At 39.3% G+C, this 144179-nt stretch overlaps 1 protein-coding gene across 2 annotated transcripts; it reads left to right on the top strand.

Moving 5' to 3' along the window:
- Nucleotides 1–72891: 72891 nt before the first annotated feature.
- Nucleotides 72892–142959, top strand: slc12a2 (solute carrier family 12 member 2). 2 transcript variants are annotated; one of them, XM_003216420.4, is made up of 27 exons: nt 72892–73994; nt 87997–88116; nt 91522–91597; nt 92191–92286; nt 93325–93464; nt 96034–96144; nt 100159–100267; nt 107430–107557; nt 107648–107732; nt 111621–111775; nt 115424–115531; nt 116165–116288; nt 116585–116686; nt 117347–117502; nt 120059–120158; nt 121401–121512; nt 122975–123115; nt 123740–123846; nt 125458–125537; nt 128474–128599; nt 130673–130720; nt 132738–132860; nt 132968–133079; nt 133910–133996; nt 137430–137565; nt 137684–137751; nt 140308–142959. In XM_003216420.4, exons 1-27 carry the CDS (start codon nt 73431–73433, stop codon nt 140441–140443), a joined length of 3450 nt encoding a protein of 1149 aa, XP_003216468.2. In that variant the 5' UTR covers nt 72892–73430; the 3' UTR covers nt 140444–142959. The 2 variants fall into 2 exon arrangements, with proteins under 2 accessions (XP_003216468.2, XP_008101317.2); XM_008103110.3 differs by lacking the exon at nt 130673–130720.
- Nucleotides 142960–144179: the final 1220 nt, after the last annotated feature.

Here is a 144179-nt window from a genome sequence, read left to right as displayed (position 1 = left end):
TACTACACAGCTTACATATCAAAACATAGGAGTAGTCTGCTGCATAAATTAAAATGTACCTGATATGTATTTCAGAGTGGACGTATGTGACATTTGTACAAGGAAACAAGAGGTTAGAGATGGGCTCATGGAATTTCTCTGCTTCTGGGAATTATTTGTTATGAGGCAATCTGACAGTTTAAGTCATAAAAGCAAATCATGTTTGTTTTGCTTTTGATCACCCCCTTTCCACCCCCAGAATGCCTGGAATTTGAGGCATGAATGACCTACCTAACTGCATGTGAGAGCATGTATTTAGCTGACTTTCATAGGCACATTAACAGAAAGCTGAACAGTAGGAAGAAATGGCCTCTTTCCCATACAATCACATTTCAGCCTATACAGTGAGAACTGATGCTGCTATCCTTAGACAATTTAGCTCAAATATAAATATAACTTTTTGGACAAAATGTTCAGTTATATACAAGAGGAACCCATAGCTCTTTGTACTTTAATAACAGGAATTGAAGTCATCTCATCACCACTAGCCCAACTAAAGTAATTTGCTATTAAGTGCTATTTGCATTGATTAATGAGACACAAGGTTATTTTCCCTACTACTTCCCCCAACTATAGAGATGGGGCTAATCTCATCTCTTTATCAATGCTGATCCTCATTGCACCATGCTTCCTAAGAGAGTGCACATTAATTTGAATATCACACTACAGTATTATAGTACTATTATTTCATTTTAAATGCTATGGCAGGCTCCTTTGGAATTTCAGGATTTAAAGTTCAAATACAGGGAGGGGTATTTGAAAAGCACTTAGGTCTCACTAAATAAAATCATAAAACCCATGGATACTCTAAGTTAGAGAGCAGAGCTTGAAAGTAATTAGCTACACATAACTTCATACATACAACATTTCCCCCCAACACCTATGGTATAATTATCTTAGAATTACTTAAGTTAATGAGTGCTAACTTCACCCATTTTGCAGCGTAACTGCAACTATCACTTTTACAGTTACTTGGTATGGTGACTGAGGCCCCTTCTACAAAGCTGTATAAAATCCAGATTATCTGCCTTGAACTGGATTGAATAGCAGTTTAGACTCAGATACTCCAGTTCGAAGCAGATAATGTGGATTATCTGCCTTGATAGTCTGGATTATATGGTAGTGTAGAATGGCCCTAAATATGGAAGAAGGGAATCATTTGGATCAACTACTTGAACATTTAATATTCTTAGTGGAAGCCTTTCTCCTAGTTTTCATACAATTGCAAATATTTTTTGATGAGGAGACAGCCTGCTCAATGGTTGCACCCAGACTGTTGAATTCCTCCCAAGACCTGCCTCTTTCCAGTTCTCTCTCTGTTTGGCTGTTCAACTGCCCATTGCAGAAAGTATTAGGATGTGCTGGAGAAATCAGAGATATTATTTATTAATACGCCACCGAAGGAACAATTAGAGATAAGGAAGGAATCAGGATTAAAATTGGGTATTAAAAAGATGAAGTATTTGGGAATTTGGATATTTAAAACACTTGATAAAATAATAGATGGAAATTATAGAATGGCATGGAAGAGAATGTTAAAACAAATGAGTAGGTGGAAGAATAAAAATTTGAGACAGATGTCTAGGATAAGGGCATTGAAAATATTGATAATTCCAAAAAATGATGTATTTATTTCAGGCTCTCCCAGGAATTCCTCCCATGGCAAAATTAAAGGAATGGGATAGGAAACTAAATTATTGGGTTGAAGGAGGGAAAAGACCAAGAGTAAGGAAAAAAATTGATAATCGCAAAAGAAATGAAAGGGGGATGGGGCTGTCCATGCCTAGAGCTATATAGTGATGCCTTCCAAATTGAAAGAGCAATAGAATTACAAGTGACAAATAAAAAATGGGTGAGATTTGAAAAGGAAATGAATGGAGTTAATTGTGAAGAAATAATCTTTAGAAAACGGGATAAGAGAAATATAGATAAATTAATAGGACCAATGAAAGGAACAATGCAAGTGTGGAAGAAATGGCAAGGGAGAATAAGTAGCTTAAAATCTAAAATGTCAACAGTATGGATAATCAATAAGGATAAGGACTCAAATATGAATAGAAATATTCAAACATTGAAGGAAAAAGGAATAGAGAGACTAGAACAACTATATGACAGAGAGGGAACGGTAAGAGAAAATAAAATTAAACAATGGCTTGGAGAAGAAAATTGGTTATAGATAAGAGCAATCTGTGCATATTGCAAAATAAAAGAAAATATTAATATGGTTAAGAGAGAAGATAACGCCTTTGAAAAGATAATAAGAGAAAAGGGGGAAGGAAAGAAGGCACAGGCCAGCAAAATATATACAATGCTCATAGAGGCTGATGGATGTATAATACGGGATCTGAAAAGTATGTGGGAAACGGAGCTGCAAATCACAGAACAAGAGATGAGAAATGTGGTAGAGACAATAGGGATGAAAAGGAATACCAGAGTGCGAGAAATGAGGAGGAAAATATTGCACAAATGGTATCGTACACCCTGCCAATTAGCATACTACTATAAAAAGGGGAGTAGTCAGTGCTGGCATGGATGTCATCAGAAAGGGCGGTTTATGCACATGATGTGGGAATGTGAACATGTACAATATTTTTGGCAGACTATACAAAATGAGTCAAATCAAATACTAGGAAATGAGTGGGTCATAACAAAGGAAATAGCGGTATTAGGGAAAAGAGAGGAAATGGGAAATAAAAGGGAAATAAAAGAAGCAATAATTGAATGTGCACAAGCAGTAATAGTAATAGTATTAGGGTGGAAAGATAAATCAAAATGGACAGTAAATAAATGGTACCAATATATGGTGGAGCAAATAGAATTTGAAATTATGAATGTGAAACTAAATGTTGTAAAAACTAATGAAAATAGAACAAGAGAAATGGAAGAAAGATGGACAATGGTAAAGAACTATATCATGAATCAATCTGGAGATCAAGCCATAAGAAATAAGATACAAATGTTATATAGTATATAGGTTGGAAATGGATTAAGATAAAGATATAAAAATTGTCTCATAAAGAAATGAATATGTAAAAAGAAAACAATCCTCGTGTTGGTGGTGGGAATTGTAAATGTTTTGTATGTCTACGGTATGTATTTTTTGTGTTTTAAAAAATAAAAATTTATTTTTTTTAAAAAAAGGATGTGCTGTATCTGTGTTTGCATCATTATTGCTATATTAAGTGCTTTTAAAAATGTTTTAATCTTTTAATATGATGATGACAACAACCCCTTTTTTCTCTGGGCCTCAAGACAGCTTACAATACTTTATTTAATATTTTTAAAAATTATTATATATTATCAATTTCTTTAATTGTAAGCTGTATTAATTTGTATTATGAATGCCTTGGGTCCCATGTTTAGAGAAAATCTGTGTGTATATTTATATTTAAAAATATAATTTATTTTCAGAATTAGAATAGCATTAATTTTTAAAAAACTAACTATAACAGTTGCTAACTACTTCAAAACTATATCTAGTTGCTTTAAAAAAAATTAACATTCCAAGCTGTGCCAGAGAGTTTGTTTATGGAGTTCTGTGAGGACTCATAATGTGATCTGGATGTCTTCGAGTGCATCTACACATTTGGCTACAAATGTTCATTTTTAATGTTGACTAGCACTGGACACACAGATAGAGGAACACCTCAGTCGCCACTGTGATGCATAGGAAATCATTTGATATGTGTTCTCAAATGAGACTGTGACCTTTTAAAAACCCTTGAGAGCAACCCTTTCTGCCTTGCTTTTAGCCCAGTCTCCTCTCTCTCGTCCCCAATTTCCTCTCTGATGAGAGAGAAAAAATTCCTACCATGATGTAAAGCCGTAATAAGTACATCATTTGTTTCAGATCTATTTTTAGTATGTAGGCTTCAGCAAAGAACGAGTGCTTGAATATCAAATGACAGTCTGGGCATGAGCCAATGATTGAACGGATCTAGACCTCTGTGCATTGCTGTTTTGCATTAGGAATATTGATCAGTTATTTGTTGGGGCTGTGTGCGTGTTTGAGGTAATAAGTCACATTCTTTGCAAGAATGTTAAGAGAGGAAACTAGGAAATGAGTCAGAAAATCTCAGGCAAACCTCTTCTTGACATTCAAGGCATTGTCCCAGATTTTTTTACCATCCTAGGCAGACAAAGAAACAGGAAATATGTCAGTGGGAGGTGCAAGGCACCAAAAATTCTTTCTCCATTTAATAATTCTTTCTGACATTCTCTATATGTGCTGCCAGGTATTACTAGTGGAAAAAAGACAAAGAAGGTCCTTGAAATGGACTGACCTGTGAGGGGAGGAGTTGCTTGGATCCAGTTTTTCTCGGTGCAGTAAAGTTTCTCACTGCATGCCAGAAATCCTTGAGAAAAAACATAAGCTGAGAACTGTATTCTGTGACAAGGGCTTGTTAAAAATAGTATCATTGCCTGGCTCCTTGAAGACATAATGGTAACACTACTTTTGTATACTAAAGAGAAAGAACAGGGAAAGTAAGAGGATATGTTCTATCACAAAGCCTAAAGTCTGTCCCAACAAAAACCTTAAATAAGTACTCACGGGCAACCACAGGGATGTAAACATGAGATACAGACCTGCTACAAATCCAGATGCCAACTCTATCCACTTAAGCCCTCGAAGTGATCTTACTAGCAGTTTAGGTTTTTCAGAGTCTAGTCTCATGACAGCATTAGCACCCCAATGCTCTCAGCCCCCTGCCTTATCACATCCATGACATACTAAATTAATTCACCAAGAGCTTCCAATCTCATCTTTATATATGTGTGAAAGAGACCAGTGGGTTGTTATTATTATACTACATGTGATGCTTTTATTGCCTTGTTATTTATTAGTTCAGTCGCTTCTGGCTCTTTGTGACATCATGGACAAGCTCATGCCAGAGCTCCCTGCTGATCATCACCACCCCCAGCTCCTTCAAGGTCAAGCCAGTCACTTCAAGGATACCATCCATCCACCTTGCCCTTGGTCAGCCTCTCTTCCTTTTTCCTTCCATTTTCCTTCTCTTCTCCAAGCTTTCCTGTCTTCTTATGATGTGGCCAAAATACTTTGCCTCCAATATCCTTCCCTCCAGTGAGCAGTCAGCTTTATTTCCTGGATTATGGACTGGTTTAATCTTCTTGCGGTCCAAGGCACTCTCAGAATCTTCCTCCAACACCACAGTTCAAATACGTCTATCTTCCTTTGCCCAGCCTTCCTTATGGTCCAGCTCTCGCATCCATAGGTTACTACGGGGAATACCATTGCTAGATTCCTAAAATACTATTGCCTAGATTCCTAAAAGTCAGGCAGCCATGACAGCTATTACTCCAAATTGTTAGAAAACAGGATGATGGACAATGATGTAGTGAGTCCTGTGGGTCCCTACTGGCAGGAAGAGGATAGAAATGGTATTCCTCGTGACCCCACTCTCCAGTACTTTGGGATATTTTAGCTGGGGCAGCTACCTGGCTTCAAAGCTGATTTTGGAGGGTTGAATCATGAGAAGTAGCTTTGGCAATTGAACTCTGTTGTAGCTACATCTTAGCCCAGTGGTTCTCAAACTGTGGGTCCCCAGGTGTTTTGGTTTACAACTCCCGGAAATCTCTGCCAGTTTACCAGCTGTTGGCGCCCTCTCTACTGTCCTTTAAGAAACAACTCAAAACGTGGATGTTTGGTTGGCCTTTGGAGAGACAGCCATTGGATGACCAGCCTCATTATAATTCTAGTCTGAATTTTACTAGGTCCCTCTTATCGGGGTATTTTAATCTAATGATTCTATTTTATATTGCTGCTACAGCCCCCCCCCCCCCCCCACCTATGAAGTTGACTGAACTGTATTGGTGGTGGTTTGATACTATTCTGTTGTATTAACTTTTGTTTTAACTTTTGTTTTATTATCTTACTAGCTTGGGGGCCCGGCGGTGCCCGGGTTATTTGAGAACGGAATTGTTTGCCTTTGTTCCAAGTTTAGTCTCGATCCAGTGTCAGTTGGCTTTAGTTGGTATGGGTGAACTACAACTCCCATATGCAAGTCCATGGTCGATCCCCCTCCAAACAGCTCCGGGATGTAAAGCAGGTCATGGGGACCCGATGTGTCAAGTTTGGTCTTGATCAGACATTGGTGGGGGTCGCAGTGGTCTGGGGAAGTGAGTGAAGATACTGTCAATCCCATCATCCATGGTCTGTTGTTCCCTCAAATGATAGGAGGACGTAAAGTGGGCCACATTGCACCTATATGTCAAGTTTGGTACAGTTTCATCATTCATGGGGATCACAGTGGTCTGTGGGAGGTGAATTGGATGAAAGTACTGGAAATCCCATCATCCTTGGTGCATTCTTCTGCAAACAACACCAGGACATAAATTGTGTGACATTGCACCTGTGTGTCAAGTATGGTACAGTTTCGTCTTTCATGGGTATCACAGTGGTCCGTGGGAGGTGAATCGGGTGAGGGTACTGCAAATCCCATCATCCATGGTCCATGCTGCACCAAACCGGATCAGGACGTAAAGGTGGCCACATTGCACCTGTGTATCAAGTTTGGTACAGTTTCGTCATTCATGGGAATCACAGTGGCCTGTGGGAGGTGAATTGGATGAAGGTACTGCAACTCCCATCGTCCTTGGTCTGTCCTCCCCCAAACTGCTGCAACATATAAAGTGTGTCATTTGGGATATATATACCAGATTTGGTTCAGTTCTGTCATTTGTAGCAGTTGCTGTGGTCTCAAGAAGAGAGTGAAGGTACTACATGTCCCATCTGTGTGACAAGTTTGGTCCAGTTCCATCACTGGTGGGCATCGCAGTGGCCTGTGGGAATCATAGTGATTGAATGTACTACATATCCCATCAGCCATGGTCCATCATCCCGCAAACGGCACCAGGACATAAAGCGCATCATGGGGTAGGCTGTCTAGAATTGTGGGAGTTGGAGTCCAAAACACCTGGAGGGCCCAAGTTGGCCCGTGCCTGGTTTAAAGGCTTCCATACAATCCTAGAGTTAGAAGGGGTGCCCAAAGGCCATCTAGTTGAACCCCCTTCTGCCATAGAGGAAGACACCATCCAAGCCCTCCCGACAGATGGCCATCCAGTCATAAATGCAATTGGGAGATAGAGAGAGTCCTAGATTTGAAAGGGGTCTTTGAAGGTCATCCAGTCCAGCCCCGTCTGCCACAAAGGAAGAGTCCATTCAAGCCCTCCCGACAGAAGGTCATTCCAACCATACATACAATTGAGACATTTATTTATGTATTTATTTAATTCTGATATTTCTCCCCCGCCTTTCTGCAATGGACCCAAAGTGGCTTGCAAGGTCATTAAGCCACGTGCTAACATCCACCATATAAATGAAACAGAAAAGTAACGTCAAGCAATAGTAGTATAAATAAGACATAGCTGTGTTCAGTGGGGGCAGGTGAACTACAACTCCCATATGCAAGTCCATCATCCATGGTCCATCCCACCCCAAACAGTGCCCGGATGTATAGTAGGCCATGGGGACTGTATGTGTCAGGCCTGTTAGAGTGTGTAGGCCAAAGCCTGCTCTGTGGTAGTTTTTTGCCTCAGTAAAAACTGGGGGGGGGGGGAGTAAACCATCCTTAAAAGGAAAGATTTAAAAGATAAGTCATTATTTTCTCTTTAGTGTGCTGTGAATAATACTATGTCCCAATGAGCCAGGGAAAACCTGTCTTCTTTGGAACAGTATTAAGGGGTGAAGATGGCCCCCTCCTTTGGGCCTAGCCGGGCCTAGCAGCCTGTCAGTAGAAGCGCTGAAGGAGGTGAGGTGAGGGGGTAGAGTTTTCATAAACATACCCACAAACATTGTTGAAAAGGAAGCATTAAAACATAATTATTTTCCATCATTAGTTGGATTCAGAATGCTGTGAATGTGTGAGTGAACTGTAATTCTTAGAACCAAAGTTTTTTATTATCAGTATGACAGTTGGGCATGTTGGGTCTATGTGGTCCAGATCCGTTGTCAGTGGGTTCATGGGTCGTAGGGGTTATGTGTGTCAGGTTTGGTCCAGCTCCGGCCTTCCTGGTGGTCCCAGTGGTGTTTTGGATTACCAAAGTGTAGGCCGAGGCTGTTAACTCTCCCAGAGCTAGCTTCGTTCTGAGGAGATAAGTAGGCTGAACGAAGCCAGTTGGTAGTAGTTTTTGCCTCAGCGGTCCCATTGGCCTGTGAAAGTTGAGGCCAATCAGAAAGCTGGCCAATATTCCGGCCAGCCAATCAGAAAGCTGATCCATATTCTGCCAGGCCAATCAAAACGCGAGCACATACACCGCCCGACCAATCAAAACGCTGACACAAACATACAAACATTCACTTTTATTATAGATATAGATTGTGTTTTAACCTGTGCATTTTGTGCTAATGTATTTGTGTTGTTACTTTTGTAACATTGTGAGCCGCCCCGAGTCCCTGTGAGGAGATGGTGGAGGGGTATAAATAAAGTTTTATTATTTATTATTATTAACAAAACATCTGGGGACCCACAGGTTGAGAACTATGTTTAGCCCTATATCTGCTTTTGAAAGAAATATAGTGCAGCAGTAACAGTCCCTCTCCCCGTTTACAATATAATTCACATCTTACCAAAGATGTATTTTAATTTTACATCAGCAAAAGTTCTGTGAATTATCAGTGTTAATAATGTAATTGTCCCTGTCAGTTCTATCTGCATTTAATTTTTCTTTGATATCAATGTCTTCACTTCTACCTCCCAGATATATATACCTGAGATACTGGATAAAACTCCTGATGAAGTAGGCTATAGTCCTTGAAAGCTCAATCTATAATAAATTAGTTAATCTTTAAGGTATCATAAGACTCTTTGTTGCTATTGCTACATATGTTTTCTCTGAAAGTTCAGAGAAGACAGGAAAGTTCAAGACTCTCAACTCTTACACATAAATGGGCATTTTAAAATTCATTTTAAAAATATCACATTTCCAAACTTTTCTCCTTCCCATCAGACCAGGTCTTATGTTCTTCTGAAAGTGGTCAGTTTTCCTGTAGTTTGATTGATGTTTTGACATCCTATACTATTTTTTGGACTTTCCAGGTTCTGATTTGAGTGGTACCATGATTTTCTGCAGGCAAATCAGAAGAAGGAACTGGCATAATCACCTCTGCTTATTCTTTGTCTAAGAAAACTATGAAATGCATGGGCACACCATAAGTCAATAAGCAGCCTGCAAGCATATGAACACAAACACATATATAATAATTTATCAATACGTCCTTTCCTCTTCACTTTCCATTGTAAATCAGCAAAGTGCCATTCAACATGATGAATAGCCCATTAGATTATAGCTTATTAGTAAATTGAAATACCTTTGTACATAGAAACCCCCTATCATCTGAAGGATTGTTATCAAGTGATGGCTTGTCTGGAAGCATATTATCCACTGATGCAAAAGAGTAGAGCCTTTGGTTTTATTAAAATTGCAAGGTTTAGGACAAAAAATGAGGAAGTCCTATTTGCAGTCCTTGAAATGAATACACATTGAATGTTTCACAGAAAATACTGTTTTAGGGGTCAGTTTCTACAGGATGTGTGTTTGAGAGGGAACGAGGGAGGGAGAAAGGTGTGGTCATACAAAAGATCAATTAAGGCCTTGTATTTCCTGCTTTTCAACATTTTGTTTAAACCTTTGAAATCTAAACAAAACCATGTGATCTTAACGCCTGCCTTGACATGGTATGCACTCTGAAAAATTAATAATTCTTCTGAAATGCAATGCTACTCTAGAGAGAAGGGGGCATTGGTTAAATAGGATGGGAGTTCAGTATATATCTGTGACATTTTCATGTTTGAAGAGTTCTTTCTGCCCCTCTATCTTATGAGGTCATATTCATTGCTATTCTACAGTGCGTACATAGCATCAGTCAAATCTCTCAGCACAAAGAGCATTGCTTAGCTTGGAGAACAATGCATGCTTCTATTCTCAACCAATTGCACTATGAGAGTGCCTAAATAAGACACTTGGTGGTGGCAAAGACAACTCTGAACTTTAACCTTTTGTACTATCATTTTATGGGTCACGATTCTTGAGAAAATCTGGAGCAGCACAGCCACACAGATAGGTATGTGTTCCTGGCTTAGATTTACATTATTGCTGAATTGCTTATAGTCTTGCACATTTCCCACTTTGAGTGATGTCATGGCCTTTGTGAATAAGAGAAACAACCATTAACGTTGACACTAATGGTTTTCCCTGAAATGTCAATCAATTCTTTACTTTTTATGCTTTCATCCTAGAAAGTATTGCAATTTATCTGAGAAAATGACTAAGGTTCAGCCCCCACACAACCCCAGTACAATATGGCCAAAGGCTACCCAAAATTAGACACTCTTTGGTGTTGGATTGTGGCCACAAGAGCACTCTAGAGAAATATTTCTTTTTTTGAAATGTAATTCTGCCAATCATTTTAAAGAGTTTCTTTTAGTTAATTAACTCTGGTTTAACTAATGAACAAATCTGCATGAATTATTGTATTGTTGATCAGATCTGCTTAATGAAAGTAGAATAGAAGATTGCATTAATATCTAATGGATCAGCAGCCCAATTGTATACGTTTGCTCAGAAATACAGCCCACTATGTTAATGAATATATAAGATTGCAACCTAAAATAAGATCTCCTATTTTTGCTTTCTAGGAATGGAATGATTCTTGAAAAAATATTTGGAAAATGGTTGAAAACATGTTTATCTAGTGTTATGAAATCCTGATTAGGAGAATCTTGGGCTGCATCCTCACTGCAGAATGAGTGTCATTTGGCTCCATTTTAACTGCCATGGCTCAATTATATGGAATCCTGGGAGTTGTAGTTTGGCAAGGCACAAACACTCATTGACAGAGAAGGTTGAAAATCATATAAAACTACAAATCCCACAATTCCCTAGCATGTAACCATGTCAGTTAAAGTGGTGTTGACTACATTCATTCTACAGTGTAGATGCACTTTGGATTGCTGAGAATCTTCACAGTTCAGACTTATTTTGTGCAAAATTCAAATGTTCTGCTTTTGTGCAGAAAACATTTAATACACAGGAAACAGCATTTTAGGTGCGTAAGATAATATTTATGCATAGAAAATGCTTTTTCCTGTATAGAAAATATGTAATTGGGGACTTACTCTGTGTAAAATTTGCAAACAAGTGCTAATTTTACATAGAGAAAGTCCCCTACCATGGATTTTCTTGCATAGAAAACAGCATATTCTCTGCAGGAAACATAATTTTATATAAACGTTGCACATAATAAGTCCTGAATTGTGAATACTTTTCATACTTTGCAATATTGCTCGTCATTTCATAAGGCAATATTACTCATCAATTAATTCAATAATTAAACTATTGAAAAAGTACACCAATAGCACCTCCATATTTTGCATATTAGCATTTGCAAGGTTTGCTAAACATTTTACTTTTTATTAATCCACTGTAAACACTGCACAACAGATTCATGTAAATGACTTATGACCAAATCATATGTAGCAAATTTCGGCAGCTACTGCAGTTGTGCCACAACCTTGCCATGGAGTCCACTGGCTCCCACTACACATGGAAGAATTACCAGGCGGCTCCAGGGCAAAACTGTGGCCAAAAAAAGCTGGGGAGGCTTCCTGTGTTGCATTGCCCTCAATGGGGCAAGCCAGCCAGCAGATGCTTCCTCCAATGTGACGAGAGAGGAGGAAGCTGGAACAGTGCGAGGCGTGAGGCAATAGGTCCCCATACCTCCTGGGTGGGTGCTGCCAGGATCATCGCGATGTGCGGTGATCCACAACAATTCTGGTGGTGCATGTGATAAGGTAGTAAAACAGCCACAAGGTGATGTTCAGGAAAAAAATCAGGACCCCACTTTTGAGCTAAAGGGACCCCATTTGGTGTCAGGACCCACAGTTTAGGAAGCAGTGCTCTAGAGAAGGATTTGGTCTGATGTAGCCCAGCTCTTCTTAAGTTCTTTTTTCAGATTTCATAGTAGTATCCTCTCTATTTTCACCTTATCTTGTGGATGGATGGGCTACAACACAGTACAGCATTTGCCTTGCATGTAAAAGATCTCAGACTCAATCCAGGCAAGGGAAAAAAGGCTCATTTCTGAAACCCTGGAGGTCAGCTGCCAGTCAGTCTAGACAACATGTGCAAGGTATAATTCAGGAAAAAGACAATCTCCTATATTCCTAAATCATTCTTTTTTCCCTCAGCAGGCAAAGATCTTATTTAAAGGGGCCTTCAGCCTTTAACTAGAAGGGAATTTTGTTTTAAAATATGTACTTAAAGTGTTGTAATTGTATTAGTATTAATAACATTGATAAGACTGATTATTTAATACTTTTACAGTTCCTCTATACATTGTCAAAGGCTTTCATGGCCAGAATCACAGGGTTGTTGTGAATTTTTCAGGCTATATGGCCAGAATGCTTCTGGAACATGGCCATACAGCCCGAAAAACTCACAACAACCCAGTTCCTATATACGTAGCTTGTAAATAAGGGGCTACATAGCGATCATTAATATATAACCATCTTGAGTGTGTAACTCCAGGTTATGAATTAGTAACTGTGATAGCATGATTAATAACTGGAAATGATACGGCATTACCAAGCAATTTTAAAAAGACAAAAACTGTTATTTTCTTGAAAGTAAAATATTGACCAAACTTCCTGCTGAATGTTTGAATAAGGAGTAGCATATAGATAAACATATCAGAAGTAAAGTTTGCCCACTAAAACAGAATTATTCCATCCTTCATGTATTTATCAATAGTATGGTATACAGCTGTGTAAAAATGACCACCCACTGTTCTCCATACTACTAAGGGCAATTAAATTAGCCATAATAGATGGGAAAATTTGCCAAGTACCAGGGTGAGAATAAACTTCCAAAACAGTTGCAGTGAGGCTCACAAAGAACATTCTCATAACATTATCTTCAGATGAATTTAGTTTCACTTGATATTGAATGGCTGATTGATGGAAGACCGAAAGGAGTAGAAGTAAGTCCCATTGCATCCTTAACAGGATTGAAGAAGAACTAAACAATAATCAATGTATATTAATGATGCTATATATATGGTCCATAGTTGTGTGGAAAATCTCTAAACTCATCATGGAAGACAAACATGGGGAGGTCTATTTTCCCAAATGTTATCTAGGACATGATTTCAATTTCCCAGGGATTTAGGGTGCACTTGAAAAGAAAATGTTTAAAACTATAAAGGAACTCTCTACTTAGAAATTTCATTCCAGCTCTAACTGAGATGTAAAAGAAAGCACTTCAAATTCAACCACAAGAATTCAGTAAAGTTAATATGAAAAGCTTACCTGCTTTTAGATCTCAGCACTTAGGAGATAAGAAAAAAAATAAACCAGAAGACCATGGCCTCCATTACCTTTAGATTCTTTATGCCATTTCTTTTCAAGCAATATACATTTCTCACTGTCTGGCAGGAATATATGTATATTTTACCAATAGAAGCCTGCCTTGTGCTTTGTTTGGCCATCTTCTCATCCCAGGAACATGGAGAGGAGGCATGTTCTCAATTTAAAAGAAAAAAGTACTCAATTCCTCTTGACCTTCTACAAAGCAACTTATTAGAAACGTTGTTGGTTCAATGCTTCTATGGTGAGTTTAACCTGCCCAAAGTTAGCAGAGCAAATCTTTGGACGAGTGGAGGTTGTCCCCTGCTAGGGAATAACAGAGAAGGTTGACCCCTGCTAGAAGAGAACAACAAGAAGACATGCTTCCTGACTCCAAAGATTCTTGAATTGCATTAATTAATTCATGAATGTTTGAAGAAAATGTGTCCAGTTAATTTACTTCTTGGATGAGGATCAATGGCTTCACTATTCTACCATATCAACTTTCTGAATATCAGCACAGTGATTTTATTACAGAGTACACAATAGTCTGTATGTTGTGGAGTGAAATACAGTCTGGCAGCTATTCATTCAGATTAAATACACACACTACTTGGAAAGGAGGGGGAGCTTTCATCTCAGGTCTGGTGGATAAAACGTAACACGGAGACATACACAGGGGCGACCTTGGCTTTTTAAAAAAGCCTACACCTGAAAGCTCTTAATGGTAACCTTGGAAGTAGATGAAACGAAGACTGATTACAAAAGCAATAAGAAGGAAGGCAGTGTGCTCTTAAGAGGACACAAATAAAAGCGAGTAAAACATGTCAATGTATGACAGGGTTGATTGCCTTTTCTGCAAACCTTTTCCTTGTTTTGTTTCTGTATTCTTCGGCATTAAGATATTTAAACAAAAGTGCTGCTTTCTGGAAAAGAAATCCATACAGTTTGATCCCTAGACCCAAGGGACAAGTGCCAGGGGTTCCACCTATTCGCATCACACAAAATGTGTCCTCTCTATAAATTTTGTAAGCCCTACAGATAGTTCTATGACATGCTTCCACTGGGTATGGGGATAGTACTGTATTTCATTGACTCTATGAATCTCCAAGAGAGCTGTTGTTTGAGTATTGGAGTATAACCCCAGTAGACAAAGGTTCAAATGTGTTGTCGAAGGCTTTCATGGCCGGGATCATAGGGTTGTTGTTTGTTTTTCGGGCTGTATGGCCATGTTCCAGAAGTAATCTCTCCTGACGTTTCACCCACATCTATGGCTGGCATCCTTAGAGGTTGTGAGGTATGGAGAAAACTAAGCAAAGGGGTTAAAATATATCTGTGAAAAGTCCAGGGTGAGAGAGGCCAGTGTGAATGTTGTTAATCACCTTAATTAGCATTGAAAAGCTTATCTGCTGTCTTCTTCCTGCCTCCGGGGCATCCTTTGTTTAGAGTCGTTAACTGCTCTTGGTTGATTCATGTCTGGAAAGGTTCAAATCCCCACTTGGCCATGGAAACCCACTGGGTCACCTGTTGCAAGTCAGCCTCAAAGGAAGACAATGGCAATCCCTCTCTTGACAAATATTGCTGAGAATTCTATATAAGAGTTTTACCTTAGGGTCACCAGAATTTAGAAATGATCTGAGGGCACACAACAAATCCCCAAAATATCAGATGCTGTTGATTTGATTGTAATAAAAATAAACATCTTGCCTTTATTCTTGGTGAAAATAACAAGAAGGAAAAATGAGGCACAGTAGTATTAATGAGTCATGATATGGGAAATCCTTCTGTCTTTTGCCATATATTTGCCTAACGGTAGAGCTGGCCCTCAAATAGCCAGAACAGCAGACAAAAATGAAAACCTGAGAAATGTTTGCATGATATCTGGAATGGGGAAAGTGCTGGCATTTTCCCCCTATTTACCGGTATTTATCCAGAAAACATAATTTCCAATGGTTCAGGGCCAAAAAGCACCTATTTTAAAAACTTGAATATTATGTAAACAACAACACCAACAACAAATCTTCAAAATGTTAGTTGCAAGAGTCCAGAGAACACTGGATGACTGAAGAACTGTTTTCCTTGTTCCAATTATCATTCTCATTTATGTCACTTGAGTTGTCACCAGCTTGCCAGAGCCAAGCAAGGGCTGAATCATCTTGGCAATTTTCCAGATTCTCCCACACACACGGCCTGAAAAATGATCTCCTTTTGTGACCTCCTTCCACCTTTCGCTTCATGTCCAAAGAATTTTTGTTTGTCTCTGATCCTTTGATACTTGTTTGCATTAGCCATCTAAACTAAGATTGTTCTGGTTTTAGTTATTCCACGTTCTTGGTCTATAATCCTTAAAATATGTAGCTGTGGTTTAAGTATCAGATTAGCATGAAATGTACGGGTGATATTTACAAATTTATTTGGAGTCTTCTTTTGCCCTCTGCATACTGGATCGTTCCTCTTTGGGTTGCTAAGTACATTATATAATTTAGGAATCTTCCTTTAGATACTCAGAAATGTGTACAGGCAACTCCTAATTACAAAAAAAGGGTGAGATAACAGAAACTGAGAGAAATCTACCCCCAGGAAAGGAAATTCACTCTTGGAAGAGTGATCATGAGGAAAAAAGGTATCTCCACTGAATTCTTCTCACCAATCTCTGTTTCCACAATATCCCTAAATTTTCTAAATCCAATTATCACAGGGTCAGAAAGTGAAATGAAATATCCTGAATGGATTCAAATAGCAAAACAAATAGTACAGAGGTGTTAGCTTTGTACCTGTTCCGACTTACATTCAAATTCAACTTAAGAACAAATTTACAGAACCTTGTTCAAAAACTCTGGATTGCCCATATATCTCCACATTGACTGTCATGAGACATAAAGTGGCTACAAGGTTTTTGCTGGGCCCAATTCAAAGTGCAGGTTATTACCTATAAAGCCTTAAATGGTTCAGGGCCTGCCTATCTCCGCGATCGTCTCCTCCCCTACGAACCTGCGCAGACCCTAAGATCTTCCGGGGAGGCCCTTCTCTTGCTCCCACCTCTGTCCCAAGCGCGACTGGTGGGGACGAGGGCCTTCTTGGTGGTGCCCCCCCCCCCCCCGCCTCTGGAACTCTCTCCCCAGGGAGATTAGGTTGGCTCCTTCATTGCCCATCTTCTGCCAGGAATTGAAAACATGGATTTTCCGATGCGCGTTTGAGTGAATAAGCCCATAAGAAATGCAATCTGTTTACAAATATGTATGGCACTTTATCACTGTTTCTCACTCTATATGTTTTAGCACTTTAATGGAACTGTTCCCCTGTTCTTTCCCTGTTTGCCCTGATTTTACCTATGGATCTATGTTATATTGTTTAAAATTACTGTTTTAATTACTGTTGTATGTAATGCTATGTTGTTGTTTTTGGGCTAATCCCTGTGTGACCTACCCCGAGTCCCTTTGAGGAGATGGAGGTGGGATACAAAAATAAAGTTATTATTATTATTATTATTATTATTATTATTATTATTATTATTATTATTATTTTATTGTATGACACACCAAACAAGATAGACATGCTGGATTTATTATTATTATTATTATTATTATTATTATTATTATTATTATTATTATTATTACCATTTGCTTTTCTACATTTTGACAGAACTGAATGAAATAGGCAGGCATCTCACTGCTATGGCATCATGGATGCTGTAGTTTAGTGAGACACCAGCACTATTTGGCAGAAGAACTATGTAAATTTGCAACTCCCATGATTTCATAACATTGAGCTATGGCAGTTAACATGGTGTAAATCTTCATAAATTATATATGTAGATGCACCCTTGGACACATTTAAAGTTTGAGAATTTCAGGCTTGTCAAGACTCTCTAGGTACATGAAACATTCAGATTTCAGTTCATTCCACTCATTTGTGTTTATCTTTCTGTACCCAAGGAAGCAATACCCTGAAGGCACCAGATCCCATTTGATCTTGAAAGCTAAACAGGGGTGGCCCTGGTTAGTATTTGGTTGGGAACTCACCAACAAATAACAGGAGTTGTAGGCTATATTTTAGAGGAAAGAACTGGTAGAACCACCTCTGAGGAATTCTTGCCTAAGAAAGCCCTATGAAATTAATTATAACTCAAGGGTATCTCTAGTTACTCACAATCAGGCAGTGACATGACAGAACCAACTGCACAGGAAAGAAAAGCTGAGGCAAATTGATTTTGAGAATATGCCTGTACCATAAAGCATGCAAGAGGTGTGCATATAAACACAAGGTGTCTGGGTTGAGGTACATATCTAACTACAGCAGGAAGCAGTTGCACAGAAAAGAGAAACTGTGGCAAGTTAAGAGAACATACATGACTGCAATGAAGACTGGAAAATGATGTGTATGGGAGAATTGTAACATGGAAGGGAGAGAGAGACTAAGTGCTTGTTTATACCATCCCTTTAATTCGAAGTGGAACAGATGTGAAACTTGGATGTCCAGACAATGCTCAGGGACCTACAGTCAATGTGGGGTAAAATGAGCTAAGCTAGTTCAACCCTTCATTAAGGAAGTTGGGGGATATACTCCAGAGTTTTGCTGAAATTTCAGAGCTGACCTGCACTTCAGGTTGAGTGTGAACAGCAGACTGGCTCCAAAGTAAACCAGTCTGATGTTCGCATAGGCCAGCACTGTTACCCCCTTTTCCCTGCATTTGGCAGTGCAGGGGATAAGAGGATGGATTTGGGACATACTATAAGAATAACAGTCCAGCCAGGTTAAATTAGTACAAAATTGAACTGTCTGGATTCTGCCCCTGGCGCTTTGCAAGGAAGAGGCAGAGCATCAGAACATCTCCATGGCATCCTGGGACACACTTCCACTCTGGACTGGCCCTGGATGTTTGTTTAGGTGTAGAAGGAGATGGAGAGAGACATGGGGGAGAGGAGAGAAAAAACAGAGAGAAGAAGGCAATATACAACAAGAGCTTAGTAACTAGACTCCTGGAGTCCAATAGCATTACCTCCCCATGGAAGTGTAGATGCTCTACTCTTCTTCCAGTAGCCACTGAGGGACCTTCCACGCTGCCCCTTTATCATTATCATTCCTCCATTCTCAGGATATCAGGTTTTAGGGGGAAGAACAAAAATGTAAGGGCTTGCAATCTCCAGATAACTTCTGTTTGCATTGTGGTCTTGTGCATGCTCCCAGCCATCCAGGTTGTTTAGAAATGTTTTCAACATATACACATTAGAAATGCCAGAGAGCTTCCAGGTTTACATGAACATGCACTTACTTCCTTTAACTCCAAAATATATATATGAAGAAATCCAACCCCAATCTTCCTGTCGGTTGAAGTTGTTGCTTTCTTTCTTGCAGTTGCTCTTAAAGGTACAGCCTAAAGAGAAAGATTTTTTTTAAAGGTATAGTTGTCTGTGGACATCCAGAGGAGCTGTCCAGTTCACAGACAAATCCTAGCATCCAGATTGGATCAAATTTGGAAATCTAGCAGAGTGTCCAAGAGAAATGTTCTGCAATTGAAAATGACTTAGAAGAGGGAATATGAAGAAACAGGGGACAGATAGATATTTTCAAAACCAGCAGTGAGCCATGCCCTAGTCCCATCCAAGCAACTGTTAACAACAGAACTGGAGCACCAGAGAAGACTGGTTTAGCTGCACCAAGTATATTGTGTTGTTTGAATGTAGGAAGAAAACACCTAAATTCATTGTCTGCATCTTTCTCCTAAAAGACCAATCAACCCTGCAACAATATATTTAAGTGCCCATGGCCAAAAACAGAGCAAAATGAAATATTGGTGGAATTTGTAAAATAATAATAATAATACTGATGTATGCTCGCTTGGCTGCAATATCTATTTCCTTCTGTACCTGTGTATATATTTTCCAACAAATCATTACAAGTGTGCATCAATGAAACACAGCATATAGTTAAACACAGAGCGAGCCCTTAGAATGGAATGCAAGTTGGGAAACCAATTTGAAATGTATTATCTGTCATTTCTTTAAGGACTGGATTGCAACAACCTCATTCCTATTTGTGGGAACAAGCAGGCAATGAATCAGGGATAAGTAGTTCAAAACATACCAGACAAAATTGGTCAACAGGGAAAATCTTCATAAAATGGGCATAAGGAGGATAGGAGTAAAATGTATTTAATTTTTAGTATGGCAGCCTAGTTCTCGCCTTCTTGCTTTCTTCCAAATGGCAAGGTTGGCCCTAGCTGATGCACCTATCCGCTCATTTACCAGGTTCTTTTCTCACTCCTGCTTTTTAGTACGCTGTTGGTAAGCAAGGATGACATATGCAGGCTGATTATCCCTTATCTGTACATTGGCATATAAAATCCAGATTGTCCGATTTGAACTGGATTCTATGGCAGTGTAGAAGGGGCCTGAAGTGCTTAGTACCAGAGTTATATTAGGTTCTGAATTTTATTTTTGCATTTTAGAATATCTGCATTTCCATATATGTCCATAATCTTGGAGATGAGACCCAAATGTAAACACAAAATTCATTTATTCTTCATATACAGTGGCATATGCTACTTTAGCCCAGTGAGGCCAGTGGGGCTCTGTGGATGAAGTAGGGCAGAGCTGGCACATGCTGCCACTGCAGTGACATAGGAAGTGTCCTGTGTTGACATTGGAATCCATGGTGGAGGGGGGAAAGCTGCATGATCAATGCTACCCCCCATGGGATTGACCTTTACTGGAGTCAGGCGATGCAGGGCATGGGGCGCAACAACATGGAGTGACTCCAGCAGCTGTGTGACAAGGTCGATAGTCATATACTCAAATCACTGATATGAGGAAATTACACTACAACAGCTTTTGCAATTTCAACTAATGTTAGTAATCAGTATTCCAAACCAGTATTGATTGCAAATGTGATATAAAGAAAATATGATAAGGAATTTTGCCATGCAATCATTGAAATACTGTCTGCATTACATATGCTCCCCTGCCCTGCCTCAGTAATGTATTTGTTCTCTTAACAAGTAACTGCAAAGAAGCATCTGTAGGTTGAACAAGGAAGTGTTGTTTGCCAACTGGCAGCATCATATTTTTTGACTTAGCATGAAGTTGGGAGCCAGCCAACAAAGTAGGATCTTCATCAAGCTCTGTCACTTCCTTCTGGAATGACCTTGAAGAAATCACTAACATTTCTCATGGACTTGAATGAGAACTGAACACAGTTGCATAATATACCAAAACTGGCTCAGTTTCTAAATGTGAAAAGCCCACACATGACAGCGGGAAAGAGCATTTTTAAAGAACATTCTGAAAAACAATCATGTTCAAAAGATAGGCGAAAAACATATGAACAAGACTGGAAAAAGGAAATGCTGCATGATTTCAATTTTATAATTATCTACAATTAAAAAAATGAGTTCTTTTTAAATATAATTTTTCACACTACATATGTGTGTGTGTGTGTGCTTTAAAGCCTCGAGCTTTGCTTTTTCTTAGCAATATCCATTTCCTTCTTACCACCTCCAGCCCACTTCTCTGCATTCTGCATTTCTCTTGCCTAAAGTTTAGATCAGACTAGATCTAACTAACTGACAGGAAAGCATCACATTAGGATAAGATTAGGAACTGCATTCTTATGGTGATTATACTGGCAGGTGTTTAAGTGTGGGAAGTGTGACTATTCATTAAGTGGTTGGCAAGCAAGTATGTTACTAAAATCTCATAATCTCTATTTTAATTACTGTGTATTTATTGGATTTCTTCATAGCATTGCAAATCTCCAAACAATTGACACAAAAGCACCTGCTATAAGCAGGCAAGGGGATATTTTAATGCAAAAACAATTAAGATGAAGGACAATTTCATTTTTTTTACAGAGATTATTTTCTCAAAGTTTTTCAGCCACTGGGCCCTTTTTGAAGTAAAAGTTTCTTGTGGAACCCCAAGAAATGTTTATGTCTGTCTATCTATCTATCTATCTATCTATCTATCTATCTATCTATCTATCTATAATGTATATATACCAGGCCTGAGCTAGGCTAGTAGCAGATGGATGGAGAGTGAACTAATTCACACAGTTCAGAAAGAAAGAAAGAAAGAAAGAAAGAAAGAAAGAAAGAAAGAAAGAAAGAAAGAAAGAAAGAAAGAAAGAAAGAAAGAATATTTAAAATGAAAACAATTTTAGCCAACATAAGCTTAACAGTATTTTGGTGGAAGACCCCTGGGGCCATCCAGTCCAACCCCCTTCTACCATGCAGGAAAAGCACAATCAAAGCACACACACACACACACACACCCGAGTGGTGGGAGAAACATAGGGTTTTGGAAGCAAAGAAAGGGGGGAGAATCTGAGCAATGAGAAAAGGAGTCTGGATGGTGATGGGGGCTGGGGGAAAGGGTCTGGGTATCAAGAAAAAGGGTCTGGGCAGTGAGAGAGACAGCGGAAAGGGTCTGGGCAGTGAGGAAATGAGTCTGGGAATGAGGGAGGCAAGGGAGAAAGGGTCTGGACAGTGAGGGAGGAAGGGTCTGGGCAGCAAGGAAAAGAGTCTAGTGCCCAGATGCTTCTGCTGCTGTTGTTTCTGGCTGCTCAAAATTTTAATTTCCCTGCATTCTCAGGAGGAGGAAAGGGGAGGAGACAAGAAGCAGCATGGCACCATGGAGCCCCTCATTATCATCTACGGAGCCCCAAGGGCTCCATGGTCTCTATTGTAGACTAGAAGTCCTGGTCATATTTCCCTTTAACTAGCAAACAACATACTGTGAATGAAACAAATTATTTAAATTGTTATGTGAGGGTGTATATGAGTACAGTATATGTAAATAAAGACATGCCATGTAAACATTTACTGACAAAACTATCGCTCACACAATGTATTTCTTGACAGCTTGACATTATGAAATGTACATCCTCCTGTGACCTCAACTAATTCCTCAGAATGAAATGTTGGAATCTAAGATTAGAATTCTGTAAGTGATTCAATGCCAATGGAGATTTCACATACTTCTTGATTCAGGCAAAATGGTGGCAGGAGGCAGCAGCAAAAGCCATCCCTGTTAGGAGATAAATATTAAGCCCTGCCAGATATTAAGCAGCAAAAGAGGTGGCAGGACAGCTTTATCTTCTGATAGATATGGCTTTTGTTTCCATTACCTCCTGTTGATATAGTGCATGCTTTTCACTTGTTGAATTCTCTCACTGCCTCCTAGCAGTGTAGTTGCACAGGTAAAATGGTTCTTAGTTTATTCCAGGATCCAAGCTGCAAGGAGTAATGTTCAAGCATCAAAATGAGTATTGTTTCACAATATGAATTATTCTACCTGTTGCTTGCACAAGTGTAACATTTGGAGTTGGGCCATAAGGATTAAAAATGTTCACAAAGATTTATGTTTCATGTGTTGTCTCCAGGGAGAATAAGTATACTATCAGGTGCCAAAACACTCCTAAGCTGTCCAGACATTAAAAGCCGTTACAGGAAAAATACCATAATTGCATAATAAAGAAGCATAAAAATGATTTAAAAAATCATCCTGTTGTTTTTCTTTATTCCCTGGTCTGGCATGCACTGAATGAGTGCTATTCTCTTTCACTTCTTAAACAGTTAAATAAGATGTGTCTTATAATGGAATTACTGTTTTGCTGTAATGCTCCCTGCCTTCTTTTACGTTTGTGTAACAGGAGCGTAAACAACACTCATTTATTTCTGATTATCTATAGTACATTACATTCCAAGGCCTTGAGGCGAGCTGTTAAAACAATTCTTAACTGAGAAAAATCCCTTTTTTTAGGATTCTAGCTCATTTCCTGTTTTAGTAAAATTCCAGTTCAGCTGTGCATTTTTAAACATCATTTATTTGCAGGCTAGGATGATGCTTTTTAATTTTTTTAAATGAATTTATCTGCAGGACATGCCAGTGATTCATGTTTTACTATCTAATATTACTTGGAATAGCTAATAAGTAATAAAAGCTTAATATCTGTGTAGGTAAGGAAAAATTGTGAAAAAAGTATGCCATACTTTTCATATGTTAATTGGTAAAAAAAATCCTGGGAAATCGTTTCTTAACAGCTGTATGCAGATGAACTCTATGGAGTATGGGAGAAGGGAGTGAAATACACACATCTGCCAATTACATTTTTTATGGGTTTATGATTGGCTTTTAGAAGGTATTGTACAATTGCCTTATCTAGTTTGAATATGCAGTAGAGGTCAACACAGCCTTTAATGTGAACTATGCATTGTTTCTTTTAAACTGATCATCCTCTCAGGCCCTGAAGTAGAAATATCTTGGCAAGCCCAAAAATAGAGGGAAACAAGAGAGGAGAATTTAACAATATTGGCCAAGGGAAAGGCCATTACAACTTCACCAAATTAGTCATTCCAAACATTGTAGTACATTGTAGTACTTCCTGTCACTCAAAGGTAATTCAGATCTTGCTGCTTTAGGATGTGTGAAAGAAATCATGCTCTCATGAGAAAATGTCTTTTATTTCCAGAGGGCTATGTCAACATTTGTTTGTTTGTATTTGTTAGTCTGCTACAGGTTTGGGCAACTGTAGTGAGATCTTAGAGCATTGCACCCTCCATTTTATCCATGGAAGGATTCTCACCATGTTGGAGGATTGCCTAATGCCTGGATCTTTAAAGGGCATTTTAAAAGGCAAAACTATTTTTAAACATGTTGTTGTTGTTTATTCATTCAGCCACTTCCGACTCTTTGTGACCTCATGGACGAGCCCACTCCAGAGCTGTCGGCCATAGCAAACTTAATTCTGATTCCTAGTTGCTCCATACATGGTGAAATGCCCTTCAAACTTTAACAATGTAAAGCTATTTTAATTGCCATAAATCTATCCCATAGAATCAAGTGTTTGTAGTTTGGTGGGATGCTTAGACTCTTTGCTATATAACTGTAGGGTTGTAGTGCTCAGGAATAGATTATGAGACTTCTCTACCAGACCTCCCCAAATTATAAATCCCAGGATTCCATGGGAAGGAGCCATGACAATGAAGCTGGTATGAAACTCCTGTAAGTATGCAGTGTGAATACACCCCTGAAAATTTTCGAAAAACTGATTTTTACTGCTGGTGGGTTCTGGCGGCCAACAAAAACTGCTTTGGGGGCAGCATGCAACTTATAAGTCATGCTTTGGTCATCCTTGTCCATTACATATGACAAAAAATAAAGTATTACTCACTTACCAGATACATGTTTGTTTGTTTTTTCGTTATGGGACAAAAATCATTATAATTGTCCTGATGGAAGACTTACGTTGGGAACAGGAAAGGTGAGTGCAGCTGTTGGACATGCTGGAAATCTCAGTGTCATTCAGGCAACCAGCCATAGCATCCTTATGAATTGCTTGGCATTTGTAAACTGCCCTGGGGATTTCTGCTGAAGGACAGCATATCAATTCATCAACATCAATCATCTTCACTTTAAAAAAATGAAAAAGAAAATAAAAGGCTTGCATTCATTACAATATTTTCTCAAAAGATTGAAGATGGACAGAGAACACTGACAAAGTCCCTGCTCCTTATCAGTCTATCAAGCAGATATAGATTAAGGCTAGTATAGTATGATCCCCATATCCATGAGCAGGGCCGTAGCCAGAAAAAAATTTCGGGAGGGGTTTTGAAATTTTGGGGGGGGGGGGTTGAACCCCTAGCACATACCCCTCCTCGCTACAAACCTGTCAATATCTGCTTGAGATAGTGCCTGGAGGGACTCTTAATGTTTTGCATCTCATAGACTTAGCATGGGGATTTGGTTAACCAGTTAAAATTCATGAGTAAACGAGACTTTTTTTATAACTTGAAAAATTTCGGGGGGGGGGGGGGGGGTTGAACCCCTAAACCCCCCCCCCCCTCGCTACAGGCCTGTCCATGAGGGATATGTTCCTGAACTTTGTGTGGATATGCGAAATCATAGATAATAACAAACTATATTGAAACAAAGGATTTCTGTTCCCAAAATAACACAGAGTCATGCTTGAGGACCCTGAGAATGCCTAGAGAAGACATATTTTGTCAGACGTGGGTAAATGAAACCATGATACCAGCCTCAAGGTTATAGGGGTCATGAAATGAGCATCAATAGAAAGCCATACAGTTCTGCAATAGGAAAGATCTAACAGAAGAAGAGAGCTTGGGGACAACTGATTAATGGATTTCACTCTTAAGTTTTTAACCAAACATAACAGTATGTAACTAAATTTGAAAAATGTTCTGTTCCTGGTTAAACAGGTGTTATTTCCTGTTTAATTGTGTGATACTTACTTTGAAAGTGATTGTTATACTCCAGAAACTTTGTTTTTGTGGCAGAGGGTAGTACTATTATTTCCTTCAGTCTAGGCACTTAGTCTGTAATTTTTCTTAATGAAAATATTCCATTTTTGACCTTGGTTTAGTAAACTTTTTCCATATTTTAGGATAGGATCAATTAGGAAATGACATTTATAACCAAGGAACAAAAAATATGTTACGTAGTGTAATTCAAAAGTGTAACTTTGCTGAAAGAGTTGCTTCCTTTGTAGAGGCTGTAGCATAAGAACCCAGCATCAAGGAATGCAAGCCAAAAGAATGGAAACGTTAAAGCATTTAAACTTTTATGTAACATCAAATAAATTATTCATACTCTGGCAAACACCTCTGGACACACGTTTTCTGTATTTGTTCCTCCACCAATTGGAATCAGAATTTCCATATGTTTTATCTTTATTATGTTTGCAATAACTTGAAATTCTACCATATTCTAGATATGTACTATTTCATAACACCCGCAAGGGCAAGGTACAAAAAAAGGATGAAAAATCTATGTTTTCAGGGTCTCTTAACTATTTATCAAAACTTATTTAATTATGAGTCAGAAATTAAATGTGAGGATTCATAGCACCGAAATAACAAATATATTGTGTGACCAGATCTATTGGTGTCATCTATAAAATATTGTATTTTCAGAAATTCTATAGATACATTGTTTTAATATTTTATTAACTATAGACTATTGCAAACCGGATGTAAATCTAAGGGCCATTTTTCTTAACTTTGCTCTCTAAGCCACATAAGCATATGAAGCAAGGGTTTTTTTAATGACAAATTGAAAACGAGTCCTCTAAATCCGTGTTTATGCAGCTGAACAAATAAACTTAGATTAGAAGAACTGAACCTTCAACAATGCCCCCATTGAAAGTCTTGTGACTTTTGTCATTTATTGTTTCTAGATCAAGACTGGTGCAAGATATTTTTCTGGCAGCAGGTGCAAAGCAAAACACCAGTCACATTATATAGGCATAAAAGTCATACATTTCTCACCCTTGGCTGTAAAAATCCAATAGGAATGAATTAGAGAAAGCAAATAAATTGTTGCCCTTTCATGACATTTCATGTCTGTGATCAGAGGCAGTTGGCTCAACCTGCCTAACGGTAGGACTTACAATACACTGTGGGTTGTAATTCCATGGAGCAGTAAACCAGAATTCTGACAAATTGAGACTTTTCATGAGTGAACTATACACATTAATGCATCCAGCCAGAACCCCTTTGTTCTTACATGGTCCTCCCACTAAGCACAGCAAAACAAAGCACAACTTGTTCTCCTAATCCCTGTTCGGGATTCTTTGCAATTGTTCTCAAGAACAAACTTGGTCAGATCTTGGAAGATGTATATTAATGGTAATTATTTGCAGATCCAAGGTCCAAAAGTAGTTAGTATTAAAATTTTGAAGCAATTTTACTTTCAATTTGTAAAATATAAATAATTACTTTTAGTTACTGTTAAAAAAAACAGGAGTGCAATGTGATTGCCTATAGTACTAAATAAGTTATTTCGGAACCACTAGCAATCATTTTTTAGAGTTCTTGGAGAACGGGAGAAGTCCCAGCAGACTGGAGGAGGACAAATGTGGTCCCTATCTTCAAGAAGGGAAAAAAGGACGACCCAAACAATTACCGTCCTGTTAGCCTCACGTTGATACCAGGCAAAATTCTGGAAAAGATAATTAAGAAAGTGGTCTGCAAACACTTAGAAACAAATGCGGTCATTGCTAATAGTCAACACAGATTTACCAAAAACAAATCATGTCAGACTATTATGATCTCTTTTTCTGATAAAGTTACAAGCTGGGTAGATGCGGGGAATGCTGTGGATGTAGCATACCTGGATTTCAGTAAGGTCTTCGACAAGGTCCCTCATGACCTTCTGGCAAACAAGTTAGTCAAATGTGGGCTAGGTAAAACTACGGTTAGGTGGATCTGTAATTGGTTAAGCGAACGAACCCAAAGGGTGCTCACCAATGCGTCATCTTCATCTTCTAAAGAAGTCACAAGTGGAATGCCGCAGGGTTCCGTCCTGGGCCCGGTTCTGTTCAACATCTTTATTAACAACATAGACGAAGGGTTAGAAGGCACGATCATCAAGTTTGCAGATGACACCAAACTGGGAGGGATAGCTAACACTCCAGAAGACAGGAGCAGAATTCAAAACGATCTTAACAAATTAGAGAGATGGGCCGAAACTAACAAATGAAGTTCAACAGGGACAAATGCAAGATACTTCACTTTGGCAGAAAAAAATGGAATGCAAAGATACAAAATGGGGGGACGCCTGGCTCGACAGCAATACATGTGAAAAAGATCTTGGAGTCCTTGTGGACAACAAGTTAAACATGAGCCTACAATGTGATGGGGCAGCGAAAAAAGCCAACGGGATTCTGCCCTGCATAAATAGGGGTATAGCATCTAGATCCAGGGAAGTCATGCTACCCCTGTATTCTGCCTTGTTCAGACCACACCTGGAATACTGTGTCCAATACTGGGCACCGCAATTGAAGGGAAATGTTGACAAGCTGGAAAGCATCCAGAGGAGGGCAACTAAAATGATCAAGGGTCTGGAGAACAAACCCTATGAGGAGTGCTTAAAAAGCTGGCTATGTTTAGTCTGCAGAAGAGAAGGCTGAGAGGAGACATGATAGCCATATACAAATATGTGAGGGGAAGTCATAGGGAGGAGGGAGCAAGCTTGTTTTCTGCTGCCCTGCAGACTAGGACGCGGAACAATGGCTTCAAACTACAGGAAAGGAGATTCCACCTGAACATCAGGAAGAACTTTCTCACTGTGAGGGCTGTTCAGCAGTGGAACTCTCTGCCCCGGACTGTGGTGGAGGCTCCTTCTTTGGAGGCTTTTAAACAGAGGCTGGATGGCCATCTGTCGGGGGTGCTTTGAATGAGATTTTCCTGCTTCTTGCAGGGGGTTGGACTGGATGGCCTGTGAGGTCTCTTCCAACTCTACGATTCTATGATTCTATGATTCTATGATTCTATGAGTATGAAGCTGAGTAACTAATTTCACTCTTGCCATTTAAGGATGTCTGCTTCTAATTCACTCATCACACCGTCGAAACTCTCTTCTATATTGTTATCCTTCCTATACAGATCTACTGTATATTCTCGCCACCTTTTCTTGATCACTTCAGCTTCTGTTAGGTCCTTGCCATCTTTGTTTTTGATCATGCCCATTTTTGCCTGAAATTTACCTCCGATGTTTCTGATTTTCTGGAAGAGGTCTCTTGTCCTTCCTATTCTATTGTCTTCTTCCACTTCCATGCATTGCTTGTTTCAAAATAGTTCCTTGTCTCTTCTGGCTAACCTCTGGAATTGTGCATTTAATTGGGCATATCTCCCCCTATCACGGTTTCCTTTCGCCTTCCTTCTTTCTTGGGCTACTTCCAGTGTCTCAGCAGACAACCACCTTGCCTTCTTGGTTTTCTTTTTCTTTGGGATGTACTTTGTTGCTACCTCCTGAACAATGTTGTGAGCTTCTGTCCATAGTTCGTCTGGGACTCTATGTTATCATCCATATCCATAATATTATCACTTAAGTATCTGCATCTGGGTAGTACTAGGATAACCAAAGCATAGCACTTTCTTAGTGAAACCTAAGGAAATGCTTCCTAAATAGATTCTGAAGTTTGAATATGAACATTATAATTACTAGCATACATTTATTTTCTTATAACATAGAAACATGCCAATGATTATCATATGGGACTTATGGAATTATGGTGCTATTTCAATTAGAATCTACAGTACTTCCTTGGCCAATTACCTTGCAAATTTGGCAGACTTTCTAAGGTTGAAATACAGGGCATGTAAAGGTGAGGGATGACTAATAATTTAAAAACTCAGCCTGACTTGTTCCAATCTGTCTACTTTTTGTGCCATATGATTTGACTTTGCAGAGATGAGTGATTACATGAACCTGGAAATTACATGTGCATGGATGAAGTGACGCAATTTGGTGTGGCAGGCTTATTGAGCTTGTAGTCAAGTTCTGAAATATTTGAGATTTTGTAGTGAATAGAATTGTCTTTTACATTTTCTCCAATACTATTTTAAATATAAATCTAGGCTCCAGAACAGTGGTTCTCAACCTGTGGGTCCCCAGATGTTTTGGCCTTCAACTCCCAGAAATCCTATCAGCTGGTAAACTGGCTGGGATTTCTGGGACTTGTAGGTCAAAACACCTGGGGACCCACAAGTTGAGAACCACTGCCTAGAAAAATGTAGACACCCTTTAACACCTAATAGTAGTTAAAGTGTTTATTAGAAGGCTAGGTAAATACATTTAGACTGAAGAATAAATATAACAATAACAAAAATAATTTAAGCAGCATTACAAATTCCCTCTTTAATTGTTATATAAGGTATTCAAATTTTTGTAATGTACTGCTCATTTTGCTGTAGCACAGAAATGAAAACCTCACTGAAAAATTCTCTTGTAATTTTCTGACACTTTTCTTCTTTTAAAATCTGCAGAGTATATACATTTTCGAGAGGGGGTGCAAAATAATTTCCAGAATTATAAACTATTAAAGGTGATTAAAATTTTGAGGGACAAGCTGTGTATCTTTATCTCTAATCACACAATTCGCATCTGTAATTAACATAAATAGGCTGAATATATTACTTTTTTAACTCTTAAGGCAGCTGAAAGAATATTATTTAACATTTAAGTTATCTTACCTAGATCTAGCATGGTGTAGAGATGTGAATAGGACATCTAGGGCACATTTACACTGATCACTTGCATGGAGCTGATTCACAATAACAAACCCGTATCAATCAAAGTTGGAGGATGATCAGAATTCTTTCCCCAGAATTTGGAGTATGGCCCCAACTTTGACCTCTTTGATTCTGGAACCAGCCACAACTGTCCTCACTGCAATCCCATGTTTCTTGGGCTTGGGCAGCCTGGGAACATTGGGTGACTGTCACCATCCCTTCCCTTCCTCTCTGGGCTCTTCCAGACAGGCCCCAAAATGTGGTACCCATCTGGCCTTTACTTGAGGCATCTCAACGATGCCTCTGGAAAAGAGAATTAATGCGGGATAAAGCAGGTAAACCCTGCTTTGTCCTGAATTGATCTGATACCGCATTAGATCTGGGCCTTCCTGAAAAGCCCAGGTCTAATGAAGTATGGGGCCTGTGGGGACTGACTTCTGTATACTCCCGGAAATCAGTCCCCACAGCCCACTCAGTTCTTTGGACTCCATGAACCTGGAGAACTGAGAAGGCACCCCCTTTCCCTAACCCCCAACCAGCTTTAAAAGTTAAAAACCTTACTGGGCTACCATTAAGCTCCTCTGGCATGCCTCCTAGTGCATAGAAATAACATGCCAGAAGATTGGGGGGGGGGGGAGAGAAAATTGCTTCTGCTCCCCCTGACACCTCCTGCCATATCATTTCTATGTGCCAAGAGGGCTGCCAGAGGAGCTTAATGATGGCCCAGTATGTTTTTTAACATTTAAAGCTAGTTTTGGGGGGGGGGGGCTCTGGGGTATCTGGGTGCCCTCCCGGTAGGTACAGGGGAAACATCCCCCCCCCCCAGAGAAAGCCCGGGTTTTTGGGGTGGGTGTGTAAACCCAAATCCATGCCAAAGTGAGGATTTTTAACCCATTTTGGCTTGGATTTGGGCCCTACCTGGCTGCTACATGGATCCTACCTGCTGGCTGTCGCTTGCAGTGATGCTGGCTGGGTGACATGGTGATTAAGGAAGAGAGGGGGAAAGCAGAGGTTGATTCCTCCTCCCCCTCCTCTCCTCCCTCTCTCATCTCCCATTGCCTCAATCAATAGCTATGACAAGGGATGATAAAGATGGATGTTCAGAGGAGCCAAACTGCATTTGGTGCCACTGGGAGGCCTCCACAGCAGCCAGAGGAGTTCCTATCTGATCCATACTGGGGCTGATTCAGCCAATATAATACCAGATCAGCCCCAGTATAGTGGGTCAGTATAGGAGGAACATTGCTAATAAGGAAGATAACATTAGAAATAAAAAATCATGACATAGCAGAACACATATCTCAAAAAGGTGACCATAACTGGAAACAAATTTAAGCTGTAATTTTTATACACAAAGAATAAGGTGCTGGCATAAAGCCGTAGGAATGATAATTTTCAGGTGTTGTGTGAGCAGCCTATTTAAATATGGGGACACCAGGATACTATCCAAAACAATTAGTGTAATTTCATCCTGCAGTCAGATTTTCTACTGAAAGAGTCCATTTGTATCTGGAAATATTACAACTGGGTCTCAGAACCAAGAATCAGCAAATCGCACAAAAAAGAATTTGTTATTTGAACCTACCCTTAGCATTTGGTTTCACTGCCAATGCTAAGTTCTATAAAGATAGGAAAATGATGTGATTTTATACGCTTTTATTGTTTTTACCTGAAAAGTTTTAATATTAATATTGTTTAATACTTTGTAAATATTTGCATATTTAAGTTGTACTGAAATGCTCTTAGCTGTGAGCTGCTTTGAGTCTTTGTATGGTGAAAAAGTGGGATATAAATAAACAAAATAAATAAAAAATAAATAATGCCACATTCTTTCCAAAAGAAAGTTGTACAGGACAACAAGAAACTATCATTGCTGTTTCATTTTGTGGAACTGTCAGCACACCCACAATTTAATAAAACCAACGTATGTTAAATCTTTTTCTGTGTTGCAATCTTACAAGTGTGTGTGCTGCTGTACGCAAAGGGCTTTTCATGCAGACTTCTTGTTTTGTTTTTTTCTTTGCTGGAAAAGGCTGCTTACAGATAATTTTGTGTGTAAAGGTTGGTCTCTGCTGCACTTGTCTGTTCTTTATATTAAAACTAGCAATTCTGGTTTCTCTACAAGTGACCTATGAGTCAGTTTCCCACATGGATGTGACAAAAATATAAACATTTTGGAATTTCATACTTTAGTGCTATTTATTTATTTGGAAATGTAAACATTTACTATCTTATTCTGAAGAATCAAAGAACATACAAAAAGATGGTGGAATTTCTGTGGCTTCTTGCATTACTCAGTTGGTCTTGTTCTGGTGGTGAATTTACTAGATTTGGCCATGTGAAAGTTCTTGTTCTGGGTGCTTTCCAGAATTAGATGTATTTTGTCTGGAATGGGTACAAGAAGCCATTTTGTGGAATACAGATGTTTTACCTAGAAGAAGAACAAGAAGGTAGTTTCTGTGGAGTATCAATAACTTGTTGTGTATCTCTTCCATCTAGTTTTGTATGGCTGGTTTAGGTAGGGATGTTTATCTGGATAGGCCATCTTGTCCAAACCCAAATATCAATGCAAAAATCCAGCTAGGTAACTGTAGAGCCTATTTTTTAAAGATGTCCATAGCATGTATATACCAGCCTATAGTCTAGTATATACCGTATAGTTAATAAAGCCTAGAGTACTTACCTTATAGCCGATATAGCCTAGAAGATATACCTAATAGCTATTGAAGCTTAGAGTACTTTACCATTATTAGTTTAGTATTTTATCATTATAGTTTATACCTTACCTCAATAGCCTAATACATACCATATAGTCATTATAGCTTGCACTTACCATCAACACAGCCTAGTATTTACAACTATAGCAAGCATTTTCCATCAAAATAGTACAATATCGTTTTAGTTTGGAATATTTTACCTCATAACCATTATAGCATAGTGTACTTCATTATAGTTTTGTACTTTGCCATCTTGATTCTGTATTGTATTAATAACCAAGTGACTTGCCACAATTATATTCAAGTATTTTACCTCATATTATACAAATATAGTCAAGTGTTTATTTCCAGTGTAACTAAATTCAATCAACAAACTTTGTCTCTGTAACATATTATTTTGATTCACCTTTCAAGAATCCTGACTGAAGTTAACTTTGCCTTTGTTTCAGTAAACTTATTTGGTTAACTTTATCCAGTCTCAAGAGTCTTTATTTTAAGAACCGAAAAACATCAGAGGGTATACCGATAGACACTGGGTAGCCAGACATATAGTTTTCTTTCCCCCCCGGCGTGCCATCACAATTGTTGTTATTATTCTTATTACATGTATATCCAACTTTTTCTCCTCTGCATGACTCAAGGAAGCTTATATAAGTTTAACCAAATACAGCTAAAAATCTTATCATATGTGAATATAGGCAGTCCCCAGGCTACAAACAAGATAAGTTCTGCAGGGGTTTTTTTTTACATTGCATTTGTATGTAAATCAGAACAGGTACATTTTTAAAGTGTAACTCTAGCCAAAAAAACTGCTTTTTTAATTTTTGAAAGCATGCAACCCTGAAGCATTTGGTTTGCTGTCTGTGCCCCTGTTTAGAAGATTTCACCTCACCTTCTGGCCCTGTTATAATTGGATTTTGAAAATTTTGGGTTGTTGTGGAAACAAAGATTGGCGATAAAGCTTCAGTGGAGCCACCATTTCCCTGTGACAAGTCTTCCAGGAGTGGATTTCCCTTCTTGGGAGTAAATTTCCTCTCATTTCCTGTTGTTTCGCCCCCATTTGTAACTAGGAGTCATATGCAGGTCAGATGTAGCTCGGGGACTTCCTGTATACTGAGATCAAGCATTGGGACACTTGATCCCTAGTTATGCTTCTCTGTGCTACCCACCAACCCTTGTCTTTTAAGCACATAGCCCTCCTCCTTTTTCTGAGTTTCTGGAGACTGGGAGGTGAGCAATGACACATTCAGCTTTCTTCCTGTAGCTGGGTACACTGTGACATTGCAGTTTCTTCTCAGTGTGCACTCATTGCTCACCGCCTCCCTCCCCTGCAACTCTCCAGCAATTCAGAAATGGTCAATGGGTGCTGAACAACTTAAGAGGGAAATTTGGGCAGTATTCTTGGTTGTTGCTATGGCACAATGACCACAAAAGTGAATTGTGATGTTATAAATCAGACTTATCAGATGGCAATTGCTGAGTAGGAAGTCAGCCATAATTAAATTATCAATCAAATTAACATAGCCGTTGAAAACCTATAGATAATCCAGTACATTGTGCAAGACCCTTCTCCTTGAGCAATCAGCTTTCAAAAATCTTCTGACAAAATAAAGTATTTGCATACAGAGGGACAGTAAGGACAGTGCTAATCTAATCTCTCTTAGAAGTAGAGTTTCAGAGCATGGGGTCAGTCACTGAAAAATACTTCTCCTGTGTTCCCAACAGATGCATCTGTGATGGAGTAGAGAGAAGAAATGCCCCAGAATATTTGAAAACACAGGAAGACTCATATGGGATAATACAGTCCTTCGGCTCACCTGGACCTGAGCTGTTCATCATTTAGTAGGCATTATTATTATTATTATTATTATTATTATTATTATTATTATTATTATCAGCTGTATCATTATCAGCAGCATCACAGTCTACTTGCTGTTTTGGGCCATCAATAACAACAACAACAACAACAACAACAACAACAACAACAACAACAACAACAACATGCTTTTATTTATACCCTGCCTCCATCTCCCATAGGGGCTCAGGACAGCTTACAAAATAACACACAATAGTGCCATGACATACGATACAATACAATATATCAAATCGGAATGCAATAAATAAAACCAACATATAAAATTAATAAAAGCAATCTTAATTAGATAAAGATAGTAAGATTTATTTTGAATTGTTGTTTTGATTTCTATATTATTAGTAGACTATGTGGAAAGTTAGTGTCCTAGATCATTTTCTGGATAGAGATATTTAGTCTTGAACATCAGTATGAGGATTGTGATGACAACTTATTATACCAAGAACATACATGGCCACTTTTTATGGTTAACATCTGGTTATTTATCCCCATAGCATCCTGAAAGGCAGACATGATGGCAGATGGTGATAGCTCAAAATCATATGGTAAATTCCATGGCCAACCAATAATTTGAAATTTAGGTCTCTCTGTTCCAAATCTAGTACTCTAATGCTGATCTGTAGTTCTTTCAGAAGAGTGATTATCAATTTTTTTAATGGTAAAGGCTGAAACATTTTATACAATGATTAATGTGTTCAACGTGTGTACCTAAAATGCTATTGTTTCCAAATGCCGGCTGAGATCTTTTGGCACGGCACCCAATGTGCCGATCACCACCGGGACCACCTGTACTGTTTTCTGCCAGAGTCTTTGAAGTTCAATCTTGAGGTCCTGATAGCGGCTGAGTTTTTCCTGTTGTTTTTCGTCAATGCGACTATCACCTGGGATGGCAACATCAATGATCCAAACCTTTTTCTTTTCCACAACTGTGATGTCTGGTGTGTTGTGTTCCAGAACTTTGTCAGTCTGGATTCGGAAGTCCCACAGTATCTTTGTGTATTCATTTTCCATTACCTTTACAGGTTTGTGATCCTACCAGTTCTTTACTGCTGGGAGGTGGTACTTGAGGCATAAGTTCCAATGAATCATTTGGGCCACATAGTTGTGCCTCTATTTGTAGTCAGTCTGTGCGATTTTCTTACAGCAGCTGAGGATATGATCAATGGTTTCGTCAGCTTCCTTGCAGTCTGCATTTTGGGTCATCAGCGGATTTTTCGATCTTGGCCTTAATTGCATTTGTTCTGATAGCTTGCTCCTGGGCTGCAAGGATCAGGCCTTCTGTCTCCTTCTTCAGGGTCCCATTTGTGAGCCATAGCCAGGTCTTCTCCTTGTCAGCTTTTCCTTCAATTTTGTCAAGGAAGTTTCCATGCAATGTTTTGTTGTGCCAGCTGTCAGCTCTAGTTTGTAGTGCGGTTTTCTTGTACTGGTTTTTTGTCTGCTGTGCTTTGAGGAGTTTCTGATTTTTGACTTCAATCAAAGCAGGTTCTTCACTTTGCTTTACATATTCTGCCAGGGCATGTTCTTCTTCTTTGACCGCTTGTTTTACTTGTAAGAGTCCTCTGCCCCCTGATCTTCTAGGCAGATATAGCCAGTCAACATCACTGCGAGGGTGCAGTGAATGATGAATGGTCATGAGTTTTCTTGTTTTTCTGTCCAAATTGTCCAGTTCCACCTGTGTCCAGTTTATGATGCCAGCAGTATATCTTATGACAGGTATGGCCCAGGTGTTTATGGCCTTGATGGTGTTGCCTCCATTGAGCTTGCTTTTGAGAATTTTTCTGACCCTTTGTGTGTATTCTTTGCCGACCACAGTTTTCACATGTTCATGCTTGATGTTGTCCAGCTGTAATATGCACAGATATTTATAGGCCTCTGGCTGGTGACACTTTATTGTTTGGCCATTAGGAGTATTTATGCCCTCACTTTCAATGATTTTTCCCTTCTTCAATGCCACTGTTGAACATTTGTCCAAACCAAACTCCATGCTGATATCAGTGCTAAAAATTCGGACAGTGTTAGTCAGAGACTGGATTTCAGTATCAGTTTTCCCATACAGCTTCAGGTCATCCATGTACATCAGATGTGAAATTTTGTGAGATTTTTTAGATGTTTGATAGTCGAGATTTGTTTTTTGTAAGATTGTTGACATAGGGATCATGGCAATAATGAAAAGCAGAGGGGACAATGAGTCTCCCTGGAAAATTCCTCTTCTGATGTTGACAAGTCCGTAGCTTTCATTTCCAACAAACAGTTCAGTTTTCCAGTGCAGCATCATGTTTTCAATATAAGTGCCAACGTTTTTACAAATCCCAATGGCGTCCAGGCACTTGATGATCCAGCTGTGTGGGAGTGAGTCAAAGGCCTTTTTGTAGTCAATCCACATCATGTGAAGATTAGCTTTTTGGCTTTTACAGTTCTCCAGAATCATTTTGTCAATTAATAATTGGTCTTTTCCCCCTGCTTTTCTGTTTGTTGTCTTTCTGTCCATTTGGCAAGATTTTTTTTCTTCAAGATAGTCTTGAATTCTGTCAGCTATGATGCCAGTCAGTAGTTTAAACATAGTGGGCAGACACGTTATTGGCCTGTAGTTTCCTGGTGCTGCTCCTTTTGCTGGATCTTCTTGTATCAGATATGTTCTCCCAGTTGTTAGTCATTCACTGATACTTCCTTTCTGCGGCATCTCATTGAATTGTTGGGCCATTTTTCCATGTAAACTAATCAAATATTAGAGCCAAAATCCATGAAGTTGATCACTACCAGGCGATGTCCAGTTTTTGACTTTTTGCACTAGTTTGCTGATCATTTCAGTTGTTATTTCCATCTGTTCCATTTTGTTCTGTGAGAATTTTCCTTCAAACTCCTTTATCCATCCAGTGTTTTTGTTGTAGTTCTTATGATTTTCCCAAAGCTCTTTCCAGAACTTGGTTGTTGCAGTTTTCTCTGGCTATATGGTTACTGTGTCTGTTGTTTGGTTCAGACTCTGGTAGAACCGTCTTTGGTCTGATTGAAACAGTTGATTTTGTCTGTACTGGGTGATTCTGGCTTCATATCTTTCCATTTTTCTGGCTGTTGCTGTAATTTGTTCTTTCACAATTTCCAAAGCTTCTTCAATTTTCTGGTGTTCAGCCAGTACTTTCGGATCAGGTATTGCTTGATTTTGTCATTCTTCAGTTTCTTCTCTTTCATATTTTTCAGGTTACTTGCATCTGATCTAAGATTTTTGATTTTCAACTCTAGCTTGACCTTCCACTTTGGTTTTCCAGTCGATTTTTGGGGGGCTGTCTTGGTTGTAGGAGCCCAAGCTCTTCTGTTACTATCACTGCTGCATTGTAGGAATACTGGTTTGTTTGTTCAATCGATGTTATTTGGACAGTGGAAATTATTGTATTCACATCCTTCATGAGAGGCGCCAGGTGTCTCTTGGGCACTGTTTTTAGAGTTGGGAGCTGCTTTCTTACTGCATTTGCTGCAGCATGAGCCAAGATTTTGTCCTTGAGCTCTTGTTGTCTTGCTGTCAAGGTTCCTGGTGGTTCAACAAGTGTTTCAAGTGCTGGTTCTTCAAATTCTTGCAAAAACTCCACACTTTCTTCTGGTTCAATCTGTTCCACCATTCCAAGTGTTGCTGGAGTCTCTGCTGCTGTCTGTGCTGTGACCTGATGGTAATTTGCTTTGCAGATTTTCTGAATTTCTTCAAGTTCAACTTCACTGAACACTTTGTTTCTGATTATGAATCTTCATTGGTCAGCCAGTCAGGGTTCTGTTATCTGTGAGTCAGGGTACTCTTGTTTCCATAGTTGATGCATCCTTTTTTGGTAGCCACGCTTTTGAGGTTCAGATTTCTAATAGCATTTCATAACTGTGCAGTTTTCTGGCATTGTATATTTCTGCGTTTCTGTGACTGTTAATTTGTATTTTGATTCTGTAGTCCACTTGTCAATGGATGTCCAGGATCGGCAGCATCCACCGCGGTCCTTTTTATCCTGGGCGACGACCGAGCCAGTATAGACTTTGTTTTGGTTTGATTCTCCATAATGCTAATGGGTTAGGTGCTCTTAGTTTCACTCCTCAGCTGAGACCTCTCTGGCTTGGTTGGACCTGCCGGTAGTTACACTACCGCCAGCACAGCTCTCAGTGTCCTTGGAACAGTTAAGCCCCCCCCCCCCCATGACAAGGTTGCACCTATGGGGGGATTGTTGTTGTTGTTGTTGTTGTTGTTGTTATTATTATGTGATTATGATAATTTGCATAATAATTAACTACTTGGATTGTATCTGGTAGAATATGACAATTATACCTCCTGGGGACAGACCCTCGGGCCTCACATTTATCAAGCAGCTGCTATCTGACTATAGTTAAAAGCAAATTAGAAAATATATGCGTGTATAGGAAAACCAGATGTTACTCCAAACTTCTGGAAATATATTTGCTGTTACTAAGTTATTATGATACTGTGCCCAAAAACACTGGTAAGTATTTCCCAAAAAGCTTTCAAGGAAGTATGAGAGGATTATTATTTGCATGTGCCAACCTTGCAAAATATCCTGGTAATTCACAGAAAGTGCCATAGGCCCAACTAAGAAGATCAGGATTTAACTGAAGAAATTTAGAATGAAAAAAGGTTGGGGTTAGAAGTAACAGATCCAGATAATCTCATACATTCTTATATGAACTACCTACATTTCCCCCAAATTAAAAGCAACCTAAAAAGACTTATTAAACAATGTTTGCTAGGAAACTAGCCAATACCCACTACTTTTAAGGTTTCCAGATTTAAATGGGAGTGCAATGTTTCAATGTATCTTTACTTAGAAGCAGTGGTCTATGTATTTCGTGGCCCAGAGAGCAAAGAAGGTGGAATGAGAAACTGCCAGAGAAGGAGAAGAGGTCTATCCTACTAAATACTCTTCCTTACTGCTTCTCTTATATTAGGACAAACAGCACCTGGTCAGGCAACTAAATTAGAGAGAGTCTTTTCATTTTAAAATAAAAAAACTCTTTGTATTGTCAAAGGCTTTCATGGCCGGAATCACTGGGTTGCTGTGAGTTTTTTAGGCTGTATGGTCATGTTCCATGGCCAACTTTCTGGTTAGCCATGGGGAATAATTGCATCTGATAATAATTTTGATAGCCCCTTTCTAAACAAAAACCTGAATTCCACACAACATCACTCAATTGAACCAGTTTAACAAATACAGTAGAGTCTCACTTATCCAACATAAACGGGCCAGCAGAATGTTGGATAAGCGAATATGTTGGATAATAAGGAAGGATTAAGGAAAAGCTATTAAATATCAAATTAGGATATGATTTTACAAATTAAGCCCCAAAACATCATTTTATACAACAAATTTGACAGAAAAAGTAGTTCAATACGCAGTAATGCTATGTAGTAATTACTGTATTTACGAATTTAGCACCAAAATATCACGATGTATTGAAAACATTGACTACAAAAATGTGTTGGATAATCCAGAACGTTGGATAAGTGAATGTTGGATAAGTGAGACTCTACTGTACACTATGATTTCTTACTGTCACTCATGTGGTTCATAGCAGTTAATTCCCACATTGGTTATGCAAAAAACATTAGTAAATGGGAAGCAAATCCAATCAATTACTGTCTTAAGTGTAAATATGATTAGGCAGTCCAGATGCTTTATATGTAACTATGGTAATCTATATGAAGTAACCATGAATGTGTATCCAGAGTGTGTTGGTGGATACATCTCTTCAGTATCATAGCTTTTGAGGAATTAACCTTTTAGACTGCAAGGCAATATTCCTAGGGATCTCCAGGGACATGAAAATAATTTGGGTGTAACCACAACAGATATACATTTTCTTTAGGAAATGGGTATCAAAAGTTGCAAAAACTGACTTGGAGTGCTACATGCAGCACATAGCCTCATTCATCACACTTTACCTCGAGTTAAACCATAGTTAACTGTGCAAATAAAAACTTTCAGTCCCTTCTTTGGGGCCTTTGTAGAACTGGAATAAGGCACTGGGGGGGGGGGGGGGGGAGAGAATAAGAATGTGTATATTGTGGACAGGACCCTAAATTAGCAATCAGGACTAATGAAAGTGTGTCTTCCAGATATTGCTTGATTCATAACTCCCAACTCACACTGACCATAACTAGGCTAAGGAAGAAGCATGATGGTAAATGGCTTTCAGCAGTATCTGGAGAACCAAGGGTTTCCAAATGTAAATTTGGCATTCTGACTAACCTGAACATCAGCTTTGACTGCTATCCTTAGAGTTAGCTTGAGAATTCAGTAGTGAAGTTAGTAAACTAACAGCATGGAAAAGCACTGTTCATTCTCCCTACCTGATTTGGAAATGCTTTCATAAGGTAGCTAATCCTGTTCCTCAAGAACACCCTTGAAAAATATGTACTGAGTGCAGAGGTAAACATTTACATAATATAAGTCCTATTTATTAGTATAGATTAAAAAAAGAAATGTTCCATTAAAATGTATTGCACACAGCTTCAAGACTGATAACAACAATAGGAATCATCAAAACAAAATGAAATAGGGCTGGCTGACACATTTTGCTGCCTGAGGCAAAGGACAATGCAGTCCTTCCTTTTGCACAGGAGCAAAGGAAGCAGTTGAATCAACCCTGTGAATGGGATAGTATTTGTCACTATCTGACAAGGTGGACAGTTTATGAATCACACATAGCCCTGCCATCCCACCCAAGGGGACTTGGGACACATGTTAGGTGGCTACTGATGCCCTCCAGTAACTGCTACTTTGGAAGATTTCCTCACTTCGCCTGATGATGGGACCAACCTTGATCCCAAGAAATAGATGAGGAGAAGAGCTTGTGTGTGTGTTTCCATTTTTGTTGCTTGTATACACTCAAAGTGCATGATCAAGTGATTGTCTTTTCTACAAAATTGTATGCCTATAGCATCCCATATGGGATATTAACTTAGCACTCCACTTTTAATGCTAAAGTGTCAAAAAGAGGAAATGCAATTTGGGTTACTTCTCCTCATACATCAAAAATGTCTAGAAAAAGACAGAGAAGATAGTAATGCCTAATATCTTTCCTAGAATGAGCAAGTTTAATACTTTCCAGAAGACAATCATGAACATGGGGACAGGATAACAACTGGAATTGGCTCAGGTAAAATTTCTTTCAAGAGGTGCTTTTAGATCATATTTTAGGCTATTGTGCAAATATGTTTTTTGCTCTGCGTTTATGATATTTCGCACATGGAGATGAAAAATGATCACTACAAAATGGAGTATGGGTGCATCTCTAGACTGTAGAATTAATTAATTTTTACACCACCTTAACTACCATGGCTAAATGCGATGGTATCCTGGGATTTGTAGTTTGTTGAGGCACCAGCACTACTTTGGCAGAGATGGCTAAAGACCTTGTAATACTGCAACTGCCATGATTCCATACCATTGAGTTATGGCATGGCAGTTAAGTGGTGTCGAACTACATTATTTCCACTGTGTAGAAATAATGTGCCTTTAATATATTGTTGAAGGTTTTCATAGCTGCAATCACTGGGTTGCTATGAGTTTTTCAGGATGTATGGCCATGTTCCAGCAGCATTCTCTCCTAACGTTTCATCTGCATCTGTGGCTGGCATCCTCAGAGGAACCTTTGAAGATCCCACCCACAGATGCTGGCGAAACGTAGGAAGCGAATGCTGTTGGAACATGGCCATACAGTCTGAAAAAATCACAGCAACCCAATGTGGCATTAAGTTTACACCATAAAAATAATATATAGGCTTGACCAGAACTGAACATCTTACCTATTTTAATGTTTCTAATGTTAAAAGCGGATATTAAAAGCTGTAGTCTGTTCTTTCAAAACTGCACTTTTCTTAATATCCAGTGCATGGTTGGATTTATAAACACAGTCTAAAAACAAGACAAAAAGGTGATGAAGTCAAGACATCAGTTTCTGACATGTTTATTGAACAACTTGAGATACAGCAGATTTTTTAAAAAAGCAAACATCCACCACCACCCCATACCTTCTAATTCTGTGGATATTATATAAACATGGGTATTAGCAGCATTAAAATTTAAAAGATTTTTTAATCCTTTATATTTGTATTTTATGTCATCTTAATCTGCGCACCTTGCACCAAATTATGAGGCGTGACGTGTACCAGGAAAGAAAGAGCTTGCACAAAAATCAAACATGAATGGATATTATATTGGCTTTAAAGAACAAAAGATATGTGTTTAAGAGGCCCCTCATCCCCTGAGGACATCTTTGTGTTTAGTTTTCATAATACCTGCCTTTAGAAGAGTCTTTCCATTTAGTGTCTATCTTGTCAGTACAGGACAGAACCAGGCAAGGGCTTTTTCTCTCCTCTGCTGCAATGGTAGCTCTAGATTATGTTTTTGCCTCAACTGGTTTATTTTTCCCCATTGGACTGAAAGGTGGCTCTTCACTTTTCACTTATCAGGAAGAAAGTATAATGCATGTCTAAAGGTAGCGTGGGGAGAGCAAAGATTTTCCCAGGAGTTCCAGTAATTTAAGCCTGCTTGTAACATTGTCTTATGCAACAGTTTTTGAAGGCCTGAGCTTGATAAATTATTTTTGTGGCTTACAAGTTCCAGAATCCTCCAACCAGCATGCAAGGATGGATCCACTCTTAACTGTAAAGCCATGCACTTGGTCATGTTTGTGCTGATATGAAGTTTATGATTTTCTAAGTCAGTACTTTTCAAAGTGACAGTTCCTAGACCAACGCCAGTTCCTAAGGCATTGGCTGCTAGTCCGTGGTAAATTTCTAAGAAAAAAATATTGTAATCAATAGGCAAAAATATGGCATTGGTCCCTGGGATATTGGGAAAAAATAATTGCCAGTCCACCACATTAGGTAGCCCCATAAACACTGCTGTACGTATATGTAGGAAGTTGTTTTTAAATATAATACATTCCTGTTACTTTTTATTGCATTTGAAAAGTAACTCATTGCTCTTATTCACTGCAATATTGAAAAAAGTAATTTGCAATATTACTTGTTGCACTGCTTTTTGAAGGTTGGTGCCTTCAGGGTACAGAATGGAATCAAACTTTTTGTATTTGTTGGCAGAGATGTAAACATGAACTGAGGGCCCATTGAATTCATATGGAAAAGTCATCAGCAACCTACCAAGTAAAAGAGAGTATCAAGAAAGTTCAGAGATATTTAATTCAGGAGTTGAGAGCTAACCAGAATCTGCCACACACATTCTCTTATTTCTTTTTAGTAATATCTCTAGACACTACCGTTTTGCAAACTGGTAGCCATCCCATCATATCTATGGATTCTACACCCACAGATTCAATCATCCACAGTATGAATACACACACACACACACACAGAGTGTTCCCTCACTTATCGTGGGGGTTAGGTTCCAGGACCACCCGCAATAAATGAAAATCCGTGAAGTAGGGACGCTATATTTATTTTAATATTTATACATTATTGTCACGACCCAGGCTGCAGAGCACCAATAACCATACACAGAGGCCAGAATCTATCTAATATCTTTATTAAGGAAATATATAAAGTTAATAAAAACAAGTATAGGAAATAGTCCAGAAGTAGACCTTTCAGGAAAGGTCAAAATTAGTCCAAAAAAGCAATGTCCAATATGAAATATTAAGGTCCAAAGTTGTAATCCAATAACCGAAACACTCACTTGCCAAGCAAGTGAGGGGAGATGACAAGGTCCTTTAGTCCATGAACTTGAGCAAGGCTAGGAAATAACTTGATTCTTGGCACACAAAGCTTGATTCAAGGCAACAAGGAAACGAGGAGCAAGAACAAGATCCGTGGTAATTACTTGGCGAGGTCCGGAAAACAAGGCAAGATCCGGGGAGAAAACAAGGCTGAGAACGAAGGCTTGGAACAGGAACAAAGGCTTGAAAGCAGGAGTAGCTGTCCACACACGCTGCTCCGGTAGCTGACGAATTGACTCCGCAAGATTCCTTCGGGAGCAAGGAACCTAAATAGGCCTCGTTTTCCCACCAGAGAACACTTCTCTGGGGAATCAGAAACGAAAGTCAATCTCTGTGTCCAGATGTATGACTCCCTAAAATTTCTCATGGCAGCAGGCTTAATCATCTGAATGCTTTGCTGCAATTCTCAAGCTCCTGCGATTAGCTTGTTGCACTCCTTTTTGCTGGAGATAATAATTACGGCGCGAAAAAGGGGGAGAACTCGACTCAGGGCTTGTTTGGCAGATTTCTGGAAGACAAGCCTCCTGCAGGTGCAAAGGCTCAATTTCTGGCTGGGATAGTTCCTTTTCTGGCTGAAATGGTGGAAAACCCAAGTTTTCCTCTTCATCATTCACAACAGCACTAGGAACGGGACTACATGGCCCATGAGTCATCACAATTATTTTAGTAGTTATACACTATTTTAAGTCTTTATCAGCCAATCGTGTGTTGATAAATTGCCTCCTTCTCCTCCTGTTGCCGCTTGGGCTCTTTTTCTCTCCCTTTGGCTTCTCCTTCCCCCCTTCCTTAGGCTGTAAATTGTAATTTTTTATGATTTATAATAGTCTTCTAGAGTTTATTGAAAAACTGCGAAACAGTGAATCCGCGAAAAGTGAACCACGAAATAGCGAGGAAACACTCTGTGTGTGTGTGTGTGTGTGTGTGTGTGTGTATATTCCAAAAAGCAAAGCTTGATGTTGCAATTTTATAAGGGGCACCAATTAGTTACATGATCACATATGATGGGCTTTGAGCATCCATGGATTTTGGTATCCATTGGTCATTCTGATTCTGTTTTGTTATCCAGGGGTTGTGTTCTCTATTCCAAATTTATGCCTTTTAAGAAAATGAATAATGGGTAAAACCACCACTTATTAAGTATCATGGAGATTAAAGCATTTCACCGTCTGAATCTGATATGAACATATACAGTTTTCTTTTCCATCTCAGGAATTCCTAAAGAAATTCTTGATCGGTTATGTTTTTAAAAAATTAAAAATCATAGTAGAAGTAGGAGTGCCAGTTATTTAAAAAAAAAACCTCAACAAACTTTCATCTCCAGATTATTCATACAGAAAAATAGATCCTGTATAATGACTATTGTAACAGCCCAGACTATGACTTTGGATAGCATGATTAATAGTGAAGGTATTGTTTTAAATGTTTTTAAATGTTTTAATGTATTTTATAATTCTATTTTAAAATGTTTATTTTAATTGTACATTGTTTTAAGGGATCAAATAGTTACCTACATGTAAAGCTGCCTTGAGTCACCTCCGGGGTTGAGAAAGGCAGGGGAGAAATGTCATAAATAAATAAATAAATAATGATAGTGTTATATTCCTTTCGTTGTCATACGAAATGGTGAAAGGTAAAGAGAGTTTGTGATCTAAAACAGGGGACAGTCTGTTCTCTCTCTCTAGCCAAGCAATTTTTGGGAATGTTGGTCCTGGCATCCCAGGTGAATCAGCTTCAAAGTTAATTTTAGTCAGTACCTGTTGTGCTTAAAAAACATACCAGATTTTAAGGAAACACATCATAAATTTTTTCTAATGGTGCTGAGGTTTTTCCCCCCTCAAGAGTCTGTAACTGGGTGTTCTTTACTTTTTAAAAAACAAAGTCTCCAAATCCACAGAAAGAAAATTTATGATGCACTTCTAAATGTTACTTACATGACAGCAAGACTGAATTGAACAAGATTAGAGTTCAGCAAAAGTGTTCACTCCCGTTCTGAAATCTTTTTGCCTAGTGCCTTGGTGATACATTGTCCTTATAAGTCTCCAGGAATCAAATAGTATTCAATTTTAAAAGTATTCACCTCAGTTATGGGCAGCTTCAACGCCATATTTACAATCAAGGAACACAACTTTGTGTTAAAGAGTTGGGGCAGATCGGATAAAACTGTTATCTAAACCGATCCATTATTGAAAATTGTTCTTAAGGTGTTTACACTATAGAATTCATGCAGTTTGGCACTACTTTACTTGATATGGTTCAATGCTATGTAATAATTGAAGTTGTAGTTTCACAAGGTCTAAAGATGCTGGTGCCTCACCATACTACATATCACAGGATTCTATAGCATTGAACCTTGGCAATTAAAGATTCTATGGTGTAGATGCATCCAATGAGCTCTTATATTTGCAGTTCCTTCGTAGCTCATAGAGGGAGAAGGGTTTTTTTGAGGGGTGGGCGGGGGTGGGGGGGGTCTTCATTTTGCTCCCTCCAAGCTAGACTACTGAGCCTCTTCAGTTTCTACTAGACTGCAGCTCCTAGTTTTCTTTACCACTGGCTAAGCTGTAGAAAATTTCAATATCTGAATGACTGCAAAATTCCCACTTCTGGTGTGTGGCATCCACCCCCATGCCCAGCATGTCCCCACATGAATGGCATGTGCCAACAGCTCTGCCTTCAAAAATAAAGTGCACATGGGCTCAGACCGCATAGTTGGGTTCCAGTTTTATTTAGAATAGTGAATATGGGGGTGGCAGGGTTTGTGGGTAGGGAGGGTCAGTGTGCATTTCCTCTGCTTCCTGCCATGGCCCAGGTTGGGACAACACTATCATCCATCTAGTTCTTTGACCTTGTGTTTTCAGACTGATGGATATTGCAGAATGTCTGTGCTTAAGGAAGATACATTACTTGGAACTATTCAGATCTTCTCCTCCGTTTTCCTTATTATAATTTTACATCAGAAGGGTTCAGTGGATCTGTCAAATAAGGCACTACAAGATTGATTTTGTGTACTGATATTCCAGACTAATACAGTTCTGTATATGAGATTTATGCTGCAATGTAATATATGTATGTGTAATGAAAATGCTAGTCATCTCAGCTGCATATCCATCTGTCCTGAAAACCAAACACGTTAGATACTTATAATAGACAGGACTGCCGGTATACAAGCACGTAAAGTTAATACATCTAAAGATTGGACTATTGTTGTTTCAGCAGTGGCATCAAGAGCACCAATAACAGGGAGAGAGGTAGAAGTTTAAGGAGGACATTCCTATGTATCACATTCCCACGTATTAATCATCACACAGCTCCCAATGATGCCACCATCAAGGATATTGTTGGTTAAATGTATTTTCATTTTTTCTAGTTATGTGTAAGAAGAATATGTGCAATTTCCAATGTGGAAAGATCATCAAAAGAAAATCAAACATCTCATTCTTCCTTAACCAACCAACTGTAATAGCTGTACCTATGTCCAGTTTAGCTCTGTCAAGAAGGCTCAATAGAAAAAAGCTCCAGGTTTGGTTACTGGTCATAGATTTTGATTGTGTTGTAGAAAACACATGATTGAGCAGGGCAATGCTGTAATTCAGAGTTTTCCAAACTGTGTGTTGTGACACGTTAGTGTGTTGGCTGCAGTGATGATGATGCCACCATCATCACCCTTTTCAAGAAAGGGGACAAAACAGACTGCGGGAACTATCGTGGTATCTCCCTTCTAACCTCCGCCGGGAAAATCCTTGCAAGAATCCTTGCAAACCACCTTCTCCCTGTCTCAGAAGACACCCTCCCAGAACCCCAGAATGGCTTCCGCCCCTCCAGAGGAACCGTGGACATGATCTTCACTGCTCGACAGCTCCAAGAAAAATGCAGGGAACAAAACCAACCTCTGTACATGGCATTCATTGACCTTGCAAAGGCATTCGACACAGTGAATCGCAGCGCTCTCTGGACCATCCTCCAAAAAATCGGGTACCCTGACAAATTTGTGAACATCCTGCAGCTCCTCCATGATGACATGATGGCAACAGTCTTGGACAGCAACGGCTCCCAAAGTGACCTATTTAAGGTGGAATCAGGTGTCAAGCAGGGATGTGTTATTGCCCCCACCTTATTTTCCATCTTCATCGCTATGATACTTCACCTTGTTGATGGGAAGCTTCCCACCGGAGTGGAAATCATCTATTGGACAGATGGCAAGCTATTTAACCTCAGCAGACTGAGAGCCAAAACCAAGGTCACCACAACATCTGTTATAGAACTCCAATATGCTGATGACAACGTAGTTTGTGTGTATTCAGAAGAAGACCTACAAGCCACTCTAAACACCTTCGCAGAAGCATACGAGAAGCTCGGCCTCTCACTGAACATCGAGAAAACCAAAGTGCTCTTCCAACAGGCACCAGCTAATCCCTCTGCAAAGCCAGGAATACAGCTTAACGGTGTAACATTAGAAAATGTTGACCATTTCCGCTACCTTGGCAGCCACCTCTCCACAAAAGTCAACATCGACACTGAAATACAACACCGCATGAGCTCTGCGAGTGCAGCATTTTTCCGTATGAAGCAGAGAGTGTTTGATGACCGGGACATCTGTAGAGATACCAAGGTGCTTGTTTATAAAGCCATTGTCCTCCCAACCCTGCTCTACGCCTGCAAAACGTGGACTGTGTACAGACGTCACACCAAACTCCTTGTGATGACTCATGGGCCTTGTAGTCCTGTTCCTAGTACTATTGTGGCAGACGAAGAGGAAAACATGGGATTTTCGCCGGTTCAGCAAGAGCCGGAGCCTCTTCACCTGCAGGATGTTGACGTTTGCCCTCAAGAATTCAGCCAAACAGGCCTTGGACAGAACTCCCCCCCGTTTTCCAGGAGGGAAAATTATAATAAAGATAGGGGAGTCAGGGAGGCTAATCGCAGAAGCCTGAGAATCGCTGCCAAACAAATGGCTGATTAAGTCTGCTTCCCTTGGGAACTTCTAAGGAGTCATGCATCTGGACAGAGTTGGGTTTCGCTTCTCGTTCTCTAGGGAAAGAGTTCTGTTGGCGGGAAAACGAGACCCAATATAGGTGTTTGGCGCAAGGGATACTTTGCGGAGTCAATTGATCAGCTTGAGGAGAGAGATCGTGTGTGGACTTCGTAATCCCAGTTCCTTGCTTCCCGGATCAAGCTTCAAGCCTAGCCCTGTCTCACGGATTTACCACGGACTCTGTTTCATGCTTCATGTTCGTCTTGCCTCCAGCCACGGATCTAGTCGAGAATCAAGTTTATTTCCAGCCTTGTTGTCAAGCTTCATTGGACTTTAAAGACTCTGTTATTTCCCCACACTATTGCTTGGCAAAGTGTGTGTTTCGGTCAAGTGGATTAAAACTTTGAACTCTAATATCTTATATTGGACAATACATTTCTGGACTATATTTGACCTTATCTGAAAGGTCTGCTTCTGAACTATATTCTTCACTTGTTTTTATTGATTTTATATATTTCTTTAATAAAGATATTAGATAGAGACTGGCCTCTGTGTAAGGTTATTGGTGCTCTGCAGCCAGGGTCCTGACACTCCTGGAGCGTTTCCATCAGCATTGCCTCAGGAAAATCCTGCAAATCTCTTGGGAAGACAGGCGGACAAATGTCACCGTGCTTGAGGAAGCAAAGACCACCAGCACTGAAGCGATGCTCCTACACCATCAACTCTGCTGGACTGGCCACGTTGTCCGAATGCCCGATCACCGGCTCCCAAAGCAGTTACTCTACTCCGAACTCAAGAATGGGAAACGGAATGTTGGTGGGCAGGAAAAGAGATTTAAAGATGGGCTCAAAGCCAACCTTAAAAACTGTGGCATAGACACTGAGAACTGGGAAGCCCTGGCCCTTGAGCGCTCCAATTGGAGGTCAACTGTGACCAGCAGTGCTGCGGAGTTCGAAGAGGCACGAACGGAGGGCTTAAGGGAGAAACGTGCCAAGAGGAAGGAGCGTCAAGCTAACCCCGACCGGGACCGCCTTCCACCTGGAAACCAATGTCCTCACTGCGGGAGAATATGCGGGTCAAGAATCGGTCTCTTCAGCCACCTAAGAACACACACCCAAGATACCAAGGTTGGAAGACTATCGTCCTCGAACGACGAGGGATCGCCTAAGTAAGTAAGTAAGTAAAGTAAGTAAGTAAGAACAACACATGATTGAGCAAGGCAATGCTGTAATTCAGAGTTTTCCAAACTGTGTGTTGTGACACGTTAGTGTGTTGGCTGCAGTGTGTAGGTGTGTCACATGAACGTAACGAGAAACCACCTTGGGGATATTTGGCTTTTCCCTCAAATCCCACTATTCTGGAGTAGACCTGAGGCACTGATCTTAACTAGACACCATATTTTGGGGATACTGAGCTTTCCTCCCAATCTCAGGATTAAATTAATTTTAAAAATTATCATGTCAAGCTCATGAAGCAGGATTTGGGGAGAGAAATGTCAGTGCTTGGTAGCCCACAGGAGCACCCTTACTCCATGTCACTTAAACGATTCAACACGGGCAAATTTGACAGATCCCATCCCATGCATTTTCCCCTTTTCTCCAGTTTCATAGCAATTTCTGAGCTCAGAAGACGACCTCTGCCCATCTTCTGCCCCCCTCCTCCGCATTTTCTTGGACTTTTGAGACACTTTTCTGATGAAGCATGACGGGCACAGAAAGGAAGTACCCTTGTGTCGTGGGATGGGCTGTTTTATAAGTGTCTAGAAATGGGGAGTGGGGCTGCATGGGATAACATCCCCTGTCTATGTGAAATAAGAAATACAACTGAAACGTGAAAGCTTAAAAATGCTTGATGACAAAATTAAGTGTCTTTATCTAATATTCTGTCAAATATTCAAATGCTGAGTTCATCCCATCAACCTTACCATCGTTACAATGGTAAACAGCTATTTTATTAATGTGATATAATCTTCTTCATTCTTACATGTATTTATCTATTGCTACTCATAAATGACAAAAATGTTTTAAAGCATTTATTAACTTACAAATTATATACATTTAAAATATAAATGAAAGGTGTTCATGAGATATGTTGTGTCTCCATTAATTTTATTTTTACAATTTAGGTTTGTATCCATATCTCTTATAAGGAGTTAGTTTAACCTCTGCTGTGCTAATAAACCGAATTACTGTGTTGTGAAATGATGAATGTCTAAAAGGTGTGTCACCACTAAGAAAAAGGAATCAGTAGAAATCCTTTATGTAAACTACCTTTTCAAAAGGCATATACTTTGCCATTGTTAGCAGAGAGAATTTACTTCTGTGTTCAGCATGGGATTCTCCCTAAGATGTATGTCTTATATGTTCCCATTTTGTGCCTCTTGTATGGTTGTCACAATAGTAAACCTCTCTCAGCATACGTTGTGACCTCTATTAGCATATTGGAATTTGGTAGCAATCCTATCTCCACCTTACAGGTTTATTTATTTTGTGTCAAAAGCATTGCATAACAAACACATTTTAAAATGATGGAAAAAAAAAGGAAATCACAAGCAACTAAATAGTTTTGGACCAAAAGCGGGCAACAGCAACCGCATTGTCCATAGCTTTAAACAACTCCTCCTCCGTGCATGAGGCAGGACATTGTGGGCAAGCATACATATGCAGAGTTGTTTGTTCTGCTCCACAGTCACACAAGGTGGAGGATTCCTCCAGGTAGTGCCACCTTGCCAAGTTGTCTTTAGATCTGCCCACTCCACTTCTGAGTCTGTTCAGGGACTTCCAAGTTGCCCATTCTTGGTTTGCCCCTGGAGGAAGACCCTCATGGGGGGCCATCCAGTTAGAATTGCCAGGTTTAGCTGCCCAGAGGGACACCCTTGCTGTTACTGGAGGAACATCAAGAGGAGTGGTGGTTCTCATGAAGCCCTTCCTTGATTTGAGTCTGGTGGGAGGAGGCTGATAGTCATGCAGTGGGTGGCTTTCACAGTGTTCGACCTTATTTCTCTGACCGTTAGCAGCAACTTCCCGTTGCACGTCAGGAGGGGCAATGCCAGCTAACTTGTAGAGTTTATCAACAGGTGTAGGTTTAAGGCATCCTGTGATTATTCTGCATGTTTCGTTTAGTGCCAAGTCCACTTGTTTCGCATGGGCACACTTTTGCCAGACAGGACAGGCGTACTCAGCAGTTGAGAAAGACAAGGCCAGGGCTGGTGTTCTTATTACTTGTGGGTCTGCACCCCATGAGCTGCCAGTCAGTTTCCGCAGGATGTTGTTGCGTGCAGCTACTTTGTGCTTGGTGTTCATGCAGTGTTTCCTATATGTTAATGTTCGATCTAAGGTGACACCAAGATATTTAGGATGGAAACAGTGTTCGAGCTCTTGGCCTTCCCAAGTAACTTTCAGTTTCCTGTTGGCTTCACGGTTACGTAGGTGGTAAACACACACTTGCATCTTGGCAGGGTTAGGCTTCAGGTGGTTCTCTTTGTAGTAGCTGGAGAGATCTTTCAAGGCATTAGTGAGTTGCTTTTCAACTGTTTCAAAATCTTTTGCTTGTGTTGTGAGGCCAAGGTTATCAGCATATATAAAACTCTTTGTGAGTGGTGGTTGTGGCTGATCGTTCGTGAAGATGTTAAATAAGGTTGGTGCAAGAACGCTGCCTTGGGGTAAACCATTCTTTTGCCTCCTCCATCTGCTTTTCTGGCCCTGAAATTCCACATACACCTTACAGGTGTAACCTTACAGGTGTAAACTGAACATAGGATTAAGACAAAGTGGAAAATGTTTGCACAAATCACAATACTCAGCATTGTTCAAGCCTGGTAGAAAGCTGTGTCATCAGTGGGAGTGTGGTGTGACATGGCATGGGATACAACAGCTGCATACGCCTCCTTATTACCACACACAACTTTAAAAAGGGGTTTTGGGTAACAGTTCTGACGATTGCCTAATCAGTCATTTAAAATATAACTTTCCGGAGGTCTGATTCCACTCACAACTGTCTCCTACTTTGGCTGTATCTTTACTGCCAGAATAACTTTGTCATATTAGATGTTCTCTAGGCAACAGGCTTATCTTTTGCTCTAAGTGGCATATTTGATTCACTAATGGCTCATCACCAAATTCATTGGCACTTCAACAAGTAATTCATTAATGTAGAATTGCTCTTTTAATTTGAGCTCAAACAGAACTGTAAAGTGATCCTTTCCAATTTAACACTGTCAGGCTAGTTATTTTTTTAAAAGCCAGATAATGTTTTACTGAGAATTCATATTATGATTATTAAGAAATCAATGTCCTTTCTGAAATAGGAAAACCTTATTGTTGGTAAAAGCACTTGACCTGGGGTTACATGCAACAATGCCTCTTTGTGACAGGACAGGACAGTTCTAGCAACTTTATCTGAACTCTGTATCGGTATAACAGTTCACCCTGGAAGACTCATTCTTGGGTTACACAGCCATCCTATCGATTTTATTTTTCCATTTGTACCTCTACTTTGTTACATTTCTAAATCCATCCTTTCCAAACAAGGTGCATATGATATTATATCAATAAAGTAAAAAATATTTATTTAAAAGAAAATACGTTATTTGCTGAAGGCAAAATATTTTGCCTTTTCTTTCAAATATCTTGTACGTGACACTTCAGGACACTAAGCATTATAGCATTATGGTTTCACTTTAACTGCCATAGCAACAGCCTACGGAATCCTGGGGTGTGCAGTTTAGGAAGATACTTGGAATTCTCCATCCAAGGGTTCTAGTGCCTCATCAGACCTCAAACCCAAGAATTTACAGGATACAGCCATGGCAGTTAGAGTGCAATCATAATATTAGAATTGTGTAGTGTGAAAGGCCCTTAATTTCATTTTGGAAAACAAGCTGAAACAAACAATTATACCATATTTGAATAAAAATATTGCCACAAATGTAAACAAGTTTTCAGAAAGCTGAAAGACAAATGATAAGAGCCTTGAAAGAGTGTTGGAGGGGAGTAGCACAGACAGTCTGACATCTTTGTGGACACCAATGTATGACTGGGCATTTCATTGTTGCAGATTATAAAAATATATTAGGTGCTCCGTTCAAAAGACATCCTGTGGTTAACTAGTTCAGCCAGAAAGAATGAGAAAAGTAAATGTCTGAATGAATAAAACACCTATAATAAAGCCAAATATGACAAGAATTCCACTTTGAAGATAGAAAAGCGAAAATCAGAGGTCTACTAAAGGCATAGGTTAAAATAAGAAGAGAAAGGACTGCGTGAGTCCACATTCTGAAACACTGCTAACATCACTTGAAGAACTTATCCTATATAAACTCATGTATAAGTCTAGAAGGGTTAAGTCAAACAATTTGCCCACAAAACTGGACTTATCCATGGATCAGTGCAAGTACTATACCTTAACTCTTATCAAACTGGGAATGATCCCCTTTTCTGAATAGAGTGGAGAAAGGCAAAAGCTTAGTCTGTCCTTGGAGAACATAAAAGAAGCACTGGCTCTCTCCATTGTGATTCTGCTTCTGACCTTTTCAAATGCCTGGGTGGGAAAATGGTGGCAGAAGACTTGTCCAAGGGTCATATCTATAATTTGGGCCCCAAAAACTGCCCTTGATTTATACATGAGAGTATATGGTACTTCTATTACTCTTTATCCTCAAATATATAAATATAAAAGAACAGTTGTTATTGCTGCTGCTGTTCTTGAAAATAACATGAGATCTGAATTTGTCCAAGCTGTGTTGAGTAAGAACTATTCACTGAAATACATTATTGCTATTCTGTCTCTTCCTTCATAATTTTTTTTTTTGCTGGAGGGAGAAGAACACATGGAAAGAATACAAGTAGAAGTCTACTTTGTCCTTATTCCCTATAAAATTCTAAATAAAGTTAAATGATGACATGATAAAAATCTTGCTGGATTAAGTTATTTAACAGTATAATCCTTTGCATGTCTGTGCAAAAGTATATTCCACTGGCTTCGATAGAGCTTAATCTCATGAAGGGAATACTTATTCCCATGAAGTATTGATGGATTACTTGTTGAAAGGCTAAGGAATTTGATGATAAGCCATCAGAACACCAAATATGCCACTGAAAGCAAAAGACAAGCCTGTTGCCTAGAAAATATCTAATACAGGTTAAGTGCCCCCTTTTTTAAAAAATGCTTTGGAACTGAAGAGTTTTAGATGTTAGATTTTCTTTGGCTTTTACAATACTTGCATAATGAGATACATTGGAGATGGAACACAGGCCTAAGCAAAAAATATGTTTGTTTCCTATACACTTTATATACATAGCCTGAAGTAATTTCAGATCCAATATTTTTAAGAATTTTGTGAATGAAACAAAGTTTGTATACAAAGGTGTCAATATTTCATCCGCCCACATGGACAATTTTGGAACATTTTGGATTTTGGGAAAAGGAATATTTAACCTGTATGACAAAGCCAATCTGTCAGTAAAGATATACAGCCAAGCAGAAAACAGTCATTAGTAGAAATAGAGCTCAAAATATTACTTTACAAATTACACTCTTTTGAAGTAACAGCAACAGCTTCATTACATTTTATTAAAAACCACAGTCATAACACAGATTAATTTTCAAGGCAAAAGATATGAAAAGGTATTCAAAGCAACACGCTTACATTCAAAGCTAGAATGTGAGGCCGTAGATGCCTTCAAGTTGCTAGCTGACATAAGTTAAATTTCATAGGTTTTTCAGAAGCAAGGAAGACTCAGAAGTGGTTTTTCCCCCTTGAAATAGAGTCTACAGAACTTTTATTCATTGGCAGTCTCCCATCCAAATATTAATAAGGGATGAATAATAATATAATAATAATAACTTTATTTTTATACCCCGCCCTATCTCCCCAAAGGGACTCGGGGCGGCTGACATGGGGCCTTGCCCGATAAAACAATCAAATCAATAACACAGCAATAAAACAATTATCCCAATAAAAACATCAATATCAGTAAAAACAATCATTAAAATCGACATGAAGCATACAATATTAAAACAGGAGACCAATTCATAGAACCCAGGCAAAGTGCAGAATGTGCCAAAATGGGGAAGGTAATTTCACAGTTGAAATGGACAATAAAGTGCAATATAACATAGGCAACACCTCAAGAATGGGGCTATTATAGAATGGGCAGATAGATCAATCCAACAACAAATTAAGTGTCAAAGGCCTTTTGGAAGAGCCAGGTTTTTAAGCTCCTTCGGAAGGAGAGGAGGGTAGGGGCCTGCCTGATCTCTCTAGGGAGCGAGTTCCAAAGCCAGGGGGCCACGACGGAGAAGGCCCTCTCTCTCATCCCCACCAACCGTGACTGCGAGGGTGGTGGGAGCGAGAGAAGGGCCTCTCCTGACGAGCGAAGAGAACGTGCGGGTTCATAGGGGGAGATGCGGTCTCTAAAGTAGGTGGGTCCCAAACCGTTTAGGGCTTTGTAGGTGATAACCTGCACCTTGAATTGCTTCACTTCCAAAAAGAGATGGGATCTGGTGCCTTTAGGATATTTAAGACCACTCAAAGCTGGTATATATTGCTTATCTTTTTGCCAGAAGAGATAAAACTGTATATGTGTGCAAGAGAAAGAAGAGTGAAACATAAATTTCTCAGTACAGTGTAGCTTAGCTGAGAGGGTTGTTATAAATTAAAACCACTGTTTTGATTCATATAATATAAAGCTGCTTTGAGTCTCTTTGTGGAGAGAAAAAGCAGGGTATAAATAAACATAATAATAACAATAGCTTACATTTTGTCATTTATTTATTATGATAAGAAGCAATCAACACAAATGTCTTTTTAAATACATTATAATTATTTTTAATTAAAACATTATACTAGCAAACCTATTAAACTAAATCATGGCAGATTAAAATAAAAATGCATAAAATAACAGTATCTTCGAAACACCCTTTCAATCCATTAAAACAGTTGTTTTGGACTTCAAGTCTCAGAAATCCCAGCCATCTTACCAGTTGTTAGGAATTGTGGGAGCTGAAGTTGAGCTGAAATTCAAAACACCAGACGGACTAAAGGTTGGGAACCACTGCATTAAAGTCAAGGCTCAAAAGATAATTTTCCATTAAGCTCTTAACAACTTATCATCAATTGAGATCTAGAAATATAGTGCCAGTCATCCATGGTCTTCCAGATCTCAAGCTCTGCCCTACCAAAACATGGTCATGCATGTGCCTTCAAATTGCCAGTCTTATTTTTTTATAAGTGGTTTTGCCACATCCTTCCTCTGAAATGTAGCCTTGGCGATCCATTCAAGTACTAACCAGGGCTGGTTCTTCTTAGCTTCCAAGATTAGACAAGACCTGGTATGTATCACCTGGGAAATTCTGGGAGTTATAGTCTAAGCTCTGAACTTCATAAATTGTAAGTGGGGCCTCTTTGTATAGAGAATAAATGTTTGGTGTTGCATCCATCCATTTTGTCTTCTGGAATAATCCACTCTATTCCTACTACTTATTCTTTCTCTTTGTTTCTGCCTCTTTCAACAGCCAATGGATATTGAAAGTGATTGCTAGTTCACAACATCTTGTGGATTGTTCACTTCCTACCCTCATTCCACCCTTATCATTTATTCATTTAAAATACGTATATCGCATCCCATATCACATGGAACAATAAACAATTCACAGGTTAAGCATCGTTTATCCAGAAATCTGAAATCCTCCAAAATTGTCCACATGGGTGGCTGAGATAGTGACATCATTACTTTCTAGTGCTTCAGTGTCTACAGATTTTATTATGTGCACAAAATGGCTATAAATATTGTATAACATTACCTTCAAGCTATGTGTATAGGATGTAAATGAAATATAAATGAATTTCATCTTTAGACTCAGGTCCTAAGATACCCCATTTTTCACATATATGAAAATACATTGATTCCAATATCTGAAAAAGTCCCAAAGACATCTGATCCTAAGCATTTTGAATTGGATATACTCAACCTGCACAATAAAATCAGTTTAACTGATAATATAAAACAGTAGCAACGGGGAGGGATATTAAATAGTTTTACAAATTAAAGCATGATAACTAAAACACTTAAAAGCATTTTTAAAAACTTAAAACCACAAAGTGTGAGCAGATTTGGCATATTTGGTGAGAAGAGCGGAATATAAATGCTGGAAATAAATAAATAAATAAATAATCCCTCCATTGTAGGGGCATTGGGGCAGGTCCTTCCAGGAGACCTCTACTTTCTATTATACTTTATAGGTTTCTAGGTAGCCAGTAGCATTACGTGTCTGATAGCATCTGATGGAATACAACAATCAGTGGAAAACAAAGTAAATTTGATGTGAACTGAAATAGTAGTCTTTCATTCAGGTGAAAAATATGGCATAATGAACATTTGACAATGTGGCTTAATAAAAGATGAATTAAATCTAAGCAATATTTGCTGTTGTTCTATCTACAGATGTAGATATAGACACACAATTACTCATAATGCAGTCTATATTTGCAATCTCTCTCTCTCTCCTTTGAACACAGTTCCTTCTAAAGCTGATGCAAATCTTATCACAGCTGAACATAGATATTTAATAGGATTTCTGACCATACCCTACTTCTCTGCAACCCAAACATAAGTCAGTATTGAGTTGAAAGAATCCATGGGGTTCACAGCCACACAATACAATTGAGATGCCATGGCTGTCATACCAACAACTGCTAGAAAGGGATTCCATGCATTCACTGAATCACTGGGTAAGAACTTGAGGCAGGACATAAATGGATTTGACAAGACTAATTCCCAAACTGAGGTCTAAAAAAACAATAGCACAAATAACATTGAAGAGGAAGAGCATATTGGAATGGATATAAATACTAATTGATGTGGACAATTTTGGTATGCTTTTCTTCGGGGTCAGAGAACAGAGCAGCACTATCAGGAATCTTGACAGCAGCTGCAACTTAAATTTGTTCAGTAAACAATCTAGATTGCATTTTGCATTGGGTGGAACTATGCAGACAGAGAGGCAGGTTCATCTTTGTTTAGCAGACATCTGGGAAGCTGTCTTGAATATGCTTGGTTGTAACCTGATATAGATATTGTAAAACCATATTGTTTTAAGAGCCGTTGGAATGTTTTACCACCTTCGAGTTTGAGGCTGCCTTATTAAATGCCAACAACACGTTTATGGCTCTAGCTATCTCATTATTTCTGGCACAAGAACTAGCAACTGTTTAGATGCAGATTGGGAGGCAGGGGAACACTGGCTGGTAGCCAAGACTTAGAGAGCACAGATCTCTTGAGTTTTGCATCAGTCCATAGGATGTGTTTGTTACATACATATGATAATGAAATAGGATGGGTTTTAACAATGGATAAAAAACAGAAATTACATGACACAAAAAACATAACATCATAACCCCAAATAAAACAGATAAACAAATAGCACATTACATAAACCATATACAACAAGCTTAATAAATACAACATATACCATTAAAATTCCCTGGGCCTCAGGCCACTGAGGTTATCTATAAAAACATTGTACTAAAGATTCTAGAAGCTCTGCTTCTTTAGGCCATGTAAACATTGTCAAGTCTAAGATATCCTTCAGTAATGTGCCTTACCAATAACTGCCTGGTCATTGCCTATTATAGTTATCAGGAAAGGTCTGAGTCCACAGAAAGGTTTTAACTTGTGAGCGAAAGGCCAGTAGAAAGGGGGCCGATCGCATCTCTTTGGGAAGGGAGTTCCAGAGCCGCGGAGCCACCACAGAGAAGGCCCTTTCTCTCATTCCCACCAACTGCATTTGTGACAGCAGTGGAACTGAGAGAAAGGCCTCTCCAGATGATCTCAGGGCTTGTGTGGGCTGGTAGGAAGAGATGCGGTCCCTCAAGTAGGCTGGGCCCCAACTGTTTAGGGCTTCATACACTAAAACCAGCATCTTGAATTGTGCTCAGAAACAAACTGAGACCCAGTGTAGTTGCGTCAGGAGCAGAGTAGTTCTTTCCCTATATCCTGCCCCCATAAGCAGTCTAGCCGCTGACCTTACTAATGGCAATTTTGTTACTAGATTGCAGCACATCAGGCAAAACTAACAGTAACAGAAGCTGGGAGGCAGAACCCATGGTAGCAAAAATAAAAATCATATCAGCTCACTGAAAGGAGCTTTTCTGCTTCTGCATCCAGCCAACTATGCAAATCTCTCAGAGGCATTTCAGCCAGAAGGGATTAATCACAGCATTTAGCTGGCAATCTTTCAAAAGTATGGCACTTTTTAAAAAAAGGTTTAAATTTGGCTTGTTTTAATAAACATACATGCATAAGAAGACACATGGTTACAGAAGATTTGCCTAAAGATATCTACTCAATCTATAGGGGGAAAGGTAACATCTCTGACAGATTTTAGGGCAGGTCTTTCCTTCATGCCTTAAACAAAGATAGCTTAGTGTCTCTCTATGCCATTATGTCTGTGTGTGGGGGACACGGAAAGAGCCTCCCCGAAGATTGAGTGAATTCAGTCGGGCGTCCCCTAGGCAACGTTTCTTGTAAGCGGCCGATCTTTCCACCCCAAAAGCATTGGATGAATGGATGAATACCAAAGGTCTACAGCTACAAGAATATCTCAGATTATTTCAAGAGAACCCATACAGTGATGGGACTATAGCAGCAGGCCAAAAACTATCTACAGCCTTAGCTAATGCTAAGAAAGACCGTTGGATAGAGCTGCTTGAGAACCTGGACATGTCCAAGAGTAGCCGAAAAGCCTGGCAATTGCTGAGACGCCTGGGCAGTGACCCTCTGGTCAACCCTGGACACGCGAACGTGACACCAGATCAGATAGCTCACCAGCTAATTCAGAATGGGAAAACCAACTTCAGCAGAATAAAGATGAAAATCAACAGGGTGCCAGAACTTGAAACCCACCAGTTGTCTTCTCTAAACCTGAAAGAACTCAGAGAAGCCATCAAGCGATGTAAGACTGGTAAAGCACCTGGCCTAGATGACCTGATGATGGAGCAAATCAAACACTTGTGGGCCAAAGCTGAAAACTGGCTTTTGAAATTCTACAATCAATGCCTGGCACACAAACAGATTCCCAGAGCATGGAGGAAAACTAAGATAATTGCCATCTTAAAACCTGGTAAAGACGCCTCCAATGCCAGGAACTATCAACCCATCTCCCTCTTATGTCATCTATATAAAATCTATGAGAGGATGCTATTAAATCGACTAGGACCTGTTATCGAACCCAAGCTTATTGCACAACAAGCAGGTTTCAGACCAGGGAAAAACTGTACAGGTCAAATTCTTCATCTGACTGAACATATCGAGGAAGGCTATGAGAAAGGCTGCATTACGGGAACAGTCTTTGTGGACCTTACGGCAGCCTATGACACGGTGCAACATAGAAAAATGCTGCATAAAGTCTACCATATCACCCGGGACTTTGACTTTACAAAAACTGTCCAGACCCTCTTAGAAAACCGCAGCTTCTATGTGGAGTTTCAGGGCCAGAAAAGCAGATGGAGGAGGCAAAAGAATGGTTTACCCCAAGGCAGCGTTCTTGCACCAACCTTATTTAATATCTTCACAAACGATCAGCCACAACCACCACTCACAAATAGCTTTATATATGCTGATGACCTTGGCCTTACAACACAAGCAAAAGATTTTGAAACAGTTGAAAAGCAACTCACCAATGCCTTGAAAGATCTCTCCAGCCTAACCCTGCCACCTGAAGCCTAACCCTGCCAAGACAGAAGTGTGTGCTTTCCACCTACGTAACCGCGAAGCCAACAGGAAACTGAAAGTTACTTGGGAAGGCCAAGAGCTCGAACACTGTTTCCATCCTAAATACCTTGGTGTCACCTTAGACCGAACACTAACATATAGGAAACACTGCATGAACACCAAGCACAAAGCAGCTGCACGCAATAACATCCTGCGGAAACTGACTGGCAGCTCATGGGGTGCAGACCCACAAGTCATAAGAACATCAGCCCTGGCCTTGTCTTTCTCAACTGCAGAGTATGCCTGTCCTGTTTGGCACAAGTCTGCCCATGCAAAGCAGGTGGACATAGCACTGAACGAAACATGCAGAATCATCACGGGATGCCTTAAACCTACACCTGTTGGACTCTGCAGGTTGGCTGGCATTGCCCCTCCTGACGTGCGACGGGAGGCTGCTGCTAACGGTGGAAGAGAAAGGGTTGAACATTGTGAAAGCCACCCACTGCATGGCTATCACCCTCCTCCCACCAGACTCAAATCAAGGAAGGGTCTCATGAGAACCACCACTCCTCTTGATGTTCCTCCAGCAACAGCAAGGGTGTCCCTCTGGGCAGCTAAACCTGGCAATTCTAACTGGATGGCCCCCCATGAGGGTCTTCCCCAGGGGCAAACCAGGAATGGGCAACTTGGAAGTCCCTGCACAGACTCAGAAGTGGAGTGGGCAGATCTAAAGACAACTTGGCAAGGTGGCACTACCTGGAGGAATCCTCCACCTTGTGTGACTGTGGAGCTGAACAAACAACTCAGCATATGTATGCTTGCCCACAATGCCCTGCCTCATGTACGGAGGAGGAGTTGTTTAAAGCTACAGACAATGCGGTTGCTGTTGCCCGCTTTTGGTCCAAAACTATTTAGTTGCTTGTGATTTTCTTTTCTTTTGTATTTTATTTCCATTATTTGAAATGTATTTGCTGTACCAATGCTTTTGACACGAAATAAATAAAATGTCTCTGTGTGGCACCAGAGGAGAGCAAGCATTTTGAAAAAGGATAGTTTTTACATAGGATTTGACAGCCAGTTGTAAGTGATTTCATCAGCTATGTTGTTGTCATTAAAATAATTTTGATTGGAAAATAATAACTGGATTTAAGCAATAAAGACCAAAATTTGATAGAGTTAAATGCATTTGTTTTGAGTGATTATAAAATTTCATAATAAAACCAATTATGGTACAAAATACAGTGTATGAAAATGTCTTCAAAACTCATGGAACACTTCCCAAGCTCATAGTCCAATTATGATTTGGAAGATCAGTAATGCTTTAGAGATTCAGGTATGCGCTCTTCTACTTTGCCACATAACATGGCTTCAATTTTTATGTTTCTTCTATTCACATTCTGTCGTGAACTCAATTTACAGGGTTAAGGTGAAGGGTTAACAACATCTGGATAATTCAGAGCTCATGGCTAGCTATGGTTAGAGAAAAACATTTGAGAAAATTCAGAAAATATCAATACCTGCAGCAGAAATAGGAAGGCACATCCATGTTGTAGGTCCATCTGAACTGAATTGATAATTTCTACAGTTGAAAATGTATGGATAATCACTGCTATACCAATTTTTAAAGCCATCTAATTTAAAAATCCATAATTCAATGAAACATTCAGCTTTGATGCAAATGTAGTTACCCACACATGCCATGACAGTTTTATTTCCACAAAATAATAATAGCATAAAATCAGTCTAATGCACATATTTTGAGAGTCCGCATAGTCATATTTTATAGAAGGTGCAACCTGCTTTACTGTATCATGCTGTAGAACCAAAGTAAAACTACTGTGCTGATGGTGGTAGGCATTACTGTATTACATTGCTTCCTGAAACTTATTATTGCCCTAATTTGGAATGCTTATCTCCAACTGACAGAATTTTTAACATTCATCACCTCAAGGAATATCTACAGAGGAAGATCTACAGAAGAGAAGACCCTACCATTTGTCTGGGCTATTGGTTCTATTGCTAAACTGCTCTTACAACAGTCTACAACAGCGGTTCTCAACCTGTGAATCCCCAGATATTTTGGCCTTCAACTCCCAGAAATCCTAAAAGTTGATAAACTGGCTGGGATTTCAGGGAGTTGTAGGCCAAAATACCTCGGGACCCACAGGTAGAGAACTACGGGTCTACAAGTTTCTTCTAATCTTCATATGAAATGTACTCTCCTGCAATTTAAAATCATTAGACCTCTGTCCCATCAACATGGGCACCTAAACTGAGGTCCAGTCCAAAGCATTGCTGCTTTGGATTGGCCCCAGATTATGCTGAAGTGTGCAGTTTAAATCTCCTTGCTTATAAACCATGACAGCATCAGGAGCGGAGTCCAGACTGTCCAGTCAGGGTGAATCCTGTTCAGTCTGCTGCACAAACACTCTTATATTTTATGTCTTTTATTGCTGCCATTCAACCTGGAGAAAGGAGAGCAGAAAGAAAGGTGTGATTTCCCTTCTCTCTCCAAAATGCATGGGTGCCTTTGCTGGCATCAACAAAGGTGTCTGGTGCCATCCCCTTTTTCCCATGCCACAGAGTGCAGGATGGCAACATTGGCATGTGTAACATTGAGACTGGTTCTGAATTAGAACTGGCCCAGATATTCAAATCAACCCCAAAGTGCAGGCTGTTCCAGAGTCTTGTGAACACTTTGGAGAAACCTCCAACTTCTGCTACCATGGGTTAAAATCCAGATAACCAGTTTTACCCAGTGTTACAGGTCAGAGATTTCTGAACATCATCTGGATGCCCAGATGTAACTTCTGATCTGATTTGGGGTTTGTGGCTCATCTAAACAGGCCCCTAGTTCTACTCTCAGGGCCCACAGAGAACATGCTTGTATCCTTCTCTGAGAGCCATTGAGGTCCTTATATAGTACAATCGCATCACCTCTAACTAGGGAAATTAATATGCATCTGCTGAAGTGCATCAGAAAGTTTAGGAGCACTGCTTCAGAGAGCATTCTGTTTTCTAGCACTTCAAAAATAATTATTTCCCAATGTGTTGCAGTAGCTGCACCCTTTCTGTTTCAAGGAAGCCCAACATTTGGATTTTTTTTTACTTCAAAGTGGCCACTATAACTTGGGCAATATCAACAAAAAAGGCTCTGTCAAATTTAGAATTCTCAATGGCCTCCTCCTCCTCCTCCTCCGTCTTCTTCTTTTTTTGCTTTTAGGAAGCTCCCCTATGGAACCTCAGCTTGAAACTACGCACTACAACATGGATAACAACCAAAAACACTACTGCCAAATTCCAAAGCATTTTTAGCACAATGAACTAGGGGTCCCAAAACCATGCACACATGCATGCATACACATTCTCCTTTTTTATTTTTGGAGATGATGTAATGTCCAATAATATTTTCCATTGTTGGAAAATATTTCAGTTGTCCATTGTTCTCTTACTTTAGTCTTGGGTTATTTTTTATTTATATCATCAAATCTAAAATTAGCTACCCTAAATGGTAAATCATACTCTGTTGGGGAAAACAATTTAATCAGCAATTTCAACTACATTTGTTATGCATCCAAGCGTGCTGTGAATATAAATAAATGTCCTGTTGCACTTTCAGGGATCATCTTCAGTAAAATATATCAGATTACAAATTACATTAAACTAACTAACAGCAAGTCCTAATTGTCCTTGCAGTTAATGTCAATTTTAGAATAAGTAACACCCAAGCTAAGGAGCTACTTCACCCATCACCAGCCCACCAACTCACACATTTCTGTTAAAATTATACTGTGCATGGTATTTACTATATTTGTAGTCCTTGGGACTAGAAGTCTTTAGGATTTTCTTTTACTTTGGAATTATTATATTTGCTTATATGTATGTAATGAAATACATTGGAAGTGGTACTCCTTATACACATAGCCTGAAGATAATTTAATACAATTGTCGTCGTCTCACTCGTTCAGTCGTTTTCGACTCTTGGTGACTTCATGGACCAGTCCGCGCCAGAGCTCCCTATTGGCCGTTGCCGCCCCCAGTTCCTTCAAGGTCGAGCCAGTCACTTCAAGGATACCAGCCATCCATCTTTCCCTTGGTCGGCCTCTCTTCCTTTTTCCTTTCATTTTCCCCAGCATCATGATCTTCTCCAAACTTTCCTGTCTTCTCATGATGTGGCCAAAATACTTCAACTTTGCCTCTAATATCCTTCCCTCCAGTGAGCAGTTGGGCATTATTTCCTGGAGGATGGACTGGTTGGATCTTCTTGCGGTCCAAGGCACTCTCAGGATTTTCCTCCAGCACCAAAGTTCAAAAGCGTCTATCTTCCTTCGCTCAGCCTTCCTTAATGTCCAGCTCTCGCAGTGATAGGTTACTATGGGGAATACCATTGCTTTCACTATGCAGATCTTCGTTGCCAGTGTGATGTCTCTGCTTTTTAGTATTTTATCGAGGTTGGCCATTGCTCTCCTCCCAAGAAGTAAACGTCTTCTGATTTCCTGGCTGCAGTCTGCATCTGCAGTGATCTTCGCACCTAGAAATATAAAGTCTGTCACTGCCTCCACGTTTTCTCCCTCTATTTGCCAGTTGTCAATCGGTCTGGTTGCCACGATCTTGGTTTTCTTGATGTTTAACTGCAGCCCGGCTTTCGCACTTTCTTCTTTCACCTTGGTGATAAGGCTCCTCAGCTCTTCCTCACTTTCGGCCATCAGAGTGGTATCATCTGCATACCTAAGCTTGTTAATGTTTTTTCCAGCAATTTTAATTCTGGCCTTGGATTTGTCAAGCCCCACACGTCGCATGATGTGTTCTGCGTACAAGTTGAATAAGTAGGGCGATAGTATACAGCCCTGCTGTACTCCTTTCCCAATCTTGAACCAGTCTGTTGTTCCGTGGTCTATTCTTACTGTGGCTACTTGGTCTTTATACAGATTTCTCAGGAGACAGACAAGGTGACTTGGTATCCCCATACCACCAAGCACATGCCACAGTTTGTTATGGTCCACACAGTCGAAGGCTTTAGAATAGTCAATAAAGCAGAAGTAGATGTTTTTCTGAAACTCCCTGGCTTCCTCCATTATCCAGTGGATATTGGCAATTTGGTCTCTTGTTCCTCTGCCTTTTCTAAACCCAGCTTGGACATCTGGCAGCTCTCGCTCTATGTATTGCTGAAGTCTGCCTTGCAGGATCTTGAGCATTACCTTACTGGCATGGGAAATAAGTGTCACTGTATGGAAGTTTGAACATTCTTTAGCATTTCCCTTTTTTGGTATGGGGATGTAATTTGATTTTTTCCAATCTGATGGCCATTCTTGTGTTTTCTATATTTGCTGGCATATGGCATGCATCACCTTGACAGCATAATCTTTCAAGATTTTAAACAGTTCAGCTGGGATCCCATTGTCTCCTGCTGCCTTGTTGTTAGCAGTGCTTCTTAAGGACCATTCAATCTCACTCCTCAGGATGTCTGGTTCTAATTCACTCAGCACACCGTCAAAGCTATCTTCTATATTTTTATCCCTCCTATACAGATCTTCTGTATATTCCCGCCACCTTTTCTTGATTTCTTCAGCTTCTGTTAGGTCCTTGCCATCTTTGTTTTTGATCATGCCCATTTTTGCCTGAAATTTGCCTCTGATGTTTCTGATTTTCTGGAAGACGTCTCTTGTCCTTCCTATTCTATTGACTTCTTCCACTTCCATGCATTGCTTGTTTAAAAATAGTTCCTTGTCTCTCCTGGCTAACCTCTGGAATTGTGCATTTAATTGGGCATATCTCCCCCTATAGCTGTTTCCTTTCGCCTTCCTTCTTTCTTGGGCTACTTCCAGTATCTCAGCAGACAGCCATTTTGCCTTCTTGGTTTTCTTTTTCTTTGGAACATACTTTGTTGCTGCCTCCTGAACAATGTTGTGGACTTCTGTCCATAGTTCTTCTGGGACTCTATCAAGTCTAGTCCCTGAAATCTATTCTTCACTTCCACTGCATATTCATTAGGTATATTTATGAGATCATATCTAATTGGTCTGTGTATTTCCCCCATTCTCTTTAGTCTTATTCTAAATTTTGCAATAAGAAGTTCATGGTCTGAACTACAGTCAGCTCCAGGTCTTGTTTTCACTGACTGGATGGATGTCCGCCACCTTTGGCTGCAAAGGATGTAGTCAATTTGATTTCGGTGTTGACCCTCTGGCGAAGTCCATGTGTAAAGCCGTCTTTTAGGTTGTTGGAAGAGAGTGTTTGTTATGCACAGAGTTTTCCTGGCAAAATTCTATCAGCCTACGTCCTGCTTCGTTTGGTTGTCCCAGGCCATGCTTGCCTGTGATCCCGGTTGTCGTTTGACTGCCCACCTTAGCATTCCAATCTCCTGTAATGAGAATAATGTCTCTTTTTGGTGTGTTATCCAGTAGGTGTTGCAGATCCTCATAGAACTGATCTAATTCTGCTTCTTCAGCAGCTGTGGTTGGGGCATATATTTGGATCACTGTGATGTTAAACGGCTTGCCTTGAACTCGAATTGAGATCATTCTATCATTTTTTGGGTTGTGTCCAATCACCGCTTTCGCAACTTTATTATTAACTATAAAGGCTATTCCATTTCTTCGGTATTCCTCTTGTCCGCAGTAGTAGATTTGGTGGTCATCTTTTATGAAGTGGCCCATTCCAGTCCATTTCAATTCACTGACTCTCAGAATGTCTATCTTTAATCTTGACATCTCACCGATAACCACGTCGTTTGCCCTGGATCATAGATCTTACATTCCAGGTTCCTGTAGTGTGTTGATCTCTAGAACATCGGATTCGTCCTTCACCTCCAGCACCGTCGGCCGTTAGCCTTCCTTTGGGCTTTGAGCTAACTGCATCATTACATCTGGGGCTACTTGGACTAGTCCTCTGCTCCTCCCCAGTAGCATTTTGACCATCTTCCGACCTGGGAGTCCTATTTTCTGATGGTATACCAACATCTCTCTGGTTGTACTGATCCACTTAGTTTTCATGGCAAGAATACTGGGGTGGTGTGCCATTGCCTTCCCCAAATTTAATACAATATTTTAAATAATTTGGTGCTCAAAGCAAGATTTGTCTGCACTGAACCAACAGAAAGCAAAGGTGCCTTTATTTCAGCCATCCGTTTAGACAATTCAGGATTTTTGGAGAATTCTGGATTTCAAAGTTCCACATACTGGATGCTCAGCCTTTAGTCCTTCAAAGGCAATGCCTTGTTGCACAGTTTTTTAGAAATCAAAAACACATTAACCTCAAATTTAATAATAAAAAGCAGAAGCATACAAATTTAATGAAAAGGACAAGAACGGAAATTCGTTTTTGTAGTTAGCATCCTCAAGGCTGAGAATTATTATTATTATTTTTTTGAGGATCATAGCTCCAAAAATGTCAGAGCCACCATGGTGAGAATTTGGGGAACTGTACTTTCCCAAACTTTTACATTCCCAAACACTGAATCAAATTTTTGAAAGGGGTGTACATATGGGTTAATATCTGCTGCTTTTGTTCATCCTATTGTAATTCACAACAGGAATTAAACCAATTTATTTCGCTCAGATAAATTAGTGCTTAGAGCAACTGGTCAATCTTCCAAGTCTAAGATGGGGTTTTTTTTGGGGGGGGGGGCGGCATGGTAAATAAGCTGTTCATTTTGAGTAAAAAAATTAAATTGGAAGTATTTTTAGTTTTTAAGTAAATCATACATCGTGGAATACCAGATAATGGCATAAACAAGATGGGCCATTTGCTGCATAAAATTAAGAGAGTCGTTTTACAGCCATTAAAGGGGAGAATTTTGAATTCATTTTATGAGGTGATTAACTTTGGAAAACTCAGCTGATGTTGTGAATGAGCTAACAAACATTTCTATTTACCAAGCAAGTAGAACCAAAACATGAACTCACAATCCAAGTATCACAGGACAATCCAGATGTCCTTAACAGTATGCAAGTTTTTGAGTTCTCACCAAGATTTCATCAAACTAAATGTTACAAACAAATTAGGGGAACGGGGAAAACTCACTAGCTGAGTTGAAATTCTGGAGAACACAAAAACCTCTACATTTTTTGGCATTTTGGTTGGTACCCTTAATGAATTATTGACCAAGTACAGACTTTATTTTTCCTTTTAACCCATCAAAATTACTTTTGCTTTTTTCCTAAGCATTCCTGGTGAGAATCCCAAATGATAAAATCCACGGAAAAGGTCAATACTAAAATATTTTGGAGCTAACTGAAAACTTGTGTGGATCTCAGACTTTTCTATCAACAAATAGTTTTTAAAATTAATATCATAATCTTCTGCTGTCTATTGAAAAGTAAACTCACCTGAGTTTAGTGGTGTATATTCCCTGGATTGTAGGGTTACAACCTAAAATGTGTTTATTATGAATGTACCCATAGAAAGAGACTGGACCTCTAAATAGATGTGTCACCGTATATATTTATGTTTCTTCAAATGAGTTCCAAATTAGGATGGGCAGGCAAGGAACACAGTAAAAAGTTGATAAAATGTTTAATACTGCATTATAATACATCATAGAACTGGGGCAGGGGTAGCGGTAGTAGCCTGTAATTGGGGGGCACTGAATAAAAATAAGCAGGCATTGGAAACATTAAAAAATTGTAAAGCCATTCATTCATGTTTCATGCAAAGGTGCTTCTGCAAAGGTGTTTAGAGTGGCTTGTAGGTCTTCTTCTGAATGAGCACAGATTACATTATCATCAGAATATTGGAGTTATATAACAGATGTTGCTGTGACCTTGGTTTTGGCTTTCAGTCTGCTGAAGTTAAACAGCTTACCATCTGTCCAATAGATGTTTCCATACTGGTAGAAAGTGTCCCATCAACAAGGTGCAGTATCATAGCAATGAAGATGGAGAATAAGGTTGAGGCAATAACACATCCCTGTTTGACACCTGATTCCACTTTAAATGGGTCACTTTGGGAGCCACTGCTGCTCAAGAGCCCTTCCACACAGCCATATAACCTAGTATATCAAGGCAGAATATCCCACAATATCTCCTTTTAGATGGATTATCTGAGTTCACATAGCCATATATTCCAGTTCAAAGCAAATAATGTGGTATTTTATTCAGCTGCAGGGCAGCAGAAAACAAGCTTGCTCCCTCTTCCCTATTTATTTATTTATTTATTGGGTCAGAAGTGAACCGAGGGTACAAGTTGTAATGTATTTGAAAACACAAAGAAAGGGCTTAGGCTGCATTGTAATAGGTGGTCTGTGGTTTGCTCTTTTCCACACTCGCATGTTGTGGACTCTACTTTGTAGCATTTCTTAAGGTTGGCTCTGCATATTGTGGTGCCAGAGCACAATCTGTTCACCGCCTTCCAAGTCGCCCAGTCTTCTGTGTTCAGGAGGAAGTCTCTCATCCGGCGTCAGCCACTGATTGAGGTTTTGGGTTTTAGCCTGCCACTTTTGGACTCTCGCTTGCTGAGGTGTTCCTGCAAGTACCTCTGTAGATCTTAGAAAGCTATTTCTTGATTTAAGGCTTTGGTGTGCTGGCTGATACCCAAACTGGGGATAGGCCGGAGATGTCAATGCCTTGGTCTTTTCATTGCTGGCTGCTACTTACTGGCGGATGTCAAATGGCACAATGCCGGCTAAACCATATAATTTCTTCAGTGGTGTGGGACATAGACATCTTATGATGATGTGGCATGTCTGTTTTAATGTGGTGAGATGTATTCCACACTAGGCATGCACATTCAGCAGCAGAGTACCAAAACACAAGGGCAGATGTCTTCACTGTCTGGTTGTGATCCCCAGGTTGTGCCAGTCGGCTTTCGTGTGATATTATTTCTAGCACCCACTTTTTGCTTGATAGTCCATCAGTGCGTCTTGAAGCCAGGGCACAGTCCAGGGTAACTCCCAAGTATTTTGGTGTGCTGAAATGCTCCAGTGGGATTCTCCTCCCTATGACTTCCCCTCACATATTTATACATGGCTATCCTGTCTCTCAGAACCTTAAGCATCTACAGATGGGATCATCCTACAGTCTAGAGGTCAGGCATGGGCAAACTTGGGCCCTCCAGGTGTTTTGGACTTCCAACTCCCACCATTCCTAACAGCCTGGTCTAGATGCACCCCTTGAAAGCCAAAGCTCCCGTCCATTGCCTCCATGGAAAGGCCCGCTGGAAGCCAAACACCCTGGGACACATGATAATAAAAACGCGTCGGAAAAGAACGACGAGTGGGGTGGGTGCTGCTTCCGCCTCTTTCCAACCCCGCCGCCGCCTCGGGCAGCTCCTAGAGGCGCCTGCATCCGCTCTACTCCGCCTGGTCCTAAACCCCGCCCGTCTTCTCTTTCTCTCCCTCCCCTTCCCTCTCGCGGCGGATGCTTTAAAGCTCCCAGCCGCCCCATTGGCTGGCAAGCCAGGCAGCCGGGCCGTGTTCTCTTTTTTTTGTTTTGCCGGTTTTGTTTTGCCTTTTATCTGGAGGCGCCCGGCTGGGCTGTTTGCAAAAAAAAATCTAGGGGAAAGTGACGCGGGCGGGCGCGAGCCGGGCAAGGGAGGCAGGGGCGCGCGAGGCAGGGAAAGAGACTGGGCGCGCGAGACCCGGGCAAGGAAGGGAGGGAGGCAGGCGCGCGAGAGCGTGACGTCACTCCCCTCAGAGTGAAGTTAGAGCGCGCGGGAGGGAGCGAGAGAGAAACAAGACCGACTGCGAGGCGGCTGAAGGGAAGGAAGTGAGAGGCCTATCTCTTTATTTCTTCTCCTCAGGCGAGCGTCAAAGCGGGAGCATCCTCTCTTTCCCCATTTCCCCTCCTCTCTCTCGCTCTCCACCTGGCGCAGAGGCGGAGGGAAAGCGGAGAAAGGGGCCGGGCTTGGGCGTTTTTTCCCCGCTCTTGCCCGCCCTCAGAGGCGTTGTCTCCCGGAGTGCGGCATCACTAGAAACAGAAGCAGCAGCGGCAGGCAACGGCTGCCCCGCGTACAGCGCTCATCCATAGCCTTGAGCCCTTGTGATTCCCCCTCACGAAGCAGCAGCAACCGCCATGGACGGGAAGGCGCCTCACACTCCGGCGAGGCTCAAAGCGCCCGAAGCTGCAGGGGAAGACGGCGCCGAGGAAGAGCTTGCCGCGGCTGCCTCTTTGGGCCGGCCCTTGGGACCCACGCCGAGCCAGAGCCGCTTCCAAGTGGACTTAGTGGCGGAAAACGCCGCCAAGGAGGGGAAGGCGAAGGAGGATGAGGAAGCGGCGGCTCCGAAGACGAAGAAGGACGCCAAGGGCGACGGCGAGGAAGCCAAGGGCCGGTTCCGGGTGAACTTCGTGGACCCTTCTTCGGCCGCGGACGACGGCTCGGGAGACGTCGGGCTGGAGGGCTGCAACGTCAGCTTCCAAAACGGCGGCGACACGGTGCTGAGCGAAGGCAGCCTCCACTCGGGCTCCCACCACCACTACTACTACGACACGCACACCAACACCTACTATATGCGCACCTTCGGCCACAACACCATCGACGCCGTGCCCAGGATCGACTACTACCGGCACACGGCCGCCGGCCTGGGGGAGAAGCTCATCCGGCCCAGCCTGGCCGAGCTCCACGACGAGCTGGACAAGGTGAGGCGCCGCTCGCTCGCTCTCTCTCTCTCTCTCTCTCTCCCCCCCCCCCCCCCCCCCAAATTCACATCTGCACAGCCTCCTTTGGGGCCACGCATTATCCTTTGGAGCCCTACTGCCTCGTCACACTGGAGCATGAATCCACTTTAAATCCGGTTTCTGCCTCCTACAGAATTCTGGGGTTAAGTTTTGTGAAGCCCAAGACCTGTCTGGCTGAGCTGTTTAAAGCCCCCTCCCTAAAGTGGGTTCAAAGTGAATTTTAAATAGATCCAAGCTTTAGTGTGATGCGGTCTCTAAAGGTAGGCAGGCAGGAAGGCATGCACATTACCTGCCCCTGTGTGCTGCATGAGTGACTGCGCTGAAAGGGCCTTTTCCAGTGACATTTTCTTTCTGCAGGGATTGCAGGTGTTTTGGATTCAACTCCTAGGAGGTTTGACACCTGGAGGGACCCCAATTTGGGAAACACTTGGTTGTGGAAAGGAAACGAATGGAAAGGAACCCATAGGATAACACAGTCATGGGCAATCTTGGTCCCGCCAGGTGTTTTGGACTTCAAATCCCACAATTCCTAACAGCCTCAGGTCCTTTCTAAAGCGGCTGAGCGGGAAAAGGAAAGGACCTGAGGCTATTAGAAATTGTGGGAGTTGAAGTCCAAAAAACCTGGAGGAACCAGGTTTGTCAATGTCTGGGGCCCCTTCCACACAGCTGAATAAAATCCCACATTTTCTGCTTTGAACCAGAATATATGGCAGATAACCCAGTTCAAAGTAGATATTGTGGGATTTTCTTGCTTGATATTCATTCTGGGTTATATGGCTGTGTGGAAAGGCCCTGGGATAACGGAAACCATGACACTTTCAGTGGTTCCCAAGCTCTGGTCTTCCAAGAGTTTTGGACTTCAACTCCCAGGAGATTCAATTGCCTTGACCCATGAGAAGGAATTCTGGGAGCTGGAGTCCAGAGCATCTTGAGAACCAGAGTTTGGGAAACCAGGGTCCCATCTCAACATTGCTTTATTGTGAAATTGTACACCTTAGAAAATGCTTGGTCATTCCAAATAAATAAACCAGCAAAAAAAAGGATCAAATATAATTGGTTAAAGAATTATTATAATTTGTTCTATAGTTGCAGTCTATTTGTAGCATGTATCAATGTTATCCTTTTATAGTATGTTTCATTGATTAGCCTGTCAGCCGTATCAAAACATTTACATTGCCATATGATGCAGTTTGAAACTCCAGTTAAACTGCTGTATATGAGTGTATATATAATGCCTCACTATCCTGACTATGCAGTGTGTCTACACTGATCGTATAAAAAGATTACAGAAAGGATAGGGACAGAGGGATAATGGAAGGCATAAATTTCCCCCTCCCCAAAAAAGCAGGGCATTTTCAGGACATTTATACTGTAGAACAGGCATGGGCAAACTTTGGCGCGCCAGGTATTTTGGACTTCAACTCTCAGAAATCCCAGATAGCTTACCAGCTGTTAGGAATTGTGGCAGCTGAAGTACAAAACACATGGAGGGCTGAAGTTTGCGCATGCCTGGCCTTGGCCCATGAGAACAGATCCTAGAAGTTGGGGTGCAGAGCATCTGGAGAAGCAGAGTTTGGGAAACCAGGGCCCCATCTATATTGCTGTATGATGCAATTTGAAACTGCAGTTAAACTGCTGTGTGTGTGTGTGTATGTGTGTGTGTGTGTGTGTGTGTATGTATGTGTGTGTATATATATATATATATATATATATATATATATATATATATATATATATATAATGCCTCAATACCCTGACTGTGCAATGTGTCTACACCAGTGGTTCCCAAACTTTTTTTGACCAGGGACGACTCTCCAATATTAATACCAAAAGGGTTACAAATCAGTTTACGGTCAACTTTAGATTTGGTTTGGTTTTCTGGGGTTCTGATTCAGAAAATTATTTATTATTTATTTACGACATTTATGTCCTGCCCTTCTCACCCCAAAGGGGATTTATTGGATAGACCACATCAGCTCTAGTTTCTGATACAGAACATATGCCATCCCCTAGTCGCCATCTGCTCTCCCACAGAAAACCATATTTAATAATCTAGAGCTGATGTGGTCTATCCAGTGCAATTTCCTGAATCATCACCCCAAATAGCCCCAGGAACAGGCCTAAAAACAAAGACACCAAGGCGCCATGCTTCCAGGCGCCACATGGAACAGCTCCGCTCGGGGGAGGGAGGAGGAGGAGAAACAGCAGTCAGGAGGCTTGTTGTCAGCCTCTCCCTTCTCAACATCCTTGTTGTCCCAGCACTATAAGAGGGTTTTGCAAGACCAGTCGCTCTCGTTGCAACTGTGTAGGGCATTTTTAGAGCATTTATATTGTAGAACAGGCATGGGTAAACTTCGGTTCTCCAGGTATTTTGGACTTCAACTCTCAGAAATCTCAGACAGCTTACCAGCTGTTAGGAATTGTACAAAATACCTGGAGGATCAAAGTTTCCCCATGCCTGATCTATACTGTAGAATGAATGCAGCTTGACATCACTTTAGCTACCATGGTTCAATGCTATGGGATCCTGGGAGTTGTAATTTGACAATGTCTTTTTAATCTTTTCTGCCCAGCAGTCCTGTTGCCTCACTGGACTACAGCTTCTATAATTTCATAGTCTTAAGTTGTGGCAATTAAAGTGGTACCAGACTGATACCTTGGAGATCGAACCTACGCTTCACCACAGAATTTATATTTCCTGTATGCCTTTGGGACTTCAACTTCCAGAAGCCCCAGCCAGTTTGACCATCTCACAGGAATTTTGGGAGATGAAGTCCCAAACACCTGGAGGACCAAAGGGTAGGGACCACTTGGTGATGCTCTTTGGAGTTCTAGTCTATTAACATTTAGCAGAAATATTACAAATAAACAGATTGTTATCAGAGCAAAGAGCACCTGGCAACTGCACTTTGTGGGGTGGCCACAGGGACAACAGGCTGATGCAGTGCTGTGCTAGTGGTATAAAATATAATAAAATATGATGCACACCTCAGTGGGTTGCCAAATCAGATTATCTTTAACTAGCACCTAACAAGCACATACTAACCTTAGACTTCACACAGTCCTCCCTTTTGTATCTGCAAAAAACCAAGTTTTTTTTCAGATACACATTGGAAATACTATTTTCTCTCATTTTTCCTCACATTACCCATGTTCTCTATGGTTTGATGTGTACCTACATTATCCATGTGCTTGTAAACCTGCAGAAGTAATTGGAGTTCTTGCAGTTGGCACAGGTGGCTATTTGCTGTTAGGGCCCATAAAAGTGGTTAACTTGTAAGTCAGATGTGTGTTTATCTACAGACAATTACAGACAGCATCTTTCCTTTCAGTCCGTTTTGAGTTAGGATGCCTCACATGGGGTTAACTGGCTGCTGTGGGCACATAGGATATCCCTCTACTTTTAACAGTGAAAATCAATAAAGGTCACCTTCAGATGGACAAGAGAGAAATCTGTCCATAGATAGCAAGCATCTGTGCTTCATTAGTCACCCCCAAATGCACTGAGATTATTCAGGAAAGCTAAGCTGTTTGCCATATCAACAAAAATACATTTCTTCCAGTATTTCATTCTGTTGTAAAGTAAAGTTACCCTGCATTGTATCTACTTGCTTCACAAACTGTGTGTCTTGTAGATAAAAGGCTTCCCTAGGCCTGGTCAGATTTATAGATAGTTTATATAACTAGACTGGGAAAGAGACCAAGAAATTTTGTTTCAAGAGGTTGATCTTTTGTTTTGTTTTGTCGCATACTGTTTTGAAATGTCACCCTTCTGAGCATCCTTGGGAATCCTTTCGCTTCATATTTTTACAGTATTTGTACCACTTCTTAGCATCACTGCAATATTTCCACTTCTCAGGATATTAATGGCTGGTCTTGTTAAAGTTACATCATTCGCTGCACCTTTTATTTGACTGGCTTTGCTTTAAGAGGGCTTTCTGTTGGTTGAAACCCAAAGCTGGTTGAATACAAGTTTTGTCTTAATCTTTTAACTTTTGATCAGAATTAACCTGTGTTGTCAGTGTGAGAAAAAACTTGGATGGCTCAACTATGTTTTATTTTGTTAGGATAATTTTAATATATGTTGGTATTCAAGATTTTAGTTTTTCGAGTGTCTCATCTTGTAGAAACATCCTGCACCTACACTTTCATGTGTTAGAAGTGACAGTATACTTGGAAGAAGTGTCTTTTCCTAAGGTCATATATTTCATATTCATTAAATTTATATCACCCAGTTTAATTAAAATGGTACACCTGTTGCTGCTGTATATATCCATCTACCAGCACATGGTGACCACCATCCTTTAAACTAGTCTTCTGTTCTTTAAAAAGAAAGAACTATGTTCAACTCTGAGATTTTTTCCAGTGTTATGGTAAAAATTCCACATAGAAAAGAACTTGGTATTTCTTACCTTAGTAATAATGTGAGAAGAGTACATCACATCTTTATATAAAATATGTTGAGCTGTTTAATAAGGGATTACTATGAAAGTTGGAGCATTTAGTGCATATTAACTTAAGCATACAATAGGCCTGTGCTGTTCCTCACTTAAGTTCATCACTGCAGTTTCTAGACATGTATATTTAAAAGGAAAAAAAATCTGTTTGAGACATGTGAAATGACCAAATTGTGCTGACAATAGTTTGGCATTACCTTGTACAATGAAGAACATTATTCCTCAGCCTACTTGCTGTATTTAGTTGGAGAAATATTTTATAGAACAATGAATATGTCTTTTTTACTTTAGTTATGTTTTAAGGGGAGACCGAAGTACCTAAAACTATCTAAACCTCAGCTTTGGATTTAGTCCCATGGGAAGCAAAGTAACAACAACAAAAATTCACAGCTTATGTGGATGCTGCAAATCAGATTTTCAGGGTTAGTGTTCATTAGAAAAATCTACCAGAATTAGACTTCTTGGGAAGCATTTTGAGGCAGAATGCTCAACAGTGTTTAGGACCTCTGTAGTTATGAACATTATTACCTTGAGTGTCTTGCAAACTACAGTATTGAAATGCTTATATTTTTCTAGACTTGGATGACTTCCTTTTCAAACTGCTATATTTATAGCATATATAACTTTAGCTCCTACCAGTTTGTATCATATCTGCAAGAGAGCCTTTGGTGTCTTGAAAATTAAATTTAAAAAGACGTCACTCAGAATTTGGTGGAGAACTGTTGGATCAGCAGCCATTCTATCCAGAATATATGGAGGTCATTAGCTTGTGGAATGTAGAATTGCACTGTCAGGGCATCTTGAGGTATTTCTTGCTCAGTTCAGGAGCCCAGGTCCTTTTGAACTTTGGAGATAAGTTAACACCATCATCTTACAAAAACAGAATGCTAGTGCATTGGCCTGTGCATAATCCTGATTACTTATTCCTTTTGGTGTTTTGTTCATTTCATTCCAGTGTGATGTTAAAATAAACACCAAAATGTCATACTGTAAAAAGCAAGCAATATAATACAGAAGTAATAAAATAGCAGATGTTTTTCAATATTTATTATGTTATATGTGTGTGTGTGTGTGTGTGTGTGTGTGTGTAAGGAACAGTGTTGTAGGATGATATTGGCTTTATTGTCATCACAGCAGCGTCATCAAAAGAAATGCTTTATATCCTCTAACAAAAGTGAATGGCATCTGTTAACCTTTATCTCTGGTTTTGAGAGTTTTTAGGGCAGATGTAGATTTTGCCAGTCTTCCTCTTTGAGCTCTTTCTCAGGTTGTGCTTTGTTTGTTTACTCCTAGTGAATTCAGTGATTTTTTTCATGTGCATATTTAGATATCATGTCTTGGTCAACCACAAATATGCAACCATGACAGTTGTGCTGTTATTCCGTTTTGACTGCCATGCCTGGAATCCTAGCATTTGTAGTTGCATGAAGGCACTAGAGCTCTCTGACTGAGAATTCTAAATGCCACTCTCAAAATCACAAATTTTAGTATTCTGTAAGATAAAACTATAGCCATTAATATGTAATTAAACCACCACAATTACATTATAACGGTGTTGTGTGGAAGGACCCCAGGAGAAAACCTTACATAAAATCACATTGAGTCATATCTAGATCTTTTTAAATTTGTGAGAACCTGATCAAAGAATGCTACTGTTCTGTCTGTATGGGAACAAGGTTCTATCATTGGGAGAATCAACTGTCATTTTAAAGTAGCTAACATTGATTCCTTCAGTTATCAAGGTTGGTGGGACATAGTTCAGTTTCAGAAATGTGTGCCTTGCAGAAGTTCACAAATTCAATTATGGATATTTTCAGGTAGGGCTGGCAAACACTCCAATTTACAACCTTGGAGATTGGCTTTCACACGCTGTGTAGACAATATTGAATCAATGAACTGACAGTCTGAGCCAGACAAGCCAGCTGTGCATGGTGTGACCATCTGGCCTGCCTTGTGTAGCATTTACCAAACTAGGACAAGCCCTTTGGTTAGCTTTGCAGTTCGATACCTGGAGGCAACTACTATGAAGAGAACCTATTACACTGTGTGACGAGAAAGCTTAATGTAAACAGTTCAGAACTTAATTCAGCTAGTGAAATTAGGCTGGGCTCAATCGTCATGCCATATATAGTAGAATTTATGCATTTGTACTTCCCTTTATGACCACCATCACATTTGAAATTATGTTGGATTTCGAACAATATAATAAACTTGATTTATCAATATAGTTTGTGTCCTATTTTAGGACTAAAACAATTTTAAATATTTAAAATGATGCATATGCATTTGTATAGTTTATTGATGGCATCATTAAGATACCTTGAAATGTGATACACATTTAATATTCAGCTGGAGACAGTAAGAGTAGTGTACCTAGGATTGCTGATCTGCTGATGAGTTCCAAATGCTGCAGCTCTATAGAATTGCTTGGGAAGAAGTTTCAGAACTTAACAATTTTAATTTCATTGATTTTAACAAGTAACATTTTTAGGCATATAAAATATTTGTCAACAGGTGTGTAGTTCAGAAGAACTTTATAAATGAGTAAATATTACAAAAATGAGTGGAAAAACGTACGTAGTTAGGATAGTATAGTACTACATGTAAGATTGTGTGGGCGTTGGAACAAATGAAGTAGTTGCCCTTAGGTTAAGAGATATTGGCATAGTATAAAATTGTTCTCCCACTAAGTCATTTACATGATTTTTCGCCCATTCAACAAATGTATTTGTGAATGGCTTTAACAGTTGTACTTTGTGAAGATCTCAGCCCTACCCTACCATTTAAATTGTAGATGTCTGTTCAGAAAAGCAGTCTGTGGGTGCCTTTCACGAAAGTAGACCACTTACGCAATATGAAAAATGAGATGTTTTCTGACACAAATAGATAATAAGTAGTGGAATTAGTAGGAGCTCCTGGTGGCGTAGTGGTTAAACTGCTGAACTTGCTGACTGAAAAGTTGGTGGTTTGAATCCGGGGAGCGAGGTGAGCTCCCGCTGTTAGCCCCAGCTTCTACCAACCTAACAGTTCAAAAACATGTAAATGTGAGTAGCTCAATAGGTACCGCTCTGGTGGGAAGGTAACGGTGCTTCATGAAGTCATGCTGGCCACATGACCTTGGAGGTGTCTTTGGCTTAGAAACTGAGATGAGCACCAACTCCTAGAGGCAGATACAACTAAACTTAATGTCAGGGTAAAACCTTTACCTTACCTAGTGGAATTGCAAAGCTGGCATTTTTAGAAAAAGGCAAACAGCATTCCTCATGTAAAATGGGATGGGGGGGGGGTCAGTTGTTGCTGCTGTGTGCCTTCAAGTAATTTCTGATCTATAGAGACTCTATTATAGGGCTTTTCTGGCAATACTTGTTCAGAAAAGATTTGCCATTGTCTTCCTTTGAAGCTGAGAGAGTGTGATTTGCCCAGGGTTACCTCAGTGCTGGTCAAACTGGGATTTGAACTCTGGTGTCCAAAGTCATAGTCCAACAATCAAAGAACTTCTCGCTGCTGGGCTTCAGTGCTGTGCAATAAAAGCAAGTTAATAATGGTATGCTAACAGCCCTTTTATCTTAAGCTTTGTAAAGAAGTATTATGGACTCACACTTCACCATTACCTGATATCTTTTTCTTTTGTCTGAATAGAAATGAAAGCGTGCACAATCTCTATTACAGATAATGGCTAGAGAAGAAAACTGCTAAAACATTAAAATGGGAGTCTTCATAGTCCCCTGTAGCAATGCTTCTTCAGCTATCTGATATGGGAGATAAGTAATTTCTTCCCCTAAAATGACACAGCCTGGTATGAGATTTGTGCTCACTGAGTAAAAATTTAATTTTTTTTCTTGGAAGCACTCCAGAGACATGCAACTGGTAGCTTGTGGGTTGGCTCTTGTTCATGGATAGCATTACCTTATAGTGGACACTTGAGGACTTTACACACTCAAATCTCCCTAAAACAGTATAAGTTGGGGTGTGGGATGAGGAGTGATCCTGTATCTTATTTTGGAAGCTTTAGATGACCAAGGATTGACTTATTTGTAGCTCCTTTTCAGAGCTATTGGCCTAGGTGACTGGATTTGGATCAAAAGAAAGCTGGCAGATGTACCAGTAATTGGTAGGGTCATGCATGGTCAGATGAGATATGTTTCTGCTCTTAAGAGTTTAAGAAACAAGTGGAAGACTTGAGCTTTCTGCTCCTTTTGAAGTTGTATTTTTTTCTCAACACATTTTGATCCTGCAGTTGTACTGGATTTGATCAGGATAACTAAATCTTATACTGGCACGAGTTTCCACACAAGTAGGGTTTAGGTGTCCATATTGTATGTGGTAGTCACACAAAAAACCATAGTCCTGTACTTTAAAGCACAGTGGGCTATTACCATATGTGGTAATGCCCCATTTCTTGGGCTGAGAAGAAGGAAGCTCCATGATTGTCTTGTTCAGCCTTTTCTTTATTGTTTGCAGAAGGATCAATGAAATGAGGAATGTGATAACGTCTTGGCTGCCTTTCTTGTTAAACATAAACCTTTCCCCATCTTCTTCCCCAAAGGTAGAAGACATGATTTTTCAAATACTTTTTACTCACAGCCTCTCTACTTGATTTTAATGTAGTTTTAATGATATTGTAAGTATGTGTCATCTATAGTTGTACAGGAGTTGGGGGAATGTTTCAGGGAATGGGAGCAAAATACTTGACATAGCGGTTGCTTATGTTATTTGAGAAACCTGCAAAATCTATGTGCGAGTGTGGTGTGATTAAGATAGTCAGTTGCTGAAATGTTGAAGTTCATAAAATCTTACTCGGTGATCTGATTTGTAGTCAAGGAAGGTAACCAGTGGGACATCTGTTCATTTAAAGATATAGCTTCTTGTGTGCAACAAAACCCTGTATCACCTTCATGCATAGGAAAAAGTATTGTTCCTGAGAGTGATAGAATGTATGTTGGAACTCAAAAATAACATTAAAAAACATACTAGTGCAATACATTGCATATAGTAGCTCTTTCCACTCAATTCTCAGAAATGAATGTGTACTTTATTGGCTCTATATGTTTTGTCTCAGTGGCCCTGATATTTTAGAACTGGCATGTGTATATAATGCCTATTTAAAGGCTTCTCATGTGAAGGTTTTCTGAATAGTAATCTAATGGCTTCATAGTTGAACATGGCTGCACAAACACATGCAATTATTCTACCAGAAATGCTGTTGTTATTGTATTTACAAGCCATGCGTATCTGGCAGCAGACGATCCATTCACTGACTTGAGTTTTTTTCTTGTTTTAGTGTGCTGAATGGTTTCTTCTAATCCTCTTGTACCAAGAGACAATTCCAGTGTGATTCTTACTTTTTATCAGATGTATATGAGGCACCATAGGATAGTGGTTGAAGGATTGGATTACAGCTGGAGACCATGGTTTGAATCCCCATTTGGTCATGAAACTTAATGGAATACCTTGGACATGTCACACTCTCCCAGCCTTAGATGAAGGCAATGACAAACCTCTTCTGAACAAATCTTGCCAAGAAAACCCTGTGATAGATTAAACTTAGACTGAGTAACCATAGGTAGGAAACAACTTGAAGGCATACACTAATAAACAACAGTATGGATTGCAAAGAAGAGCTAGAATTAGAGGAGAACTTTGGACATGGGCACACATTGTCTTATCTGTTTGAATTAACCTATTAGAATGTATGAAGCATTTTACTAGTAAAAACATGTATTCTTTGTATATCATAAGGCAGGTGCTCTAAGCTGCATTTTGGAGGAAGGAACTGGCAAAACCAGCTCTTAATACTCCGTGCCATAAAAAAAAACCTATGAAATTCATGGGGTCACTGCAAGTAAACAGACAACTTGGAATGTCTGCACACACACATATAATTGTTTCTCAAAGACAGGTGCAGAAAAAGTGAGGCTTCATATGAACCTTTAGCTTCTGTATCCATTGCACAGCATCTTGATTAATTGTGTTCCTGTTTAAATAGGAAACTACTAAGCATTGGGAGATATTGAATTCTGCATAGCATTTGTTGTGTGGGTGGCCCATCACTAACACTCTGGTAATCAGTACCTGATGAAAATGTTCTGTAACATAACCAAGAAAAATATTGGTTTTTCCCCATACTTAGAGTGGAACCATGGAAATCAATGAAACTTAAGTCTTAATTAGTTTGAGCCTCAATATGTTACTCTTCATTGTGACTAAATTTAGATCCAGCCCATCACCTACAACTTGTAAATTAATAAAGTAGAAATCAGTAAATGGTACCCTACGTTAGGCCATTTATAACACTATTACAGTCTGCAATGCCAACATTAATGTGTTGAATTTTAAAACACTTGAATACGTTTGACTCTTTTTTGATTTTGCAAAGAGTTTTCCATTGGGAGACAGTTCAATTTAGTGATCACAGTGGTGATCCTTTCACATTATCATTGCTGTGGTGGCCACTGCCCTCCATGGTATCACTGGTGGGTAAGAGTATTGCTTTCTGTAGAGAGAAGAGCACATTTCAACTTTCTCAAGCAATCTAATTATTAACTTTTCTTTTAGATAGGTTTCATAATGTCTATGGAATAAATGTGTGTGTGTTTGTGCCTTTAAGTCACCCATTGACTTCTGACAACCCCGTCAACTTCAATGGATTTTTTAAAGCAATAAATATTCTGAGGGGGGTTTGCCCCTTCCTCTGAAATAGAATTTACAACATTAGGACCTGAATGATGGTCTCATCCAGATCATAATCAGGGCTGACCCTGCTTAACTTCCACAATCAGAATGCATCTGCAGCTTTTAATGATAGCCAGCATGGCATAGTGGTTTGGGTATTGTGGAGACAAGAGTTCAAATCTCCTGCTTCACCATGGAAAACCCTCTGGGTGATTTTGAGCAAGTCACACTCTTTCGACCTAGGAGGAAAACATTGGGAAACCTTTGAACAAATCCTGCCAAGAAAACTCCTGAACTTGTCTGTCTTAGGGCTGCTATACATGAGAAACAACTTGAAGGCCCACAACAACAAAAAATCGAGTCTAATTAAGTAACATGTGAGGTTTTAGTCCGTAATAGAGAATCTTTCCCAAGTCTCTTTGTTTTATACATTAGGGTATGACAACCTACAGTTCTTGTAAGTTTTTGATTGACACATGTAAATGAAACATTGGGATGGAGAATCATTTCACAAATGAATTGATACTTAAAAGGGCAGCCCCTACCATTATATCTGGTAATTGCGTTCATGAAAAATTCCTGTATCTGCTATAAAACATAATGTCAGTAATTTGCTAAAAGTAGTGTGTCAGTTGTGTAATCTTTGTGGAATTTTCCACACCCACAAATAATACATAGTGCTTCAGTGGTTTCATTTTGAATACCACTATCAAGCATCCACTTGCTACTTGCTCCAATAACTTTTTTCAAATAAAGGAGTTCCTTGTCAGAAAAAGAAAATATGTACAGAATTATGCATGTTATCTTTTATTCATGTTTCTCCATAATAAATTTCTGATAAGATAGCTGATAAATATCTTTGAATGTGCATACACTGTTGTTTTATAAATAAGCCAAATACTTATAATAGTATGCTGAACTGCATATTATTTCAGTAGTGACACTGAAGCCATCCACAAATGAGAAATGGTAGGATGGTGCTGAGACCCAGAGCATCCTACTACTGCTGAATTACAGATGATTTCAGTAGGCCTTTATTTTCATTTTTCTTAAGAATAGATTTCAAGTTTTGTGCCTCACATTAATCATTAGGCTACAGTGCAGTTCTAGACATGCCAGCAGTAAATTCTTCTGTACTCAATTGAACTTCTGGATAGTTTTGCGCAGGATTGCAGTTTAAATAAAAAATTGCATATAAGTGTATGAGAATGCAATGACACCAGGGTATCTTGCCCCTAAAACACTATCTACTTCTCTCCCTGGAAATATATGAATATATATTATGGAACTTTGGCAGACTTCTTTTCTCTAGAACTATCTAAATCTACCCCTTTATCCAGTATTTAATAAATTCTAGCAATCTTTAGATTTCCTTGTAAAGTAGTAGTAATAACTATTGATGCCTATGGCACCAAGTATCTATAGAGCATAAATTTTATAGCAATATCTGCAATTAATGACGGTTCTAAAATAGTTGCAATATAGACTTTATTTAATTGGGGAAACAGGATATTCTTGAAGAAAATAATAACACTACTTAACAAAATTTGAAATATTTTCTGTTCCTGATTTGAAAGTGTTATTCTTGTTTAATTTTTGCGGTACTTACTTTGAAAGTCGTTGTTATACTCCAGAAACTTCATTTTTATGGCTGCACCACCAACTATGTTGAATTTGTTGAGACTTGATGAGATATTCATTGAAAAACTATAGCAAAATGTGCTGAAGAATATCCCACAAAAACAAAGCTTTTGCAATTTAATAAGCCTTTCCCATGTTTTTATGCTAGAATCAATTAGGAAATGACATTTATAACCAGGAACAAAAATCATGTTACATAGTGAAAAGCTGAAGTCTGGGTTCAGAAATTGGACAAGCATATGTAACAACAGCTGAATTGTCCAACCTACCTTCTTTGTAGGGGAATTGGAAATGAAGTACAGTTTAACTGATTTCTTTGTAATAAGTTATTAATAAGGAAAAGCTAAAGCCTGTCCTGGGCTAACAGATAAATCTCCAAAACGTATAATAGTCAGTTACTTTAAATTTTGGCACACATCATAAAGGAACAGTTTTTGCTTTCCATTGTGTTCTGTTAATTTGTAAAACCCTTGTAACAAGGATGTAATGATATGTTGCTTTTTTTAAAAATACAATAAAATATATTAAGAATTTCTGCCTCCCTTTGTTTTGAAGCATCTCAGACTAGGACTGATGCCCATGGCTGCATTTATGAAACACAGTCTATTATGAGGGAAATTAGCCATTTAACTTCATAGCAGTGCTTAGCATTGCTGCAGTAACTTTCCACACTGGGCAGAAATATAGAACTCTAGTAATGTTTTTTTTAAAATGTTCATTTGTTCTATGCAGCACATGTTATATTTTGCTAATTCAGCTTTAAATTTAAGTATGCTGATTGTGTGTATGGGATCGAGATTATGCTGTTTTCTCAGACCCTCTGATAGTATCGATCCTTCAAAAGAGGGCATTGTTTCTGGTTCATTTCACCTTTATCTTCGTGTTGGACTGTTCCTACTTAATGTCTAGAGTCTAACAAATGCACAAGGGGAGTTGATTCTCCAGTGGCTTCTGAAAAGTCTTCTGACATTAAGCCATCCACTCCATTCTGTCTCTATATTCCAGTGGCAGGCTAACATGACAAATCTTATTGCTTTTGCTAAGATGGGCAATGAAAATAATATTAATAGTTGTGTTCCTTCAACTTGTTGAAATATTGGCACTGTTTTCTTCAGGGGCAATTTATAGTAAGTTTACTTAGGTTGTACCTCTAAACTCAGTCTATCATCCCTTTGATTGTCCCTGTGCTACAGGAACCATTTGTGGATGGATTTGCAAATGGAGAAGAAGGAACTCCCACTGGAGAAGCTACTGCCACTTACACTGCTGATAGTAAAGGGATTGTTAAATTTGGTTGGATTAAAGGTGTATTGGTGAGTATAACTTCAGTAATTATTTTCCTTTCCAAATAATTCACCATTTCCCTTCTAGTTTTTGTTAAAGATATGGACTTGATAGATGGCTCCTTCCAATATGTCACTGAGCGTTGTTTTGAAAAAAATTAATGAACTGTTTTTTTTTAAAGTATAAATACTCTGGAGAAGCACCATCAAGGTCTATTTTCAGTTGTGTTTTAAATGTTTAATCTGCTTTTTTTTCGTGTCAGGAGCAACAGGAGTTGCTTCTGGGGTGAGAGAATTGGCCGTCTGCAAGGACGTTGCCCAGGGGACGCCCGGATGTTTTGATGTTTTTACCATCCTTGTGGGAGGCTTCTCTCATGTCCCCGCATGGAGCTGGAGCTGATAGAGGGAGCTCATCCTCACTTTCCCCAGGTGGGATTCGAACTTGGCAGCTTTCAGGTCAGCAACCCAACCTTCAAGTCACTTAGTCCATTACGCCATCTGGGGGCTCCTTTTAATCTGCTTAACTGTGGTTTAAATCAAGAATTGCCAACTGTGACATGTCTGGAGTCATTTTTTTATCCAGGGTGTAGAGTATAATCTAAGTAAAATTGCTGCTTGCAGAACCAGAGCTTTTTCTTCTTGGGGGAGTAAAAAAACAACAACCTGAAGTTGTGGGACTTTAGAGGAAATGGCAAAGGAAAAAAAAACCCCTTGTTGGGTTGCTTGCTAGTACCTACAGAGTTCTACTTTGCCCAATGTTGTTTGAAGCGCTGGCTATAAACCATTTTTCTAGTTTGGGTTTTTAAAATAAATTGTTGTTTAATAAGGAAAACAGATTTTTCTTGAAGCTTGGACATTTACAGGGAGAAGGAAATAAGCAGGTATGAGATTTGTGCCCAATCCTGTAAATCATGGTTTATCAAAGCTAAATGATGCACAAACTCTGTCTTTACCCCGTTCAGATGCAGGAACCTGAGCCATTTAGAATTTTAATTAGAAATTCTAATTAAATTAGTTTAAAATAATTTAGAAAATTAATGTAAAACAAATTAATTTGCTTTTGAGTGTTTGGGGAGAGCAATGTGTTGACTCAAAATGATTATTTAAAACAGATCTAATAAAGCTACCAAAACAGATGCTTCATGAAACATTGATCCTATATGTCACTTTTCCAACCAATGAGTGAGTAAGATTTTAGAGTTTTATCTGCATTGTTGCTTTTGGAGGGACAGGGAGTAGGAAAGGTTGGTGACTTCCTGGATTATTTGCTTTTGATCACTCAAAATGAATGAAAGGCTTTATCAACAACAACAATTTATTATGATCTAATACCAGCATATATAAGAATGGGCAGAGGTCCCCGAGAAAGGGGAATCGCAGTTCCCATAACAGTCAGATAAAAGAGCAGGTTAAAAACATGTTGTAAGAGAAACAGATTAAAAACAGACTATGCTTATAGTTTAAAGAGCAGGGGCGGCTAATAGTAGGTATCAAACCACTGGGAGGCTCTAAAGGGGGATAGAGGGGGCATTTGCAGCATTTCAGTTATAACATATAACTCTGGCTGCATTCCCGGTAGATAGCTGCCCTACAGGGTCAGTCATTGTCCGTCTGGTGTTAATTGCTGCCGCACAGAACCTGGCAATACTATGGGTTATCGCAGAGCAGGAGTCCAAGAGCAGCAGGGAGGAGGTGTAGTATCTTTCATTGTGGCCTGGATGTTTTAAAAGCCAAGGAGTGATAAAATTGATTCCAATATCTCTATAAAATATACACTGGAGGAGCACATGCTCGGTTGTATTGGTATGGTCAGACTGACAAGAGCAGAGTCTGTCCTGGGCAGGAGTCTTCCGGTACCTCCCCTCCAGTACTGCTGATGGAAGGGCATGGCATCTTGCGAGAGTGAAAGCTCTATGATGTTTAGGCACCTCCAGGTATGCTAAGAAAGCCATGGGAGCAATGAGATATCTGTTATCTGCAGTAATGTTGAAGACTGGAGAGCAGGCTAAGTCGGATTGTTGTTCTGTATCCAGGCTTTATCATTTTTTTTCTCTCTTTGAGAAAACAATAAAATATTCTGTTTTGACAATTGTGGGCTTTATTTTAGATTTTAAAGATAATTGTTGCTTTTAGGTGTTGTTATTTCAATTAGCACATTCTGAAATTATCTCTAGTAAAACTACAAACATTGTGTCTAATGGATGAATGGAAGATTAAAAACCAGTTTATGTGGAAGAAACAGTGCAGCCTTTATGAAATGGCTAGCATCAAAATAATATTTTAAGTTAGCAAGTTATGGAAAAACTGTGAATCGCTCTTAAATAAGAAGAGTCTTCTTTTTGTATTTGAATTTTTTAACCCAAGTATATCAATTACCTTTTTCTGTGTAAAACAGAAGCATCTTCAGCCTATAACAGTATTGTGATGACATGGTTTTAGATAAACAGAATTCTAATACATATTTTATTTTACTAGCTTCCATAAGTGTAGTTAAAATAAATCTATTTAAAAAGTCTACCCATTCTGTCATTCATCATGTTTTAATAATCCAATTGCTTGTGTGTGTTGATGGAAGAAGAAACTTGTTTACTCACTACTGCCAGCTAACAGCTGAAGATTAGAATGAATCAGACATGTCAAAGTGCATGTCTGATGCACTCTGTTTGACTTGGGTGGGTCACACCTGTAAATCTGCTTGGGAAGTCTAGTTGAAAACCTGAGACTTTTGGTTGCCCCAGTGGCAAACTTCTGAAGTTGCCCTGTAAATTGGATTTTTAAAGCTTGTGTCCTAAATTCTGTTTAGTCCTGATTAGAACAGAACTGTTGAATTTATTGAATAGTTTTAGGTGTTGATGCACCATTCATTGGTTGAATATGTTTGCTTTCAATTGAGGGGGCTTAAATACCCTAAAATCACTAGATACTGTCTGATTGTGGAAGGTCAGCTCTGGTTAATGCTTAGATTGGAGAGTACCAATGAATACCAGATCTTATAGGCTATATTTCAGAAGAAGGAACTGGTAAAACCAAATATGGGTATTCCTTGCTGAAGAAAACACAATAAAATTTGTGAAGTTGCCATAAGTCAATAGGTAACTTGAAGGCACATGCATACACACAATTTAATCGTGGCTAACCAATGGGATTTTAAATTCACTAGTTGTGTTTTGCTTTCATGTTGACTTCGACTATGGCCCTATCATAGAGAGGGTTTTTTTGCAAGGTGTATTCAGAGGAGGTTTTCCATATCCATCTGCTTAGGCAGTGAGTTTCCATTACTGAGTATGGATTTGAACTCCGATCTGGATTTATTCAGACTGCTGCACTGCGCAAGCTCTTACTAATTCCTCAGTTGGCACAGGTTTTAAATTTTTTTAAGCTATACCAAATAATAGGAGAGCATAATATATATTTTTTTCTCTTATGGTGTTACAGGTACGATGTATGTTGAATATCTGGGGTGTGATGCTCTTCATTCGACTGTCCTGGATTGTAGGACATGCTGGCATAGGTAAGTGTATTTCCAATAAACATCTCTGGATATTTTACTTATTGAGAGCTTCTGATAGCCTGTGTTTTCTGGTTTGTAACAACTGTGGAGAGGCAGAATGATAAAAGGTGATGAGATGTTGTTGAGTATTCGTGGCATTCTCAAAAAGCCTGTCATTTCACTAAGAAGTTCAGTGTATGCCTCTCCCATATCTTGGTTTGTTTTTAGTAGTAGAGTGTGGAAGAAAGTATTACATAAGATTGGTCCTGTTTTTTTTATTTTGGTTTTTTTTTCCAGAGCATTAAGTCAGCAGCCAGCAATTCTTTCCTTTTTTTTGGTAGAAATGAGAAGTGAATGTAGTATCACAAAAATAGAGGCATCTGCTTTGCCTAAAAAGAAATCAGAATTCATACTTGAACAAATCACTTTCAGTACCAAGAAGTAATGCTTTTTACATATGTATTTGATGCAATGGTGAAGTAAGCTTGTGCATGCCTTCAGTTTAAGACATTTTTGTTATAGATATATTGAAACAAGTGTTTATTAAACAGGAAAATGTTTTAGGGAAATTCCAATTCCAATAACCAATTATTGGAACAATCTTCTTCTTACAGGACTTGCAGTTTTGGTCATTGCCATGGCTACTGTTGTAACTACTATCACGGGCTTATCTACATCAGCAATAGCTACCAATGGCTTTGTAAGAGGAGGTAAAACTGACTTAATGAAATACTTCTCTGTTTGCAATTATACAATTATACAATTTCTGCGATGTTTTGCAACAATATTGTGCATGGTGGTGTTTTTGAAAAAATGTTTTCTGTCAGGTCTCTTATGTTTGTTCAACGACTCCTTTCTTCAGACGCAGTGAATAAAAGATATTCCAAGTTTGCAGTAAGAGAAGATGGAGTATACCAAAGCGATGAATAATGAAAATGGCCATCCTCTAGGTTGAGCCATGAGGGGTTCAAGTGCCAAGCATTTATATGTAGAAATTCTTCCTTCTCTAGTGGTCTTGCATTCAGTGATATACCTGTTATATCACTGGCAGCTTGGATAAGTCAGAATTTTCTTAAGATGTTCTGCCATTTTTGTTCTAATTTTGTCATCAGGACTGCAGGTGGTTTTAAAAATATGTATCTAGGTCAGTTTGTTGTTTTGCCTCCATATTGTAGCCGGAGTCCTGGATAACTTTAATTAGATTATAGAATGTGCAAGTAGTGTTTATGATTTCATACTATGTCAGAAAATAGAATAAGAGGAATCCTTTTTTTTTTTTTTTTTGGAATTTGTGTGCATCACTAGAAGTAAGTTTCAATATCACTGAAATCATTTTCATGTCAAAAGTACAACGTGGAAGCTAGGACAGCCAGTTAATTCATCCTCTTCGGAAGGCAAAAAAAAAAAAGCGGTTTTGAGGTCTGCTTGGAAGTTAAAAAAAAAAACAGTTTTAATGGCCATATGTGGCCTCTAGGCCACACTTTGCACATCCCTGCCACAGTTCAAATGAGCAACGAAAAAAGACTTAGTTCCTTTTCCCACTTGTTAACAGACCTTATTCATATCACTTATCTTGTGGCTGCTGTTGGTTATTATAAATGTCTGCTCCTGTAATGTCAACTAGGCATATGCTTCTGTGCTTGCAGAATGTAAGCTCAGTGTGTGTATGGACACAGTAATGCTTTACTTACCCAAGCTTGGTTATTGCAGTTTTGAAACAGCTTAAATTCTCCTTTTTTTTTCTTCAGGAGGAGCATATTACCTAATTTCCAGAAGCCTGGGCCCAGAATTTGGTGGTGCAATTGGGCTGATCTTTGCCTTTGCTAATGCTGTAGCTGTAGCCATGTATGTAGTTGGTTTTGCAGAGACAGTTGTAGAACTACTTAAGGTAAGTTAATTACTCTAGTTTGTTTCTTGCTGACATTGCATTTCACAATCTGAATTTCACAAATGCATTCTTGCAGTACCTCTATAGATCAGACAGATCTATAACAACTGTCGAACTCACTGCAAATGGGTGATGGAAAATCTATATTACTGAATGACTCATTGCTTGTTTTTGCTTTTTAAAAGAGGGACATGCAAATGACCTTGGATTTGGTGCTATGATAACTACACTTGGCAAGCAAAATACTTGTTGGGACCAGTCGGAGATCAAACAGTCATGGCTTTGTTTCATTTACTTTGAGGGCAGTAGAAAGTACTTATTTGAGCCTATGGAGGTTTAGGCCTCATCTCTGGCATAGCAAACCATGAAAAGGGATGTATAAGGCATGGTGCTGAAGTATTCCAACGGAAGCAGGAAGAATAATGAACAAACAAGGCTTTCCTAGTTGGGAGTGGACAGTGTTGAAAAGGGGAGGGGAGTTTTAACCTTAATACTGAAGAGGTGTGTGTTTTCCTTGAAACTGCAACAATGTTTTGGAAAATCCCCTGTTTGTGTCAGTAGAGGCTTTAAAAAACTTCATTGCAATTTTAATTGTTGCTACTGGCGAGGGAAAGCCGACATTTACTTTCCTGGTGCATCACACACATCTCTCTGAATCTCCTCTCTCTTGATCCAGTGAGGCTTTGAAAACTCCATCATGGGTACTAGTTGAGGGTTTTAAAAATAGCCTGAGTGAATATTACAAGGGGAAATACAAGTATGTACATGGGTCATAATCATGTTGGGGGCTACATATTCACAGTGTGATGATTTTGGGTCCTTTGAGCTGTTGGTCCTATCTATTACTAGCATGACATGCCTGATATACTTGGAATAAGTTTGATCATCCTGTTGAAAAAAGGTCTCTGAATACCATGCTTTATGGGACTAGAAGAAAACTGAATTGCAGGGGGGAAATGCTGTTAAATTGGATATTTTGCATTTGTGAAGTTTAACATCATCCTATATCAAACATATTGAAGATATGTTCCTGACATAACATGGTTAGCAAAACTCATAGACCCTATTGAGTGAACAAAAATCACAGAAGCATATCATAGAGTTGCCCTGGAGGACCTAGGAAATGCCCGGAGAGGACATACCTCTAGACATTGCTAGGTCCTCCAGCACAACATCAATGTCTGGTGGAAGTATATCATAGAGTCTTACTGGGGGACCTAGGAAATGCCTAGAGAGCACTGGATACAAGGCTTATACTATTCAAGAAAATTGCATGCATACCATATCCTCCAGAAATTACCATTGGATTAAGCCACTAAGAGAACATAATGATTTTCAGTCTTCACACATGATTTTTACAGACAGTTTTACTTTGTTTCAGGGTTTGTTTGTTTTTTAAAAAAATAACAGCTGTGACGAACTGGATGAGGGCCAACAAACTGAAGCTTAATCCAGACAAGTCAGAGGTCCTCCTGGTCAGTTATGGGGCCTATCAGGGTATAGGGTGGCCACCTGTGCGCAACGAGATTACACTCCTCCTGAAGACACAGGTCCACAGTTTGGGGGTCCTCCTAGACTCAGCTCTGACGCTTGAAGCTTGGGTGTCAGCGGTGTCTGGGAGGGCCTTTGCACAATTAAATCTTGTGTACCACCTGCGACCGTACCTCAAAAAGCCTGACTTGGTCACAGTGGTCAACACCTTAGATACATCTAGAATGGACTACTGCAATGCACTCTATGTGGAGCTGCCTTTGAAGACGGCTCGGAAACTGCAGTTAGTGCAAAGGTTGGTGGCCAGATTACTAACTGGAGCTGGTTATAGGGAGCACACCATGCCCCTATTAAAGCAGCTCCACTGGCTGCCGATGAGCTTCTGGACCCAATTCAAAGTGCAGGTTATCACCTATAAAGCCCTATACGCTTCGGGTCCAGCCTGTCTTTGAAACTGAATTTCCTGTGAACCAGCACAGATCTACTAGGGAGGCCCTCCTCTCAGTCCCACCTCTGTCTCAAGTGCGGTTGGTTGGTACGAGAGAGGGCCTTCTCGGAGATGACTCCCTGGTTTTGGAATGCTCCCCTGAGGGAGATCAGGCTAGCCCTCACCCTCCAAGCCTTATGCACACAATTGAAGACATGGCTTTTCCGACAAGCCTTTGACCATATTTAGTTTCTTTATGAATATATATGAGGACCTGCAGATTCTTTATCAAGCACTTTACAAGACTGAGATCTATTGCTGCTGTTTTTACCTGCAGCAATTGCTGTATTTTACTGTTTTTAATTAGGGGGCATTGTAAAGTTGTGATGCTTATGTTGGCTATTTACTGTTTTATGTTTTACTGTTCACTGTTTTATATTTTGTTTCTCCCCCTTTTGTGTTTTGCATATTGTTTATTATTTATTTATTTATGTCATAGATTTGTATCCTGTTATTCTCACCACTGAAGGGGGACTTAGGGTGGCCTCTTGATTGCTCTGTGAGCCACCCCGAGTCCCTTTGGGAGAAGGTGATGGGTATTAATGAAGTTTATTAATTATTATCTAAATCCTGTCAAACTTTTTTTTGCAGGAACATGAAGTTCTTATGTTGGATCCCATGAATGACATCAGAATTATAGGAGCAATTACAATTGTTATTTTGTTGGGCATATCTGTAGCAGGAATGGAATGGGAAGCAAAAGTAAGTAACATTAAATGTTTGAAGTTCTGGAACAGTGATCAGCTATGGGTAAAAAACCCCTTCCAGACCATAAGGAAATATTGAAAGAACATATGTTGGAATCAGTGTATTAATATTCAGACTCTTGGCTCTGGAACATTTTTGAAATAACTGGACCTGAGGCCGTGTAGATGCTGTTTGAAATTGCTTGCCCTTGTGAACATTTTAAAAGGAATTGGTCAAATATCTCACTTTTCTGGCCCTGCAGCAAGTTCGGATAAGTGTCCCGAACATGCAGTAATTTTGTGAACAATTTTTAGAAATATGTACCAAGAAAAGGAGATTATATATTCAACTCAGCCAGCTGGTACAAATTGGCAATACATTTGCTGCCTTGAAAGAAGAAAGATAAGCCCTAAGGCAAGTTGGTGCTAATGAATAAGCAGTTGAGCTGATCTTTTGCATGCAACGTTCAAAGATTCTGAACAGTAACTACTTGAAAAATGCAAGCTTTGTGTTGGTGCAGGATTTACACACCCATTTTGTATTTGAAGTATGATAATATTAATGTTAAGGTAGGTAACATCTTGCATACTCTTGGTCATTTTGTTGACCCTGCTTGAAATCTGGATAATTTATAGATTTCCTTTTTGTTGCCATCTTTTTTTTTTCTTTACTCAGGGCATAATCATATTCACCTCCAAAATCATCATTACACTTAACAATAGTCAATAATTTCTAATTTATATCATTTATTTATTTATTTATTTATTACAATATTTATATCCCGCCCTTCTCACCCAACAGGGGACTCAGGGCGGCTTACAATAAAACACATATATAAAAATTGTACAATACACTATAAATCAGTTAAAAATTAACTTACATCGGACGTTAATAAACGCATTATAAAATACAGATAGGCGTGTTCAAGTTTAAAAGACTGGGTCTGTCAATTGAGTTCCAGCGTACATAATAGTAATTAACGCTGCTAATTGTTATTCAAAAGCCTGGCCCCACAACCAAGTTTTAACCTTCCTACGGAAGGATGGGAGGGAGCCTGCCTGACTTCACTGGGGAGGGCGTTCCATAGGCGGAGAGCCACTACCGAAAAAGCCCTGTCTCTCGTCCCCACCAGCCGCACCTGTGGGGCTGACGGGACCGTGAGCAGGGCCTCATCTGATTATCTTAAGCTTCAAAGTGGGTTGTAGCGGGAGACACGTTCGGACAGATAAGCTGGGCCGGAACCGTTTAGAGCTTTATAGGCTAAAGCCAGCACCTTGAATTGTGCTCGGTAGCTAATCGGCAGCCAGTGGAGCTGGCGTAACAGAGGAGTGGTACGCTCCCTGTATGCCGCTCCAGTTATTAACCTGCCAGCCTTCCGTTGGACTTAATTGAAGCTTCCGAACTGTCTTCAAAGGCAGCCCCACGTAGAGTGCATTGCAGTAGTCTAAACGGGATGTAACAAGAGCGTGGACCATTGTGGCCAAGTCCGGCTTCCCAAGGTACGGTCGCAGCTGGCGCACAAGTTTTAACTGTGCGAAGGCTCCCCTAGCCACCGCTGAGACCTGGGGCTCCAGGCTCAAAGATGAGTCTAGGATTACCCCCAGACTGCGAACCTGCGCCTTCAGGGGGAGTGTGACCCCCTGTAACCCTATACCCTGTTCGGCCTTCCGACTGACCAGGAGCACCTCTGTGTTGTCTGGATTCAGTTTCAATTTGTTGGCCCTCATCCAGTCCGACACAGCGGCCAAGCACCGCTTCAGGACCTGGACAGCCTCCTTAGTGACAAGTGGGAAGGAGTGACAGAGCTGGACATCATCTGCGTACAGATGACACCGGACCCCGAAGCTCCTGATGTTCTCTCCCAGCGGCTTCATGTAGATGTTAAACAACATGGGAGACAATACAGAACCCTGCGGGACCCCACAAGTCAACGGTTGTGGGGCCGAGCAGGCATGCCCCAATGACACCATCTGGGACCGACTTTCCAGGAATGAGTGGAGCCACTGCAAAGCAGTACCTCCAAGCCCCATCCCTGCAAGGCGTCCCAGAAGGATACCGTGATCGACGGTATCGAAGGCTGCTGAGAGGTCCAGCAGAACCAGCAGGGACACACTCCCCCTGTCCAGTTCCCGGCAAAGATCATCGACTAAGGCGACCAAGGCTGTCTCGGTACCATGCCCCGGCCTAAAGCCAGACTGTGCCGGATCCAGAAAATCAGTGTCATCCAAGAATCCCTGGAGCTGCGAGGCAACCACATGTTCCAAGACCTTGCCCAAATAGGGGAGATTGGAGATAGGCCGAAAGTTTCCAAATTGAGTGGGATCCAGTGATGGCTTTTTCAACAGCGGCTTGATCACAGCCATTTTTAGGCTCGCTGGAAACCTACCCCTCCCGGAGGAAGGCAATCACCACCACCTTCACCCACTTGGCCAAACCCCCTCTGGCTTCTCTCACCAGCCAGGATGGGCAGGGGTCCAGGATGCATGTGGTCGGTCTCGCCTCTCCAAGGATCTTGTCCACATCCTCGAGCTCAACCAATGATCACATATTGCAAAAAATGTAATTTTAAAGACAAGCTATGAAAGTTAATGTGGTTTTTTTTAGACATTTGCTATCTAATTGAGATGAATTTTCTTGTTCATGCTAAGTAAGCATTAGCAACAAGGTGGTCATTGCTTTGTTCTCAATTTAGTGCTTTACTGTGGCTTACTGTCATGTTAAAGAGCTCTTCCAAGTTGAGATACAATTTCTAGCACAGTTAACAGACAAAGTGCCATGGCCACAGGAATTATAAACTGAAACTCGATTGCCGTCAGTGAAGAGAGATTATGCTTTGAATTGATCTAAGTACATGTTGAACAGCTGCCACACTGAGGCAGTTTCCAGTATCCCCTGTGTGATAGCTACCTTTTTAGAAGCAACCCAAAGCTGTTCTATCTTCAGGACATTGAATGATATGTAAATCGAAATATTTGAGGAAATCAGCAGGTGAAATATAAATGGGAAAGCTACAAAGTAGATTCAACCTGACTGTACGAGAAGAAGAGTATAATTGGGATTGAGTTGAGGTGAGGGGCAATAGATGTAAATATGGTATAAGCAAATTACTCTCCTATCGCCACAGTAAACCCTCTACTTTTACTGTGTTTAGAGGTGCAAGACACTCTTCCCCTGAAAGTGGAAATTCCAAAAATAAAAAAATGCCCATGGGGGAATACGTCTAGAAATTTCTAGGTCTTCCAGGCATAAAGTTTCTCTGGAGAATCTAAAGATTCCTAGAGATATAACATATTAATGAAATCCACGAATTATAATCAAATCCACAAAGCCATAAATATGGAGGACTGAGTATATACAAAAAAAATAAATAAACATAGGATTAAACCTTCCTGTATTTCTTGAAGCTTTATCTCTGAAATAAATTATTGGAAATTAGATTGCTTTAAGATCTGGCTAATCCACCAGACGAATCTTTGCCAAAAAGTTACCAAGTTTTTTTTTTAAATGACTTGATGACCTTTGGTTATGCCTGCTTATACTAGTTCAGAAATTGAAGCTTGATATGAAAGAAGAACAATAATGTAAAATGTCTCACACATCTTATAAATCTTTTAGTTCTTCCATACTATATTTCACCCCAAGGAGTGCATGATATTGTGCATATTTCCTTTCTTTCTGTGTTCTTCTCATAATGACCTTCGAATGTTTAAGTCTGACTGGTCCATCTAATGATCTCTGGTATGCTTTGAATCTGAATCTACCTGGTCCTACTCCAGTACTCTACTCACTGAGCAGTGGTCATTTAGGAGTATTATGGTGGGTAGCCCCTTGAAAAAGTGTTCTTATTCTGTTAGATGTACCTTGGAACTACTGCAGGACTGGGGGTAGGTGAATCTCACTGCATTATCCACTACATTATTGGAGGATTTTGCTTGATGTAGTTGACCAGCATTCTCAAACCTAGAGCTGAAGATTTTTAACTTGGTGAGAAATGGATTGAATTGATGCCATTGACTTCTCATATTACAGGCACAGATTGTTCTCCTGGTGATCCTGCTGATAGCCATTGTTGACTTCATCATAGGAACATTCATTCCATTTGAGAGTAAGAAGGCTAAAGGCTTTTTTGGCTACAAAGGTAAAAGATAGTTAGTAAAACAAATACACTTAAAATGTTGCTCCAGTGTTTGTCTTTTCCTTCTGCATTTTACTTAAATTGGTATTAGTTCTGTCATTGACTTCATAGACACAAAATGTTTGCTTTTCTCACCTTACTTTCCTACCCAGGGTTACTTTCACTTTAGTTGTTTTTAATCTAAATAATATCTTGATGTCAATGATTTAGAATTTGGTTCAAGTCATATTTCAATATGTAATCATGTGATATACTTTTAGCATGTAGTTTAGTCTTGTCAGTGCAGCTTGTGCACAGCTAACTTTGTTCTATGTGATTTGTGCTGAATAGAAGTTGAAGTCGATGCAAATAATAATAATAATACTTTATTATTTATACCCTGCTCCATCTCCCAAAGGACCCAGGGTGGCTTACACTGGGACAAGCCCAAAACAGTATTACATCAATAAAAACAGTAACACAATAAAATCACAATATACTAATATCTTACAAAAGTTAAAGTAACTTAAAACATAGATAGTAATCCCAGTCCGTAGTCAAACACCTTAGGCCATGGGCCATTTTAAGGGGAATGAAAATCTGAAAATGCATATTCTTTGGTGACTAGGGATGGGAATGACTAAACATAATAAAGTGCATGGATTGGCCAAGGCAAAGCAAGAGATGCCTTGCAGAAATAGAAAGCCTCAGAGAGGGGTTGTAGAAAGGATGAGAAGCCAATGAAACCCTGTTGCATCCTATAGTTTTGATTTCCTGGATCAAGAAACCAACCCATAAACTTGAGTTTTATGTTTTGTAAAATGCACAACCTTTCTGTAGCATTTTTCACTCTCGCCCTCCACTTTTTTTGTACATGTGTGTACATTTTATCCTGTGTTTTAGAAATGAAGATAATAGCCTTAAGCTATAAAAGTAAAGGTAAAGGTTTCCCCTGACGTTAAGTCCAGTCATGTCTGACTCTGGGGGTTGGTGCTCATCTCCATTTCTAAGCTGAAGAGCTGGCGTTGTCCGTAGACACCCCCAAGGTCATGTGGCCGGCATGACTGTATGGAGCTCCGTTACCTTCCCGCCGGAGCGGTACCTATTGATCTACTCACATTGGCATGTTTTCGAACTGCTAGGTTGGCAGAAGCTGGAGCTAACAGCGGGTGCTCACTTCACTCCCCGGGTTTGAACCTGGGACTTTTCGGTCTCCAGCTCAGTGCTTTAACGCACTTCGCCACCGGGGTTCTAGCCTTAAGCTATACACAGCAAGAAATCGGAATAATGTTGAATTCTGTCGTCTTGTACACAAGGCAGTGACCTCAGGCATGCTACCCAATTGCTTTGTCCCCAAATGTTTTCAGATTTAGATACCACAATCTATAATTTGCCTTATCTCCAACTAAACATATACAGTAGAGTCTCACTTATCCAACATTCGCTTAGCCAACGTTCTGGATTATCCAACGCATTTTTGTAGTCAATGTTTTCAATACATCGTGATATTTTGGTGCTACATTCGTAAATACAGTAATTACTATGTAGCATTATTGCCTATTGAACAACTTTTTCTTTCAAATCTGTTGTATAACATGATGTTTTGGTGCTTAATTTGTAAAATCATAACCTAATTTGATGTTTAATAGGCTTCTCCTTAATCTCTCCATGTTATCCAACGTATTAGCTTATCCAACATTCTGCTGGCCCTTTTATGTTGGATAAGTGAGACTCTACTGTATAATGAAAACAAACCTTGTATTTTTTCTGGCATATTGAAAGGAGGGACAAGTCATTTTACTCATATGTATCATCACAGCAGAAAATAGTAGTACATGTACATACCACCTTTCCCTTCTCAAGCCAGAATTTTGGCTTGTAATGCCTTCAAATGAAGTCTATACCTGAGCCTAATGGAGTTAATAGCTAGGGGAAAGAGATACAGTGAATCTTGCATGCTGTTTTGTGACCCCCCTGGAAGAAATGCATATGTGACTGGAACATTTTTTTCAAAAATTATTTCAAGAAGATGGTTAATTTTAAAAATGGTCTAAAAGAGAATAATAACTTTCTTTTTGTATCCCACCTCCATCTCCCCAGAAGGACTTGGGGCAACTTGCATATGGCACAAAGTACCTAAAAAAATGCATAAAATAAACACACAGTATAATACAAATTAAAATCAGTAGTATATAAAACAACAATTTGAACTCAGAACAGCGCCCAATAACCTATAGTGTCAGCTGTCGTAAAAACATGGCCAACTGTAAACAAGAAGCAGGGAAAGGATAGTTGAAGTTGTAGCTAAGGAGCAAGGGCATGGGATGAAAGGGCTTTGCTATATCATAACTGCAGCCCATTGGGCTAGACATTCTCAAAGGCTTGTCTAAATATCCAAGTATTCAATTCCCTCCGGAAGGAGGACAGGTTGGGGGCCTGCCTAATCTCCCTGGGGAGGGCGTTCCAGAGCTGGGCGGCCACCACTGAGAAGGCCCTCTCCCTCGTCTCCACCTGCCGTGCTTGTGACTGTGGCGGGACCGTAAGGAGGGCCTCCCCGACAGATCTTACCACTCACACAGATACATGGCGGGCCAAAACCGTTTAGGGCTTTATAGGTGATTACCTGAACTTTGAATTGGGACTGGAAATGTATTGGCAACCAGTGGAGCTGTTTTAATAGAGGGTCATCCACTCCCTATAATTAGCTTCGGTTAGCAACCTGGCTGCAAACCTTTGCATCTATTAAAAAAGCAGTAAACACTTCATCTACTCTCACATGTTGTGGCTTCTCATTCCTTTTTTGGGGATTAAGATAGAGAATTCACATTAACCAATAGATAAGCTGACCCGGTTTGGGGGCTGAGTTTTTTTACTAAAATTTCTAGACTTACCCATGAGTATATAGGGTGTATACTGACACCTGGCAAAAATGAGAAAAGCTGCAATTACCGACATAAGATAGCCTAAGAAGTATTGGCCTAGGGGCTGCAACATATGGGCAGAGACAAAATGAACTAGTTAAGAGTCCCATAGCAGTTGCCATGGGGCATACATGAAATTAGCAATTAGTAAAGTCAGTTTTAGTCAGTTTTCTCTAATATTTGGATAACTTGTGTCCATCCAGAGATCTTCTATATCAGATTTTATATTAATTGAACAGATCATCTTTTTTTTGGAGGGGAAAACAGTTATGTTGTATTACAGAGAAAATGACATGCTGTATAAACCGACCCGAATATAAGCCGAGGCACCTAATTTTATCACAGAAAACTTGGAAAACTTATTGACTCAAGTATAATCTGAGGGTGGCAAATGCATTAGCTACTGGTAAATTTCAAAATAAAAATAGATAACAATAAAATTGGAGTCCCCAGTGGCGCAGTGGGTTAAACCGCGGAGCTGCTAAGCTTGCTTGATCGAAAGGTTGGCAGTTCGAATCTGAGGAGAGGGGTGAGTTCCCGCTCTTCGCTCCAGCTTCTGTCAACCAAGCAGTTCAAAAACATGCAAATATGAGTAGATCAATAGGTACCACTCCGGCAGGAAGGTAACGGCGCTCCATGCAGTCATGCTGACCACATGACCTTGGGGGTGTCTCTGGACAATGCCAGCTCTTCGGCCTAGAAATGGAGATAAACACCAACCCCCAGAGTCTGACACGATTTAATGTCTAGACTTAATGTTTACCTTTACTTTTTAACCAATAAAATTACATTAATTGAGGCATCAGTAGGTTAAATGTTTTTGAATATTTACCATATTTCAAAGAAAACCAGTAAACTAGCTCTGTAAGTGGAAAAGTAGGTTCAACAAAAACAATATGGTATCAACAATAATAATATTAATAATAAAACTTCATTTGTATCCCGCTGTATCTCCCCATGGGGACTCAGGCCTGCTTCCAGCATAGTAACAGGCAAATATTCAATGCCTATATAAATAATGCAGAGTTAGATATAGATCTAATAATTACAGTAGAGTCTCACTTATCCAAGCTAAACGGGCCAGCAGAAGCTTGGATAAGCGAATATCTTGGATGATAAGAAGGGATTAAGGAAAAGCCTATTAAACATCAAATTAGGTTATGATTTTACAACTTAAGCGCCAAAACTTCATGTTATACAACAAATTTGACAGAAAAAGTAGTTCAATACACAGTAATGTTATGTTGTAATTACTGTATTTACGAATTTAGCACCAAAATATCACAATGTATTGAAAACATTGACTACAAAAATGGCTTGGATAATCCAGAGGCTTGGATAAGCGAGGCTTGGATAAGTGAGACTCTACTGTATATATAATTATTTCATATATACATTTCTCCCTGAAACATTTGTTAATCCTCTCTATTTGTACATTTCCCTCCTGCAATATTTGCAAGCTCTATATATCTGTATTCATATATATCTAACTAGACATCTCTCTATGTATAGATAATTATATCTATATATAGGATTTGCAAAACCTTGTAAATATGTGAGGGGAGAGATATATATACAGATATATAGGTACCTCTGTGTATTTATCTGTATCTATATATAGAATTTGCAGAGAATTGCAAACATGTGAGGGGAAAATTTCATACATAAAAATAATATATACATATAGATATGGATATACAGGTACATGGAAATCTTTAGATATCTATATGTATATGGGATTTCCAAAGACCTGCAGACATATGAGGGGAAAATTCATATATAAAATTAATGTAGATAGATACAGATACTATATAGGTGCACTAGCTGTGGCCAAGTCTGGTTCAATGAAAAAAACTCAGGAAAGAGTTCTTTCTCCCACCCGTGACCTTCCACAGATAATATAAAGAGAAGCCTCCCACAAGATGGTAAAACATGGGGGAGTCTCCTGGGCAACATCCTTGGTAATGGCCAGTTCTCTCACACCAGAAGTGGCAAGGCTATTCAATGCTAATCAAGTTGGCCAATTTCAACATTTCTTGCAGTAAATAAAGAACACCACTTACGAAACAGTGGAATACAGACATGAAACAATGAGGGCAATCTAACACCTCCCAACAAAGGATTTTCCCAGGCAGGAAGTAGCCAGGGTTTGAAGCAGCAAGGTCAATTGCAATATTCACACTTGCCTGTAGCAAAAAAGAGTTATTTCTCCCACCCTGGACTTTACACAGATATATAAAGAAAAGCCTCCCACAGGATGGTAAGACATCCTGGTATCCCCTGGATAACATCATTGCTGACGGCCAATTGTCTCACACCAAAAGCAGCTTGCTGTTTCTGAAGTTGCTCCTGACACCCTTTCTGTGGCTGGGCCTCAGAGCCTCAGCCTTGCGTAATTCCTTGTGAGTGCTCACACCTGTTGCTAAAGAGTGGAGACTGCGTGACTGTTGCTTGTGCCATTGCTAAGGGGAGAAGCCATCTGTTACAATGGTTGCTAAGGGAGGAGGGAGTGCTTGGTCATTGCTAAGGGAGGAGTCGTCTGTTAGGACAGTAGCTGAGGGAGGAGGAGATTCATTGACCGTTGCTTAGAGGTTTGATTTACCTTTCTCAGGTGTATCAAGTTTGTGAGAGTCGGCTTAAGATCCAGGGCAGTTTGAATGCTGTGTTGTGTCCAAATTTCATAGCATTCGGTGGAGTGGTTTGGGAGATAAGAGGTCCCTCACTGACAGAAATTGCATTTTTATTTATATAGATAGGGATTGCAAAAGCTTGCAGGGGGAAATGCCTATGTATCTGTAGCAGAGATTATTAAATATTTCAGGGAAATGGATATGTATTGTTTGGAAAGACTTCAAGAAAAACATGCATATATAGAAACATATTTATTCACCTATAGGTGAATATAGGCTTGCATAGGCCGGTGAGAAATTTGAAGGGCACAAAAAGTTAATACATTTGAATATACACAAAAAGCCAGGAAATTGGGTTGGTTTGAAAAAGAGTCATTTAAACAAGGAGGAAATGGAATATATTCCTTGTTACGAGTCAGACGCCAGCCAATATAAACAACTCAGTTTATTGCAAAACAACACAAAAGAGCCCAGAAAACAACCAAAAAGGGCTCAAAACACTTTCTCTTCAGTGTGAAGTAACAATGTCCAAAAAGAACTCAATAAACCTGAACTTGGGATATAATCCGGATTATCCCGGGAAATAATCCTGATTAAAACAAACTACGCCGAAACGGCTGGAAACTTGTTCCACCTACTCGTTGGAGCTTAGCAAACACAGGAAAGCAACCAGCAATAACCCGCAGCGACCAGCGGCCACACCGTGCCCCGAAACACCTTTGTGAAGCCAATCCGTGTCGTAAAGGAGAAGTCACAGCCGCCACATCCGGTCCGCGTCGTTAGGGAGAAGTCACAGGTATCGAGTTCCAATCCGCGTCGTTAGGGAGAAGTCACAGGCATCGAGTTCCAGTCCAAGGTCAACACAAAGAACCAAAGCGACGGAGGCAAGCCAGCAGCTAATGCATAAAACCAATACAGGACAATCCAGCGCAAACCCACACAATGCCAGCCCGTTGCCACTAAAAAAACCCAGGTTAACACTTACGTCCCAAAGCAGTCTTCCAAACACATCTTCTGAAACAGAGATCCTGAAAGCGCCCAACAAACACCTTGCCGATTGCAAGGTTATATTAGCAACAAACTTTTATTTACAAGTCCTCCTCTGAATTTGAGCCAGCTAACGCGCTATCCACAGCTGAACCTTGTTGCTGCAAATCTTCATCGGAGCTGGGGTCGCCCAACGCCCCAGCTGCTGCCCTTCTACGATCTCTCCAGCCAGTCCACCTTCTATCCAAACCCATAACTCCCCAGAATCCAGCTGTATCTTCGCTGTGCCATCCCTCAAATGTACCACTGTATATATATTCCTAAAAAATTTGAAAACAAAACAAAAAATCAATCCTAGTTGAAGTTGACTTCCTCTAATTTTATTTATAGTAGTTTAAATGAAGCAAATACTGAGGGCATGGTAAGAACATAGAATATAAGCAAGTATTGGCGCTAAAGCTTCAGTTGAGACACCTTTTCCCCATAATAACTCTTCTGGAGTAAATTACCCTTCCTGTGGGCAGATTTTTCTCATTTCCTGTCCTCACTTCCATGTTCTTAACTATGAGTCATTTGAAAGTTAGATATAAGTCAGGAACTACCTGTACTCAAATTCACTTTCTTAAAAAAAACTATTTCTTTCTACAGCTGAAATATTTTCTGAAAATTTTGGTCCAGATTTCCGAGGAGATGAAACATTCTTTTCAGTATTTGCTATATTTTTCCCAGCTGCAACAGGCATTTTGGCTGGTGCAAATATCTCAGGTGATCTTGCGGTGAGTAGCTTTTCCTTATTTTGCTACTTGGTCAATTTGAACTCTCCTTTTATTCAATAAATTCACTGGTATATATATATTCTTTTTTAGGATCCTCAATCAGCCATACCTAAAGGAACACTTCTGGCCATCTTAATTACTACAATAGTTTACATGGGAATTGCAGTATCAGTAGGTAAATAATTTCAATTTATAAATTCCTTGGAGGCGGTCTACTACTACACTGCAGCTGTATTGCAAGCTCCAGTGCACAGTGCCTTGTTAGAGTTTTACCAATGTTTTGTGTAGAACTTCCTTTAGTTGACTTTTTCTCTGTAAATTAATAGTTGGTTAGTTTGGATTAATTGACATTCAATAGCATAGATGCAGAATGATCATGATTTTGTTAAAGTTCTTCTCTTATCTGCCTCAGTTCAGAAGTAACAATTCCAATCATATCAGAAAATACAAGACACATCTGAAAAGTTTGTATATATAGATTACTTCATTTTCATGTACCCTTCCACAGGGCATTTGATATCTCTTTCTCTGTAGGTGCATCTGTGTTTCATGTTTTGTGTACCTAAATGCATTTAAAATCATCTATAATTAGTCTTTTCTATAGTCTACAAGGCAGCTTTGCATCAGTAGAGAAACAGAATATTGAAGTCAGCCCAGTGGCAGAAGAAATAATAATAAAATGCTTTATCTGAGGAGTAGAATATCAGCTATTTCAGATTTTTAAAAGTTCTGCCATAATTAATTTTTTTTAAATGTGCTAAAAGAATAATCAAAAGAAATGCTCCATGGGAATAGTTGCATAATTTTGAACACTTGCTACTTAAAAAGGTCTCTTGTGGTTGCAGTCAGGAAACATGGAGCAGGGTTTCTCAAAATGACTAGCATGACTGAATAGGCTTGTATGAGAGAAGGCTGGTCAGTTTTTTTTCTAAAGCCATCAAAAGGCACATTTGTTTTGTTTTCCTGCTCTCTTGCAAGGCCTTTAGTATCAAGAATATGATAAACAAATGAAATGGTGGTGGAGAACCACACATATTCAGCCTGTATCCAAAACTAAATCACAACTTGATTCTGTAAGTCTTTGTACAGAAAAGGTCCCACTGAACTGTGGAGATGTGAGGTAAACAGCCCTTCTGCTAATATGCTGAATGTTCAAATGATGACTTGATTGCCTTTTGAATTTCTGCTTCGTTCTTCATGCAGTTGCTTATGTTTAACTTAACTTCAGCCTAGGATATTGGCATTCAGAGAAGCACTTTAGGTTGCATATGTTACCCATATAATGGGAAGATTCAAGGTTTACTGGCAACATTAGTTTTGCACTGACATTTTAGAGAGCAAATTAACTTGAAGAATTAGTGTGCCTGACACAGTTGGTCATTTCTGCTCCCTTACTGCCCCAGCTGTTAGATGTCACATGGCTGGAATCCTGTAATTCCCAAGACCTTTTTGTCATTACTGCTAAAAAAAGTTAATCTGCAGATCAGCAAAGCTAAGGAGAATTGCCTTAATTCTATCCCTGAAAATCATTAAATACCATGCTTTCATCTTAGTTTTGTGATAGAACCAATGTTCCATCTGACATGGGTTTTAATCTTCATTTGTCATGCGTAACAATTCAATCCTGTGCATGTTCAGTTGGGAGTAAATCCATTTGGGTTCAGTCTACTGTAAAGTAAGTTTTACGTGCACTTAAAGGATAAATAAAATTTCTGTCAAAGACAGTATTTTAAAGCTGCTGAGATAAGGCTTTTCAGATCATAAACCTGCATAAATTATATGTTCATTTGATGCAAGCCCTACAACAAGCAAACCGTTTTTAATAATCCGTAATGTGTTAAATGAATAAAGAGATGTATGGCATAAACAATCTAAGGAACCTAAGTATGCTTGCAATCAGTAGGTTTAAGCAAGATTATTTTGGCATCTTAAGGAGCATTGAGGTTTTTTTGGCATAAGCTCTCATGAAAGGCAGCTCACTTCATCAGAACTATGTTGATGTCTCATTTGGCAGGTTACTATGCACATGCTTCAATGGAAGGTAGGGGATTGCTGGACTTTTTTCTCTCGTATCAGGAATGACTTGCAAGTCGCTTTTGGTGTGAGAGAATTGGCCATCTGCAAGGACGTTGCCCTGGTAAAAATATCAAAACACTTGCTGGAAATTGTGCTATATCTATTGCATTGGTTTCTCCCAATAGATGCGAAGTTATCTTAGATGACCAGTATTTTTGAATGCTGCCTGTGCTGTTTCTTGGACTTATAAAATGTCCCCTGGCAGATCTGAGATGATCTAGTTTGTATCTCATAAACATAATGAGGGCAAAATAAATGGTTTTGATGTTATACTTCCCTTGTTTCAAACCAAAAAGTGATGGTTGTTGGTTATGACTTTAAATGATCAGCAATTTAAAGTGCAAATTATGTACTTTTGTGTTTTATATCTTTCTGGAGGATCAAAGTCAGTTTGCAGTTGTATTGGTCAAAGGTTAAGATTAGTTTGTCACAACACTTGTAGAATGCGAAAAGGGAAATGAGATTATTTTACTATCAGTGCCTTCAAGAAAAACCACTATAACGGTTTTAATGTGAGAAATGGGATATAAATGAATTTAAACTCAGAACAGTACAATTAACTCTTGACTTATCTCTGGGGCAAAAAAAAAATCATACCCAACAGCTACACTGTGAAGAAATACATAATATATTGAGTTACATAGCAGTTAAAATACATAATACACATTTTAAAACAGTAAAGGTAAAGGTTTCCCCTGACGTTAAGTTCTGTCATGTCTGACTCTGGGGGTTGGTGCTCATCTTCATTTCTAAGCCGAAGAGCCGGCGTTGTCTGTAGACACCTCCAAGGTCATATGGCCAGCATGACTGCATGGAGCGCCGTTACCTTCCCGCCGGAGCGGTACCTATTGATCTACTCACATTGGCATGTTTTCAAACTGCTAGGTTGGCAGAAGCTGGAGCAACAGCGGGCGCTCACTCCGCTCCGGGGATTTGAACCTGGGACCTTTCGGTCTGCAAGTTCAGCAGCTCAGTGCTTTAACACACTTCGCCACCGGGGTTCCTAAACAGTACAAGTTAAAAATCAACCTAACTATTACTTTTAAAACAAATACAGATAACTAGATTACTAGGTCAGTAAACTCTTTCTTGTGTTTTTACCACCCTTGAGTACCATGGATGTTTTCTGTCTTTAAATGAAAAGGGATTTTATGTGATTTTTCAGCATTGTAATTAGTTTGAGTCTTGGGTGACACTTCATTTCAAAATATTACTTAGAGCAGAATAGGAAGTTTCTGCTCAGCTGTGATGATAAGCTTGCTCTTTCAGATAAAAGGACAAAAGCATCTCAAATTTTGGAACTGCTTGCAAGTTGTCACTGTTCAAATATATTGCATGCATATAGCTGTTAAATTCATTTGTTAGAGAGACCTTTGTCATTTCTGAGATAATAAGTAAATGAAAATAATTGAGCTCATGAATTTTTGAGAAACCTGTAGACAGAAGAAAATATTTTAGTGACTTAATGGTGATGAAATCTAATGTAAAAGTGCTTAATGCTGCAATCTGAAATAAAAAGGCCAAAAGCAGTGCTATAGTGGAAAGAGAGTTTACTGTCAAAGGCTTTCATTGCCAGAATCACTGGGTTGCTGTGATTCTTTCAGGCTGTATGGCCATGTTCCAGAAGCTTTCTCTCTTCATGTTTCGCTCATATCTGTGGCAGGCTCACAGCAACCCACGTAGAGAGTTAGTGCTTCTTTCATTTTTCTTCTAGGATGGCTAAAGCTTTTGCCTTAAGGATATGGCCCCTTTTTACCTGGGCAAAAGGAGTGTGAGAAAAGAGCACAGAGGTGCCACCATTAGGGGCTGTTGAGTTTGGCCCAAGAACAGCAATAGGCCATGGCCTCAATTTATACATGAATATATATGTGGTATTTTGGAAGTAATTTATTTGAAGCGATCCTTATTTACTTGTGTATATTCAGGGCAGCTCAAAGACGTCCTACTTTACTGTTTGAAGAGCTCACTTCTGTTTGTTTTGTTCTAGGATCTTGTGTTGTTCGAGATGCCTCTGGGAGCATAAATGATACAATTATCCATGAGCTGACAAACTGTACTACAGCAGCTTGCAAGCTGAACTTTGATTTCTCCTCCTGTGTAAAACAAGATAGCTGTCGTTATGGACTGATGCACAACTTCCAGGTAAAGAGTAATTTCTAATTCTTGGAAGTGTCAGTTTAATGGTTGCGATGTTTTATGCATTTTGTGCATGATTTAGAAAATAAATGTTGGTGGACTGTTTGACATAATTGTAAGAATAGATTAGAGAATTCTATCATTTTTTTTCTTGTATGCATTGGGTCAAACATTTCAAACGGGACGTTCCTCTTTAATTAAATCTTCTCTACAAGAATGCGAGTTTACAGACAAGCAGTTGTAATCTTTAGATATTTATTATGAAGTTATATTTTAAATCCTGAGCTATATTTATTGTGGATAACAATCAAGATTGTGCTGATATTATACGTCTGTCACTGCTTAATGTCTATCCCCATGCATCCTCAGAGCATGGTGTGGAAAGCTGGGAAATCCTCAAGTTCAAATCTTTGGATGGGATGATGAGCTATCCAAAATAAAGATGGTGGTGATGGAAAGAAATACAATTACACTACTGCAGTGCTCCTCAAAAGTATTGGTTTTTTTCAGTGTACCAGTACCATAACTATAACAGCTGCAATGAGCCAGCAATATCCAGGAAAGAAAGGAACACTTGCAACCAGTTCAAATATGGTACTGGTCCCTGGCACATTAGGACAGAAAATTACTGATCCCCCAACATCAGATAAGTCTGGTTGGTGGCATGTTAGGAAAATGAATACTTGTCTACCACATCAGATCATCTTGAGCAATGCTTTTGATGTAGATGTCTGCTAGCAAGATAATGGATTTAAATCTTTATGTTTACAATCTGTGGTTAATGATGTGTGCATATGGGGATTGGAAATGGTTTGGGAGGCATTGCTTCTTATGCCTGTTTTTACCTACTGTTCAAACACTTCGTAGGCTTTCTGAAACAATACGAAATCTCACAAAAAGATGTTGCCAAAGGCAAAGGTGGCAAGAATGTAACTACCTCAACCCACTTTTATATTGCCTTCAGCACCCTCTCTCCATCGTATTTAATTCTATTAGGTTGTTTTGACTACTTCATCTACATACTAAGTTTGAAGACAAATCAGATACTTTCAGAATTGTATTTTAAAAAATCACAGCCCTTTAGTGTCTTACAATATCTTTGCTTAGTACAATTAGAACTGTGATTCAGTACAGAAATATGCCCTCTTTGGCACAAGTCTGTCCATACGAAGCAGGTGAACACAGCACTGAACGAAACATGCAGAATAATCACAGGATGCCCTAATCCTACACCTATTGATAAACTCTACAAGCTAGTTGGCATTGCCCCCCGATGTGTGATGGGAAGTTGCTGCTAACTGTGAGAGAAATAAGGTTGAACACTGAAAGTCATCCACTGCATGGCTATCAGCCTCCTCCCAGTAGACTCAAATCAAGGAAAAGCTTTAATTCCCCCAACAACAGCAAGAGTATCCCTCTGGACAACTAAATCAGACATCCCAACTGCATGGGCCCCTGCAAGGATCTGCCTCCAGGGGCAAACCAAAAATGGGCAACTTGGAAGTCCTTGAGCAGACTCAGAAGCAGAGTGAGCAGATCAAAAGACAACCTGGCAGAATGGCATTACCTAGAAAAATTCTCCACCTTGTGTGACTGTGGAACAGAACAAACAATTCAGCATCTGTGTGCTTTCTCACAATGCACTGCCTCATATGCAGAGGAAGAATTATTTAAAGCTACAGACAGTGCAGTCGCTGCTGCCCACTTTTAGTCTAAAACTATTTTGTAGATTGTAATCCCTTTATTTTATCAGTTATAAACATTTGTTATGCAATGCTTTTGACACAAAATCTATATATATAAAAATGTTCTGGACTTTTTACCTAGAAGTAGGCAACGAAACTACACAACAACACAACCCACCATCCTTGCCCCTAGGTTCCGACAACAAACTCAAACATTAAAGACGGAACCATGGCCCAAAAAACCCAAAAAACAAGAAAAAGCCATCTGCGCCTGTGCCGACCAGGACGTGGCACTCAGTCCTTACACGCCCCACACCCCTCCTAAACGGTCGCTCGCGGTCGCTCTCCTGTAATCTTTGCCACCATCCTCCATCCAGATTGCCCGAGAACAGAGAGAGGACAGCAAAAGCGTCAGTTTGCTCTCTCAGAGACTCAGGGCCTGTCTACGTGACTGAAGGCTCCGAGGCCGCGACCAGGCCTCGACTAGGCCTACAAACAATTATGACGCGCTGAGGGGAAATTGGGAGGTCTCTTTGGGGGTGAGAAAATAATGGGGGTGTCCTTGAACAGAGTGGAAATGGGGGCCAATGCAGAGGGAAGGGGAAATGGGGGGACTTCGGGGTGAGGAGAAAATAATAATAATAATAATAATAATAATAATAATAATAATAATAATAATAATAATAATAATGAGCCAATGGAGAGGGGAATGGGGGGGGGGGTCTTTGGGGTGACCAGAAAATAACAAAACAACAACAACAACAACAATAATAAAAGAAAATAATAATAATAATAATAATGGAAACAATAGACATTGACAAAATTACGATCTGCCAGCTGCAAAAGGCCACCCTACTGGGATCTGCGCGCATCATCCGAAAATACATCACACAGTCCTAGACACTTGGGAAGTGTTCGACTTGTGATTTTGTGATATGAAATCCAGCATGTCTATCTTGTTTGCTGTGTCATACAATAATAATAATAATAATAATAATAATAATAATAATAATAATAATAATAATAAGGGTAATGGGGGTGCTCTCAAACCAAGGAAATATATTGGGGGGGGGGGATGCCTAAACTCCCATCCACAGTTTAATACAATCCCCATTGAACTGGACTATACGGCAGTCTGGACTCAGATAACCCAGCTCAAAGCAGAGAGTGTGATTTACCTGCCTCGAGATGCTAGGGTCCCTTCCACACAACTGAATGCCATTGCCCATTTCCTATTTTGAACTGGGTTCACTCTGAACCACACTCTTAACAACAGGGGAATTCCAGACATGAAACAATCAGGGCCAGCTAACACCTTCCCATCAAAAGATTCCCCCAGGGAGGAAGCAGCCAGGCTTTGAAGCTGAAAGGCCATTATATCCAAATCATTCTGCCAAATTGGGGCCTTCATACTTGCCTCCCATAGACAAAACAAGTAACGGCCAGAAATATTGTATATTCACGTACTTTAGAAAATAACATATGCTAACTACCGCCAATTCATCAATACTTTATTTCCTCCACCACCACAATTTACCACAGTAATGCGTGGCCGGGCACAGCTAGTAAATAAATAAAATTGTGGGAAGCAGCTAACTGACAGTTCCACTCTTTCACTTGCATGTGCCACAAATTGCAACAGGATCTTACCTCTGCATGTCTCCCCACATGGGATGGGGATGTTAGCTGTTTTCAGGTCAACAAGGGAACAGACTCCTGTCACTTGAAGTGGCTGCTTTCTAGTAATCAAAGATTCACTGTTTAGCACCGTAACAATAGGATTCCAGCTAATATTAAGAAGGACAAAAAAGATGGTGAGAGAACAAAGCAAAATAAAACATGCACTAATTCTTCATGAAGTACGACTGTTCTTTTTCCACATGCTGTAATAGTTTTTATTTAGACAAAGGAATTAGTGTTAACATCATTATTCACTACTGCAGTTAAAAAAAAACTATTGTGTTTCCAGGTGATGAGTATGGTATCAGGATTTGCACCTCTGATATCCGCTGGCATATTTTCTGCCACCCTTTCTTCAGCGTTGGCATCGCTTGTCAGTGCACCTAAAATCTTCCAGGTAAGAAATTTGAGTTCCCATCATGTAAGACTCAAACTTAGTTTTTGAAGTGGACAGCATTTTTCTAAACCTATGCACCTAGGTATATATTCTTTTTATAAAAACAGCTCTGGTTTTCTCGTTATTTAAACTATAATAAGAAAATTGTTCCCTTGGCCTTTTTTTCTGAAGTATTGATAACTGTAGTAATTAATAATGTTCCTTTCAAACTTATGCTGTATTAAAAGTATTCTAACTAGACTCAAAAAGATGTATAAGCACTCATGATTTCTGTAGCAAGATCATATATACACACAAGTTTTTTTTATTGTGTCAGAAGCAAATTGAGAACATACTGCAAGTAGCTTCTGGTATAAGAGAATTGGTCCTCTACAAAGATATTGCCCTGGGGATGCCCGGATGTGTTACCATCCTGTGGTACACACAAGTTAATGTAACACACAAGTAACACACAAATTAATGTAACTAAAGAGTACAACCTTTTAGTTTAGTTTAGCCAGCTTCCCTTATTAAAACCACATTATTCTTTGTAGTCACAGAGGTTGTGAATGGTATTTTTATGTGTACTGAGCCGTCTTATATTGTATTTCTGTATTGTGACACTTTAATTTTCTATATGTCTCTCATTCCTAGGCTTTGTGCAAAGACAATATTTATCCAGGTTTCCTAATGTTTGCTAAAGGCTATGGGAAGAATAATGAACCTCTGCGAGGATATCTTCTGACTTTCCTGATTGCGCTCGGATTCATATTGATCGGTTAGTTAATTCATATGTTGTTGGGAATTTTAGAAAACAGTTTTAAGCTATATTCTAGATGTACAGCTCAGATATAGTGGCTTAACAGTAACACATGCAAATAGCATGTGAATAGAACCAAGGTGACATAAAATTTACTGTGCTTTTATATAAGGGCTTTCTGTACACACTGTTCCCCATATGTGGGACGGGAAAGAATGAACTCTCAAAAGGGGACTGTTATAAGTAAATGGCTCTTATTTACCATACTTTTATTGCACCAATTAAACATCAAATGTGTGTTCCTATCTTTACAGCTGAATTGAATGTAATTGCTCCAATTATCTCCAATTTCTTCTTGGCTTCCTATGCCTTAATAAACTTCTCTGTATTCCATGCTTCGCTAGCAAAATCTCCAGGTATGGATTTAATATTGTTGCTCTTAAAAATATGAGTGAGTGGAATTAAATTTAAGTTCTTTTAATTTAAAATATCCTGCTAGCAAGATTGTAGCTAGAGAATCTGCACTAAAGAACCTGAAACTTAGAAAGAAGCAATGCATGTCATCATGTGATTGGATTCTTATGTGAAAGTGAGAGTTCCTTTATTTACAGTTTAGTACTAGCAGGCTAGTATTTGCTGTCGGGTTGTTCTTGCTGCAAAACAGAACTGGCTAAACATGGGCATACCGTCTGTAATTTCATCATTGCAGCATCTGACCCCTAACATTCTGGTTGGTCTTCCTCCAAAAAAGCTAAAGAATTAAACAAACAGCAATCTATAGATTATTGTTCTGATTTTTCAGTGGGTTATGTCAGGTTGTCAGGTCTGAATGTTGTAACAAGCAAACACGAGTGCAGGAGCAAATATCCAGATATCGCCATTATCTTATCATTGTTGTCAGTAATTCAGAATTGCTTAGTCTGTTACTTTTTGTTGGTGGTTTTTAAGTATATATGTTCAGCCAGAAGGTAGGCAATATTTGTTTGTCCTATGTAAATGCTGCATGATGTATTCATATGCACACTGAAAAGGAAGCTTTCTCTTATGCACCTAATTTCTTTTTGCTTTCCAAATAGGCTGGCGTCCTGCTTTTAAGTACTACAACATGTGGGTGTCATTAGTTGGAGCAATACTTTGCTGTATAGTGATGTTTGTCATTAACTGGTGGGCAGCACTCCTCACATACGTCATTGTTCTAGGACTCTACATTTATGTAACTTACAAGAAGCCAGGTGAGTGCATGTTTGGGAGATACTAATATTATAAGGGGGGGGGGGGTTACAATTAAATTTAATAGGGTATTTAGCTCAGGTTACACATAGGTTTCTGGGGATTTTTTTTCTTAACTCAGGTATTGTTTTACATCAGAAAACTATAACTATTCTTGTTATAATCTAAAACTTTCTGAACAGTACTAACTTTTTAAAATAGGTAACTTGGGAAACAGTACAAGGAGATTTTAAGCTCTAGGAAACCATATGTACTAAATATCAAGAAGGGGCGAGGTTTGTTTTAAGAAACATTGTGACAGCCTAAAAATTGAAAAGGATTAGGAAGTTTATTTAGCTAGTTAATTTTGAACAACAGAATACCATACACAGAGAGCACAATAGTCCAGAACTTGCCACTATCCGAGGTCATCTGAACAAGATAAGAAAATGGTATCTTGTATTTGTAACTTAGCAGACATATTCCCCTACCCCAAATTATTATGGGTCTTTAGACCCATACCGGCTTTCCTGAAGACTTCAAACCACCACAGTTAAATCCATGATAACGAGTGTGGCATATGTGCTTTGGATATTATCAGGTTTCAAGAAAAGTTAAATTGCAGGCTCCAGCTGAGCCAAACTTGGCCCCAGAGGTACACAATGGGATACTAGTAGGTTGCAAAGCTTTGTTTAACCCTGCATGAAGTTCTTCATGAATTCACCCTCATTCTGTTGCTGTTGCCCTCCTAGTACTGAAGGTGAAGGAGGAAGGAACACTGAGGTCGTGGATGTTATTAAAAACCTCTTTGGGACTATTGAAATGTTACAGAGAGCAAAGGTTATTATAATTATTGTGTTTTGTTGTAGTTCAAATATTTACCAGGTCTAGTTCCCAACCATTTTAGTCTTTAACATATACCCTTTCACCTTAAGATTGTATGGTGTGCATCAAATTGTTTGTGTCCACTGGGGCACAGGAGCACAAGTGATGCTTGCATTTTTGGCAAATGATGGAACAAGGAAATATTTGACCTCAGTGTCTTTCAACCCTCCATTCATCATGGCGGTTTTGAGATACACTGAGAGATTTACAGAATGATAAAAAGTCTGGCACCCAAATCTGGTTTACAAATAGGATGGTGGAGGAATAATGAAGAGCACATTCAGGATTAGTTATTTTTGAACTAAAAATAGAAAGACCAAATTCAGCTAGTGTGCTAGACAAAAAGAGAGCAACTTTTTATATTCTTAATCTTTTTAAGTGAATTACCTATTATTGGGTGTCTTTAAAACAGAGGTTGGATAGGCTTGATTGGGTTGTGTATTCATGCATGGTAGGGATTTTGACTGGATAACCCTTATGGTCCCTTCCCATCCTAATGTAAGCATTGAATCCCATACTACAAGTTCAGCCTTACATAGTTAAATTGTAATATAGATTCCTGTTGGAATCTTCCTTACATATGTGTTGTCAAAGGCTTTCATGGCTGGAATCACAGGGTTGTTGTGTGTTTTCCGGGCTGTATAGCCATGTTCCAGAAGTTTTGCCCACATCTATGGCAGGCATCCTCAGAGGTTGTGAGGTAATCTCTGAGAATGTCTGCCATAGATTTGGGTGAAATGTCAGGAGAGAATACTTCTGGAACATGGCTATACAGCCCAGAAAACACACAACAACCCTTCTTTACATAGGCTAACTAACTTTTTTTGTGTGTGATTAAACTATCTTGATTCTAGCACTTTGTGTGAATAAAGTTACAGAATCAGAATTGGCCCTTGGCATAGCACAAAAATATAGGCAACTTGTGCAATTTGCTAACAGTTTATCAGATACCAAATATAGAGGGTCAAATCTAGTGTTAACTAACCAGATTTCGTTGGGTTCAATTAGTTGTGAGCAAGAAGTCCCATTTATTTCAACCCTTAAGTAGGTGTTACATGATTAGGTATCGGAACAAGAGTTTTGTTTGATTTATTTGAGTGCCAGCTCCTACCGATCAAGATTGGTAAATTCATCCAGGGCTTATTTTTTGAAAGGTCATTTGTTGGCATTACTTGACATGACAAACCCAATTTCACCTTTTAAAATTACCTAAAATTACCTATGATGAATTTGAGATCAGTATTTTTTTCAAATGTAACAGAATGTATCTAAGTTCTTAAATACCAACAGGAATAAAGACTAATTGTTTTAAAAGTTAAGTATATGAGGTTTATGAACATTGAAATAACTGGAGCCTTTGTACTTCAATAACTTTACAGATGCATATTATTATTAATGAAGACTTCTTTTCTCTCTCTCAGAAACAAGAGGGTTTTTTTTCACCTTCACTGCCAACTTATAAAAGATCTAAAGAGGAATTCATCCCTCTTGTTAATCCTCTTGGGTCTTAACTAGGCTTGTCTAAATGAATATTTTGAAGCTTGTCAAGATTTCATAGGAAAATTGTATTTTATCCTAAAAGCATTGCATCAGTACATTTCTGGGGGAACCTCTTATCGGGGTTTTTTTTTTTGCCCTCCTTTTTTAAAAGGCATTTCCCCCATTTCAGCATAATAAGACTGGTCTTTTTACAGATGTCAATTGGGGATCTTCAACACAAGCCTTGACTTACCTAAATGCATTGCAGCATGCTGTCCGCCTTACAGGCGTGGAAGATCATGTGAAAAACTTCAGGTGACTTGAAATATACTTTAACAATATTGTTTAGTATTGAAATAAAAGCTAGAGCAGTGATGTACCTTAGCAAATCTCGGAAACATTGTTTTTTGTACAACAACTAGGATCCAGTGTTCACATTGACTGTGGGATTCCTGGTGTAGTAGATCAAGAAAGTAATTTGTCTGAGCTCTCTATTTTCCAGGTATCCATCTCACAACTCCATAGTCACTTTTGCCTATTTACAGTGCCTTTAAAAATGCCTGAAAGTGGGTGATAAGTAATTGGTTAAATAAGCTTTGAAACATGCATGAATCTTGCATCTCATATGTTGTCTCTTTTTGTTCTTTAATTTTGGACCAAGTGTTCTTTTGTTAAAGTAAATGTGGGATCCTCAGATTGTCTTTTTTATTCTCTGCCTGGGATTCAAGATGAACTAAAATACAACAAATTGAAAAATGTTATACAGGTATACAGTATAAGGCAAGGAATGGGGAGCACTTGGAGCGGAATAAAACTTTCAGCAAATGGAGTTTTTTCAGCTGATGAGGAGGAGGGTTAACACAAAAAATAGAGGTGCAGCTACTTGCCATAGCTATTTTGTGGCAAAAATCAGGCATATGCTTGCCTGTGCTTCCGAAGGAATAAAAATCAAAACATCTCAGACTTCTGTTGTCTGCTTCAGCAGCCTCCTTACCTCTTACCTGTAATACTTCTAGAATGACTTCTTCATTCATTTCGCTAGCAGGTTTAGTATTACAAATATCAATACAGTGAATGCAATGCACTATGAAACAAGCCAAAATGAATTGATTTGTCATTTATAACTACAACAACAAAACACACATGTAACTACCATAGATTTCCTAAAATATTAATCTGGAAAGTTAGAAGGCCAGCTGTAGATTCACCAGGTGACATCTGCCTTAGGAAACAGACTTCAGAGCAGAAGCTTGAAAAATTCTATACTGTCCAATAATCATAGCTGTGTTTTCTTGAGCTGACATTATTGAGGTTCAGTACCACGGTGTCCTGATTTTTTATTCACTATCAGACTTTCAGAAAATAATGGTATTGGCTTTCTCTTGCTAATAAATGGACAGTGGATATACCCGCCACTTGAAATGTATGGCCCTAATAATGATTTGTGGAAAATTATTGGAATCTGCAGTTTTTTAAATAACTATTCAAATAATTCACATGGCTATCAGGAATGTGCATATTAACTGCTTTGTTTTGTTTTTTAAAATCTGCAATCAGGCCACAATGCCTTGTAATGAGTGGTCCTCCAAATTCTCGTCCTGCTTTGTTGCATCTGGTCCATGCATTTACTAAAAATGTAGGTCTGATGATCTGTGGTCATGTACATATGGTAAGTCCAAATAATTTCTTACTCTTATAAAATCACTTGACACATTTCTACTGAATACTATTTCCTAACCTCTCATGTCTCTGGGAGGTACTTGGGATTGTGCAAAAACCAAAACATTGTCTTGTGGTGTTTTTTTTTAAAGCTCCATGGTTTAACATAGCATAAGAGTGCCCAAGGATTAGACACAGAGTGGAAACAGGAAAAATGTTAGTCAAATGAATATTAATAAAATCTATTTGAATGAAAATGTGTTTGCCACATGGTAATATCACATTATTTTGTGGTGAACACAAGGATTACGTTGTACGTACACATTTTCTCTCTCTTTATAGAATGGGATGGCCAGGCGCAGAAAGAATGGGTAACATTAGTATATTGACAACATCCTATTCATTTGTTCTCCTGCCTTTCTCCCTGTATAGGACCCAAGGTGCATCACAATGTAATTTAAAACAAAATACAGTTAAAAATAATGTATAATACAATATTTAAAACAGTTGAATATCTATATTAAATATTAATTTTAAACAGCTAAAACAGCAATACTAATAAAAAATACAGCAAATCCTAGTTGACAAAAATTGTTGCAGTGCCCAAACAGCCAAAATCCTAGACAAATAGAAAAATATCCTGCCAGCAGAAAGCAGGGACATGAGAATTAGCTTTACTTTATGTGGGAGGGAATTACACAGGTTAGGAGCAGCTACTGCAAAGGTAGCTTGAAGTATTGAACCTTGCCCACATTTTCTACAGTAAGGAGAATGGAAGAGTAAGATACCTTGAGTCTAATAATTTTGTTGTTGTGTGCTTTCAGGTAGTTTTCAGCCTATGACAACACTAAGGAATTTTCTTGGCAATATTTGTTCAGAGAGGGAATGCCTTTGCTTTTCTCTAGATTCAAGAGAGTGTGTGCCCAAGTTCATTCGGTGGGTTTCCATAGCTCAGTGTACCTTTACTTTATGAATGCCTAGTAGGGTTAGTTTGGATTAATTCATAAAGTAAAAGTATGCTCAGCCATGGGTTCACTTACTGGGTGAACTTGGGCACATTCACTCTCAACTTCAAGAGACATTGAGAGTGCGAAGGCAATCCGCTTTGAACAAGTATATTCAAAAGTATATTCAAACACTGTTCTTCAGAGTCATAGTCCAGTGCTCAAATCATGATAACATGCTAATATTTATCACATGCTCTACTTGAGAGGAACTTCCTAAGTATGCTAATTGCTATGAAAGTAGCTCCTGATAGCAGCATTAAAGGATTTAACAATATTGTAGTTCTGTAATGGTTAATTTGGATAGCTACTGTAGCAACTGTTTTCTGATTGGAGTGATTCAATTAGTTTTTGAATTGAGCATATATTTGTTTTTATTAAGAGTCAGTTGATGTTTTCCAGTTATGAATGTTCAGTTGTCTGTTAGAAACTTGTGTATCTATGTGTGTAACGTTTCCTCTTTTAAAGAGCCCTCGTAGGCAGGCCATGAAAGAATTGACGACAGACATGCCAAAGTACCAGCGGTGGCTTATTAAAAATAAAATGAAAGCATTTTATGCTCCAGTACGTGCAGAAGACTTGAGAGATGGCACACAATACTTAATGCAGGTATTTTGTCACTGTAAAAAGAGGGCCGTTTGTTGCTGTTTAGTTATCTGCTCTCAGAAATGTATTTTCAAGTAGATCATGCTTTTTCCACTTCTAAATTAGAAAGTGTTGCCCATTGTACTGATAGTTTTAAACTAGCATTTACTGCTATGGGATGTTGACCAGATGTGTTAGATTGCAGTTCCCATCATCCTCTCCAAGGATGACTCATAACAATGCTGGATGGGGATGATAGGATGAATACGTCAACAAATCTGCACTGCATCAAGTTTCCAAAGACTATTTTACACAAATACAGGTTATTCTCCAGTTAACAAAGTAGATGTGTTCTGGATCATTACTTCTTGAAAAGGAAATTTGATACCAGAGGCAGACATATGGAAAGAATAGAGCTAGAGTCACTACAAAAAAGTAGAGTAGCATGTTTCAGTAAACCTTTTATTCAAAATGTAGAATAAAAAACACAAATTGAACAGAGGAAGGAAATTTCTATTTTTCATGTAGTTGAAGCTTTTTTTCTTTTTTTAAAAACAAAACAAACATCATATGCTTTGGTATAACATCCCAAAATTGTAAGTGTATTTTTAATTTAATATTTTTCTTTATTTTTTTCTGTTTTGTTAGGCTGCAGGCTTGGGTCGAATGAGACCAAACACACTTGTGCTTGGATTTAAGAAAGATTGGCAGACAGCTGACATGAATGAAGTTGACACCTACATCAATTTACTACAGTGAGTAGAGAAGCCTGTTTGTTAGCTGTGGGTATGCAGTTCTGTTCGTTTTAGCACATGCATTTTCTGTATGAATTTATCTCAGTAAATGCTGCGTCAGTTACTCTCAGAAAACTATAAGCAACTTTCCCTACTAGTTAAATATGATAAATGATATTATTCTAGTACTTTTGATGCCCCTTTTACGTTAGTATCCAAATGACAACTGTATAAAATATAAACTTATATCTTTTGGATGGTATAATTTCAGCATATATTAGCATTCTAAGCTGTGTCTCCCAATTCAAAATATTTATTGCTCTTAGCTATAGGCCTTTACAAACAAATAATGCAACAGGATAGAATACAATAAGTACATAATATATATGTAAAAGGTATTAAAGAAATTTTAAACACATCTTGTATCTAAACACTTCATAAAATTTTGCAAATTGAGACATGGAACTTTCTTGTCTGGTGTCAGCCACTTTAAACCAGGTTGTTCTAATTTCCTTAACTGTCACTGCAAACAGTGTATAAACATAGGATATACAAGGGGTCCCCAAAGAAAGGCCTGCAAGCCGGATGCAGCCTTCCAAGGTCCTTTACCTGGCCCCTGCCCTAAACTTTAGACTTAGGATCACCCGAAGTCTGAAATGGCATTAAGACACACAACAATAACAATCCTAATTAACTTGACCATTTCATCAGTGAAAAGTAGGCCCACACTTCCCATTGAAATACTGGTGCTTATGTTGGTTAAAATTATCCTTTATTTTAGATATTGTATTGTTCTATCATGTTTTTGCACTACATGTAAGATATGTGCAGTGCGCATAGGAATTTGTTTTTTCAAACTATAGTACCTCCCCCCCCCCCCCCCGGGGCCAACAATTTGAGGGACCGTCAAATCGGCCCTGAGGACCTCTGAGATACTACACATTTGAGGGTTGAAGTACTACAGATACTACACATTTTAGGGTTGAGGTGCAGGATCCAAATGAAAGTGGGAAAACTGCAAATATCTTTGGATCCTCCCAAGCCTTAATTCATAATATTCCTGACTATATTTAAGATACATAAAAAGTCCAGTACACATATTTTATGCATATATGTATGTCTGTGTATATATAAGTTTTCTTTACATATAGTTTACAGGTGTCTGTTTTTCTCCAAAATTATTCCCATTCAGTTATTGATGGCAAATTGCATTAAGATGCTTTTGAGCATGAAACAGCTAAATTTAACTGACATCTCTTTCAAATGTATATGATTGAGGGACAAGTGAACTACATCACCTGCATAGATCAAAACTGGAAGTTTGTTCGATCAAAGAGCAGTAGGGAAATTGTGTTTTAGTATTGCTAGCATCTACCTATTAAGCATGCTACAAATGATGAAACTGTTTCACAGGAAGGAAGAAAACTTTTTAGAAAGGGGCAAAGATATGATCAGAATACACACAGAAAAATACAACCGTTTTTGCTGATTTCAGAAGCTAAAATGACCTTCAGGGCCAGCTTTCTCCCTGATTTTATTCCCCATCTTGCATGCCTGTGCCACCTTATTAATAATATTATTTAACTCTTGGCTGTTTGTAGGTTTTCCCAAAACATATTTATTCTATTACAGTGATGCCTTTGACATTCAGTATGGAGTGGTTGTAATACGTCTGAGGGAAGGTCTGGATATTTCTCATCTGCAGGGACAAGGTAATTCTGAAGATAATATGAGTTAGGACAAAATCAGAACTACTGAAACATACTGCTGATAAAGCCGTATTTCTTCCTTGAGCATTTAAGCTCCCCCCCCCCCCCCCCCATTTTTATCTTTTTAATTGGAGGCTATATATGCAGCTGTGTATCTGCAAACTAAAAAGGATGTGTACCAAATGCTTATGATCTTGAATTGATATAGGGATTAAAGTAAACTGTGTGCTCAAAATAGGTATGTGGCTTAAATCAAGGCTGTATATTCAAGTCCCTGTAATAGTAATTCATTCATGTACTTTGAAGTATTTGCACTGGCTATTAGTATACTTCTGTGTTTGATTTGAAGTTCTGTTATTAACCATTTCAGTTTTAGATTAGGTGGCACTCCTTGACCTTGCCAATAAATAGGTCATATGTTGAAGTTGTGCACTTCCATTTGCCAGTGCATGAGATAGAACTTTAGTGGTGGTTGCCCTGCAGTTGTGGAAGTGTCTTCTGGTTAATATTTACTTAATTTCTTTGGTTCTGGTATTCAGGATGCTTTTAGTAACTTGCTTTTCTTCTGTCTGATGTGAAATAGACTTGTAATGTCATCCACACACTAGTTTACATTTTATCCCATGTAAGTGTTACCATAAAGCAGGGCTTTGCTGTTATAGATAAGCAAGCATATGTTACACCATGAGTGATACTTGACATTAAGTACAACTACTCCCTTCAGTTACAATGTCTCCTTTTGTTCAGATTTATTACTTCACTGATTGCACTTTCTTTTTGGTGTTCTATTTTTGGAGTTCTATGTTCAAGAATTTAATTAACAGAACTATAAGTTGATTTCAGTTCTTTATTGAAGAATTTCTATTACTGTATATACTGAAATATAAGCCGCGTTTTCAGTCCTTTTTAAGGCTGAAAAAGCCCCCTTTGGCTTATACTCAAGTGAGTATCCTGACAGGAAGACGGGCTGAAAGAAGCCCTTCTTTCAGCCCCACACCTTTCTGCCAGGACCCTCACCTCTCCGCACAGCAACCTAGCTGGGTCACTGTGCTGAGAGGGGAGGCAAGGGTGCGCTCTTTTACCAAGAGAGGAGGAGAGGAAGGTGTGCGCCCTTTCCACACAGCAGCCCAGCTGGAAAAGAGAGGAGAGGAAAGAGAGGAGAGCTGGGTTGCTGTGCGGAGAAGGTTGTGTGCCTTCCTCTCCTCTCTCCCATCCCAGTCATCCCTTTTGCTAGTTTCTCTCTTCCTACCCCAGTCTTTACTATCCCAGCCTGTCTCTTTCCACTTTCCATCTCAGCCTTTTCCAGGTTCCAGCCTCTTTTTCCTATTTCAGTCTTGCCCCTTTTCCCACCGCAGTTTCCCCTCTTTCTCACCCGTCTTTCCCACTTTCCCAGCCCCTCTTTATCACATCAACCTTTCCCACTGCTCCACTTGCCCCCTTCCCACTCCAATCTTTCCGCCTTTCCAGCCCCACTTTGCACCCCAGCCTTGCTCATTTTAAAATTTTCCTTTCCCCATCCCAATGTTTTCCATCTCTGCTCTTTCCCACCCCAATTTTCCCATCTTTTCCCAATCCCCCTCCTTCACACTTTAGATCAGGGTCTTTCTCACTTTTACAGCCCCCCTTTCCATCCCAACCTTTCCCAGCTTCCACCCCCTTTCACACCTCGGTCATTTCCCCTTCCCCAGCTGCCCCATTCCCAACCCATTCTGTCCTACTTTTCCAGCTACCCCTTTCCCACCTCATCTTCCCATTTTTCAACCACCCCTTCCCATTCCAACTGTTTCCTTCTTTCCCACCCCCTCCCCACACCAGTCTTTCCCACTTTTTCTTATTCATATACACACATTTCCCCCAAAATGTATTGTTAAAATAAACTGTGCTTTAGCACAGCAGGTTAAACCACCAGCTGCAGTAAATCTTGCCTATCAAGATGTTGACAGTTCGAAGCCTGGGTCAGGGTGAGCTCCTGGCCTTTAGCCCAGTTTCCGCCTACCTAGCAGTTCGAAAGCAAAATGTGAGTAGATAAATAGGTACCCGCTTTTAAAAAGTGGGAAGGTATTTTAAGGCACCCATAAGGAAATGCCAGAAAAATGCTGGTGATTCTATCAAAGGAAAATGTTTATGAACAAGCCTCTTTGGCAGGGAAACAGGGCGACAGCAACCCCCCCCCCCCCCGGCTCAGATTCCAAAATGGGAAAAGCCTATATATATCTCTATCAGTGTTCAATAGTCTGTCTTGTCATTGTATAAAAGGCATTGAATGTTTGCCACATATGCATGTTCTGTGGTCCGCCTTGAATCCCATTTGGAGTGAGAAGGGTGGAATATAAATACTGTGAATAAATAAAATAAATAAATTATTGGAAGGATACGTAAACAAATTTACATTGAAGAAGGTTAGAATATTGATTTAATCAGAGTTGGACAGTCTTTTCTTAAATTATAGTTTTATGTAAATATTCAAAAACATTTAACCTACTGATGCCTGAATTAATATAATTGTATCTATTTTTATTTTTGAAATTTACCAGTAGCTGCTTCATTTCTCACCTTTGGCTTATGCTTGAGTCAATACGTTTTCCCAGTTTTTTTGTGGTAAAATTAGGTGCCTCGGCTTATGTTTGGGTCAGCTTATACTCAAGTATGTAATCAGATATCTGTCTATTCTGTTTATCTATATTGAAAGTATGTGTATATCCCCCTACATAAATCCCATGAAAGCAGTTGAACAAAAGCATAGCTTTGAGCACCCAGGAGAGAATGGCATTCTTGAAATGATCAGAGTCCTGCAGTTCAATAGTATTTCATCCCCTGTATCCTTCCTCATTTGCTTGATCTTTGCCTTGACTATTGATATATTTATAATCTAAGTGTATTCTCTTTCAGCATGCCAGTCAGTCAGTTTTTGTAAATCTCAGTCATATGTTTGATTACAGAAGAAGTACTGTCATCCCAAGAGAAATCTCCAGTAACAAAAGACATAATAGTCAATGTGGACTACAGCAAGAAGCCTGAGACTGTGACTTCAAAGCCTGTGAGTGAAAAGGCTCCTATCCATAAAGGTAACAATTCATTTGGATTTTGTCTGTAGCAATGCAAGAATCATTATAGAGTGCCATTTAAAAGTTTAAAGCAGAATTTATCACCCAAAAGGTGAAAGTAGGTACCTTGGAACTTTTAATTTCCCCTTGATTGGATATCATGTTGTAAGCAATTTTTATAAAAAAAATTATTTTATTTTAATTAAAACCTGTGCTCTAGTTGCACCCATACCTTGGGAAGTCAGATTTGGCCACAGTGGTCTACACTCTAGTTATATTTCGAATAGACTACTGCAACACACACTATGTGAGGTTGCCTTTGAAGACTCTTCGGAAGCTTCAAGTAGTCCAACGGGCAGCAGCCAGGTTTCTAACTGGAGCGGGGTACAGGGAGCACACAATTCCCCTGTTGCACCAGCTCCACTGGCTTCTAGTCTGCTACCAAGCACAATTAGCCTATAAAGCCCTAAATAGTTCCAGCCCAGCGTACCTGTCCAAATGTATCTCCTATGAACCATCTCGGAAATTGAGATCGTACAGAGATCATCTCCTGACCTTCAGGAAGAAAGTTGAATCCTGGTGGTGGTGTTTGCACAGTGATTCCTAGTGCAACAATTAATATCTCAGTGCAATAATGAACCATAACAGATGACAGTTGCTCCTGATACATGTTTTTGGATTGTGTGATTTTAAGCAATTGTTTTAATTGACATGTTTTAATGATGTGATTTTAAAGTATATGTTGTTTATGTTGATGTTGTTCGAGGCATCAAATTGTGCCTTTGTTGTAAACTACCCTGAGTCCCCTTCAGGGTGGGAAGGGCGAGATATAAATAAATAAAATAAATAAATATATTTTGCTTTGGGAAGCTGCAATGGTAGTATTTTTTAAAATCAAATTTACTTTGGTAGAGAAGTGAAACCACAGAAAGGGAGATATATTCAATGTTAAGAATCTTCTGGAAGCAATTTATTGCAAGAAAATATTGAACCAATACAGGGGTACTAAGACACCGCTTTTTAAGTGATCTTATTTTACTGTTAGTCATATATGTGTGAGTGTGTTTGTGGAACCAAACAGCTGCTCATAATCTCATAAGCACTTCTAGGTAGTGGTCAGGGGCCTCATTCCTTTTGTCATAAGTTCTCTTGATGGTTTCTTCAATCTTGGAACTAGAAGAGCTCCTGCCCCATTGCTGTTATATCAGAGCAGCAGGACCAATAACAAAAAAACCCTTAGCTACCATAACAGTAGTTCTCATTTCTTCATATGCATGCATAGAATATTTGTAACATAATCTGATATCACATTATTTTTCCATGCTTCTATTTGCAGCAGTTCATTTTAGGTTGCTGAGTAAGGACTGTAGCAGTTGTGTAAATCTTATTAAATTATACACAGGGGTCATGAGACTGTTAGATCCTGGATCTAAAATTATTTGGCTGCATGTTTGATTAAATATGTTGAAAAATAAATTAGCAGAGTACTAAATATGTTTACTGTCGGTTCATTGTGCTAGAAAAAAAACTATGTTTTTGTCCCTCAGAGGGACTTCTTAAGTATTTATCTAGTGGTACAGTTAGTTTTAGGTCAAAGCTGTAAGAATGATACTGTTTTCCCAGCCTCTTGTTGCACTGATAAGATAGCTCTGCTCATTTTGCAGAGCTTTTTTTCTCTTTTTTCTCCCTCAACCTTTTTGAGAATAATAAGGAAAAAAGAGTGACGGGGCTGTTTAGTTGACAGTCATTCCAACTGTTTCAGACATGCAAGTTTCAGTACAGTGATAGACGTGACAGTGTTTGTGTGTACATGCACAAACAAGTGTATTTATGTAAACAAAGTGTATATTAGCATCCTAAACATTTGCAACCATTAAAATGAATTGATTAATTCATGTTTGGTTTTTCCATAATACCAATTCATGTTATACCTTAAAAGTAAACAGAGGTCATACAATTGATTGAATTCATTCATGTTTGGTTTTTCCTTAATAGCAAATCACATTACACATTAAAATTAAACAGAGATCACATTTTCATTAATACTGTAAATAATACTTTGTTTTGTTTTCTTCACTTTTATACCATGTCCAGAAGAGGAAGAAGATGTCAAGACCCCAACACAGCCACTTTTGAAAAAAGGCAGGCCATTTTCCCATCTTTTGTTTTCAATCCATTTTCCATACTTTAACCATCATTCTATACTTTTCTACACTTTGTTTCATACATGGCAAATGCAGGGAGAGCTATTTTTCTCTCGGATACCTTCTCTGCTCATGGGGACTCGGAGGGGTTTCTTGCTCATGATAGCAGCTGTTTGTGGAAAAATGTTATGATTGCTTAAATGCTGCTTGATAGGGCTGTTGGGTACAAAAGAAGGATAAATTTAACAACAAATGTGCCATGTTGTGGCAGAAGTTTATTGAAAAATAATTTGGTTCAGTATCTCTAAGACATGGGTCATGATAACATTTATCTGTTGTGTTGTAGGAGATGGGCTCTCTCACACACAGACACGCTGCGAGGAAATTACAAAGAGTTTGCACTCGCATGACAGAAAGTTGTTGCTCAAAGAATGAAAGCCAAATGTAATCCTAGGTCCGTGTATTGTGCGGCATTTTTTAAAATTAAATATCTGGGTTATGCCAATATGAATCATTGAATTCATACTGTTACCTGCGTGCCTGGAGCAGTGTACTCATAACACTGACTTGTTCGGGTTTTCGTATTCAGAAAAGCAATATGAACATTGTGCACTTTTATTTATACTTCCTCCTCTTCCTCTTGAACCACACAGGATCCTTAGTAATGTGGTTGCCAATCTTGCCACTGAGTGTACCTAAGAACAGTTCCATGGTTATAACACAAACACACCCCTCCATTTTATTAGGCCTAAAAAGCCTTTTTTTAAAAAGTGAATATTATGTTACTTCTTTGAAATAGGCCTAAAATACATTAGGCAGTGGCACCTACTTCTATACACAGCATAAGGCTTCGGGACACTATTAACCATTATTAGGCCAAAATAAAGAAATACGATTTCCAGGTTTGCTTTACAAGATATATTTTATAATTCCTCTGACAATCATGTCTTTCATAACTTTCCTTGTATCCTTTACAGATCTTCATTTTTCCTATTCCTTATTCTTTGGCTGTCTTTTTTTACAGTCCATGATTCTTGCTTCTCATCTGTTAACTCAGCTGCAGCGAAATACAAAATGTTCCTGTGTTAAATTGTTATTTTTAAAACCATGTTATAATTTATTCTATGCATACCGATTTCCTTTGTTTTGACATACATTATTAAAAAATCATGAGCTTTCAGGATAGAATATATAGGAAAAGCAACACCAAATCTTAATTTAAGATATTATTGTAATCCCATTATAAGTCTTTCAATGGGATGAATGGCAAAAGTGACATTTCCTCAAATACTTCAGCATAAACATTGTCTATCTTTTTCTTGCATCACTCCAGCAGTGATAATTTCATTCTAATTTTCAGTGGACAGCATGTGCTGTATTTGGCTAAACTCAAGCAGGTGGAAAAGTAATCTATGGTCTCTGGAACATACATATTCTATGAGACCTGTAGAAAATAATGCAGTATCTTCATTTTGTTACTTGAATATTTCTGAACAAGGTGCCTGTCAGCTAGTACGCAGTCCTTCAGAATACAGCTACCTGTAAAGGGCTCCAATTGGCCTTTTCTTTTTTTTCCAACTCCTAGGTCCCATGATTTCTGGAGGCCACTGAGCATGCTCAGCCCTTGTTTATATTTTGCATTCTGTCCTCACTGCAGTTCTGAAATGGTTCTTTGTAAGCTTGAGACTTCACCTGAGTATGTGAAATACTCTTTACTCCCTCCCAGTGGCCCATTTATCTCCAGATCCCCTTAAATTTAAAACACGTTGACCACTGAATTTGTGTTATGTTCTGGATTCAAAGCTGATATAGACCTAAGTCCCTAGGCAGACTTTACTTTAAGCTTTGGTAAAAGAAGGAAAATAATATAGCAAACTTAGGGAAATCTTTAATTTTTCTTCTTGGTTTGTATGTAGAGTTTAGAGTAATGTCTGTTTTCTTCCTTTCTTCTTAAGCTTTTTTGGTCAGAATTCTAATGAAACCCTTTTTGTGTATGGTTCTTTTCAATTCTACAGACCCTAAAGGCCTGCCTATTCCCTTGAACTTGACTGATCAAAGACTGCTTGATGCAAGCTCTCAATTTCAGAAAAAACAAGGAAAAAATAATATTGATGTGTGGTGGCTTTTTGACGATGGAGGTAAACATGTTTTTTTAATGTTGCAGCTCATTCAAAATCCTAAGTAGTGTTTACTTTCTAACAACGTATCACAGAAAAATAAGAATGTCTTTTTCCTGCTCATGTAGGTTTAACACTCCTGATTCCGTATCTTCTGACAACGAAGAAAAAATGGAAAGACTGTAAGATCAGGGTATTCATTGGTGGAAAAATAAACAGAATAGATCACGACAGAAGAGCGTATGTTTCTTTCCGTCATTTATTAAGCGTTATATAAGTACTATAGTTCATATCAGGATGTTTACATGTTATAACTATTAATAAATCTGCATATGTTATAGATAGTACTTTAAATATGACATTTAGTATTTTCCTGTGCCTGCCAAATAGCATAATTTTAATGATTTTTTTTAAAAAATGTGCCCAATACATTTTTGTTAATTTATTGTAGCTTGATCTTGAGAAATCCAAATGCCGCTAACCTGAACAATCACATTCTACTGATTTTAAATTCAGGCTTATGCCTAGTTAATTTATTTATCTAGATTACAAACACTTTTTTTCTGTGTTTTAATTTGTTGTGACATATTAATGCTATAAAGTAGCAGGTGGCTAAACTGTGTATTTGTACATGCTGAAAAAATTGTTAGACTTTGAGTGACATGTAAAAAAAGTGGGTCATATGCCATAGTCGTTCTGTGCTATCAGAAAACCATTTCTGTTGGGCAAGGGAGGACATCTGACTTTTAAGGACACCACCCAATCACCCTCACCTCTTGCATATATGGAAGAAATTTAAGAGGGTTAGGATTCTCTAGAAAAACAAAATGTGTGGAGGAGATGGGTTATAGAAGACACGGTAGGATTCCTGTCTCTAACAGTGACAAATGTTTTCCACTCATGCGAAGCCCAGTTAGATATAAGTCAATTTTAATTAAAATGTTTCCTATTTATGTTATTCTTTCTAGAGCCTATAGGTGTAGAGGCTGATGAAGTGCCTACTTTGAATATTCAGAATGTTTCAGTCTGATTCTACAGTCAGTTAATTGTTGTTCTATCTGGTTTTTTAGGATGGCTACATTGCTCAGCAAATTTCGAATAGATTTCTCAGATATCATGGTCCTGGGTGACATCAATACAAAGCCAAAGAAAGAAAAGTAAGTTTGTGTGCTGATTTCCTATATCTCTTCTAGTAACAAAACTGGCACTTTACTAGATATATCCAGAGGCCAGTCAGTCTCAGTTTTGGAGTCTTCAGTTATGAGAGGATAGATTTTGAAGGGTTGGAAGCAGTACAATACCCCCTCCCCCTTTCATAGGGGTTAGGGGCACAAAACCTCTGCAGAAGTGGTAAAAACACAAATTTTCAAATTCTAGTAATTGCCCTGGTCTAGAGCAGGCTTACACAACATACGGCCCATTGGATGGGTGTGGCCTGCAAAGGGCTTCTCTGCGACCTGCAGAAGCGAAAGGGCCAACCAGTTTATTTATTTCGTGTCAAAAGCATTGGTACAGCAAATACATTTCAAATAATGGAAATAAAATAAAAAGGAAAGAAATCACAAGCAACTAAATAGTTTTGGACCAAAAGCGGGCAACAGCAACCGCATTGTCTGTAGCTTTAAACAACTCCCCCTCCGCACATGAGGCAGGGCACTGTGGGCAAGCACACACACGCTGAGTTGTTTGTTCAGCTCCACAGCCACACAAGGCGGAGGACTCCCCCAGGTAGCACCACCCTGCCAAGCTGTCTTTTGATCTGCCCACTCCACTTCTGAGTCTGTTCAGGAACCTCCAAGTTGCCCATTCCTGGTTTGCCCCTGGAGGAAGACCCTCTGGGGGGCCATCCAGTTAGAACTGCCAGGTTTAGCCGCCCAGAGGGACACCCCCGTCGCCGCTGGAGGAACATCAAGAGGAGCCGTGGTTCTCATGAAGCCCTTCCTTGATTTGAGTCTGGTGGGAGGAGGGTGATAGCCATGCAGTGGGTGGCTTTCACAATGTTCGACCCTTTCTCTCCCACCGTTAGCAGCAGCCTCCCGTCGCACGTCAGGAGGGGCAATGCCAGCCAACCTGCAGAGTCCAACAGGTGTAGGTTCAAGGCATCCCGTGATGATTCCGCATGCCTCATTCAGCGCCATGTCCACCTGCCCCGCACGGGCAGACCCGTGCCAAACAGGACAGGCACACTCCGCAGCCGAGAAAGACAAGGCCAGGGCCGATGCTCCCACCACCTGTGGGTCTGCACCCCATGCGCTGCCAGTCAGCCTCCGCAGGATGTCACCGCGTGCAGCCACCCTGTGCTTGGTGTTCATGCAGTGTCTCCTATATGTTAGTGTTCGGTCTAAGGTGACACCAAGGTATTTAGGATGGAAACAGTGTTCGAGCCCTTGGCCCCCCCAAGCAACCCTCAGTTTCCTGTTGGCCTCGCGGCCACGTAGGTGGAAAGCACACAGCCGTGTCCTGGCAGGGCCAGGCTTCGGGTGGTTCTCTCCGCAGTTGCCGGAGAGATCCCCCAAGGCACTGGTGAGTTGCCTCTCACAGGGGGACACGGAAAGAGCCTCCCCGAAGATTGAGTGAATTCAGTCGGGCGTCCCCTGGGCAACGTTTCTTGTAAGCGGCCGATCTTTCCACCCCAAAAGCATTGGAGGGCCAACCAGTGAAGACAATTGAAATGAAATGGCTTTATTGTTTAGTATCAGCCAGTGCTGCTGACCAAAAAAGTTTGTACCTTTCTCTGAGGCAGAGAGTATGACTCACTCAAGACAACAATGTATAAATACAGTAGAGTCTCACTTATCCAACGTTCTGGATTATCCAACACATTTTTGTGGTCAATGTTTTCAATATATCGTAATATTTTGGTGCTAAATTTGTAAATACAGTAATTACAACATAACATTACTGCGTATTGAACTACTTTTTCTGTCAAATTTGTTGTATAACATGATGTTTTGGTGCTTAATTTGTAAAATCATAACCTAATTTGATGTTTAATAGGCTTTTCCTTAATCCCTCCTTATTATCCAACATATTCACTTATCCAACATTCTGCTGGCCCGTTTATGTTGGATAAATGAGACTCTACTGTAACTAGTTTATGTACCCAGCGTTGTCCGGGTATATAATTTTACCTGCATTTTTATGTTTTTTATGGCACTATTATATGGTGTTCTGTAAGCCACCCAAGTCCTTTTTGAGAGAGGGCGGCCGGATACAAAAAAAAATATTATTATTATTATTATTATTATTATTATTATTATTATTATTATATTATTCTAATGTTAATTATTAAAAATCCTCATTGTTACTATTACAATTTTATGATTGCTTGATGCATTTTTCTGGTTTTCTTATTGTTTAAATTCTGTTAATTAGCAAAGTAATTTTCCCATTTATATGATTTCATAATAAATAAACTTTTTGCATAATCAGTGTAATTGATTGACATTAATTGAAACTTCCCTTTTTATAATATGACTTATTTGCATAGTAGTTTATTGATTAAGAAAGTGAGGTGCTCCGAAACCTATCTGTGGCCCTAAGGGGGTTTGCCTATTTTAATTTTGGCCCTTTCCTAGGCATGTGCATAATTTTTGTTTGTCCTCGTAAGTTGTTTCATATTTGTTCAATTTGTACTTACAAATTGATATCTGATACCTGGGCATGGCCCGCACCAAAAATTTAAGAATCAGAATTTACCCCATACTTTTTTGTTTTAATTTTGTAAATCCCGGCAGACTCCCAAAGTCAAGCAAAGCCAAAAAGGCTGCCTTAGTGCCTGTCTTGCCTTTCCTCTGTAAATTAATGGCCTCGCCATTAGAAGAGGTTGGAAAAGGAGGGAAAAAGCAGTTTTTGCTGGGAACAGCACATAATTCTTGGAAATGTAGTTTGGGAAGGTGAGACGACCTATGCAAGAGAATTCAAAAGGCCTTGTCCTAAACTACATTTCCCAGAATGCAGTGCTCAGCATCAGAGAGATTTGCCCTTCTGTAGCCAGCCAGCCAGCCAGAGTTCCAAAAAATGTAAAATTCTAAACTATGATTTTTGTTCCTGGGTTATAAATGTCATTTCCTAATTGGTTCTATCATAAAAACATGGTGAAAGTTTATTAAACTGCAAAAATTTGGTGTTTGCGCGAGGGACATCATGTTATATATGGATATGTGAAACGTTCTGAAATCTGGTGAGCTAAGAATGAAAAATCTGTTCTACCATGGTAGTGAGTTTCACCCCAATAGCTGTAAAAATGAGGGAGAAAGGAGCCCCTGAAGTTTCCCCAACTATAGTAATTATGTGCAATTACTATAATGAAATAGTAATGAAATTTTGTTACCCTTATTATAGCAACAAACTTTTCACTAACAACACTTTAGAAACGAAGTTCCAGCCCCCCCCCCCCCCCCCCGGTTTTGTAATGACTTTTGAAACTGTAGGGAATCCAATAGAAATTACCCATCCTTAAGTACCTGCTTGGGTCTCTCTTAATGGTTCTGCAGTGCTTGACATTGTGGCACAGGTATTTTAGTAGAAGTTTCAGTGAACCCGTCCAAGAACTGATGCGCTTCAATTATATGATCAAATCATTTTCAGTATTGCTGCTTTTGAAGAAATGATAGAGCCTTTCAGACTTCATGAAGATGATAAAGAGCAAGATGTTGCAGATAAAATGAAAGAAGATGAGCCTTGGAGAATCACAGATAATGAACTTGAGCTATACAAAACCAAGGTATTTCTGTCTTTCTGTCTTACAGAGGCATCATTTAGTTAGCCAGTTAGTTTTATTTCTTGGTTTATTAGAATGGTTGTTTATTCTTGCATCAACAACGTTCTCATTTTAATTTCAGAGCCACCGCCAGATTAGATTAAATGAATTACTGAAAGAACATTCAAGCACAGCTAATCTAATTGTTATGTAAGTATGGCTCTCTGTTGTTCTTGACTCCATTTGCAGTAAATATTGAAAACACTTGTCAAAAGATATTGTTACGAATTCTGATACAACAACAACAGCAGCTTATGTTCAGCACCATAAAATATAAAGTACATAGGTTAGATTGGCTTTATCGTACAGCGGCCTGAGATTTTTAGTTAGAGTTGCAGGATATAAAGATTTCAATAAAGTGCATGGCAGAGACCTGGACTATATGGCCCATGTGGTCTTTTCCAACTCTATTATTCTATTATTCTAATTTTAAAAAATCTTTAAAATTTGTTGAGTCTCTTGATAGAACTTTCTGAATTCAATATATGGATTGTACAGGCTACAAATTAAGCAGATATCCTACTATGGTGTCTTGCTTCACGAAGTTGGCTTGTATCCTAACTAGTAGTTATTGTGGTACATAAATCAGTGATGCGTCACCCTAACTACTAGTTGGGATATAATCCAATCTGATTAACTCAGCTATTGGATGATTGACATACATTGTGTGGTATGTATATATGTATATTTAATATCTGTATGACTCACACAATCACTCTAACCCTGTTCAGTCATAGTGAAATACAGATTTAAAATGTGTTAGAATGCGCTCCACTGCTTCAGTTCACATGTTTTACTTTAGTACAGTTTTCTCTATTTATTTATTTATTTATTTATTTCCAACATTTATATCCCGCCTTTCTCACCCGAAGGGACTCAGGGCGGTTTACAACAATGGCAGTAATTCGATGCCTACACAAAATCAAAATTACACAGTACATAAAATCAATTAAAACTATTAAATACAATATAAAAAATTTAAAACAATAGTCAGATCTACAATATTTTCTCTACAATATTTCTAACAAGCCCAAATGATTTAAAACTTGGAGGGGAGTCTTAACTTGTCTTAAAAACCTGGAAACATCCATGGTTTTGGAATGATACTGACAAAGATTGCATCCAAACTGTAGAATGAATGCAGTCTGGCACCAGTTTAACTGCCATGGCTCAATGATATGAAATCCTGGGAGTTGTAGCCTTATAAGGTCTGCCAAAGGGTGCTAGTGCATCACCAAACTAGAAATCCCAGGGTTTCATAGCATTGAGCCATAGCAACTCAAGTGGTGTCAAACTGCATTCATTCCACAGTCCAGCTTCAGACCTGGTGGTATGGAAACAGCTTTGGCACCTTGGTGGATGACCTCCACAGAGAGCTCGGCAGGGGAAGTGTGACCCTGTTGGTTCTCTTGGACATCTCAGCGGCCTTTGACACAGTTGATTATGGTATCCTCCTGGGCAGTCTCACTGAGATGGGGCTCGGGGGGCGGCCCCAGAAGGTAGTGCTGGGAGACACCTGTTTGAACTCCTGGCCTTTGTCCTGTGGGGTTCCTCAGGGGTCTGTTCTATCCCCCATGCTTTTAAACATCTACATGAAGCCACTGAGTGAGATCATCCAGAATTTTGGAGTGAGGTGTCACCTCTATGCAGATGACACACAACTCTACTACTCTTTTGCCGAATTCCAAGGAAGCCGTCCCAATCCTGAACCAGTGTTTGACGGCAGTAACGGACTGAATGAGAACGAACAAACTGAAACTCAATCCTGACAAGATCTGCAGCCAGGTTGCTCACTGGAGCGACGTACAGGGAGCAAACAACCCCCTTGTTATGACAGCTCCACTGGCTACCAGTGTGCTTCCAGGCACAATTCAAGATGCTGGTTTTAATCTTTAAAGCCCTGAACAGTTCAGCCCCAACCTATCTATTTGACCGCATCTCCTGATATGAACTGGAATGAGCCTTACGATTGACAGGGGAGGCCATACTCTTAGTCCCACCCGCGTCGCAGCTCTGTACGGTGGGATTGAGAGAGAGGGCCTCCTCAACAGCGGCTCTTCGGCTTTGAAACTCCCTCCTGAGGGACACCAGAATGGTGCCCTCCCTGTTATCCTTTAGAAAGCAGATAAAAAATTTTCTGTGGAGACAAGCATTTGGGGATGACAATGGTTAACCAGGTTAAATGCAATGAATGTGGAAATGGCAGTGAGATGGAAGCGAATTTGAATTTAAATTATAGTTGTATAATGTTTTACCATGTAGTGTTGTTGTTAGAGGAGCATTATAGATTTTATATGTATTTATGTTATGTGTTTGAATGTGAGATGGATCATTGAACAGCATCAAATTGTGCTATATGTTAACCGCTCTGAGTCCCTCAATGAGGGAGAGAGGGTGGGATATAAAACAAAGTAAATAAAAAATGAATAAAAAGTATAGATGCAGCCTAAGTATAATTGATAGTTCAAATATGTGCATGCTTCTTTGGACATAGGTCTCACTGAGTTCTGTAGACTTTACTTCTGAGTATTTTTCATAGTAGCAAATCCATAACTGCTGCTAAATATTGTGGGGTGCTACGTAGAATTTGAAACTCAAGTGATACACACGGCAAAACAGGAAATTTTTCCTGTAATTAATGGATGTTTTGCATTAACGAATCCAGCCCTGCTATATTGATAGTGTCCCCATTTATCTTGTTGACAGGAGTTTGCCAGTTGCACGGAAGAGTGCAGTCTCAAGCGCGCTCTACATGGCCTGGATTGAGGCTCTCTCAAAAGACCTGCCCCCGGTTCTCCTTGTCCGTGGAAATCACCAGAGTGTTCTTACTTTCTATTCCTAAATACGGCTGCAGGACCTGCAGCTGTATTGAAATGGTACTTCAGTGCCTAAAGGGGAGAGACTCGGATGTCTGGCTGAAATATTAACATCACACACAGGCGAAAAGTGACAACCCTTTCACTATTCCACTGACTTGAAAGCACACAAGGACAGTCACTCTGCTCCTAAAGTTGTGAAAGCTTCAGTTTTCTTCTAATTCCTCCATAATTTAATCTTGCTTAATGGGAAAAGATTCCTTGGTAGACTGAAGAATGAATGAACGAACAGGATTTTCTTTGCTACTTGAGCAGCAGCAATAAAAGTGTTTATTTTTGATCAATGAAAGGATTATAGATTTATAAAAGCCTTTTAGCCTTGAGGTGCCTTCTGAAGTTAACCAAATTACATCCATATTCCCTGTTTTGTAAATTTATACAGAATATCAGTCTGTCATTGGCTGAATCTTCCTTTAATTTCTAGACTCTTCCATCTTACAGTTTTTAAAAAATGCTGCATTCTGGTCTTCCATCAAGGTATTAGTTTTTACTGTTATATGTTTCCTATTGTTTGGAATGGTGTGTGTGCGTTTCTTATTTTGTTTTTGTTTTTTTTTAAAAAGGTCTGTTGTATATGAAAAAGGTAAACGGGGCAGGTTGGCTATTATGAAAACCAAGTCCATGGTATTAATATCTAGGACTTTGTACTCTTCAATTTGTACTGCTGAATAAAGATGAAGTATACTAATTAAGAGAGAGTATTTTCTCAGATTCCATCCTGTTTTTTCCCCATTTCGCTACCTTGGTCAAAGGTCAGTAGGCCAGTTTTTTATCCTGCAGCTCCAATGAGAAGCTGCAGTTCTGTTACCGGATTCTGTAAATATCCCAGCTAATTAAATGGGATGCAATCTAAAAGGATACTTCAAAATCTTTTAGGACCTTCTAAGCTGACAGTTTTTTTCACCTAATTAAACGGACCACATTGTATGAGAGGCATTTGAAAGCAACTGATTCATTTGTCAGAATCTATGTTTAGTCTTGTTAAATACTCAGGTTTAATTCTCCTGACCTTTGCGTTTTAATTTGTATATGACTCCTTGTGGATCCAAGAACTGCCAATTTGTGTGCCCTCTTTGCACGCGCGTGTGTTGACAGCTTTATTTTATTATTTTTTTACTCTGAAATGCTTACTGAAAAAAATCACTTCGTAATAGCGTTTATGCCTAATATCTGTAAGAGTTGCCTAAAAATCTTCCTCTGCCTCTTGACGGGCAGCATACAAGATGGAACATTTATTGTTTCAGTGTTTTGTCAGTGAAGAAACAGAACAGAAAACAAGTCTTTCAGCTAGTCAAGATCGAAGTAAAGGAGCAAACAGTTCCATTGGCAGCCCTAGTTCCTGAGAGAAGGCAGTTCTTTCGTTTAGTGGTTTGCATTCCAGTAAATTGTTATTTTCATTGTCTTACCAATGTTGACTGATCTCTCTTTTTCAGAAGTGCAATACAAGTTGGCTGCCAGGTAGAGTAAATCAATGCCAGTCTCTAGTTTTCAAAAGAAATTAGAAGTTGCAAGAAACTTGATTTTTTTCTGAAAAAAGCCAAACAAATTAACATTCCCAGTGTGTAATTAAAAGCATTGGTTATTGCACATTTGCAGTGTTTGTTGGTGTGATGATAGGAAACAAAATGATTCAGTGAATCAGGATTTCCATTTTTGTTTAATGTTCAGAAACAATAGGGCATGGACTTAATGCTGCTATCGAGACAAGTGCACAGGTACACTTATCCAAAATTCTGCCCATTGAGGAAAACCATTGCTTTTGATCTGTAAAGGGAACCAAATGGAAAGTATCTCTTAAGTGTGAAATGTGTATAAAATAGCAAATCATCTAAATATGCATATATATTGATGGTAGCAAAATGTCTGTGAATTAATAAAGGTTTTTTTTTCTCACATGAGAATTTTCAGTACTTCACACACATAAACACAAACAGACACCAAATCAACAAATGCAAAATTTAATCTTTAATGGACTAACACTCCAATAAACTTCAATTGTACCTTGTTACCAAAAGGCAAGTTTGTGATCTAGCGATTCCAAATTTATTTTCAGTTTAAATTAAACGTTTTCTTTTTGGTGCCGTATTTTAAGTTCCAATCAGTAATGACTTGAAATAATTATTTTCCATTGATGTTCAGCAATACCATTCTGTAGATGAAACTTTATTTTATGAAATTAGTGTTTAGTAGCAAAACAAATCAACTTATTTATTGTTTCATTATGTCTGTATTAGGATTTCCTTTTTACATAATTCTTTTTATATGGTTTTCTGTTTATTTAAAAATGAATTATGGTCTTAATTTAAGGATTGAGCTTTGGTTGGTACTATCCACAGTTTGAAAATGTCATGTCATATTTTGATAATATTGTACTGTAACTGTCACACACAATGGCTTTTCTAATGTTTTAACAACAACTGAGTATTGCAGTTTCTACTCTGTATTGGGGCGGGATCACTGCAATAAATGGGAGTGAATTAAATATGGTTGTTTAAATTAATTATTTTTCTACTGTGTGTGTGTGTGTGTGTGTATTCAGTGCTTCTTAATATGTTTCTATCAGACCTTGCCTGATGTATAGATAATAGCTGAACATTTCATATCACACATTGCAAGTTTGATACCTCATGCAGTGTTTTAAAATCTGTAACCCATGGCCAAAGGAATGTAATTCTCCTACGTAACATGCCTAACTCCACCATGTTGCTACTAAACAAATGAGTGTGTAGTCCTGCCAGTTGTTCCTGCCCATTTGGATACAGAGTTGATTCTAAATTTCCTAATCTGATGTTTGGATGAACCCTTGTCTTACACCTGTTCATTACAAATTGTATAATCCTACCTAAATTTCCTTAAAGCCAACTACACTTGTTTCAATATGAACACAAAGATTGACTTGCAAAGTCAGGCTGTCTAGATAAGCAATGTATTATACTGTATAGATCATCCCCATCTCCCTCAATTTTTGAATAGGTTCATTCTTCTGGATGGCCCACAAGGGCCAGGTAGAAGAACTCTTATGATTCCTCATTGGAAAATTCATAAGCTTCTTGCCTGGGTTCTCCTAATATTAGAAATGTGATCTGCTTCCAAGTGCTTCCCTGTGCCTTGTGACCCATCCCTGCCCTACAGTTGGTCTTTCCCATTGGTTCTGCATCCTTGTCTTCTACAGGATCAGGTGAGGACTTCCTTGGGCTTTTTGTTAACAGAAAGCCTTAGCACGTGAAAGTTTAGGATGTAAGGATTTCTTCTATTTCTGTTAGACGGTTTCCTCCATTGCTGCTTGTAGAGAAAAATCAGGAAAATGCATCGTATGGGCCATAGGTAGCTTGTGAGGGCCCCATTTTGTAATTTGCCTCCTCCAAAATAAAATATTTCTGAGCCATATCATCTCAAGACTCCAAAGTTCCATAAAAACATGACACTTTGGGTCCCTTGCCCATCACTACCCACCAAACCCCTATGTAGAAAAACTGCCTTTGATAGTCAAAATCTGCAAGTGGTGTTTTATCAGTTTTGGCACATGTACACAGACCAGCAGGCAGGCAAATCAGTCCTGTAGTGGTTATTTGATGCATGGAGCTGATCCAGGTTAACACAGGCCAAAGCCACCTTTAACACAGCCTTGAACTGTTTATCAAAGTTGTGGGTTGCTTTGAATTCTCCCCAAGAATCTGAAGCAAACCATAACTTTGTGCTTGT

This window comes from Anolis carolinensis, chromosome 2 (genome assembly GCF_035594765.1).
Source record: "Anolis carolinensis isolate JA03-04 chromosome 2, rAnoCar3.1.pri, whole genome shotgun sequence".
NCBI lineage: Eukaryota > Metazoa > Chordata > Lepidosauria > Squamata > Dactyloidae > Anolis > Anolis carolinensis.
The sequence above is the reverse complement of the archived record's forward strand: the minus strand, read 5'-3'. Positions and strand labels throughout refer to the sequence as shown.

Excerpts from the sequence above, each read along its gene's own strand:
- slc12a2 (XM_003216420.4), top strand. The coding sequence starts at position 73,431 with ATGGACGGGAAGGCGCCTCACACTCCGGCGAGGCTCAAAGCGCCCGAA. Across the intron at positions 92,287-93,324 it reads CAATGGCTTTGTAAGAGGAG|GAGGAGCATATTACCTAATT; the intron begins GTAAAACTGACT and ends TTTTTTCTTCAG. Across the intron at positions 133,080-133,909 it reads ATAGATCACGACAGAAGAGC|GATGGCTACATTGCTCAGCA; the intron begins GTATGTTTCTTT and ends CTGGTTTTTTAG.